Source organism: Lynx canadensis, chromosome X (genome assembly GCF_007474595.2).
Source record: "Lynx canadensis isolate LIC74 chromosome X, mLynCan4.pri.v2, whole genome shotgun sequence".
NCBI lineage: Eukaryota > Metazoa > Chordata > Mammalia > Carnivora > Felidae > Lynx > Lynx canadensis.
The window spans coordinates 19838071-19982249 of record NC_044321.2 but is presented as its reverse complement, the minus strand read 5'-3'; the positions used below and the strand labels follow the sequence as shown (position 1 = coordinate 19982249).

Sequence of the window (144179 nt, the reverse complement as noted above, 5' to 3'; positions counted from 1 at the left end):
TAATGACTCAGCCAGTGAGAGAGTCTTTTGTTATAGGATCAATCTTACCTTATTGCTCAAAAGGCAAGTCCAAATGATAATATATTTCTGCGTAAATGTTGCGTTGACGAAGCAGCCTGTGTCTCTGTCCTTATGCTCCCTTTTATGAAGCATCGTCTTTCAACACTGACACTTGAATCTATAGAAACAGACCCATCAATATATTTGAATAAAACATAAGTGGTTGACTTTGGGTGTAAGAGTTTAAGGTCTTATGGAAGAATGCCATGCAAGATAGAACAAGAGACATATTGAGGAAAAGTCTTCCTTAAAGGCCACATGGTATATTGCTCGACATTCCAGCTTTGTGGCCTAAGGATTCAAACCCTGGTTTCTGCCCATTTTCTAGTTGTGTGGTCCTCAACAAAGTATTTCATTCCTTATCGTAAAATAGGAGGAGTAACAGCACTTGCCTCTGAAGAGTTGGGTGAGGTTTACTTGTATGAATGGATCGTATCACCTAGGGATTGTACTGGACTGCAAACAATAAAAGCCCCGACTAAATAGTAGTGTCTGCAGCATTATATTGTATACCTGATTAATTATATGGGAAAATAAATAAGTAAATAGTAGCTTCAGCAGACCAGACTATTCATTTTTCCCACTCACTAGGAAGCTTAGGGATAGGGACTTGGGTAAGGGACTCACAGATTTCCAAGCTGAGGTCTTTGCGGCTCCTGTGATCTTTCTTGCATGATCCCAAGATGGCTGCCGTGGCCTCAGCAAAAGGAGGAAGCAGCAAAAAGGAGGAAGGGGTAGTGATTGAATCAAGAGAACAAAAACTTTCCCAGATGTCGAAGTCAGCACAGGCTAAGTGCTGTGACAAAAAAGGCCACTGATCAAGGGATCGACATGATAGATATTTACTTCTCACTCTTGCCAAGGTCAGTTGGTAGCAGAGGGTAGGGGCTAGGGGTGAAGGATAGGATGTAGCTTGGCTCAGTCCAGTCATGCAAGAACCCATTTAGACTACAGGGCTTCCAGGGTCATAGTAGGCATGAATGTCCCTCCAGCAGACAAAGGAAGACAGAGCGTGGGGAAGTGTGTAGAAAGGTTTATGGGTCAGGTCTAGACTGAGGTACTAGATTTTTGTTCACATTTGATTGGCCAGATTTCAGTTATGTGGGTCCACATGAATATAAAGGGAGCCAGAAAATACAGTCCCAGAATGAACACTTCTTCCCAGCAACGTCTCCGTGCCATGGACGGGGAGCACGAATCTCTGGAGGGAGGGCCGTCTCTGCCACATTGGAGATCCATAGCAACTTCTACATAGATTGTATTGCCTAAAATTATGGTACTTGATCACCACTGCCTGCAACAAAGCCTGGGAAATGTAGCTTTCAGCCAGTACGATTACAACCTCGGATAGCTTGAGTTTCTTTTGATAAGAAAATAGTGGGTAGGCAACTAGCAATGTCTGCCTCGTGTGAGGAAAGTTCTTAACACAATGCCTGGCACTTAAATGTTCAGTAAATGCTAGCTATTGTCACTGCTAGGATAGCTTTCTTGGGGACAGATGTACTATCTGGCATAGCTGTATTTCCTGCTGTAAATACTTTGCTTGACATTCTGGTTTATTGAGTGCAGAAACTAGGGTCAGAAAATCTGGATTTAAATCCTGGCTCGGTCCCTTACTATCTTCTCTGAGCCTCGGCTTTTTGATTGAAAAAATGGAAGGGTTTAGACGTGCCCCGCAAACTTGCTGTGTGGATTAGCTTAGACAATGTGCTCAAATGGGCCAAGAGCATCCTTTCGTACATATTATGTACACAATATTACAACTGAATCTCAAGTGGAAGCAACCCAAATGCCCGCTGCATTAGCTTCCTAGGGCTTCCATAACAAAGTGCCACAAACTGCGTGGCTTAAAACAAAGGGACTTATTCTCTCCTGGTTCTGGACGCTAAAAGTCTGAAATCAAGGGGTAGCAAGACCAGGCTCCCTCCCGAGGCCCTACAAGAGAATCCTTCCTTGCCTCTTCCATTTTCTGATGATGGCATGGTGATCCTTGGCTTTCCATTGCATGACTGCCCTTCTGCCTCTGTTCCCCGTGGTATTCTCCTTGGCATGCCTGTGTGTCCCTACTCTGCTTATAAGGACACTAGTCATATTGGATTAAGGGCCCACCCTACTCCAGTATGACCTCATCTTTTTTTTTTTAGTGTTTTTTCATTTTTGAGAGAGAGAGAGAGCATGAGTGGGGATGGGGCAGACAGAGTGGGAGACACAGACTCCGAAGCAGGCTCCAGGCTCCGAGCTGTCAGCACAGAACCTGACACGGAGCTCAAACCCATGAACCGTGAGATCATGACCTGAGCAGAAGTCAGACGCTCAACCGACTGAGTCACCCAGGTGCCCCCACTATGACCTCATCTTAACTAATTACATCTGCCATGACCCTGTTTCCACATAAGGCCACATTGTGAGGTACTGGGGGTTAGGATGTCAACATGTCATGGTGGGGGAAGGGGGCCACAACTCAATGCATACATAATATTCATTATATAATGAATGAATGAATGAATGAATGAAGAAAATGTGGTATATCCACATAATGGAATATTCTTCAGCCATAAAAAGGAATGAAGTACTAATCATGCTACAATGTGTGAAAACATAATGCTAAGTGAAAGTAGCCAGACATAGAAGGTCATACCTTGTATCATTCCATGTGCACGAAATGTCCACCATGGGCAAATCTATGAGACAGAGAGCAGGTTAGTGATTGCTCAGGGCTGGGGGAGGGGCACTGGAGAGTGACCGCCAAAGAGTATGGGTGGGGTTTCTTTCAGTGGGGGGACAAAAATGTCCTCAAATCGTCGGTGGTGACAGTCGTGTGATGAAAATGCACAAATGAAATGCCACCATTTTAAGTAAGTTTGGGCCTCCACCTTCAATACATTACATTTCCAGGGTCCGGAAAGAACCTATACATGTCATCCGACAAATGCTGCTGGAAAGCTGAAAGGAATCCTAGGTTAGGGAGGGAGAACATAAGACTTTGGGGGAAGGAGATTTAGCTGGCCAAGGGATTGGGGACAATGGACATCCAGTGTCCTCTAATTTCAATGCTCTTTGCTCAGCATCTGGGAGTCTCGCTAATTAGGAATGCCATGAGTTCCTTGATCCGTAGCAAGTCCACACCCTGTACCTTGGCTCAGCCTGTAGCCCTGTCATCACTGACAGAAGTAAACCCACTATTCTGTCTTCCCTAACTTTACACCTAACGTTCTCTTCACAGGTCACCTTTGGCAGGCCATCCAAGGCCCTGTTGTAAGAATGTCCATGAAATTATCCCTGCAAGGCCACAAAATGATGCTCAAATTTGAGATCTCTATCCATATTCCCCATAGCACCTAAATATTCCAACTCTATTTCATCCTCCAGACAGGAGGGGGGGCAGAAACTCCTTTTACACGCAGAGAGAAGGCAACTGAGAGCTGCTATGTTGATGTTGCATGCTGACACATTCCTGGCCCAGGGCCAGGCGCTGCTGGAGATACAAAGAGGAATAAGACCCAGAACTTCCTCTCAGGGGTCTTTGAATCTGGTTGTTGACAGCGGTGGAGGTGGGTGAGGGAGAAAGAACTGGCCGGAACCAAGGTCTGTGACTCCAACTGTGTCCCTAACTACTCCTTGAGTGTCAGCCCTAAGGCCCTCTGCGGGTCTTGAAAGACTTCCCCACTTTCTCTATGTGCATTATTCCAAAGAAGTTTCTCTGGCTCTCTCTTCTCCATCCCTCCACCTCCACCTTTCAGTAATATTTCTTTTTGAGGTGACTCTTACCTGCCTCCCTCTAGCCCCCTAATCAGCAGGCCATTTCTTCTGTTTCCAGTCACCCCAAGGTTAAATACAAATGTCTGTTGCATTAACAGGAAGAAAATGGAACTGAAAGAAAGTTTGCCTAATTTGTAAAATAAAAATGAGTTTCGATCCCGGTAGCTTATGTATTATTCTTGTAAGGACTGGGTTTACATCGATCAGCTTTTCCATGGCAGTCAAGTGTGGAATGTGGTGAAGTTAGAAATGTAATTGTGTAGACATAAAAAATTGCATCTCTATAACCATCATCGGGACACTTTTCTCAAGACGCTATCTCGGTGTCCTTCAGAGCAATAACTATATCAATTGAGAATGTAACAGAAGCAACTTAAATGTTATGCCTCGTTTACTTCTGGTAGGGCTAATGTGCTTCAGAGCAAGACTATTACTCATGACATAAGGTACTCTCAGACAGGCTGGAAACGCTTCAAGACCATTAAAATAAAATGCCAGCCATTCCTGCTGTTCAAATATTCTTCAACTTCTAATTTAAGGCACCAACACCTAAGAATGTAATTGTGTTATTCTCTCTGATAGCTGGAATCTATCTAAGCCAAATGCCGGGGAATTATGGACTATTGGGGCTACGGGAGTCCAGAAGACAAATGAGGTGGGGAAAATGTGTTATTTTGTACCGGCACGTTCAACGTTTGTGCTCCGTTATCGTTTATGTGTTAAAATGTATTCAAAGACAAAAGCGCCTGAATTGTCTTTCTTCAGCTGAATTGAAGAAGAGGTTGGGGAAATGCATAAACCACCTCGAGATCTGAACTCAGAAGTCAGAAAGAGAAAAACTCACACACCTGTACTCAGAATTACTTTTTCCACTAAATTTTCTCTAGACTTGATTGTCCATTTTTGAAGCAGGAAGTTGTCTTCTTGATAAAGCAGTCCCACGCATCACCCCCTTCCTGGCCCCAGAAGAATTCACAATTCTCTCCCTGATGAGCAAGTGGACCACAGTTTGAAAAAGGCACACCAGATCAGAAAAAGGGCAATTTTAAAAGCTGATGCCGGGAAAGGTGATGCTTCCCCATCACATGTGGAAATTACTTCTGTTTAATGCCTGCCTTGGGAGGGGCACACGTTAGGCGCAGGGACCCCATCGGCACATCAGGGCTTTGACTGGGACACGATGCCAATTCAAACTGTCACACAGTGCAGGGAGGGAAAAAGCCTAAATCAGTTTCTATTCTTTAATAGAAAGCAATACTGTAGTTTAAATTAGCAAGGCACGGCTGAACCACTATTTAAAATGCGTTTGCACTGACATCCCAAGAAAGGGTTTTTTTTTTCTTGTTTAATTGCACTGTCAGTGTGGAACGCTTTCACTTAAAACCATTCTGAGGTAGACCTTTTAATAGAAAGTGACAATTTAAATTGCCATGATAGCAGCGTAAATGGTGCTTAAAGTCATTACTAAACTCACGTCGCACTTGGCTCCACACCCGGCTTGGTAAAGCTGAAGGGAAGGTTGGGGGGGGGGGGCAGGGAGGCAAGTCACTAAGTGGTGAATCATTAATTCCTTTTATATTCTTTGTAATAACATCAGCTGTGATGAAGTCATCTGGCTCCCACTGGATGTGAGTACGTTTCTACTGAATTCCACATCGTTCCATTCTAACGTTGTCCCAAGAAGCGCCTATTACTGAAGAACTGCTGCAGTCACGGGCGCTCACTTCCCGGCTGTTACTTTGCTTTCTTGTCTTCAGGCCCACGGTCTGGAAGAGGGGCTGCGGTTTCCATTTGCTGGTTGGAATGGAGAAGTGAAAGTGTTAGATCTATTTCCTTTCTTTACTCTGCCTTGAGTCAGTCAGATTCTCCAGGTAGTCCTTGGAAACGAGAGCTTTCGAGGAGCACTGTCCCCAGAGCCGAAGGTGTCATCGCGAGTTGAGGTCAAGGCCCTCTGAGTGGTGCCATTGGTCAACTGGTGCCATTCGATTGGTTTAACCCCAACAACTGGTTGGCCAAACCCGTGAGGCCATATCTGGGACCACAGGGGTGGCAGCACCATAGAATCTACTGGAGCCATGCACCTGGAAAGGAGCTCACTAGCAGGTTAAGGTTGAGTTTAAAGGACCGGGGACAACGGAAGGGATAGCCAAGGAACAGAGAAGCCTGTGCGCAGGATCGAGAACCACTCGGTCACCTCAAGTTTCTCACTCAGTTTTCTCCAGTCTGAAAAAGAAGCCCCTAAAAGCGAATTAATCATTTGGTTGTCGGGCACAATAGTTCAACTAGTTTATCACAGAGTTACCGTGTAAAAATATAGTGTGCGTTCCTTTTTATCACGTAAACATTACCTCAAAGAGCTAACAACTGTAACTGGGCTCCCAGTAGGGAAATGTGCTTCACATTTTAAACATCCAACACTCTATCTAGGACAGGGTTTCTGAGTAGTTTCCTGAAGTCATACAGTTTAAGGGCTCTGGGAATGACTGTACACCTTTCAAATTTATCTTAAATCAGACATTTAACATTTCTGAAATTTCCATCACTCAAAATGGGAAGTGACCCTGGTGATCCTCGGGGGCATGACATTAGGGTCTTAATTTCAGGGGGCTGGGGATGGGTTATAGAGAGTCCGTGAAAACCATACACAGATTTGCGGGGGGCAGGGGGGTGCTTTACTAAGTTCATTTCTTTTATCACATTTCAAAGAACTTTATGAAGCGAAGACAAAGCAAAACAAAACACAAACCTTAAGAACCATTAATGCAATCTTACTTCACGAAAAACCAAAAAAGCAGAGAGGTGGTTGACTTCCAGGGGTCACACTGATAGCCACTGGCCAGGCTGCACGATCCCAGCCTCCGATTCCCAGCCCGACACTGCCTTTTTCGTTTTTTACAATTTCTCTTCCTTTTGCAGAAAGCTGCTTTCTTGGCAACCTCCACTCCCCAGAACACAACTGTCCCTGGCACAGGCAAGAGGGGCCTCAGAGCCCCTGAAATTACTGTCGCAATGTTCACGCCTGTCGGCCCATGAAAGGAGGACCCGAGAGATCATGGATTTATTTACACCATGTATTCATTCATTTAACAAAGATTTATCCAGCTCAATATTTCTCAGTGCTCTATTCGTACCTAATTCTGACAAATTTTGTTATCCACCTTCAGAGAAAATAGCAGGAAGTTAGCTGGAAGAGGACCGCAAAAGGCAGAGAAATTGATCTGCAATTAGGAGCTACTTGCCCACAGCCTGACCGCAAAGAGAAAGCAAACATGAACGGTCGTGCTGGGAAGGCTCTGAGCCCTGAAGTGGACGGTAAATGGCTTCTCACACAGTCTGATCGCGAATGTAGGGCTGGGCAGAGTTCGCTTTACAAAACTCTTCATGTAAAGGGTTAAAATGTATGCCGTGTGATGAAAACACACATCTACACAAAAACCCGTACACAAATGGTCACAGCAGCGCAATTCAGAATAGCCAGAGGGGAGAAAACAACGCAGATATCTGTCCGCAGATGAATGTGCTCTATCTATACAGCGAAATATTATGTGGCCATAAAAAGGAACGAACTACTGACACCCACTACGACGAGAATGAACCGTGAAAACATTACGATGAGTGAAAGACACCAGTCACAAAGGGCCACGTAGTCTATGATGGCATTTATATCAAATGTCCAGAACAGGCAAATCTATCGAGGCAGAAAGCTTAATTGTTGCTTAGGGCTGGGAAGGATGGGCGGTGGGCGATAACCAGAGGATACACGGGTCCTTGGTGAGGTGATTTACATGTTTTAAAATTGACTGGTGATGCTTGCACGCATCTGAATATGTTTTAAAACTATTGACTTGTACACTGTGAATGGGTAAATTGTATGCTGCATGAATTATATCTCAATAAAGCTGTTTTTTTTTTTCAATGCACACCATACGAAGGCTTAAAACCTAAGCTCTAGCCTTGTGGAAAATTGCTTCTCCCTTTGGAGCCAAACTTGGGAACATCACTGGTCTTAGGGAAGGGGTAACACATGAGGCTAATTCACAGCAGGTTCTTAGTGACGTCCGCTTTTGTTATAGTAACAAAGGCAGCAGAAAAACCCATAGAACACACGATGTCAGAAGTATCAAAGGAGGGAGGAAAGAGAAGAGTTAGAAGGGAAAATACACACGACACACATACAGCACAATGTTCTGCCAGAGAATAAACTTGAGTTTTGGACTCAGTCAGCTAGTCACCTTAGCCTCCTTAGGGAAGATGATACTCAGAAGAGGGAGGGGGGAATCCAGGATATAAGTAAGTTTACTATGTTTTGAAAGGCCAAGTCTTATTGGAGGAAACTAACTGCTGATATCCAGAAAATGGAGCAGTTGGTCTCTTGTGTTTAAAGGGTCAAAGGAGACAAAGTGCCTGGTGCAACAGGGGATAAGGCAGAAGACAATCTAAAAGCCTCGAGAGAAGCGATGGCCCCTCTGTTGTCTTTGGGGACATTGGAGGAGCCATTTGGCACCAGGGCCATCCCCAAGACTAGATAAAGGCCAATAGCTGTGAGTGCCACAAAGCAGGGACACCTGGGCCAGCCTCGGGTATCAGGGCACCGCAGGGGACCAACTTGTGCGGCTGAGAGGACCGGATGCTAAGAACTGTGACCTATGGAAATCTATATGGCACGAGCGGAGTACCCTGGGGTGAGCCAATCACTGAGGAAGCACGACGGCCCCAAGCCAGGCCCGGTAAACGTCACAGCAGTGAGGCCAACAGCAGCCATACAGGACTGGTGTTGCTTGTGACACCGGGAGGCAGCAAGAACCCCGGCAGCAATGCCAGCACAAGGCGACAGTCAGCTGGGATCTTCCGTGCGCAGTGAGAGGCCCGCAATGTTCTCGGACCACCTGCAGGGGCGAGGGGGAGCCAGAGAGCGTGATGGTGGACTTCTGGGCCACCTGACCCATGTGGTCCTGAATCCATCTTAAGTGAACGTGGGAAAAAAAGAGACGGGACATGCTCAAACCCTTCAGTTTACGGACAAGTTCGTGCTGGTTACGACAGAATAATATGCCCTGGAAGCAGTACGGAAGTCTGGAATTATGATGTGTTTTCCCAAGTGTTATCTCACGTGGTCCTCATGAAGTCCTGTGAGCAGGTAGGTGGCTGACATTATTCTCCCCAAGTGTCAGATGAAGAGATTGACGCTTGCCGAAGCCAAAAGAATTGCCCCACATCGCATAATGAGTAAGCACCGAAGCTCTGGCTTCCACAAGGTATTCCGACCCTTAGTCCAGTGGGCCTCCCGTTACTCCATGATGCCCTCCAAAAAGGGGGGAATACATAAGCCCCCCACAACTTCAGGATCTTCCTGGCTCCGGACTGGAAGCAATGATCATAGTCCAGGGCCGTCATTCCTAAGTGACCTCACTTTGGCCACAGCTGCTTTTCTTGCTTCAGTCCACGGCACTCGCTCTAAGAAAACCTCCCTCCATGACCGAGGCAGGCCCGGGCCTGTGCCCGGATCCACACACCCTGACCAAATCCTGCCACGTCTGCCTACCACTTCAATCGCTTGTGAACTCACCGTGTGACGGACAAGTGGCCCCTAGGCTTTGTTTGTCAGCACGTCTCCGACATCAGTGCTGCCTCGGCCTGTTAAGAATGTGGGTCTTCCTAACTCGAGTGGAAGCTCTTTGACACTGGGGCCTTGTTTCACCTGCTTGTGACTCTCAGCAGCATCTAGTGCATAGAAGGAGCCCATAAACTGCTTTGAACTGTGCCTATTCCTTTCAAACACACAGTGGGTGCTTGGCAAATCCCTGTTAATTGCCTGGTTGGCAAATTGACTATTCTCTAGTCCAGTCCTGTGCAAAACAACAACGATCCTCAGCGCCTCCGCCCACGCTGATCCTTACAGACCTGTTTCCTCAGCCAGTGACACACAGATGACACCCTCTTCCTACAGAGTCACGGTTAAGAGCAGGAGTCCTGGGACCGCCTCGGTTCAATCCCCTATCAGTAGTGGTTGTGTGCCCTCCAACAAGCTCTGGGCGTGTTGCTTCCTGCCTGTGAACTGGGGACGAGGAGGATGATAATGGTTTCTTATCACTTAGGGTTGTTATGGGAATGAAGTCGGGGAGTCTGTGCTCAGAACTGTGACGGAGCACAGATGAGCACGGATACGCGCCGGATAAACACAGCCAGTTAAGCTTACGAGTTGGAACTGCACGGGCCCTGCTCAGACGGCGTATCCAGTAACCAACACCGGGGGCTTCTCTCACCCCCCTCAGCTGAGCTGCAAGTAGGTAAAAAGCAGATTCTAAAACCGCCCCCCCAAAAAGAGGAAAGGAGGGTTTAACAACCGTTTTTCTGGGAATACCCCCCTCCCTCTTCAGATGGGGAGTACTCCCTTTCAAAAGAGAGTGCTGTGTGACTCGGTGGAGCCGTTAGAGTCACAGTGGGTCATCGCATGCTTCGTCTCGGGGCAGCAGGGCACGTGAGCCTGGCAACGGCACTGGGAATTCCGTCACGTCGCCCAGCCGCTCAAAGCGGCATAGGCTTGGGTGCGTGTCATTTCAGGGGTCCCGTCACTATCAGCCACCCACTCAATCAGTCATTCATACATTGATTCATTCACTTATTCATTTAGCAAATACTTATTTAGCACCACGTGGAAGACATATGATAAAATGTAACTGCTATGTTCATCATATACCCTGGATCCTCTGGAGTCCCCAAACGGATTGACCGACACATAGTTCACATCCTAGTCATTTACAAACAATAGATAAGATAAATGAGTAAAATGTGTGGTATTTTAAGACAGTGATATGTGCTAAGAAGAAAACATAAAACAGGGAAAGGGATACCGAAATGTCAGGGGATGAGTGCTGAAACTCTAGATAAGTTGGCCAGGAAACCAAAATCAGTATCCTTCCCGGTTCTCCAGAGAAACAGAACCAACAGGATGGAGACAGAAAGCATGGGAGATTTTAAGGAACTGGCTCACGAGAGTGTAGGGCTGGCAGGTCTGAAATCCGCAGGGCAGGCCAGCAGGCTGGAGTCCCAGGGAAGGGTCGATGTTGCAGTTTTGAGTCCAAAAGCGGTCTGGAGGCCGCGTTCCTTTTCCCGGGAGGACCTCAGGCTTTTTCACTTAAGGCCTTCAGTTGATTGCCCGAGGCCCACCCTGTTGGGGGAGGTCATCCAGAGGACATAACCGCTAGTTGACCCTTAAGCTGGACCTGGGCAGTCAGAGGCTCCCTCCCCTGTCCTTGGAATGTTTGTTCGGCTTACCGGTCCCACACTAGGAACCGGTTTCAAGGACACAGCCTTGAGAGCGTAAGGTGTTTCTGAGCCCATCTGGACTGGATACGTGGCAGAATCCTGTTAGAGCCCCTACATAAACTTTTAACATTCTGGCAGGGGGTGTGGAGATCTTGTCCCATGGTGCCCAAGACAAGCCTCACAAGTTCCCTTGCTTATTAAACCTGCCACCCAAATGTAGAGTGGCCTGCCTCTTTCCTCGGTCTCTCCTTGCCCTCCTCATCCGGGGGCCAGTTCACAAACCAACGACACCCACATTGTGGAGGGTAATCTGCTTTCCTCAAAGTCTACTGAGAAGGGGACTTTTGAGAAAAAAATAATCAGAAAATGAGAGAGTGAGCCACACAATACCCGGGAAGGAGAAAAACAGGTAGAGTGAGCGGAACAGGGCACAAAGGCCTTGAAGTGGGAAAATGCCAGGAGGCGAGTGAACAAGGGGAAGACGACTGGAGAGGAGACCAGACTTGCAGAGGGCAGACCACGCGGGGCCTTGTGGGTCTTCGGAAGCACTTCGGTGTTACTCTGAGTAAAATGGGGGGGAGGGTTTCAACGAAGGAATGATGGCTCTGACTTGGGCTCTAACAAGATTGCTGGCTGCTGTGTGGAGAACGGGCCGCAGGTGGGCAAGAACGGCGGCAGAGAGCCCAGGCGTGAGGCTGTGCTGGTAACCCAGGACGGATGACGGGGGGCTCGCGTCAGTGTGGTGGCAGTTAGGGCTCGGGAGAAAGGTCGAGGAGAAGTCCTTGAATTCTGAATGTAGTTTGAAGGTGAAGCCAGGAAGACTTGCTGGCAGACTGGATATGGCATTGGAGCTGCCATTACCTGGGGTGGTGACGTTCGCAGCAGTAGCTTGGAGTGCAGTTGTGTATAGCAAAGACTCTGGGCCACATAACTGGTTACCTAACACACAGCAAAGCGGAGGTGTCATACAGGCGGTTGGATGTGCAGGTCTGGAGTGTGGGAGTGAGGCCCGTGTTGGGGATATAAATCAGAGATTAGCAGCATGCAGATGGTGTTTACAGCTCCGGGGCATTCCATGAAATCACCCAGAAAGTGAGAGCAGATACAAAAGAGGTCCCAGGAGTGAACCACAGGCCACGTCGACACTTGGAAGTTGGGAAGCTAAGGAGAAGCTGACAAAAGGGATGAGAAAGCGTGATCAGAAAGAGAAGACCAGGGGCGCCTGCGTGGTTCAGTCGGTTGAGCCTCTGACTCTTGATTTCGACTCAAGTCTCCATCTCACGGTTCCTGGGATCCAGACCTGAGTCGGGCTCTGCGCCGACAGTGAGGAGCCTGCTTGGGATTGTCTCTCTCCCTCTCTCTGCCCCTCCCCTGCTTGTGCTCTCTCTTCTCTCTCAAAGTAAATAAATGAACATAAAAGAAGACACAAGAGGTGAGTGGGGTATTGTGGGAGCCAAGGAAGAAAGCGTTTCAAGGAGAAAGTGACCAACATGTCAAATGCTACCGCTGAGGACTGCGAAGTGACCATTGGCCTTAGCAATGTGGGGTCGTTTGTGATTGGGCAGTTTTGGTGGACAGATGGGGACAAGGCCTGATTGGGTGGGATCTTGGAAGAAGAGAAGCAGAGATCTCAGGGACTAGGGACAGATGCCACTGTAGTATTTAATATAGAAGAAATAAGGGCACATGTATATGCTGATGGGAGACGTCCAGGAAGAGGAGAAAATTGGAGATGCAGTGAGAGAGAAGACTGCCGCGGCCATGGCCTTGGGAGGGACGGAATCTGGCGCACAGGTGGAGGGTCTGTTCCCGGCCAGGAGCACAAACCAGTTATCCATGTTATTGGAGTGGAAGTAGATGCGGGGTGAGGATGGCCGTGTTGCCTGGACCGTGCACAACTTCTCTTCTAATCCTGGCCATTTTCTTAGTGGAATAGGGAGCTAGGTCAAGCTCAGGTCAAAGTGAACACGGAGGGCAGGGGGAGAAAAGAGGTCGAGAGTTTGAAGCAGAATTGGTTTTTTTGTTTGTTTGTTTTTAAACCCAATGCTGAATTTTGCTTCAATTTCTGTGAGTTGGAAGCAGGCTGTCTATCCAAGAGTCAGAGCACAGGACACATAGAGCCTGGAGCGAACCAACCCAAAGGCTTAGGTCCATAGAAGCATCAGTGTCCACAGAAGGGAGGGGGAGGAGAGCAGAAAGGACCCCAAGATGCCTGCGGCAAGACGGGAGGCACCCCGGAAAGGACAAAGGGTACATCAGGTCGGAACTGGGGATACCGGTGTTTAGCCACGTCGGCTAGTGTTAGAGCCCATTGTGAGGTCTGTCGGTGCCTCCAGAAAACAGCAGATGAAGAGCACTCCCTGCATCGTGAACATTTGCCGCCTTCAAATGGAAGATGGGACGTAGAGGGTCAAGTAGGGCCTCCCTTCCCCCACCGCTGAGTAGCAGCCCAGCTCCTCTGTTGACACTGAACGTGACAGTGGGGTGGGCCAGGGGGCTGTTAGGAGGAAGGAGAGGGGAGGGCCCCATTCCAACTCCTACACTCCAGTTCACCAGCGTGGTCCCTGGACCAGCGGCACGCATCTCACCTGGGAAACTGAGGAATGCAAAGCCTCGGGCCTCACCCGCTACGTGGGGGCCTCTGAGGGAAGGGCCCAGCAGGCTGTGTTTTACCCAGCTCCTCTGCTGTCCACCCGAGTTTGAGAAACATTGCTCCAAGGCAGCCGGGAAAAGTCTCTCTCTGCTCTTATCCAGTACTGCCACCTATTGGGCAAGCTCTCCAGGCGCTGGGAGGTTCATCTAAACTCGAGGGTTTCCTTTAACAGATTTAAACAACTTTACAAAGCAAAACCAGAGAGCCGCCTTCTCGCGGCCCCTCACATTAGGTAAACACTAAGTTCACACGGCTGCGACAAATATATTGAAACTCCTATACTTTGGGTTTTTAAAAAATAAAACATTTTGCGTTCACTTTCCACGGCCCAGTAGAACACAGTCATTCCTTTTCTTGTACCGTGCCATCATAATACAATTGCGAAGTCACGGTGACCACATTTTTCGAATGTGATAAACTAGACATATGGTGCGACTGAGCATAAATCGACAGATGGAGACAACATGACCTAATATTTGGAATTAATACCATCCTGGGAAATCTTAGAAGTTTGTTATTGTATCACAAATGAGGCCATCATTTCCATGGTTTTGAGCACTCGAGCTCTTTACGGTTTTCAGTAGTTACAAAGAATAAAGCAGTAAGCACCTTCGCATAATAAACTGGTTTTTAAAGGTGATTTCTTTAGGATTACAATAATAAAGTAAAATTTCTAGCCCAAATGGCATAACATCACAATGGTACCTAAAGAAAGTTGAAAGAAAAACTAGAAGGAACGCAAACATGTTAACAAAAGAATCAGTCAATTGTGGCGCCTTCATCACACGCTGCTCGGCAGCTGCCGTAAATCACATTTACAACAAGCTTATACCATCGTGTCAGGGAATCTGGTCCACGTTCCGGCCTCCCATTATCTTGGGAACACCCTTCCTCTGTCGGTCCTGCCTCCCTGGTAGAAGCCGGAAATCTTGCTTCCTCAGCTTCCCGTGCAGATAGGTTCACACGTGACGTAGGAGTCATCCGTCACACGGACAGAAGTGAGACTTCGATTCAGAAGTGAGCATCGTGAACAGTCAAGAAACACGTGGCATGTGGCGCCGGCAGCCGAGGGTCCAGCGCCTGCTCCCCAGCCCTGCAGGTGCAGGCCGTGGCGCCGTGGCCGTGGTACTCACGGACCCCCGGCGGGACGGTTTCACCGCCACTCCCGGCTGAGAGGCCTGGAAGCCGGACACTCTGGCCCTCTCAGAGGTTTGCAGACTCCGTGATTTTCTTTAACAAATCCCCTCTCTGCTTGTGTGCTGGCTCTAGTACTTGTGCTATAGAGCAAATCACCCCAAGGCTCAGTGGATTGTGTGGCTTAACGCAGAATTTCTCAATCTCAGCACAATCAACATTTGGGGCCAGATAATTCTTTGTTGTGAGGGGCTGTTCTGTGTGCTGTACAATGTTCAGCAGCACTCCGGGTCTCTACCCGCTGGATGCCAGGAACTGTCCCCTCCTGCCAAGTTGTGACAACCAAGCATAAGGTCTCCAGACATTGCCAAACGTCCCCTGGGGGGAAATCCCCTCCAGCTAAGATTGACTAGCTTCAAACAACAACGTATTGGAGAATGTCTTGGCTGGAAGGTTCTGGCTTGGGGTATCTAATGCGGTTGCAGTCAGCTGGTAGTTAGAGCTAGGGGCTGGCTGGTAATGTTTGTCTTCTCATGGAGTCTCAGGGACCCTCCACATGGTTTCTCTATGTAGGCTAGTTTGGGCTTTTTCACCACATGATGACCTCAAAGGAGTTGAAGTGCTTACGTGGAAACTCAGCGCTCCAAGAGGACTGGTACCCAAAAGAACTGGGTAATGCCTTTTAGAATCTAGCCTCAGAAGTCACGTGGTTCCACTTCCAACATAGTCACAAGATTCGAGGGGAGGGGACAGAGACTCTGCCTCCGGATGGGAAGAGTGTCAGAGTTACACTGTAAGATCCTGTGGGATGGGAGATGGTGTTTGAAAACGATCTGAAAACTGAAAAACTATCTGAAAATCTGTCACAGTGCTCTACAACGTTACTCATCAGAGAAGTGCAAAGCACAATGAGACCCCACTGCATACCCACCAGAATGGCTAAAAACAAAACGATCGACAGCACTAGGTTCAGACAAAGACATGGAGCAACTGGAACGATATTACTGACGGAATGTAACTCAGTATCACCAACCTTGGAAAAACTGTTATCGGCTGAAGCCAAACCTACGCCTAGTCTATGACCCAGCGATCACTTTCCTGGGCTCGGAACCCAAGGGAAATGAATGCGTATGTTCAACCAAAGGCACAAACAAGGATGTTCATAAAAGCTTTATTCGGCGTAATTAAAAACTGGGGGGGGGGAGGGGGGAACACGCGCATTGGGGCGCCTGGGTGGCTCAGACAGTTAAGCGTCCGACTTCGGCCCAGGTCATGATCTCACAGTTTGTGGGTTCAAGCCCCGCGTTGGGCTCTATGCTGACAGCTCAGAGCCTGGAGCCTGCTTCCGATTCTGTGTCTCCCTCTCTCTCTGCCCCTCCCCCACCACTGCCTCTCTCTCTCTCTCTCTCTCTCTCTCTGCCTCTCTGTCTCTCTACTTCAGAAATAAACATAAAAAAAATGTCTGTCTGTAGAAGGCATGTATAAATTGGGATCTTCTCAAGGGGCGCCTGGGTGGCTCAGTTGGTTGAGAGTCTGACTTCAGCTCAGGTATGTCACGGAGCCCACTACAAATACTCTGTCCCCCTCTCTCGCTGCCGCTCCCCCACTCACACTCTCTCTCTCGAAAAAGAAATAAAACATTTAAATAAATAAATAAATAAATAAATTGTGATTTTTCTCATCCAAGAGAATGTTACACTGCAGGGGGCACCTTGAGTGCCTCTGTCGATTAAAGGGCCGATTCTTGATTTCGGCTCAGATCATGATCTCTCGGTTCGTGAATTCGAGCTCCGCATAGGGCTCTGTGCTCACAGCATGCAGCCTGCCTCAGAACCTCTGTCTCCCTCTCTCTCGGCCCCTCCCTCACTCGCATGCATGCTCTCTCTCTCTCTCTCAAAAAAAAAAAAAAATAGATGTTTTAAAAAAGAATGTTATGCTGCAATATAAAAGGACAAACAACTTATACACTGAACAACAAGGATGAATTTCAGAGACACTGTGCTCAGCAAAGGAAGTCAGACATACACATGGTGTAATTCCATTTAGATAATGTTCAAAAAAAGGAAAAACTAATCAGTGGTGATGGAAATCAGAGGAAATGGTTACCTGTAGTGGGGGAAAGGGATGAATACCAACTGCAAAGAGACACAGAGAACTTCTGGAAGGCTGGGGATAATCTATATTTTGATCTGGGTGGTGATGACACAAGTGTATATATATGTAACAGGTAATTGGGACACTTCAATTCGTGTGTTAGTGCCCTGTAAGCACTTTATTTTATCCCTCAATAAAAAGTAGAAATAAAATTCCTTTTCTGCTTAAAGTAGCTACTGGATTCTGTCAGTTACAACCGAGACCTTCACCACCGGACGGCCGGGTCTCCCGCCAGAGCCACCAAGTTCCTGTGTGACTGGACCCTCTGCAAATTAAGCCCTCTAGAAAACTATCTCCGCTCAGGATGCACCCAGGGGAATTTTCCTACAGAAGAGAGGTCCACCACCAAGCATTGTAACCCTAAAATATTAAAAACTGATGAACAAAACCATGTAGCTGTTGACTATCAGTCAGGAACATCCTACGCACAGCTGAAAGATAAATTAGGGCACAGAGAAGTTCCATTGAGAAGCTTTCCCAGAACACAGTGCAAAGAGATAAAGGGAGGAAAGGAACAGAGGATGTAAAGACACATGGAGGAAAGATTCAGTAGTTACAATGTTCTCTTAAAGTTATTTCCAAAAGGAGATAATCGAAGCAATGTTCAAAAAATGGTAATAGTCAAGAAATTCCCAGAACCCAAACACAAGTCCTTAGATTGAGAGAGACAGAGTGCCAATCGATATTAAAAAAAGAACAACAACCACCCACATCTAGACAATGTGGCAAATTTTCAGAACAAGAAGGACAAAGCAATTGAGAGGGACAGCGAGTGCCAGTCAGCGTTTAAAAAATAACAACAACCACCCACGTCTTGACAATGTGGCAAATTCTCAGAACAACAAGGACTGAAAGATACTAGAACAAAATGACCTGAAAAAAATAAGAATGAAATTGACATAGACTTTTCCATCAGCAAAACACATGCAGAACTTTGTGATAAATTGCTGATATGAAGTGATAGATACTTGGGAGTTCATTATATTATTCCCTCTACTTTTCTGTAAGATTAGACTTTTTCGCAGTGCAAAGATTTCCTTCGTTGTTTTTCCTTTTGTTGTCTACTGGAGGGTAAATATATTTGAACTTTGAATTCTGTATCCATTCATATTGTGAAAGATGAAGACAAAATGAGAACATTTTCACATTATAAGGACTCAAAGCTATTATCACACCAGATGCTCCAAGAGAACTTCAACAAGGAAAAAAGTGCAACTAAAACAAGTAAATGGGATGAAAGTGACTAGGAAAAGGGTTAACATTGGGCAGTGAGAGATGAGGGACCTTCAGGGAGGCAGGCTGCAGCTGCAGGGGGAGGCTGAGGAAGCGGCAAGGGCAGCGGGAGTTTGGGGAAAGGAGGATGAGATCAACCTGTTCCGGACCCGCCCGGGCTGGATGCCGTGCATGGAGTCTCACGAACCCTCTGGTAAGGCCCCAGTAAAAAGTCAGAGACAGAATCCCTCAGCGGCTACCCCCTCAGGACCCCTCTCACTCTTGGGCACTTTGTATTTTCCCTCAAGAAACTCTCTCGCTTTGCTCACTCTCTGTTGTCCGCGAGATTCATTCTTCCACTCCATGAGACAAGGACCAGCGTCTCCCCCACCCTCCTGTAACAAAAGGGGCAACGGAAGGCAAAGAAGTCCATAAAATACGTGGTAAAACTAAATTATGATCGCTTATGAAAATGATGGTCTTTAACACCAAACCGTAACTAAATTCAAGATACATCAGCATGGAAGTCCTAGGAGAGTGAGGAAGGGGTGGAGTTGAGGGCAGTAAAAGCTTCTAAGGGTCTAATTGTGTCCAGCTCAGTCATACAGAAGCAAAGTGGCCTTTAGCCGAGTACGCCTCACACTTGGATATGTACATGAATCACCGGGGCCCTTTGTTAAAGAGCATTTTCTCTTTTTTCCTTATTTGTTTGTTTGTTTGTTTTAATTTAGAAAGACGGAATCCCAGGCAGGCTCCGCACTGTCAGCGCAGAACCTGATGCGGAGCTCAAACCCATGAACCCTGAGATCATGACCTGAGCTGAGGTCGGGACACTTAACTGACTGAGCCACCCGGGCGTCCCTAAATAGCGTTTTCTGATTCAGCAGGGCTCAGGTAGGCCTGGGATTCTGCATTTAAAACATACTGCACAGACCACATTTTGAGCAGCAAGTCTTTAGGCTGTATTGTGGTTAAGGATTGTGCTGACTCAGGGCGAATAAATAGCTAAACTTCCCTCATTCTGTTTCAAAAATGTAAAAATGGTAAATACAGTGTTTCAGAAAGTATTCCGGGACATGATTTGTAAAAATCACAGACCAGAAGCGAAGTGGAAACCCATGGCTGTTTAAGTGTGGGCCCTTAGAGACCAGGAAGGACCTGACCCAGGCAGTAAAGTCTGGAATTTCAACTCCAGCCAAGGAATAAGGAACCGCGGCATCCTCTCCCCCCACCCACAGTAGGGGAACAGATGCACTGAGCTCATGGTCCACCAGCCCTATCTGCAGGCTTACCAAATTCCACGTGTCTGCTTCAGAGCAGAACTCGAAACAAACTGTACATATTGTGTGAGCTCCTGGTTTGGAACTGTGATACATGCCTGCAGGGCAAAAGCCCTGAGCCCCTGGTTTCTGTCCTCAAGACACTGGGCTGAAGCAATCTTAAAACCACTTTTCAGGGACACTGAGTGGGAAAGAAAACAAAACCAAAAAAAAGCCTCCACAAAGATGAACGTTCACAAAAATTTTTACAGGGGCACCTGGGTGACTCAGTCAGTTAAGTGTCTGACTTCGGCTCAGGTCATGATCTTGTGGTTCATAGGTTCGAGCCCCATGTCGGGCTCTGTGCTGACAGCTCAGAGCCTGGAGCCTGCTTCGGACTCTGTGTCTCCCTCTCTCTCTCTGCCCCTACCCTGCTCATTCTCTCTCTCTCTCTCTCTCTCTCTCTCCCTCTCCCTCTCCCTCTCCCTCTCCCTCTCTTCTCTCTCCCCCTCAAGATAAACATTAAGTTTTTTAATTTTTTACAAAGGCCACAATGAAACCCAGCACTGCAAAAGGAGGCCACATGTAAGAAGAGTCACATAAAATAAAGTAGAAATAATAGAACAATCTGGAAAGGATTTTAAAATGTGTATTTAAAATCAACAAAAGGAGGAGGTTATGAATCAAGAACAGATGAAAATCTTGAAAATTAAAAAACAAACAAACACTGACACCATTTTTGGATGGTAGATTAGCCGAAGTCCAGTCAGGAAAAGAAAAATCTCTCTAGATACTTCCAACAGAGGGAACTTGATACAAGGAGTGTATCACACAGGTAATAGAGGAACTGAGAAGCTGAGAGGGGACAGTGAGGCATCCCAGAGATCAAAACCAGCAAGAGGCTGCTACCATGCCTGTGGCTGAAGGGACAGCAGAGAAGGCTGTGCTGTCAGAACCCAGCATTTAGAGCCACGTGACAGGAACTAGAGCCATAGCAGGAGCTGCCACAGTGGAAGGTGCAGCTTTCCGACAGAAGACGGAGGCACAGAGGAGACACAGTCCCTTCTGGAGACACTGCCCACCACCCAAACAGGAGGGAAATTCCTCTCCCCGGAGGCATCTGCCAGTACCTCCCATTGGCCAAACCTGCCCAGAAGGGATCATGGGATACATAGGTCCCTGCAATATGGAACAGGACAGAGTAGGGTGGGGAATGAATCAGAGAAAAACCGACAAATGACCAACGTAATGAGATCAACAGGAATGGGCGCAAAAAGGGGATTCGTCATTCAGAAGACAGAGCTGAGGAAATCACTCAGAGGCGGTGCAGTGATAAAAAGATTTAAAATATGAAAAAGTAATTTTCATGGAGGGGGATCGATTGAGAGGCACCAAAACCTATTTAATGGAAGTTCCAGAGAGTGAAACTAGAAAGAATCAGGAAGTAGCAATATTTAAGGAGGTAATGTCTGAGAATTTTCCAGAACTGCAGAAAGACAGCCCCTAGATTGAAAAAGCTATTTCCAGGGAAGATCAGCTGTATTAATGGTACCATGAATCCCCATGAAAATAACTAAAGCTCTGGGTAAAAATTTTTAAATCTTAACAGTGTTAAAGAAAACTAATAAAAAAGCAAGCAAATACCAGGCCAAAATTCAAGAGAAACCAGGAGCCTGTAGAAAGAAACAGAATTTCAAAGCACAGACTTACTTTTACCCCCAAGGGATTTGCTAATAAGGAACACTTGTGCTTCAATTTTAGCCGCTTAATGGGAAAATTTGGACATAAAACAACGCCAGGGCCCGCCGAAGGTAGAGAAAGTAACAGGAGGCCTTTCCCATGTTAAGCTGGGACCCCATTGGCTTGGAGATATTTAAGAGCAGAGAAAAAAAATCCTTCCCTGTGAGGTTGTGACCATGAACTTGCAGCTCAGGTTCATACTGCCTGAGTGGTTCTGGGAATTTAAAGCTATGTACCTGATTTAAAGCGGTTGCAGATTGGGGCTAAGCCAAGAAGAAAAAGCAAATGCAAAACTTTATTTTTTTAAGAAAAGCAACTTCATCCTAGGCTTCAGTGAATCTCCAACAAAATAATTTTTCAAGTACAATAAACCAGCATCAAGTAAAAAATAACCAAACATATCAGAGAACGAGTCACCATGAGTGGGAACCAGATAAAACAACAGAGTGCAGAGTCAAACTTAGCAAAACGTCAGACAGAGATTAATTGGAAAAAAGGTCCTTACTGCATTTAAAGAAATAAAATACATGATTAAAAATATCTGCAAGAAGAAAAAACTATAAAAAGTGATCCTTACTGGTTTCTAGTGCTATTCTCCAATAAAAGGCATCAGGGCTCCTTGGAGAAACGATTGTTTCCAGAACTGGAGCAGGAAAAATACACAGTGAGCCCGGAGCACCTTGAACTGCCAGAAAATAAGGAAGTGCTCAAGAAACGAAATGTTAAGAGTATCTCAAAGGAGCACAGGAGACAACCCGAAGGAGCCACTAACAGCCAGAGCTGGGACAATTGGGGCAAGAGAAACAAAATACAGAAAGTAGTATTGCATTATAAACTAAAGTTATATTTACAAAATAAATATCTATGAGTCCATAATGATACAAAGAAAAAGTAATGGGGGAGAATAGACAAATCACAGAATTCCAAACAGTTGATGTAGATACTCCCCCTCAAGGAGGTGAAGCTTAACTTTCTACCTCCTCCTTGTGGGCTCTGCTTTGAACCTTGCTTCCACAAAGGACAGCATCGAAAGGAAGGAAAGGAACTTAACAGTGGAGCGATCTGGCAGGTGCTACCTCAGCCAGGTGACCAAGGTCAACATGGCCAGAGAAATTGCGGAAACATATATTAACTACAAAGAAGAAACAGACAGTGGACTTTGCAACAAAAAGAACAGAGGCAAGGAGAAAATAAAGAGATAATTTCAGTGAGCTGAAAGAAAATAACAGCCAACCGAACAATCCATACTCAGTGAAAAAATATCCTTCAAGCATAAATGTGAAAGAAGAGAAGCAGAACCAGAGCAATCCGGACAATGAAGTTTTTAGAGAGAGACACAGACACAGAATCCGAAGCAGGCTCCAGGCTCCGAGCTGTCAGCACGGAGCCCGATGAGGGGCTTGAACCCACAAACCACGAGATCATGACCTGAGCCAAAGCCGGCTGCTCAACCGACTGAGCCACCCAGGTGCCTCAAAAGAGAAGATTTAAAACTCTGGCAACAAAATTCGAAAGTGTAAAGAGGGGTGCCTAGGTGGCTCAGTCAGTTAAGCGTCTGACTCTTGATTGCGGCCCAGGTGATGATCTCACGGTTTGTGGGATCGAGCCCCACATTGGACTTCGAACTGACAGCGCAGAGCCTGCTTGGGATTCTCTCTCTCCTTCTCTCTCTGCCTCTCTCTCTTTCTCTCTAAATAAATAAATAAACTTTTAAAAAAGTGTAAATAGAATCAATTGGGAAACCAAAACAAAAAAAACAGTAATTGAAATTAATAACTTGAGTGATGGGTTTAACAGCATTATTATACGCAGCTAAAGAGAATTGATGAACTGGAAGATAAGCCAGGAGAAAAAATATCTGTGACAAAGTAGAAGGGGAAAAAAGGAAAATATAGAAAACAGTGTAAGAGACATATAGGTTATGATGAAAAGACCTAACAAAAGGGTCGTAGAAGCCCCAGAAAGAACAAAGAGGCAAAATGGGACAGAAACAATATTTGAAAAGACAATAGCTGGCAATTTTCCAAAACTAATGAAACATACAAGCCATATATTCACGAAGCGCTGTTAATCTGAAGAGGGATAAATACAAAGAAAACCATACGTAGGCACATCATACTCAAACTGCTGAAAACAAAAGCCAAAAAAAAAAAATCTTAAAACACGCAAAAAAAGACAAATACCTTCAAAGGAGCAATTATGACACTGACAAATAATTTTTAACACAACAAGCGAGAGGAAAATGAAATGATATCTTCACAGTGTTGAGGGTCATTAGCTGCCCGTCCCGAATCATGTATTCAGTGACAATACCCTTCGAAAATGATGGTGAAAAAAAAATATTTTCAGACAAGAGACTGATGGAAATCCTCACCAGTAGAATTTCCTTAAAGGAAATAGTAAAGAGTGTCATTCAAGCTGAAGGAAAATGATGCCAGATGGAAATTCGGATTTGCAGGAAGGAATGAAGTACAAGTAAAAGTGTAAATATGTGGGCAGTTCGAATATTGACTGTTCAATACAATAACAATAATTGCGGGGAGGCTTAGCATACACAACTGCAATGGCATACGGGTCAGGGGCGGGGGTATAAATGGAATGTTCGAGGTCCTTGCATGGTCCCGGAAGTAGGCAAAAATACCGTTTAACATTAGATCTTAATCAATCAAAGACACCTGTTTAATCTCTATTACAACTACCGCCCAGCAATCGTACTCCTGGGTATAGGCCCCAAAGGGATGTGTAGACACGTGCACCACAGGAGAAGGGTAAGAATGTTCGCAGTAGCAGTATTTGAGACAGCCCCAGATGTTGATGGAGAAAGGATCAATAAATTGAAGTCTATTCATCCAGGGGAACAAAACAGAACGAGGGAGGGAGTTCCAGAGAGACTCTAACTGGAGGAGCTTGACAATCTTTCCCGGCATAGCCACCGGAATGAATGAATTGATTTGCTTCACTCCGTTTAGGATTAAAGGATTAAAAGTTCCAGGAGAATGAGTCAGCCTCACATACTTTACACAACACGCTGACACTTTGGCTCTACTGCAGTCATTAGAGGAAGAATCTGGCAGATGGAGCCTTCAGGGGCCTCTTTAGTTTCTGTAGCAGGAGTTCTGCCAGATCCTCAAGTTATCATTCCACCAAAGATGGTGCACACCTAGGGAATCGCCCAGAAGTAACCGTCCTTGCTGTTGGAGGAAGGGATGGATCGCTGCGGGCTGGTACCCCCTCCCCTCACAAAACAATCCATCCTTTCGGTCGCTCATTATTCATATAACCCATCTGCCCCTAGAGACGCTTCCCAAAATGCTGGGGTCTAAAATAATATAGAACGCGCTCACTCTTCCCAAAGAGAGGCACACCGAAGTCTCCTCGGTTTCTGTATCCAGCTGCAAGAGAAAGCTCTCTGGATCAAATCTGCTCCTCTTCTAATTCCACCACAGTTCTATGTTGAGAAAGGAGTGAGTCACAGATATGAGGAATTCTTTAAAATTCATAAATGTACATATTTGGCAAGGAAGAAACTTTGAGGATCAGAAATGGTCTTGTTTTTGCAACTAGTTCTGTGGTTTCCCTCCTCCATCATGCAACCCTAATTCTTCCTGCCTTGCTGGCGTGAGATGTCCCAAACTTGAATTTCTCAGAGTCTATGCCCCTGTCAGTCCTGCCGGGTCAGGTGTCCAGTAGTCTTCCCCAGGGGGGCCTGAGTTCCATCCGTCCCCTGCCCTACCCCCATAGCAACCTATTTTGTATGAATCAGAGGCGGTGGATTAAGCCAATATCACAAGCCCCTTGTTTTGCCTTCTCACAGCAATATCGGGAAGAGGCAAGAAGTTTCTGCACCAGATAAGCCCAGAGGCTCTCTAGATTAACATCCCAGCTGAAACCAGTCGCTCTTCCTCCCCACAAAGGGAGAGGATGCGCGTGATCTCAATTTCTCACAGGCTCTCCCAGTGCTATCAGCAACGGGCAGCTGATGCTCTCAGAACTGATATGCGACCCCCCCTGGGTAGCTGGCATCCAACTTCAAATCCACACCCTCCTCACCTCCCCCAACCTCCCTCCCACACAACTGTTCTCCTAGAAGCCCTGTAAAAAAAGGGGGGAAAACCTGCCAAGAAATATACAAAAGGATTTTCAACCTCGCCGATAACCAAGGGAATGCAAACTAAAACAACAAGAAGTCATTTTTCACCCATCAGAAGGGAAGATATGACATTTGGGCAAAGTTTAGGGCAAAGAGGCACTTTCATTACCGCAGGAAGTCTAACTTGCCACAGCCACTTTGCTGAGGAATATGGTGGTGTCACTAAGTCTAAACACGCACATATTATATGATTCACCATCTGCCCTTTTAAGTATCTGCTCTAGAAAACACACTCTGAAATAGACAGGAGATGTTCACCTTGGCATTGTGTATAAAAGTGAAAATCTGGAAACAACCTAAAGGTCATCAGTACAAGGTAAGTAAAATGTGGTCTTTTCATCACATAGCTAAGAATGAACTAGATGCCCAAGTATCAACAGGGATTTCAGAACTGGATGAGATGGTTGAGAGAAAAAAAAAAAAGCAAGGAGAAGTGAAAAGAGTGAACGACCCCGATAGGAGTGTATCATTTTTGCAAAAACAGGCACATGCGTGTTTACGCATATACTTTTTAAGTTCTGGAAAGATTTACTCCAGATTCATAATAAAGAGTGGAGAGGTGGGGAACAGAGGGACTTAGATCAGGTTATTTTCAAAGGTGACTTAATCTTTATTTATAACATACTTATTTTCATCAGGAGAATGGGTTCATGTTTTATTCTTACAAGTGAAAATTAATAATAAAAATAACGCATGTTACTCTGGAAAGTCTACTTACCTTAAAATGCTCACTCGCTTGGTGTATGATGAAGATCCGCCTTTGGTGACATCTTTTATGCAGGACCATAGACCAAGGGGCCCTAGAAGCTTCCAGGAGTACTCCCTTGGAGATACAAGGTCTAACAGGCAAACCAGGCAGGCACAGCAGAATGTCTCCATGAGTTTTAAGCCAAATTTAAACAGGAAGCTTCTAAAGCTTTTGAAAATCCACCAAAATTAGTGAGCTAACAGTGGCCCTTAAATGACTTATCGACTGCTGCATAAGAAATTATCCCAAAACATCATGGCTCAAAACGACACTTATTACTACACAGTTTTTGTGGGTCAGGAACCAGGGACTCTCACAGTGCTGCAATCAAGGTGTTGACCGGGGCTGCAGTCTCATCTGAAGGCTCCGTGGAGGGAGGCTCCACTTCCAAACTTGTTCAGGCAGTTTGTTGGCAGGACTGTGTTCTTCACAAGCTGTTGGATTGAGAATCTTGGTTTCAGTGAAGGCCTAAGTTTCTGATTGGTTGTTGGCCAGAGACTGCCCTCAGTTCCTTGACATATGGACCTCTCCGTGGTGTCGATCACAACATGGCAGCTGGCTTCATCAGAAAAAGCAAGCAAGACACATCAGACAGAGAGAGAGAGTTGTGACCAAGACAGAGGTCATAGTCTTTTGTGGCCCAATCTTAAAAGGGACAACTCATTGCTTTTGTCATATTCTATTCATGAGAAGCAAGTGACCGGAGTGGCATACTCAAGGAGAGACAAGCATCATTAGGATCCAGATCAGAAGCTGCTACCATCACCACATGGGAATTCTGTGTTGTGTTTATGCTGTGTTATAATGGGGCCAATAAGGGGGAGGGGGGTGCCCCAAGCATGGAGGAAATATTAGTATCCAAGAGTCCTGAAAGAGAATTCCCAGTGTTCGAGAGAATATTAGTAAATCCAGTAGATGGCACCCTTCACTATGAGCTGGTACATACTCCCTTGAGAACAGCATCTTCTGACACAGCCTACCCTGGAAATAAAGAGATTTAAGCATCCAACTAAATATTCTTATTAATAGGGATTATGATATATACCTATTGATGACCAATTTTCAAAGAAAAATAATACAATTCTGCTACATTTCAAATTGATTTCTATGATTACCTTTTTAAAATTCTGTTGCAGATTTTGGCATGTATGGTGACAAATTCTATCATAATGACATGTAAATTTTTTGTGTGTAAGCCAGGATCTGACTACTACTAAGTGAGCAGTCTTTTTAAACTACAAGTACCTCAATTCGGCATCACAACTGATAAATTCAAGATCATGTGTCCGTTTGTGCCTAACAAAATATTGTACTTCCAGAAAAATGGCCATACCATCAATTAACTTTTAAGCCTTTCTTCACATGGTTAAAGTCTCTGGGTAATTATAAACATTAAGGGTCATCCAGCAGTGATTTTCAATCTATAGTATGTGACTTACTAGTGCGTCAGAAGGGACATTCCCATGGGGGCTGAGCAGTCTTCTCGGTGGTTAATTTGACAACTACATGTGGAGTGCTCTCTCTCTCTCTCTCTCTCTCTCTCTCTCTCTCTCATACCATGTTCTCCAGGAGCTCGTGCTGAGCAGCGAACAGCAACAACGTGTACTCTCTGCATAAAACTCCCCCGGTAAGCCAGCGAGCCCCAGCAGAGACGCAGGCAGACAAGCTTCCCCCACTCTGCTCCAGCCCTATAATCCTTGAAACAAACTTCGTATCAGACCAAGCATCACAGCCACACGAGCAGGAATTCTCAAACACAAACACAAACATGCAAAACTCAGAGAACGTTTGAGGGGATCCATTGCCATGAAGGACAGGCACCAAGCTCACCCAACACAAGAAACACCAGAGTTGCCTCTCGTATTTATGGCGGGATGGTTATGTGTGTGTGTGTGTGTGTGTGTGTGTGTGTGTGTGTCTTCTTCCCACTCCATTTTGAGGAGTCTGAAACATCTCAAAGCTGAAATAATAGGAGGAGGCTTTTTTTAAAAAATGTAATTAAAAGCTGAGAAGGAGTCACAAGCTCTTTCAGCATATTTGGGCTCAAGATATACACCAACAAGAAGTTGTCCTCCACAGAAATGTCTGATTGGTTTGTAACTATCTCTCCCGAGGGTCACCTCACCCCCATGAACTCTTCCGCTGTCCACGTCCACCCGCAGGACCTGAAACTTTCTCCTCCTCCCTCCAGGAGGGGAACTGGGTGGGGTACAGTACAACTGGCGGCCAATAATAGACTAATAAAAAGATCAAGGCATGTGGGAAAGAAGCAAAGATGTTGAAATGGTTCAAGGAAGTCGCTCTCTACTAGCAAAGAAGTGGACGCAGGCCCACAAGATGGGTGAACGGATGAGGACAAGCCACCAAGTTCTTCTTTAGACTCCATACGGCCTGGATTGTGAGGTGAAGAGTTCATCGTGTGTGTCTGGTTGGCTGAGGTGTGGGTATGCTGCATCTCTTCTCTCTCAGTCACTTACCAAGCCTTGCTTTCTCCTAAGGAGAAGACGAAGAGAGGAAAAGGTCGTGCATGGGGTTGTTATTGACCATCCCATCCCTTTCCCAACAAAGCAAAAGTCCTTAAGCCCAGACCTCATTTTGAGGCACTCTAAGCCATCTTGGTGTTTCAAGGTGTGATATTCAGCTGGACTTCAGATTAAAACTTTTGTGTGAAACAAGAAAACATTTCCACCATAAATGTCAGACTATAGAAACAATGATGTTGAAGAACGGGAGTTGCCCGGACGCAAACTGCAATAGCTCTGACATTCACCCCAGATAGCCCAAAAAGTGGGGGGGATGGAAATTGTGAGACAAAGCGGCAAATGTGGGGGAGAACAGGCTGTTGGAACTGCGTATATTAGAGAGAAACCAAACACACGCAGCGTTTGGTAAGTCTACCAAATTGAGCAAGTCTGAAGTCGTAAATCATGTGGCGCTTCTAACATAACCTCCACAGATGAAGAAAGAGAAGTTGTTCCTGGGTGGAGACAGAGGTCTTGTGACCAACACGGGCCCCCCCTAAGCTCCACCAGTGCCACTAGCCCCCTGGGACTTGGGAGCCTCTGTGAGGCTGGTGATAAATGGACGCTTTAAAGTCACTGATGTAGAACACTTGCCACCAGGAACAGGAGCAATTGGTGAGGCGGATTTCTTAAGGTACCAGATCGGAAGACTTTGATCTGTGATTAGAGATGCCAATGAAATGGGACAAGAGCAGAAGCCACAAGAGCAGAGGGACTATGAAGTGATTCCCATGTTGGGGTCGTTCACGGCCTCTAGGTCACCAAACTGGGTTTTTGTTTGTTTTTGAGGGAACAGGAGAATGGACGACGGCTGCAATCCGTAGGCCCAATTGATTAGCACAAGTTGGTGAGAAGGGGAACAGGCACCGCCTGCTCCTCCAGACCCTCTACAGCAGGGACCTCCTGGGAGAGAAGACAGCAAGGCTGGAAGGGCCAGAAGCACCAAGAGCAGAGCTTCTCAACCTTGGCTGCACGTTGAGTCACCTAGGGAGCTTTCAGAAAATACCAGTACCTTGACTCCTCCTCAGAGATGCACATCCTACCGGCCTGGGCTGAGTCCTGTGCCGAGAAACTTTTTCAGAGGATCCCAGGGGAGTCTAATGTGCAGCTAGAGTTGAGAACTTCTGACCCAGATTAAAAGCCTGTAATCCTGACGTATAGTCGAGATTTATTCAGCCATCTTCGTCTTCAGCTTAATCTTCAGAATTCTCACCAGGGGTGAAGCTAATCTGAGGAAGGGGAAAAGGTCATCATATCTGTTCTCCAAAAGCAAGATTAAATGACCAAGCTCCCACTGATCCAAGGGACAGAAGCGATCCAAAATACAAAAGTGGACCTGAGATCAGTAAGATCCCCAGGGTTTAGACAAAGCAGGATCCGAAGTCTGAGTAGGGCCCCCTCCCAAAAGTTCAGCTGAGAGACTCCACGGACTGATTTGACTTCAGTTGAACAGGATGAATCACGAAGGGACTGGCAGTGAGTTTTTAGCCACTCATACCCCAGCGTTCGGGAAACCCAGACACACGTAGATGAAACCTGAAGTGCCACCTCCAAACATCGGGAGGATCCACATGGCCTGGGTTTGTTTCAAGTTGTTAGGGAAGACCGCCAGCAGCGAGCGGCCCGCAAACATAAAGATACCTCCTTGGAGAATGTCTTCTCGTTTTCACACAATATAGGGCAGAAACGGCGGCATGTGCTGTGTTCTGGCTCTAAAGTACGGGCGAAGAAATCACGACGAACTTGGGGTGAGGGGGTGGCTCAGTCGGTTGAGTGTCCGACTTGGGCTCATATGATTTCTCAGTCCGTGGGTTCGAGCCCCGTGTCCGGCTCTGTGCCGACAGCTCAGAGCCTGGAGCCTGCTTTGGATTCTGTGTCTCCTTCTTGCTCTCTGCCCCTCCCTAGCTTGTGCTCTCTCTCTCTCTCTCTCTCTCTCTTTCTCTCTCTCTCTCTCAGAAATAATAAATGAGGAAACTTGAAAAAAAGAAAGAAAGAAAGAAAGAAAGAAAGAAATCATGATGAACTCAGTCAAGCTCAGCATGGCCTGGCCTCCACAAGGCCAAAAAAGGAGTTAAAGTCACGTGAGCAGCAGAAGGATGGAGACTGAACTGGAGAAGTAGTCTTTGGATGCCACTCTCAAATACTGGGATTCTCTCTGCAGAAACTTGCAAATACTTCCTCGGGAAAAGCGCTAACAGGGACAACAATTGTATAGAATAAGCACACACGGTCCTCCCTCACTGTGTTCAGTTTCTAAGGAGAAAGAGTCTTTTTCACGTTGCAGCTCTTGGGTTTTCCTTTGTTGCGGAGAATCCACAGGTAATGCACATAGAGATTTTTAAAAATATAAAGAACATAGAGATTCCAAGTTGGAAGAAGAAGAGCAATGCATTGGGGGCGGGGGGCGGGATAAGAAGCTTTGTGGACTAGATATTTGAGGGGATTTGAGAGGGTTGGAAGAGATTTTCAGACATCTCTTACCAGCAGTGTAAAGTTTATTGGGGAAGCAGCAGTAGGGAGGAGGACTATTTAAGATGTTAGGTAGGCATTAAAAACGCATTTCCTCTTTGGTTTTTCTCAAGAGACCAAGTAAAGCTGTAAATTACTCATCATGAATGTTGGCTGCTGACCTAGATTTCTTTGGATAGATTCCTTGCAATAAATGGATCACATAAAGTCCTGCAAATTAAAATTATTAAGAGTAGATGTAGCACACAGAAAATGACTTAGAATTAATTAGTAATATCAGGAGAAAGATGAGAGAGGCTATCACATTCGTAAAACAAGAATTGGCTCTTCAGAAATAAACGAGTTAAAGATTGGAAAACAAAAAATTGAATATCAAAAAACACTCTAGCTGAAGAACATGTTTTTCTGAGTGACATTCTCAGAACACAGTACAAAAGGGGGAACAAAAGAGGCAAAAATGTGAAAGAAAAGTTAAGAGAACAAGGACAAATTTAGAAGAATCAGCACTGATCTAATGCAAATTCCAGAATAGCCAAAGGGAATAGAAAGGAGAATACAGTAAAAGAACTGAGATAAAAATCTCCCAGATGTGAAAAAGAGACATGAGCTTTCATATTTAAAAAGCCAATCAAATGCCAAGTAAGATAATTTTTAAAATATTTATCTGGGTCTACTATGATGAAATATCGGAACACCAAGAATGAAGAAAAAAATCCTTTAAATTCCCAAAGAGGAAAAACATATTGCCTTCAAAAGAATTGGAATAGCATTCTTGTCAGATTCTCATCACTGCTTCTAAATACTGTAAGAAAGGAAATAATATAGCTTCAACTACCAAGAGTGAGAACAGAATAGACATATTCAGACAGGCAAGGACTCAAAGTTTACTTTCCCAACCCCCTTTTTTAGGAATTTAGATGAAGTGTTCCAGCGCATGACTGTATAAGCCTAGAAAGAGAAAGACACAATGTTAAAGAAACAGTAAATACAATCAGGAAAACAAGTAGAAATAATTCAAGGATAGCAGCTGCACAAATAGACCTGGAGACAAATCAAGCCAGTTGAAACAGGGGAAGGAGGATCCCAGAGAAAAAATTTTCTGAATAAACCCAACCGTCCAAATGCTGAATTAAAATAAAAAGTTCAAAAACGGCAGGGCCATGGTAAAATGGTGGCAGAGGAACATCAACGATAAACTGAGAATTAACACTAAACTAGAAATTATGTTTATAGAATGGAATGTGAATTTCAAACACCTTGATGAAGTACAATAAAGTAACTCATAAAACATGGAATGTACATTTTCTATTTCTGGTGACTGTAGATTAATTTTGTTGCATACAAACTCTTTCACAAAGTACAAGCAGAAACACCAGGTTAGATGTTTTTCAAAATCTGTTTGAAGGTATCAGAGCCAATGCAGCGAGGACTTGAGAGCCAAGATAAAAGAGATGAGAAACATACAAAGATGAGACCAACATTCGCTGCTGACTTCTTTTCCCTTCGAGGCCTTTACTGATTCTAAAAAAGCAGCTGAAAGGCTGAGAAGCTTAGCAAAAGCAATGACTCATAGACTGAGGAACTGAGCGCTGCTTCCAATAGTCTCAAAGGGATAGGGGGGAAATTAAAGAGTTTAGGGTCCACTAAGGAAAAGGGACGCTGATAAACACTCCATGTTTTCAGCTGAAATCTCTGAAGGGCCATATATTAGGAATAAGAATGAATCAGAAATGAAAAAGCGCTCAAAAAGACTTACTCCCAGCTTCAAATCAGTTTAATCCCTGATTATATTAGGGAGAATTGCCTCTCTTTCAGCTTCCAGCCTGAAGCTAAAATAAAACTATCCTGTAAGAAAATAACTCTACAGTGAATCAAATTATCCCTCTCTTTTTTTTATATACACAATGCCAAACATTCCATCAACAATTATTAGAAGGATTCTGGCCAAGATGGAGTAAGGGGACTGAATGTGCCTTCCTATCTGAAACAACCAAAAGATGGGGAAAAAAAAAAAAAAAAAGGAAAAACTAGGTTACAAGACGCTGAACTTAAGGCAACAAATGACAGTGTTGGGGAGAACTGAGAAACAAGGTGATCGCTAGAACTGCCCCACGTTACTCCCTTGAGTTTCGAGCTCCCAGTGCAGGAAAGGAGAATTCAGGCACAGCCTGGCAACCTCCCCACGTTGAAGAGACAGAGCTGGAAATCCAGGGAGATCCACATGGCGAGAATCTGCAAGAATGAGTTTCAGAGAGGAAACAACTGAAAACACCGAGAACTCCAGCTATCTACAGAGAGAGCCCCCTTGAGTATTCAGCAGAGTGCTAATCAGCACAAGCATGTCAGCAAGCTGCCCAAAGCAGGGAAAAAGCTAAATGAAGAGGGACAGTACTCAAGCTTACACAAGGCCAACAACACTGCGTGTTCCCACCAACCAGACTGGACAACCTCAAAATTCACAGGAAATTTGGCAGAGTACTCAGAAGAATCTTAGGTCAGTTGTGGAGATAATTAACCCTAGACTAAACACTGTTCTGGTCCTGTCTAACAAATCTTAAAAGCAATACCTGAGAGGATCAAATTGTTTCCAAGTGACTTAACTGTGTCACAGAATAAAACTCAAGAATGTTTATAGGAATACAGAATTACCCGGCATTCAACAAGGTAAAAGTCACAATGGCTGGTGTCCAATTAAGAAATTACTAGGCATGCAAAGAGACAGGAAAATACAACCCAAAATGAGAGCGGGGGCAGGGGGGATAAATCAACCAAACCAACCCAAAATGACACAGATGTAAGAATTAGTAGACATTAAAAGACTTAGAACAGTATTTCATATGATCAGAAAGTTAAGACATGGAAGATATATATTTTTTAAAAGACCCAAATCAGCCTTCAAGAGATGAAAACTACGACGTCTGAGAGGAGCTTACACTGGATAAGATTAATAACAGATTAATAATAGCCAAAAATTTTCCAAATATGATGAAAACTATAAATTCACAGATCCAAGAAGCTCAATGACTCCCAGGCACGAAAAAAAACCCATGAAGAAAACCATTACAAGGCACATCATAATCATAGTGCTCAAAACCAGTGATAAAGAGAAAATCTTAAAAGCAGCCAGATAATTAAAACACATGTCACACAGCATATTTCTCTTTGGAACAATGCAAGGAAGAAGACAGTGAAGAAACATCTTTAGTGTATTAAAAGAACAAAAGTCCACCTAGAATTCTATGCCAAGTGGAAATTTTCAAAAATTAAGGGAAATAAAGACTTTTTCAAACTTACAAAAGCTGAAAGAAGTCATCACACAGTAGGGAAAGGAGAGTCTGTCCATAAATGATGTTGGGAAAACTGAATCTCAAAGAGATACCTGCACTCCCACATTCGCTGCAGCGCTATTCACAATAGTCAAGATGTGGAAACAATCTAAGTGCCTGTAATGAATTAATGGATAAAGAAATTGTGGCGCATGCACACACACACACACACACACACACACACTGGAACATTATTCAGCCTTAAAAAAAAAAAAAAAAAAAGGAAATCCTGCCATTTGCAACAACACGGATGAACCTGGAGGACATTAAGCTAAGTGAAAGAAACCAGACACAGAAAAACAAATACTGCATGATCTCACCTACATGTGCGATCTAAAAAAGTTGAACTCATAAAAGCAGATTAGAATGGCGGTTGTCAGGGCCTGAGGTTTGGTAAAGGAAATAGGAAGATTTTGGTCATAGGATACAAAGTTTCAGTTATGCAGGATGAATAAGTTCTGAAGATTTAATGTACAACATAATGACTATAATTAATAATACCGTATTGGGGTACTGAGCCTGAGTGGCTCAGTCAGTTAAGCATCCGACTGTTGACCTCAGCTCAGGTCTTGATCTCAGGGTTGTAGTTCAAGCCCCACATTGGGCTCCACACTGAACGTGGAGCCTACTTAAAAAAAAATACTGTCATCGAACACTTGAACTTTACTGAGAGTAGATCCTAAGTGTTTTCACCACACACACACACAAAAAGGTAACTGTGTGAAGTGATGGATATGTTAATTAGCTTGATTGTGGTAATCATTTCACAATGTACATGTAGATCAAAACATTACAGTTTCTTTTTTTTTTTTTTTAATTTTTTTTCAACGTTTTTATTTATTTTTGGGACAGAGAGAGACAGAGCATGAACGGGGGAGGGGCAGAGAGAGAGGGAGACACAGAATCGGAAACAGGCTCCAGGCTCTGAGCCATCAGCCCAGAGCCTGACGCGGGGCTCGAACCCACGGACCGCGAGATCGTGACCTGGCTGAAGTCGGACGCCCAACCGACTGCGCCACCCAGGCGCCCCAAAACATTACAGTTTCAACCCTAAATATGTACAATCTTTATTTGTCAGTTACACCTCAATAAAGCTGGGGGTGGGGAACAAAGGGAACAAAGAACAGATGGGACAAACAGAAAACTAGCAAAAGATACAGACTTAAACCTAAACATCTCAATATGCACATTGAATGTAAATGGTCTAAACACCCCAATGAAAAGGAAGAGATTGTCAATTGAGATTACCAACAAGACCCAACTATACGTTGCCTATAAGAAAGGAAGCTTAAGATATACCAGTCTTATAGTAATAAGAAAGCTGGAGTGGCTATATTAATTTCAAACAAAGCCTGTTTCAGAACAAAGACCATTATGAAGAACAAAGAAGAGCATTTAATAATGATAAAGGGGTGAGTTAATCAAAATGGCATGCAAGTCCTAAACATGTCTGCATCTAATAACAGAACTCCATAATAATTGAAGCAAAAACTAATAGAACTGCAAGGAGAAAAAGACACATCCACAAATGTGGTCAGAGATTTCAATACCCCTCTCAATGATTTATAGAAGTAGGAAAATCAGGAAGGATATGGAAAACTTGAACAAAACTACCAACCACCTAGACCTAATTAATTGACATTTACAGAACACTCCTCCAACAACAGCAGAACACACACTCTTTTCAAATATTTGGTAATTAAATAACACACTCCTATATGACTCATGAGTCAATAAAGAAATCACTGAGGGGGGCACCTGGGTGGCTCAGTTGGTTAATTGTCCAACTTCTGCTCAGGTCATGATCTCATGGTTTGTGGGTTCGGGCCCTGCATCGGGATCTGTGTTGACAGCTCCGAGCCTGGAGCCTGCTTTGAGTCCTGTGTCTCCCTCTCTCTCTGTCCCTCCCTGGCTCGTGCTCTGTCTCTCTCTCAAGAATAAACAAACATTTAAAATAATAACAATAATAATAATAATAATAATAATAAAATCAATGGGGTGCCTGGGGACTCGGTCAATTGAGTGTTCTACTCTTGATTTCAGCTCTGGTCATGATTCCAGTGTCATGGGATCAAGCCTTACATCGAGCTGCTGGCTGAGTGTGGAGTCTGCTTAAGATTCTCCCCCTACTCTCTTCCTCTGCCCCTCTCCCCCAAGGTCTCTTTCTAAAAAATAAATAAATAAACGAGGGAATTAGAAAGTAAACTGAGCTGTCTGAAAAAGGAAACACAGCATTTCAAAATTTGTAAGATGACACTAAAATAGTATTAAGAGAAGAAATGTTCAGGACTAAATGCCCAAATTAGAAAAGAAGTAGGACTCAAATAAATGACTTTATTTTCCACCTTCAGAAACTAGAAAAAGTGGGGCACCTGGCTGGCTCAGTCGGTAGAGCATACGACTCCTGATCTCAGGGTTGTAAGTTGGAGTCCCACTTCGGATGCAGAGATCACTTAAAAAAATTTTTTTTAATATCAAAAAAAGAAACTAAAAATAGAAGAGAAAATTAAACCCAAATTAATGAGAAGAAAGATGATACACAGATCAGAGCAGAAATTAATGAAGTAGAAAAAAACCAAGAAAATAAACGAAACCAAATGCTGGTCTTCGGAGAATTTTAATAAATCTGATAAACCACTAGCCAGACTGATCAAGGGAAAGAAAAAGAAATCATCACAAGATATGGAAACCACAAGCCAACATCTGCCATGAACATAGATATAAAAATTCTCACCATCCCTCAAACCAACTTCTCCTCCCCATGTCTCTGCCATTGTTCATGCATCACCATTCAAGTCATCCCCAAATCCCGTTTTCTACTTCTCTTTTGCTCTGTTCCCATATGCAATCAGTCAACTTGTCTTCGATTTTCCTTCCCCACTCAGTGGTTTCCAGGCTGTCCCTCTTTCCCTTCTACCGTCCCTGCTGTGGCTCAGGTCCTTCCTATCTCACAGCTGGGCTCTTGCAGTAGCCCTCCAACGGCATCCGCAGCCGAATCCAGTCCGTCCAGGACACCTGTACACTGCTACAAACCAGCTCGACCTTCCGCGAGCACCATTTTTGTCACCACCTTGAACTAAGTGCCTTATGTCAACAAGCACTAACCACAGTGTATTGTACATCATCAGCACTCAAACATTATTTACTGAATGAAACGAACGAGTTCCTCGGGGCACGGACCGTGTTGTTGTTTACCACTGGATACTCATGATCCAGCACAGCGTACGATAGCAGCACTCAATCAGTGTTTCAGTGAGTGAATAAACCAAAGGTTGCCACTGACCTACTCAAAGCTTTTCCAGGGCTCCCTCTCCCTATCGAATCACTGCTCAAACTGCTTAGTCTGGCATTCAATACACTTTATAAAATATTTCTGTGTTAGCCAAGGCTCTTTATGTTTTGAGAGATTAAAAATACAATTCTAAAGAATTTGCGCATGAGAAAGGGAACTTACTGGGGCACCCGGGTGGTTCAGCCAGTTAAGCGTCCAACTTCGGCTCAGGTCACCATCTCCCGGGTCATGAGTTCAAGCCCCGCATCGGGCTCTCTGATGTCAGCACAGAGCCCGCTCCAGATCCTCTGTCCCCCTCTCTCTTTGCCCCTTCCCTGTTCGTGCTCGTGCGCGTGCTCTCTCTCCTGCTCTCTCAAAAATAAACATATTTTTTAAAAGTTGGTTTATTGGCTTGTGTAACTAGGAAGTCTAAATATCAAGAACAGGATCAGCGGAGCCGCTGGGTTCACAGTGGGCTATGGCATCCCAAGATGTCTGAGGCAAGATCTTGGGGGAAAGTCTGCACAAAGTTAAGTGGAGGCTGAAGAGACAGAGATGATGGGGAGCAGCGGGGGAGTGACTGATAGGTGCTTGAGGCAAATCGTGGAGTCTGCAATCCTGGGTCATTTGTGTGAACAGAGCAGGTCCACCTAAAGCAGCTTCGGTGGGTAATCCGCTGGTGGGTGTGAAGGACGAAAGGCCAGGACTGCTCGACCTGGGGGTGCGGGTGGAGCGAGGTGCTCAATGATGCCACACGGGGGTACAGTTAGTCAGGAACTTCTACCCGGTAAGAAAGACATTTTCACCTGAGAATACATACCCGTCTCCCCACCCAAGTGAAAATTATTTCCTTCCTGTCAAAGAAGAATATCAGGGTTGCTGATGGCCCTGGATAACTTCCACACTCATATGCCTAAAATCAGGCACCCGCACCAGAGGATTGCTCCCTGTGCCTTTCACTGCTCCGATTTCCTAGCTGTTGGCTTTTGTCAATAACATGGGGTTTCCCCAAATCAGAGAAGAGCTGATGGAATTCAGTCATATATATACATATGTATATATATATTTGGAAATGTACGTGTCCCCAGGACCCAAAGCTAGACTCTGGGATTAGAAAACCAAGGCAATGAGGTTAACTGTAAACACTCCGGGAGTTTCTTCATAAACATGACGGGGTACTGCAGTTCAAAAGAAAATTCTTTATAAATAAACATCACACCTTGTACAAAAATTAACTCAAAACGGATCATAAATCTAAATTGAAATTGTAAAACCATAAACAAAATAGGAGAAAAATCATCTTGACCTAGGGTTAGACAGAGTTCTTAGGTATGATAGAAAAAGCATAACCTAATCCAGCACCCTTTCTTAATAAAAACCCTTGAGAAAGTCGGGATAGAAGGAACATACTTAAAGATCATAAAAGCCATTTACGAAAAGCCCACAGCTCAACGGGGAAAAATTGAGAGCTTTTTCCCTGAGATCAGGAACACGACAGGGATGCCCACTCTCACCGCTGTTGTTTAACATAGTGCTGGAAGTTCTAGCATCAGCAATCAGACAACAAAAGGAAATCAAAGGCATCAAAATTGGCAAAGATGAAGTCAAGCTTTCGCTTTTTGCAGATGACATGATATTATACATGGAAAATCCGATAGACTCCACCAAAAGTCTGCTAGAACTGATACATGAATTCAGCAAAGTTGCAGGATACAAAATCAATGTCCAGAAATCAGTTGCATTCTTATACACTAACAATGAAGCAACAGAAAGACAAATAAAGAAACTGATCCCATTCACAATTGCACCAAGAAGCATAAAATACCTAGGAATAAATCTAACCAAAGATGTAAAAGATCTGTGTGCTGAAAACTATAGAAAGCTTATGAAGGTAATTGAAGAAGATTTAAAGAAATGGAAAGACATTCCCTGCTCATGGATTGGAAGAATAAATATTGTCAAAATGTCAATACTACCCAAAGCTATCTACACATTCAATGCAATCCCAATCAAAATTGCACCAGCATTCTTCTCGAAACTAGAACAAGCAATCCTAAAATTCATATGGAACCACAAAAGGCCCCGAATAGCCAAAGTAATTTTGAAGAAGAAGACCAAAGCAGGAGGCATCACAATCCCAGACTTTAGCCTCTACTACAAAGCTGTCATCATCAAGACAGCATGGTATTGGCACAAAAACAGACACATAGACCAATGGAATAGAATAGAAACCCCAGAACTACACCCACAAATGTATGGCCTACTCATCTTTGACAAAGCAGGAAAGAACATCCAATGGAAAAAAGACAGTCTCTTTAACAAATGGTGCTGGGAGAACTGGACAGCAACATGCAGAAGGTTGAAACTAGACCACTTTCTGACACCATTCACAAAAATAAACTCAAAATGGATAAAGGACCTGAATGTGAGACAGGAAACCATCAAAACCTTAGAGGAGAAAGCAGGAAAAGACCTCTCTGACCTCAGCCGTAGCAATCTCTTACTTGACACATCCCCAAAGGCAAGGGAATTAAAAGCAAAAGTGAATTACTGGGACCTTATGAAGATAAAAAGCTTCTGCACAGCAAAGGAAACAACCAACAAAACTAAAAGGCAACCAACGGAATGGGAAAAGATATTTGTAAATGACATATCAGACAAAGGGCTAGTATCCAAAATCTATAAAGAGCTCACCAAACTCCACACCCGAAAAACAAATAACCCAGTGAAGAAATGGGCAGAAAACATGAATAGACACTTCTCTAAAGAAGACATCCGGATGGCCAACAGGTACATGAAAAGATGTTCAACGTCGCTCCTCATCAGGGAAATACAAATCAAAACCACACTCAGGTATCACCTCACGCCAGTCAGAGTGGCCAAAATGAACAAATCAGGAGACTATAGATGCTGGAGAGGATGTGGAGAAACGGGAACCCTCTTGCACTGTTGGTGGGAATGCAAATTGGTGCAGCCTCTCTGGAAAGCAGTGTGGAGGTTCCTCAGAAAATTAAAAATAGACCTACCCTATGACCCAGCAGTAGCACTGCTAGGAATTTATCCAAGGGATACAGGAGTACTGATGCATAGGGGCACTTGTACCCCAATGTTCATAGCAGCACTCTCAACAATAGCCAAATTATGGAAAGAGCCTAAATGTCCATCAACTGATGAATGGATAAAGAAATTGTGGTTTATATACACAATGGAATACTACGTGGCAATGCGAAAAAATGAAATATGGCCCTTTGTAGCAACGTGGATGGAACTGGAGAGCGTGATGCTAAGTGAAATAAGCCATACAGAGAAAGACAGATACCATATGGTTTCACTCTTATGTGGATCCTGAGAAACTTAACAGAAACCCATGGGGGAGGGGAAGGAAAAAAAAAAGAGGTTAGAGTGGGAGAGAGCCAAAGCATAAGAGACTGTTAAAAACTGAGAACAAACTGAGGGTTGATGGGGGGTGGGAGGGAGGGGAGGGTGGTTGATGGGTATTGAGGAGGGCACCTTTTGGGATGAGCACTGGGTGTTGTATGGAAACCAATTTGACAATAAATTTCATATATTAAAAAAAAAACAAAAAAACAAAAAACAAAAACCAAAAAGCATAATCTATACAAAGAAAAAACCCTGAAATGTTGGACTTTAAAAAATTTTAAACTTCTGATCTGCAAAAGATGATGTTAATACAATCAAAAGATAAGCTACAGACCAGAAGAAAATATCTGAAAGTCACATGCCCAACAAAGGCCTGATACCCAGAATACATAAAGAAAGTCCACAGTAAGAAAACAACAATTCCATTAAAAGTGGACAAAATGCATTAATTGATGCTAAAAGAAAGATACATGGAGAGTAGACATATTGTAAAATTCCATTTCTTTGAAATGACCAGAAGAGCAAATCTGTAGAGATGGAAAGTAGATTAGTGGTTGCCAGAGGCTGGGGGAGGCGGGGGGTAGAGGAAGCCATGAGGATGAGATTTCTTTTGGAGAGATAAAATACTCTAAACTTACATCATGGTGATGGTTGCACAACCCTTTGATGACACCGAAAGTATTGAATTGTATACTTTTTTGAGAGAGAGAGAGCACAAGCGAGCGAGGGGCAGAGAGAGAGGGGGAGAGAGAGAGAGAGAGAGAGAGAGAAGCGGGGCTCACCCGATGTGGGGCTCAAACTCACAATCCGTAAGATCATGACCTGAGCAGAAGTCAGAGGCTTAACCCACTGAGTCACCCAAGTGCCCTGAATTGTATACTTTAAATGGGTGGATTTTATGGTATGTGAATTATATTCCAATAAAGATGTTTTTAGAAAAATGTAGTATATTTGCAGAAAAAGACAAATGACAAGGACAGACAACAAAACAGAGAAATAGACCCGCATACGTAGGAATATCGTATTCTACATATTAGCCAGCTTTGCAAGTCAGGGAGCAGAGTATTGGTTTTTTGATGGGGTCCAACTAGTACCAGTTTGAAACAAACAAACAAACAAACAAAAAAAAAAAACCCTTAAACTGGATGCCTAATGCATACATATCCTAAAACCAACTGTGGATTAAAGGCTCGAGTAAGGAAAGTCAAACCATAGAGCTTTTAGAAGATAACATGAGAGAATATCTTCTTCATAGTAGGGAAGGGAGGTCCTTCCTAAGACATAGAAAGCACTAATCATAATGAAAATACCTGTTTTATTACTTTATTTTTTTTAAGATTTTATTTTTAAGTCATCTCTACACCTAACATTGGAGCCCTAACTCACAACCCCGAAATCAAGAGTCTCACGCCCCACCAACTGAGCCGGCCAGATGCCCCTCAATTTTACTACTTTAAAAAATTGGGGGTGCCTGGGTGACTCAGTCGGCTGAGCATCCAACTCTTGATTTCAGCTCGGATCATGGTCTCATGGTTCATTTGTTCAAGCCCCACATCAGGCTCTGTGCTGACAGTGCAGAGCCTACTTGGGATTCTCTCTCTCTCTCTCTCTCTCTCTCAAAATAAATAAATAAACCTAAAAAAGTTTTTTTTTTTTTTAAATTTTTTTTTCAACGTTTATTTATTTTTGGGGGGACAGAGAGAGACAGAGCATGAACGGGGGAGGGGCAGAGAGAGAGGGAGACACAGAAACGGAAACAGGCTCCAGGCTCTGAGCCATCAGCCCAGAGCCCGACGCGGGGCTCGAACTCACGGACCGCGAGATCGTGACCTGGCTGAAGTCGGACGCTTAACCGACTGCGCCACCCAGGCGCCCCTCTATTGTGTTTTGAAGAACAGTTCTTCATTTAAAAAACTTTTTTAGGGGCGCCTGGGTGGCCCAGGCGCCCCTCTATTGTGTTTTGAAGAACAGTTCTTCATTTAAAAAACTTTTTTAGGGGCGCCTGGGTGGCCCAGGCGCCCCTCTATTGTGTTTTGAAGAACAGTTCTTCATTTAAAAAACTTTTTTAGGGGTGCCTGGGTGGCGCAGTCGGTTAAGCGTCCGACTTCAGCCAGGTCACGATCTCGCGGTCCGTGAGTTCGAGCCCCGCGTCGGGCTCTGGGCTGATGGCTCAGAGCCTGGAGCCTGTTTCCGTTTCTGTGTCTCCCTCTCTCTCTGCCCCTCCCCCGTTCATGCTCTGTCTCTCTCTGTCCCCCCAAAAATAAATAAACGTTGAAAAAAAACATTCAAAACACAATAGAAAGAGGTGAATGGCAAGCCACAGATCAAGAGAAAATATTTGCAGGGATTGTTAAATATCAAGGACTAATACTAAGAATATATAAAGGACGTTTGTAAATCAACAAGGAAAAGGCAAACAATCGAACAGAAAATGGACAAAAAAAACCCACCCTATACAGGCACGTCACAAAAGAGGAACCACAAATAATTAATAAACATGTGAGAAGATACCCAGTATTATTCATTAGGAATACGCTAATTAAAGCCTCAATGAAATATTTTTTTTAACATGCACAAAATTGGCAAAACTAAAGTCTGAAAATATCATGCTTTGGTGAGAATGCATAGCAATGACAATTCTCATATAATGCTGCACATCTTTGCCAAAACTGTGTTTTCAGATTTTGCTGGTGGGAGTATAAATTGGTCCACTTGGAAACAAAGCTTGGCATTGCATGTTACATTTGAATAAGGTGAGATAAGATAATTGGGGACAATGGGAATGTCTGCTCTCATAATGCTCTAATTATTTTCTTTAATTATTATTATTATTTTTTTTGGAGAGAGTCTGAGTGGGTGAGAGGGGCAGAGGGAGAGAGAGAATCTTTTTTTTAAGTTTATTTATTTATTTTTTAGAGAGAGAGAGAGAGAGAGTATGCAAACAGGGGAGGGACAGAGAGAGGGAGAGTGAGAATCCCAAGCAGAACCCGACGCAGGGGTTCCAACCCACGGACCATGAGATCATGACCTGAGCCAAAATCAAGAGTCAGAGGCTTAAATGAATGAGCCACGCAGGCACGCTGAGAGAGATTTTTTTTTTTTTAATTTACATCCGAATTAGCATATAGTGCAACAATGATTTCAGGAGTAGATTCCTTAATGCCCCTTACCCATTGAGCCCATCCCCCCTCCCACACCCCCTCCAGCAACCCTCAGTTTGTTCTCCATATTTATGAGTCTCTTCTGTTGTGTCCCCCTCCCTGTTTTTATATTATTTTTGTTTCCCTTCCCTTATGTTCATCTGTTTTGTCTCCTAAAGTCCTCCTATGAGTGAAGTCATATGATTTTTGTCTGGCTCTGACTGACTCATTTCACTCAGCATAATACCCTCCAGTTCCATCCACGTAGTTGCAAATGGCAAGATTTCATTCTTTTTGATTGCCGAGTAATACTCCATCGTATATATATACCACATCTTCTTTATCCATTCATCCCTCGATGGACATTTGGGCTCTTTCCATACTTGGCTGTTGTGAATAGTGCTGCTCTAAACACGGGGGTGCATGTGTCCCTTCGAAACAGCACACCTGTATCCCGTGGATAAATGCCTAGTAGTGCCATTGCTGGGTCGTAGGGTAGTTCTATTTTTAGTTTTTGGAGGAAGCTCCATACTGTTTTCCAGAGTGGCTGCACCAGCTTGCATTCCCAGAGATTTTTTAAAAAATTTTGTTTTAAGTTTATGTCTTGAGAGAGAGAGAGCAAGCGGAGCAGAGAGAGAGGGGAGAGGGAGAATCCCACTGTCAGCTCAAAGCGTGATGCATGGCTCCAAATGACAAACCGTGAGATCATGACGTGAGCCCAAATCAAAAGCCAGACGCTTAACCGACTGAGCCCCCCAGGCGCCCCAGGAAGGACATAGAATCTTAAGCAGGCTCCGTACCCAGCTCCGAGCCCAACAAGGGGCTGGATCCCATGACCCTGGGATCATGACCTGAGCCAAAATCAAGAGTCAGAGGCTCAACTGGCTGAGCCACCCAGGCGCCCCAATAATGCTCCCCTTCTTGCTAGCTTAACAAGACTTAGAGCATTCCAGGAAGGAAAGATATGGGGAACGCTTATCCAGCACTAACTATATGCTAAGCAGTAAGTTAAGACCTTTTCACATGCTTCTTTGAAGTTGAGGCAAAAGGGGTGTCCAGAATGCTGTCATTCTATGACACGAAACTTCTGGCTGAAGTTCCTTCTACTAAAGAGAAATATCTCAGGAGCACTCTCACTCCATCAGGACAAGCTACACATTTACAAAGATTACCATTCTCTGGCTTCTTTCTTCAAGAGACATTGGTTCCAAACATTTCATTTTTTCAGTACAATCACGATCACACACTAGGGTGTGAGAATAAAGGGATTTTTCTCATCGGTGCCATTTTATGATGATGAGACAAATCCAGGAGATCTTATTTGTGAATCACAGGAATGCCCAAAGAAGCAAGATGCCAATCAGAGAAGTAATAAATACAAACATAAGAAAATTTCCTTCAGCTGAATAGGGACTTGAGTCATCCTGAAGAAAGGGCTCAACAAATAAACTCCAGACACGGTTAGGACACATGTGCGCACGCACACGCAAACGACAGATCCCGGTGAACCTTCTGAATTCCAAAGATAAAGAAAAAAAATCATATACCCTTCAGGCAACAAAGGAACAGGCAACATATAAACAACAACAGCAACAACAACAACAACAACAACAAGAACTACACTAGCATCAGACTTCTCCGAACACTGAAGGTGGAAAACAGTGAAACATCTATGAACTCTCAGAGAAAAGGGACCGTGACCCGAAGTTCTAACCTCTCAACTAAGATATCATTTGTTAAGGCAAAGGAGGTATTTGGGGGTAGTCAAGGCCTCAGAAAGAATATACACCCACACAGCAGACATGAGGGAGCAAACATGAAGTATACATCAATCCAATGACAATTTATTCAGCACAGAGATGTCACATGGGGAAAGATAAAATGACTAAGAAACAGCAGTAACAATAAATCCTGTGGTGTATTGTACATTTACATCTAAGTAGATTATGAGAACATGACTGAGATTTGTAATGTAACAGATTAAAAAAAAAGATTGTTGAAATAGAAAACACATCAGATAAAACAGAATTCAAGATCAAATATGTTAAGGAGGACACAAATGATGTTCTGTAAAAGGCACAGTCACGAAGATTACATGTATGTAACAAAAATCTGTATAGACACCAAATACATAAAGCAAAACTTGAAATACAAGGAAACTGCATAAAACACCCTTATGGGGGTTGATTTTAATATTTTTTGAAACTTAAAAAATTAAGTAGTCAAAAATTACCAAGGATATAGAGGATTTGAAAATACAATCAACAAGCCCAATTTTACTTACAGATTTATACCAGATATGGAAAAGTAAACAGTATACTAATACAAAACCTATTATACCTCACCCAAAAAGAAAACTTGAAACATTCCCCCAAAATGTAGAGGTTATACACCCCATAGTTTGAACCCAAACCAATAAGACTAGAGATCAACACTAAAGAAATTAATAAAAACTTTTGCTATTTAGAAGTTAAACACTATTGGGGCGCCTGGGTGGCTCAGTCGGTTAAGCGGCCGACTTCGGCTCAGGTCATGATCTCACGGTCCGTGAGTTCGAGCCCCGCGTCGGGCTCTGTGCTGACAGCTCAGAGCCTGGAGCCTGTTTCAGATTCTGTGTCTCCCTCTCTCTGACCCTCCCCTGTTCATGCTCTGTCTCTCCCTCTCTCAAAAATAAATAAAACGTTAAAAAAAAAAGAAAGAAAGAAGTTAAACACTATTGTAAAGAGGAAACCAAAACTGACGTGTAGAGCTGTCTTGAAAAGTATGAAAAAGAACAATTAATATGCAATGGGACACAGCTAAAGCCATATACCAAATAAAACGCACAGCTTTCAAGAAGTTCATTTAATAAGCAGTGAAAATAAGTGAAATACGAAACATGAGACATTTTAACTAGATAACAAAATAAACTAGAAGAAAACAGGAAAAGAAAACTAACAACAATGCAAGAGGAGATTAAATAGAAAACCAAAACATACAAGGAAAAAACAAAATTAAGAGCCCTTTCTTTGATAATATCTGTAAACAGCTAAAACTCTGAAAACCTGTTTAAAGAAACAGAGAGAAAGGGTGCCGGGCCGGCTGTGTCAGTGGAGCGTGTGACTCTTGGTCTCAGGGTTGTGAGTACGAGCTCCACATCGGGTATAAAGATTACTTAAAAATAAAGTCTTAAAAACAATAGAGAAAACAAAACATACAACATTCGGGGTGCAAAAGGAGATAAAACCAGAAGTGCAAGAGAATAAAATAATTATGAGAGAATATTGTGTATGTCTTTAGGATAATAAATTGAAAATCTAGAAGACTAGTTCTTAACCTTGGCTGCACACTGTAATCGCCTGACGAGCTTAGAAAATTCCTGATGCCTGAGCCTCACTCTCAGAGATTCTAATTTAGTCGGTCTGGGGTGTGGCCTGGGCCTGGGGGAGACAAAGGCTGTGCCAAGTGATTCTGATGTTCAACCAAAATCTAGAACCACTAAGTCTTTACAGGGCTTGGGCCATGCGGTCTGTGAACCAGCAGCATCAGCACCTCCAGAGACCTTGTAAGAAATGCGGAATCCCAGCCCCCACCCCCCAGACCTACAGAGTCAGGATGAGCATTTTCATGACATCTCCCAGGTAACGTATATGCACGTTAATATATGAGATGTACTGATCTAGAGAAAATGGAAAATTTCCAAGGGAAATATGGATACTAACATTTATTTAAGAAGAAAAGCTGATGGATTAATTAGTCAATTAACTAATGTAGAAGAGATCAGAAAAGTCAAGACCTACCATTTATAATAAGGCATCAGACTCAAATGCTTTCACAATTGAGTTCTATCTAATCCTTAACGATCAGATAATGCCTCCAGTTTTTAAACCATTCGTAACTATAGTGAAGTTTCCAAGTTCATCTCATGCAGCTAGTATTACATTCACATTCAAACCTGATGCCGTAGTACAAAACAAGAAAATTATGAACACAATTGTGAACACAGATACAAAAAATTCTAAATAACATATTACCCAATTTAAGCAACACTCTATTTACAGAACAATAAAAATTGCCTAAGTAGGGTACTCTTATCCTAGAAATTCGAGCATGGTTTAACTTTAAAAAATCTATCAGTGTAACCCAGTATACTTTATGACATGAACAAATACAAAATGAAAATCAAGTAACTATGTCAATAGGCGGCTAAAAGGCACGTGATAGTATTAGCAGTTCCTAATAAAATCTCTAAGTAAAAGAATAATGGAAAGAAATTATCTAGCCTTGGTAAATGCTACTTTCCAAAACCGACATTATACTAAGTGGTTCAATACTCAAGTATGGCCATCCAAAGGAGCAATAGAGAAATGACTGCTATGCTATATATTATTCAGCATTGTTTTAGAAGTTCTAGCTATGATAAGACACAAAAAGGAAATAATTGACATCTTTTTGTGGTGACTACACACACAGAAATTCAAGAGGCTACTAAAGTACAATTAGAATTGGGATGATAGTATGGTGGATTCGCTGGGTACATAAAAGTATATAGGGGCGCCCAGGTGGCTCAGTCAGTTGGGCATCCGACTTTGGCTCAGGTCATGATCTCACGGTTTGTGAGTTCGAGCCCCGCATTGTGCTCTGTGCTGACAGCTCAGAGCCTGGAGCCTGCTTCGGATTCTGTGTCTCCCTCTCTCTCTCTCTGCCCCTTCCCCACTCACACTCTGTCTCTCTCTGTCTCAAAAATAAATAAACGTTAAATTTTTTTTTTAATTTATAAAAACCAATAGTTTTTCTCTATACACTAGCAGCGTCTAGGTAGCCAAAAAATTATAATGTACTCATGACAAATATGACCTATATGAAGAAAGCAGTCGTACTTTATTAAAGAAGGCAAAACAAAACCAGAATAAATGGAGGAACATGTACGTGAAGACAGTATGATACAAATATTAGGCTCAATTTAGTATTAAAAATTCATGCAATTTGGAGCAAAAAAACCCAATTCAATGGGTCTTCTAAGGGAAGCTAGGTAAAATGATCTCAATGTTCCTTTGGAAGAATAAATGTCGACAGAACAGTGAAAAAGAAAAGGACTTGCCTTTTGATATTAGAGCTCAGCGTAGAGTGCTGTGAGTAAAACAACATGCCAATGGTACAAGAATAACAAATAGATGAATAAAACATAACACACTTCATAAATAAATCCAAGGTTATACATGAACTTGGTACATACAATGTCATTTCAGTTCATCGGGGTCAAGGATGACCTACTATAATGATTCGCTCTCTAACCAAGAGAAAAGGGAAACTAGGCCCCTTATCAAATAACATATACCAAAATAACTTTAACTGTAGAGAAGTCCAAACAAAATTAAAACATCACAAGAAAATCTAGGTGTGTCAAGAAAATCTAGGTGTGTATTTGTGGAACCTTGGGGTAGAAAAGAACTTTTTAAGTAGGACAAGAAACCCTAGGAATCATAAAAGGGGGAAAATAAATATATCTGATTACACAAATATTACAGATAGGAGGATAAGCCATAGACTGAAAAATTGTGCAGCAAGTGTATCAAAAAGCTAACAGGCCCCATGTTCAAAGGACTAAGTAGGAAATGGGGCACAGCATTTGAACAGGTGATTCATAAAACTCAAAGGGCTATTAGCCATGTGAAAGTTTTACTTAGCTCCACCAGGAAATCAGGTCAAGGCTTACTGAAACAAGGATGGCATCTAGGCAGAGAGATTATTTTTGTATCCATGATACTGGCCCAAACAGCCAGTGTTTGTGAGACTGAGGCGAGCGGCTACAGCCTGGAAAACCTGAACATCCAGCAAGGATTTCTTTAGCATTTGCTACGTGCCATGTTGTTCTAGGTGAACAACAATGAACAAAACAGACAAAAGTCCCTGCACTCCTGGAATTTACATTCTAACCAAAAATAATTTGCCGATATCTAGTAACATTTTCAGGGGTGCCTGGGTGGCTCAGTCGGTTAAGCATCCGACTCTTAATTTGGGCCCAGGTCATGATCTCACGGTTCGTGAGTTCAAGCCCCAGCGTCGGGCTCTGCGCTCACAGCGCAGAGCCTGCTTGGGATTCTCTCTCTCTCTCTCTCTCTCTCTCTCTCTCTCTCTCTGCCTCTCTCTGTGCACCTCCCCCCTCACAATAAATAAATAAACTTAAAAAAAGAGCACATACCCTCTCACTTAGTAATCACATCATGGGGGAATCCACCCTACAGATATTGAAACACAAGTATGTAAGGATTATATGTACAAGGACAATTATTCCAGCATTCTTGTAGTGGCAGAAAACTGGAAACAACCTAAATGTCCATTAAAGGGGAATGGTTGACCAAATTATGGTGGGTTCGATCTCTGGAGAGTTATTCAGCTATTAAAGAGAATGAGATAGAGTTCAGTCCAGTGTCCCAGAGAGATGGACATGATATGTTAAGTGACATGCAAAGATATGCAATCTGACTTTGGTCAAAGTGTGAAATCTCTGCTTCACCTGCTCTCCCAGATTCCTCATACTCCCTTTACGTTATCCATCTTTATACGGGTTTGTATGAGTATAGAGGGAAGACACAGTCTGTTAACTATGACTACCAAAAGGAAATGGTTTGCAGAAAGCGTGAGGGTGAGCTCTAGGTTGTCTATAAAGACACATACTCATTTTGTATTCTATAACACTTGTGACAGTAACAGGTATTTTGCAACTGGAAAACCCAATAAAATTAAAACTCAGTACAGGTATTCTTTAAAAGACAGTATGTTCATCTAGATATGTCTCTTGAGGGAAGGGAAACAAAGCAAAAATAAACTGGTGGGACTTCATCAAGACTAAAAGCTTCTGCAGAGTGAAGAAAACAATCAACAAAACTCAAAGGCAACCTACTGAGTGGAAGATATTTGCAAATGACCTATCTGATAAAGGGTTAGTATCCACAATATATAAAGAACTTGTAACACTCAACACTCAAAAAACAAAAAATCCAATTTAACAATGGGTAGAAGAGGGGAACCTGGGTGGCTCAGTTGGCTAAGCGTCCGACTTCGGCTCAGGTCATGATCTCACGGTTTACAGGTTCGAGCCCCGCATTGGGCTCTGTGCTAACAGTTCACAGCCTGGAGCCTGCTTCAGATTCTGTCTCCCTCTCTTTCTTCCCCTCCCCTACTCATGCTCTTTCTCTCTCAAAAGTAAATAAACATTAAAAAAAAAAACTTTTTACAAAATGGGTAGAAGGCATAAACACACATTTTTTCAAAGAAGACATACAGACGGCTAACAGACACATGAAAAGATGCTCAATACCAATTATCATCAGGGAAATACAAATCGAAACTACAATAAGATATCACCTCACACCTGTCAGAATGGCTAAAATTAACAACACCAGAAACAACAGGTGTTGGTGAGGATGCGGAGAAAAGGGGAACCCTCTTGCACTGTTGGTGGGAAGGCAACCTGGCGTAGCCACTCTGGAAAACAGTATCGAGGTTCCTCATAAAAGTTAAAGCTAGAACTACCCTACGATCCAGCAATTGCACTACTAAGTATTTATCCAAAGGATACAAAAAACACTAATTCAAAGGGATACATGCATCCCTATATTTATAGCAGCACTATTTTTTTTTTCAATATATGAAATTTATTGTCAAATTGGTTTCCATACAACACCCAGTGCTCATCCCAAAAGGTGCCCTCCTCAGTACCCATCACCCACCCTCCCCTCCCTCCCACCCCCCATCAACCCTCAGTTTGTTCTCAGTTTTTAACAGTCTCTTATGCTTTGGCTCTCTCCCACTCTAACCTCTTTTTTTTTTTTTTTTTTCCTTCCCCTCCTCCATGGGTTTCTGTTAAGTTTCTCAGGATCCACATAAGAGTGAAAACATATGGTATCTGTCTTTCTCTGTATGGCTTATTTCACTTAGCATCACACTCTCCAGTTCCATCCACATTGCTACAAAGGGCCATATTTCATTCTTTCTCATTGCCACGTAGTACTCCATTGTGTATATAAACCACAATTTCTTTATCCATTCATCAGTTGATGGACATTTAGGCTCTTTCCATCATTTGGTATAGCAGCACTATTTACAATGGCCAAGATGGAAGCAACCCAAGGGTCCATAAATTGATGAATGCATAAAGAAGATGTGATATGCACACACACACACCGGAATATTATGCAGCCATAAAAAAGATGAAATCTTGCCATTTGCAATGGCATGGACAGAGCTAGAGAGTATAACGCTAAGTGAAATAAGTCAAAGAAAGACAAATACCATATGATTTCACTCAGGTGGAATTTAAGAAACAAGACAAATAACGCAAAGAGAAAAAATAAGAGACAAATCAAGAAATAGACTATTATGGAGAACAAACTGATGGTTACTAGAGGGTGTGTGTGTGGGGGGGATTGGTAAAGTAGGGGATGGGGATTAAGGAGGGCACTGTCATGATGAGCATCGGGAGTTGTATGGAAGCGGTGAATCACTATATCGTACACCTGAAACTAATCTAACACTGTATGTTAACTAACTGGAATTAAAATTAAAACTTTTTAAAAAACAAAAAAGATAGTATGTTCTAGGTAATGGGATTGAAAAAGGAAGGTGTTTTACTTTCTTCTCAGTACCATACCGAATCTTCCATATTGTCTCCATAAAGAATGTGCACTAAAAATTTTTTAAAGACAACCAATAGATATGGAAATAGTTGATGTTTGAAATGAAAATTCCTGAACACAGAATTGATGCTGCGGTAACGAGACAGATAAAGGATTCCCATGTACAAAGACTGGAAGAGAACAAAGATGAACCCCTTAAACAGAGCAAGTGGCATCGTGGGTGATCGTTTTTCTAAATTTTGTGACAACATGTAATAAAAATAACTTGTGAAGTTATCATCTTTGAATAAGCAAACTTGCCCTTGAAAAGTTAGTTTTCGGAGGAAAAACTAAAGTATACTGGCCTAGAAGAAACAGGAACTAAATCTTTAAGTCTGTCACAACCACCACCTGAAGAGCGGGCAAATAAAAGTTTACTGGGGAAAAACAACAAATATTTAAGGCTAAAGGCGAGAACCTCACATTCCGCTAGTGGGCTAACACCAGAAGGCAACCCAGAGCTGGACTAACCCTTCCTATTTTACGAAGATGGCATGAGGGGACTTCTCTGCCTTCTGTGAGTCCTGGCCTAGGAGAGCTGGTGGGGGTGGGGGGGGGGTTGCTGCAGCCATTCTGTCCCACTTGCTCCATTTCTCTGGTGGGAGACCAGTCTCAAGAGCTCCGAGTGACTTCGGGTGACTGGCTGCATCATTCGAAGCCTAAACTGAGGGGAACGAGATTTGGCCTCTGCATCCCTGATTCGATTTTACCAGAAGTCACACATTGAACTGGTGTTGTACGTCACTTCCCAATGTGGTTCGAACCCAAAGAGGAGAATGGGTGTAATCAGAGCCCCCCAAACCCCAAGACACGACTGCAACAGCTCTCCTTATCTCAAAGAAGCTCGGACAAAAGGAAATGGCTTCTGAACGTAAAGCCAAACACAACCATAAAGGAGAAGCAGAAACTCGCCTCTCTTGAGAAGCATAACAGGGGTGCAGTTAGCTATTCTGTTTTCATCAATGAGTTTAGGTACTTCTGCGGTCATTCACATGACGGGAACAATAAAGGCCACCGAAAACCCCTAAGCTGGTTTTCTGCAGCCAAGTATCACAGCGGCTTTACGGTATCAGCAGATCACAATGCCATCCTTCGTGTCCACCAGTATCAGCAATACAAGTAACACGAGAGACCGTGGGAATAGGAAAAAAAATAATAAACGAAAATAATTCTTGAGGTTGACCTCAAACTTGGTAAACTAAGAATTCATGAAAGTCAAGAAAATGATTTTAAAGTCAGGGTAGGTGCAGATGCGATAGTGGTATCTCATCGATGCTAGAAATGCTGAATGGAAGGGGTCACATCACTTGCAGTTTGAAGTGTTGGGGACTTATTAACTTTGTGATTTAAGCCTCCCCATTTGTGTGTGTGTGCGCGTGTGTGCCTTGTCTACAGCCAACACTCCACTAGGGTAACTTAAAACAAAATAGGAATTTATTTACAACAGCAAAGATGTCAAAAATAACAGAAACGATATATAACAAATCCAAGAATTATTTTATGAAAAAGGCAAACAATATATACACAAGAGATAAAATAAAATTCAAAAGGGCAAACTTAATTTTGACCTCATCAAAACAGCTGCAGAATGTGGCAAAGCGGTTTTTCAGGTATGAATTGCTTAAGTAATGTTGGGCCAATTAAACACACGCACTTTTCAGCTTTTCTCTCTTACTTGCTGAGTCTTCTTCCTCTGAATCCTATGGACCTTTGAGGACTGTAACGTAGGGGAGGCCATACAAGATTTACAAGTATAGGCTGTTTACATGGGTACTGAAAAAGGTATGCTGTCTGGCGGGCTCACACTTTTTAAAAAAAGGTAAACCAAAGGTACAAGCGAAGTCCCATTTCACCCTCCCTGCTTATTTCTGGGGTTGTGTGTGTGTGAGAGAGATCGTCTTGCCTACCACACAAAATGTTGCACCAGTAATCCTTCCAGCTCCTCAAGTGCTCTAAAATGTTTTCCCCAACTTGAACATGCATCAGAATCACTCAGAGGGCACAGTAAGACACAGATCACTGGGTCTCGAGCTCCGTTTCCAGATTCAGTGGGTGTGGTGCGTGGCTGAGAATTTTTATCCTTAACCAAGTCCCAAGTGATTATGATGCTGTCAGTGCTGCCAGACCACACTTCAAAAACCACTGCTCTAAAATATCACACCCCTTTAGGATTTTGACCAGTCACGCTTTTCCCAGAGAACAGAGCAGTACATTATGCGACCGCTTGGGATCAGACTGGTAAGATGCTGTCTACCAGGCATTCTATTACAACTAAGTTTTTCACACGCCACGGTTTTGTGTGACTTACGGATCGGGACAGTGACACCATGTTCTCTTGACCATTTATCTCAAGTTCTAATTAGTTACTATTTCAACTATTAGGCAAACACTTGTACCTACAATAGTTGAAGATCTGAAGGATCTCGTCTCTAAAAAGAAAGATGGCTTGCGACGCCTGGGTGGCTGTCGGTCGGTTAAGCGTCCGACTACAGGTCAGGTCACGATCTCACGGCCCACGGGCTCTGTGCTGACAACTCGGAGCCTGCAGCCCGCTTCGGATTCTGTGTCTCCTCTCTCTGCTCCTCCCCTGCTCGTGCTCTCTCTCTCAAAAATAAACATTAAAAAAATTAAATAAAAGAAAAAATAAAAATCAAAGACGGCTCAAATCCATCTGTTACTCTTTGAACTCCTGGTAGCTCTTACCTAACATCTGATTTTCACATGACAGTGGCCGTTCTCTAGTACCTTAGCGTCTACTAACTAAAGCACTCCAAACTTGGCACAAAGGTGTCACTGGAGAGCAGGGCTTCTCTGCTGTGGAGGTGAGGACAACACCCAGGGATTAAATGTGCTGTGGGTTGATGCTGCAATGAACTTTAAGTGCGCTCAAAAACAACTTTATGCAGGGCAAATTCACGTCAGGGGAAAAGGAGAATGCTAATAAAACAAATCCCTTATGAAGATAAAAGAAAAAAAAAAAAAAGAACTTCAAGGACATGCTCATCAAAGGACTCACCAATCACCTCTTAAGTTCTCTGCTATATGACTTGCAAATTCGCAGGGCTCAACTAGTATGAGTATTTGCACTGAGTCACAAAATTCAAAGCAATCAAGCATTTTGCATTCCACTGTTACGTAAAAGGAATTAAGAAATGGGGAAATGAAAATAATCCACTGCTTTTGATGTTTATTAGGTTTACAAAAACTGTACATTTTTTTCCTTAAGAAAAAGCATTAACTTAGTACTGGTATCAAATAGACTAAACATCCATTAACAGGAAAATATTCTGATTTTTATTTTTGCACGTTATTCTCAAGTACACAATTACAATAATGTCACACATCCCTATATGATTTTCTTTTTATGTATTTTACTTTTTTTACAAAGTGTACAGAGGGAGGGACATACAATATTTAATAGGATATTTCTACAGAACAATAACTTATATTATGTCCTTGTAAAAATCTGTACCTCTTTAAAACATTTAACTGAAACATCCATTTTTTTTAGCTTTGCTAATCAAAATTGTTTTAAGAATTAAAACTAGGTTGTAACTAATGTCAGTACATAACAGTGACTACAAGTTCATTTTCTCTTTATACAGACAAATACATCTTATCATATTCACTTGACCAAACCCTTAAATACCTTTTAAAGGTTTCAATATTGTGCTTTAAAAAGAAAATAGCTGTGTATGATTCCAGACTATGTAAGAGAAATATAAAGTGTGTACAGTGTTGTGTTCTTTATCTTTCAGTTTATTTAAAAAAATATAGTTAAATGACCAATTCTTTATATTTTCTGTACTAATTTTACAGCATGTTTTAAAGTTAATAACTTTCCACTTTCACTTAAGTGTTTTCTTTTACATGACTTCTGGGAAAAAGAAATTAAGGGAGATTTTAAAGGTTCTCACAAAAAAACAGACAGAGCTTTCAAGAATAGTACTGCAGGGCAATGAATCACACAATTGTAAGTTACGCTTAAAAAAAAAAAAAAAAAAGAATGTTTATGGGGCCAAGAGAGCACAGGAGCTCCCGCTGGGATAGGCCCATGCCTTGGCTTTAACTGGCATTCAGGCTGGAGTTCATACACCAGCCTAAAGCACTTGATTTCCAAGTGGATGAAATCAATCTAGCACTTCAGAGGCTTGCCAAACACCAAATATTTAGATTTCTAACCCTATAAATAGAATTCTTGAATACAAGTATCAATGGCAAAGAGAAAGATGAAAGGTTAAACCCGAACAGCACAAAGGGGAAGGAGCACCATCATGAAGTGGCAAGGCAGCTATCAGGTGGGAAGAAAAGTCCTTACTAAATCTCCTACAACGTGCCGGATACTCACATGCTGACATCCCATCTAAAGGACCCCAAAAACTGTTCTCCATTTTCCAAGATCCATCTTCGCAAGATCCAATTCTAAGTAACTGGCTTCAGTGTATGCGTTTCTGAACTGATTCAGAACTGTTTAAAAAATACCAACTCTCAAAGAAAAACAAAACCGTGAAAGACTTGGGGATGTTCCAAATAAGGCCTCAGATTTTCCTCATGCACTTAAACACACCTTTATCTTCTAACCAAAGCCAATTTGAGTGTTCAGGTTTTTAAAGTTTGCTAACTGTAACTAAGACATAACAGAGCAGGCTGGACCTGCCAAGCGGAAGTCAACGGTAGCACCCAATCTCTGGGACACGGAGCTGTGGCTTCCTTAATCCCCCTTCACTGGGTGACAGACACAGAGTTCCCTCAAGAGTTTCTCTGAGAGAACGGAGGGAGTTCTGCCTGGATGCTCATTAGCTTTTCAGAAAAATATAAAGGCATGGAGCTGAAGTTGTATGAAAACATTCTATCTAGAAACATCGTAACGTCTATTTTTCAATTACCAAAGATATTTAAAAGAAAATACCTTTAACTCTTTAAAAATACTAGTGTCCTTATTTTCCTTCTAATTCTTCACCTGAGTAGTCTCTCTGAAGAGCATGATTTACAAAATGCTCTCTCATGCATCCCTGCATCTTTCGTGTTATTGTAAATTTAATACTTTTCATTATAGATCTTAAACAACTACTACTGGGGTTGTGTGTATAAATATGTAAAATAAGCAATACACACAGATACATGTTCTCTATATATGTGCATATATATAATTCAGGGTACATTTACATATATAAAGTCGCAAAAGATCCTACGAGCCACGAATTACCTCAAGGAGATTCCGAAATGCAGTCCTCGATAATCTCATTTGTAACACACAACCATTCCGAGACAAAGCAGCACAGACGGAATAATCAAAATACAACATGACCAAGCAAAATTTGTCAAGGAAGTTTTCTAGAAGTCTGCTATGCTGACAAAAGATGTAAATACACCAAAGAAAGCCCCCCCCACCCCCCCTCCCTGCAAAAAGTACAGCTTGTCTGCTCAACGAAATGAAAAGTAAAGACGAACCCAGCCACTGTTCTCTCCTCAGCGATGCCCGGGTGGCAAAAGCTCAAATGGAAACTTTCACTGTCATGTGGTCTGAGAAGAGCAAGCAAGACAAGTCAAGGACTTCCATGTTAGGATAATTAGACCTGACTGTAAAATCTCCCGTTTATGTTAGTAGATGTCTCTGACAATTTTATTGTGAGAAATTCATGGGGAAAAAAAAAAATGAGTCAACACGAATACTTTCAGAGTTACCAATCTAAAGTTACCTTAACTTTAAGTTAAATGGTCTTAGAAGAGTACCATCAAGGTAAGCAAGGTAAATATTTAAATAAATATAAAACTTGTAAGATAGAAAAATCCAGTATAGCATCAAGGATTACTTTATTAAAAGCAACTTATTTGTTGCTGCTTTCCCCCATTTATTAAACAAACTGAATAGAATTCAGAACACACTATTAAACAAAATGTAAAAAAAAAAACAAAAACAAAACAAAAACAACAAAACTCAACTAGAAGCAATAATTCTATTTGTACACAGCATAAATCAATATACAGTATTGTATGTGAACGAGACTGACTGGCTTTAAAATGAGATTTCTGCTTCAAGGCCAACATCTCCATAAATGTCTGTAGAAGGACTATCAGGGCAGGCCAACCTCCTTATGATGTCGCATTATGTGCTGGTTCTTTTCTGAAGGTCGTCGGAACCCCTTCTTGCAGTACTCACAACGGTGAGGATAGTCTTTCGTATGAATGGAGATAACGTGCCGTTTAAAGCCCGAGGCGTCTGTAGTGCTATACTCACAGTACTCACACTGGTACACTTTCCTGCCACTGTGTGTCTTCATATGCTTTTTAAGCTCGTTCTGTTGCCTAAATCCCTTTCTACATCTCTTACACCGAAACGGAAGATCTTTTGTGTGAACTGAGAGAATATGGCGACTTAGAACAAACGGATCTGCAATCTTAAAGTCACAATGTCTACACTGGTGCATTTTTTTACCCTTGTGGGCAGCCACGTGTTTCTTGAGTTCAGAAGGCCTGTGAAAGCCTTTATCACACATGTCACACTTGTGGGGGTAGTCCTTCGTATGGACTGAAATTATGTGTCGTTTCAAGTCGCTCGAGTTCGAACTCTTGTGGTCACAGTGCAAACACTGGTGTGTTTTGCTTTCTTGGTGGATAAGAGCATGTTGCTGCACCTCTTTGGTATCTGAGAAAGTCAGAAGACAGATGTCACACTTGAATGGCATCTCTTTACTATGCTTAGTTTTTACATGCGTTTTCAAGTTAGAAGAGTCTGCAGACCTATATTCGCAGTACTGGCACTGGTACGGCTTCTCCCCAGTATGGATTCGCATGTGCTTCTTGAGCTCTGACGGGTGACGAAAACCTTTACCGCACTCCACACAAATATGAGGAAAGTTCTTGCTGTGGACCGCCAAAAGGTGGCGATTCAATAAGCCTTGTTCAGCTGTCTCGTATTCACAGAATTTACACTTGTGCATTTTGTTGGCTCCTTTCTCCTTATGCACCATTTTGTGAGTAAACAAAGCCCCAGCGTGAGAGAAATGCTTCCCACACTCATCGCATTCGATGGCCTTTTCGGCCTTGCTGGTCAGCTTGTGGCTCTCCAGGTGGTTGTGTAAACTTATCTTCTTGTTGGTAGTGTAATCACAGTCAGTACAGCGGTACTTCTTCTTGGTAAGGTGTTCGGGATGGTTTTTCATGTGCCTTTTCAAAAAACCTCTGGACTTAAATTTTTTCCCACAAATCATGCAGGGATAGACAGTCAAGGGATGTCCATCAGGGCCAATAATTATTGCTAAGAAAGGAAAAGAAAGGAACATGAGTGATCAAACCAAGTTCTGTTTTGGTTTCTTCAAGCATTCAAAGTGTGCGTTCTGAACATCATTAAGCAAGTGTTCCTACGTTAAGCTATTTGCTACTTAACATTCCTTCTGCCAGTTTTCAATGTAAGAGAGACAGCAACCTGGTCATAAAGAGAACCCTGGTCTGAAAACTTCATTCAGGCTGACTGTACCAACCTCAGTCCCTCCAGTTTGAAAAAATCAATCAATAAATATGTGACTCCTACCAACTAACGATTGAAGCTATATCACTCGGTAGAAAATTATTTTGAAAAATAAAGTGTCGTAATCACAATTCCTGCTTTGCCGATTCCAAAAAACGTAATTTTGTGTCAACTTACAGTAGAGCTTAAACCCACCTATGAGAAATTTCATATGCAAATTGCCATACACAAATAGACAGGAATAGGTCACATGAACTCGAGTACCCGTCCTCCTGCTCTATAAAGTATGCCTACTTTATGCTACCAGAATCAGATTCTTTGTAGTCATTGAGTTTTTAAAAGAGTTAATGCCTGCGACATATTTGAGGGATTTCTTCTCATTTCCACATAAAAATCACCCACGTTTTGAATTTTTTTCCCATCCGTGTTCGATCCATTCCTTGTGTCTTTTTATCCCAGGAAATCATTCATGAATATCACTGAATTCTTAAAATTATATTTTCAAATTCAGTACACAGAAGCTACAATGTGGTCTAGCAGCTAGAATGCCATCACAACACCTCCGTGGACACACGCTAGGGTTTCATCTGAGAGCTCGCAAAGCACGCTGCGCTGTGGAACTCATGTGCCCTCACCTGTTTGGTACTGCCTGGAATCAGGTCTTCTCCTTTTCTTTGGTTTTTGTTTAGCCAGTCTGCCGAGCCCAGCAGACTCATCTATGTGCAAGAGGGCACTTGCAGTGCCATTCCGGGTTTCAATTCCATCAGAATTATTACCTAACAATGCGCATTAAAAAACAAAATTATACAGTATTATAAATTATAAAAAATTAGGGATTCTTTATTAACTATAACAATGAAAAGTAAGCCATGATACTCATGAATGACAGAGAGTCCCCATTCTAGGTAATGGGTTGTATGACCACGTTCATTATAGTGAGACGGTAGGAAATGCCTAGCTTCCAGATCTAAAAAACACAGGTCAGCATTGTGCCCCATGGACTCCCCTGTCGTCTCCCCAAATTGCAAAGTCATGGGCCAGATACAATCAAGAGGAAAAGTTTCGGCTGGAAAGCCTGTGCACTTCTTGCAGTACTCCCTTCTACGTGATAAACACATGAAGGAAATTCCTGTTAGAAATAAAGACAAAAAGTAGACTTTATAATCTTCCTCTACTTGTGTTCAAATCAAATAACCCTTACAGGGCACTGGTATTTCGTATTTCGGAACCCTAGGACAACAGGCACCGTTTCCAGGCATGGAGTCATGTTCACGAGCCAACGGCGTCCAAGGAGCTGCTGAGCGACTTACCGTAAGCTGCCGCCCACGCTATTGGCATGAAGGTCTTGATTTCGTTGTCGTCCATCTGCTGCTCGTGCACGGCGGCGGCCGCCGCGGCAGCAGCGTCCTCCTCTCCCACGATCACCTCCATATAAACTTCATCAGCGATTTCAGCAACATCTGAATAGGAAGTGATATAAACCTTTGTGACCGTGTTTACAGAGATGGCAGGGGAGACGTCTGTACTCAGATTCGGTGAAGAGGCAGGTAGAAAGGCCCAAACGTTACACACCTAGAACACAGCTTCCACACAGTCGTGAGCAGTCAACAGATACTTGCTGAATGAACCCTCCTCCATTCCTTGGCTTTCACCCTAACCCGTTTTTAAAGCAACATTCGAAGCGTACGTAGAGTCGCGGATACTGCCCCTGGGATACGGCAGCATAATAATCTGTACAGTAACGCTACTCGTTTCCTTCAAATTCTGACCAGATTTAAAGAGGGCGCTACAGAAACATAAAATTTTTCTCCCACAAAAAGGGCACCTACTTACTTAAATCTTCGTCTTCTTGCTGAGAGTCGTTGACAGTCATATAAACCATCTTTTCCCTTGGCACACGAATACTGCTATTCTGATCAAGTAATTCAACTCCGTGGTCATTCTCAGGTTCACTCTCCACAATGTCTACAGTGCCACCTATCAGGGAAGACGACAGCTCCAAGAATTTATCTGAAAACTTCATTTCCATCCGGGTGACTTACTACATTTTACAGACTTTTCTCCCCCTACATGAAAATCCTTGCTTAAAAGTTATCTTCCGGATACGTTTCAAAGGTTCTCAATCCAGACCACCCAAAAGTCATCAGGTTGAAGTGGCTGATCAGGATGCAGGTTATGCTGAAACTTTCCTCTTACCTAAGTCATCCTCTCCAGGGTCGGCTTTAAAAATGTACACCTTGATGACTTCAGGGCAAGTGCCATCCACTTTACAAGGATCAATTTCCGACTCTGCATCCATGGTCATTCCAGAGGAACCATCGTGTTCTATTTTGCCAGCATCATCCACTGAAAACGCAGGGAATGCATTACAAATAACAATAGCAGATACTTAAATAAAACGTTACCGTTTTTAAAAGTCTTTTTTACGAATACAATCTCTAACATGAGTCATATGAAACTGGATAATTTTCCCTAGACAAGTAGACACGCAGGCACGGTGGGAAATGTGGCTGTCTGCTAAGCCAAAGCTGGGGTCACGGAGGGCCTTGTGCAACCAGGCAGAGGAGCTCAGAGACTTGACAGTGGTAGGCCAGAGGTTTCTCAATCGGGTCAGATGTCAGTATCTCTTAGGGAACTTAAAAACACAGGCCCCAGCCCAGCGGCACTACAGAATCAGAATCTAGGGGTGAAGCCAGGTATGTGGGCAGATTTAGAGATTCTGATCAGAGACTTTTAAGCCGAGCAGCGACAAGGGCACAGCACCATTTTTGCTACACCGCGCTGGCCTTTAGAAAAGTGGATGCAAAGGGATCAAGACAAAGCAAGGATACCACTTGTGAGTCTATAGCAATAAGGCAGGCAAAGGATGACGAGGCCTCGAATCAGGACAGAAGCAGATGGGGAAGAGGGCTGGACATGAGCCCCGTCTCAGGACTGAAACGGCAGGACTTAAGACCCAAAACTGAACATGACAGAGGAGCCAAGGGTAACTATGGGGTTTCTGATTTAGGTGACTGAGTGACTGGAAGAGGAAACATCAAGAAGGACCTCTCTTCCTGCATGATTAATTAATTTAAGGTCCGAGAGGTAACATTCCTAAAAGCTCTCAGAGCTGGTGCCTGCCCCTATCCTTTTACATTCCCAGCACCCTTTGCTTGTTTCTCGCAGAGTATGCAGTTCACTGTATTCACTATCAGGGATCTTCCCCCATCCCTCCGACTGACAGAGCAGAACCTGCCATTTCATTATTCAGTCTTTCAGGACCGAGTCTGGTGATGGTGGATGCTCAGAATACTGATGAACCAATGATTCAGTCGACGAGATGTGTGAGGTCAGTTGCTGAATACTGGGAGTCTGAAAGGCTGAAGGCAGACACAGATTTGGAGCCACCAAGTCCGTGTCAACTAGCCCTGAGATCACACGGTGAGGACCTGCAGCGTGAGCGGAGAGGGCCAAGGATATCCTGAGGAACATCACGGTTTAAGGGAGGGACCAGATGAGTTCACAAAGGAATCCGAGAAGGGAAAGCCGGAGAGGTTGGTGGAAGATCACAAAGGAAGCTAGGGAGTTATAAATTCCAAGAAGCCTAGTGAGGCCCATGGCAATAACGCAGCGTGCGCACGACTGAAGGAGGAAGGTCTGTAGTGACCACAGCAACCTGGAAGTCACTCCTGCTCCTGGTGAAAAACGGTGTAGTGAAGGCTAGATGGGGTCAGATTAAAGTGGAAGGTGTGCATTTCTTCAAGAAGTCTCATTCTAAAATGGAGAACAAAGGGGCACTAACTAGAATGGGTTGCAGGGTCAAGGACTTTTCTGTTTAATTAATAAAAATACCCAAGCATATTCAGTCTGTGGGAGCAAGTACAACAAGGAGCTGAAGCCAGAGGACATGGTAAAACTTCTGGATCAAGATCTTACAGGAAAAAGGGAAGATGAAACTGGAGGCAAAGATGAAGAAATTTCCCTTAGACCGGGGGAGCAATATGTTATCCTCTTGAAACTCGAGGTGGTAAACATGGATGCAAACGGTACGTTTGGGGGAAGGTACGTTAAGAGGGAAGGTTGTAGTGTCGGAAGCTGGAGGAGTTCAAAGCTGATGGCTCCAACTGTGGATATGAAACTGCAGGCAAGGGCTGCAGTTATCAGTGAGAAGATGGCAGACTGGGTGAAGAGCTTAATAAGTTTGAGAAAATGAGCTGATCCGGGACAAGCTTCACGATATGAAGGTTCAAAGAGATCAGCTGGTTAAGCTCTTTGTGGTTTAAAAAAATAAAGAGGGGCACCTGGGTGCCTCAGTCGGTTAAACATCTGACTCTTGATTTTGGCTCAGGTCATGATCTCACCGTCCTGAGATGGAACCCTGAGCAGGGCTCTGCACTGGGCATGGGGCCTGCTTAGGATCCTCTCTCTCTCTGCCCACCACTCTCTAAAAACAAAAACAAAAACAAAAACAAAAAACAGCAACAAAAAAAACCCCAAAACCAAAACCACAAAAACAAAGAAAGGTTCCCTGAACTCTGCACATAACTACCTAAATTCCAGTATCTTGACTATGCTTTATAAAAATGGTTTGTAGGGAGAAAGATTTGGGATTAAGTCCTTATTTCTGGCCTGATATGTATTTACCCTTTTTCAAAGCTAAATATTTTTATGACATACCCAGCTGACTGAGCCAAGGCTATTTTCTTAAAGGGAGCTTTGGAATTTCAAACTGAGGTAGCATTAGAAGGATGAAGATCTCCCCAAACTCATAGGAGAGTCCTGAATAAATCTGTTACATCTTCAGAGAAATCATCTCTGAACCCTTTGATGCTGTTAACGAAGCTTGCCCTTCGTCTGTCAAAACTGATTTTAACAGGTACTGGAAAATCAAATGTCCTTGTGTTTACAAAAAACAAGGTCAGGCTAGCTGTTTTGTACAGGTTAGTTTGTTGCTATTCACAAGATAAGATGTTTGATGACTGAGAAATCTAATCATTTTGGAACTTGCAAAATGTCATGTATTTAATTTACCTATAATCCGGAGTAAAAGACCTTTCTGTTTGCTTTCATAAATGTGTGGGAAAACACATTTGAAATATACAGGCTCACCTGAGCCAAGCAAAGCTGTTCTATTATCAAACAAAAGCAGAATTCACCTTCAGATTTTCACCTTGAGAATCTATCCCACTAACTGAACTTAGGAAATTATTCTCAATATGAAATATTACAGAAGTAATTTGCTAAAAAAAAAAAAAAAAAAAGGCCCACGTCGATGGTTCTGTTAACTACTCAAACTTTCCCTGTGATTTTAGAGCTACCATTAAAAATGCATTTCTAAAACCAGACAAAGGTGCCTTTGATAAAACTGAGTCATCATACGTATGATTTCTGCCTAAGTGCCTTCTTCTAATGTGGTAATGAAGGACTAGAGCTTTGGTACTAGGCCAAAAGAGAAGAGCATAATTTCTGGAAATTAAGACTACTTCTAATAATAACTACCATTGGCATGACATTTTGCTATTTCCTCATCATTTGTATGTACTGTTATTTTGATTCTTACCTTTTCCAGATAGAGAGAAAAAGACTCGGAGATGGCATGTGACTTGCCCAAAGTCAGTGAACTAATGAGTGAGGGATGAGAGAAGAGGCACCTATCTTTAGAACCCAGACCTTCATTTTCATCTTCTGATTCTTTTAAGACATGTATGTTTACTGTATAAAATTTAGATTTACAACAAAACAAAACGCCAATAGTCCCACCAACCAGTTCCCATCACTATGTTAGTAAATTTTCTTGGCAGTTTTTCTAGTTTTGTTAAAGCAAAATTGGCATCACAGTTTCCTCAAGCCTCACATAAGAATAATCTTTACATCTCATCCGACATTTTAAACTTCAAAACTGAGAAACATGTGACTTATCGACAATCTCATTAGTAACAACAAAACTATAGCAAAATGTAGGCAGTATTTTATACTGCCTCAAAGGAGCGTCAGTAAAATCTCTCAGAGACCGAAAATCGAGGATGTTTATGTGCAATGTTAATAAATAGTATGGTGTCTAAAAACACAGTTCGTTAAGATTTCAGAAACCCAGTACTTTCTGGAAAAGAAAAATTACTGGGGTGGGCGGGGGAGTACACTACTTCAAGTCAACTGTTAAACGAATGTTGATCTAATTAAAAAAATCCCCCAAACTAAACTGATAAACAATCTACATAGCAAGGAAGGATGGTGATTGTGACGGAGAACGGGAACATTTATGGACCCTGGACCTCATGGCGAGCATGATGATAAGCCCTTAAAATGTCCCATTTACTCCTCACAAAAACCTTACGAAATAGGTAATATTGCTTTGTCATTCTCACCTAAGTTTCTAGACAAATTTCATTACAATATTTGCCAAAATAGAAAAACTTGTGATACTGGATTGCAGCGGAATTGCATTTTGTACAAATGAACATAAGAAAAAAGATCTCTTCACCATTTGATCTCTCTCTTCCTACGTTTCCTACCAAAACCCCCTAGACACAGCCCTTAGTCAGCTTCCCTAAAATGAAGATCCAGTCCCCTTACTCTCTAGCCTACAATGGTACCCCATTTCCTACCAAATAAATTACAACCTGCACAGTCTAGCCACTGACCTCTGAGCAAAGCAGAGTGCCTTCTGCCTTCAGTCTCATCTCCCCCAGGAGCCCCGAGACAACCTCAAGTGCCCTGAACTTAGACAATACGTTATTTTTCTATTTCCATTCCTTTATGCTTCTTGTTCTTTGCTATATATACAATTTCTTGTAGAAATTATACAGCTTACTATTTAAGAAAAGTATTTTTAAAATACAAAAGGAAATAGGGGCATCTAGCTGACTCAGTTGGAAGAGCATGTGACTCTTGATCTTGGGGTTCTGAGTTCAAGCCCCACGCTGGGTGTAGAGATTACTTAAAAATACAACCTTAAAAGGAAATAAAAACGTGACCAAATCCCACCACCTAGTGGGGCACCTGGGTGGATCACGTCAGTTAAGTGCCCTACTCTTGATCTCAGCTTAGGTCTTCATCTCAGGGTAGTAAGGTTGGGCTCTGCGCTGGGTGTGGAGCCTACTTAAAAAAAAAAAAAAAAATCCTACCACCTAGAATTATCAATTTACAGATCATTCTTTAGACATTTCCCTATGCATATTTATAAATAAAAGGAAAAGCGAACGGATATTTTAATGAAAATTGGATACTGTAATATGCCCTTTTTTATTAAATTTTGGAGACAGCGCGCACACGACCAAGTGGAGGAGAGGGGCAGAGGGGGGTGGGGGGGAGGGAGGGAGGAAGGGAGAGAGGGGGGGGAGAGAGAGAGAGAGGGGGAGAGAGAGAGAGAGAGAGAGAGAGAGAGAGAGAGAGAGAAAATCCCAAGCAGGCTCCATGCTCAGAGCAGACCCCCACATGGGGCTCAATCTCACGACCCTGGGATCATGACCCTAGTCGAAATCAAGAGTCGGAGGTTCAAGGGACTGAGCCACCCAGGCGCCCTTTTAACATGGCATTTTTAAATAAAAATTATTACAATTTACTTGAAATCAACACCAAGACAAATCTAATTCCACGGTCTATCCATTCCCTTGCTCTCCCATCCCTTGCCCTACACCTTCCTTTCATTTCATCATAGTGGCTTGGCAGAACCACAATCTAGCCTAATTGCAATTTTCCTCTACGCCTCTCCACCAGCACCTATGCAGCTAAATCTGACCAGAAACACACATGCACTCTCCCATGCATGCACGCACGCTGGTTTCACTTTAAATTCATGACCCTGAACCTGAAGCGAACCTCTCCTGCTACCTTCCCTCCTGTTTTCTAAGTCTGTCTCCTCAAATCTCTAATTTCACCTCCCCATTCTTGCTCTCAGTTGATCTTCTTACTTCACTGAGAACTGAAACAACTGGAAGATCCACTAACAGATCTACCCACCTACCCGGAACTAAACCCGGCATGTTCCCATAGACAACTCACCTGTATTCCTAGCTAAAGCCTGCCCCCCTCTCCCCCACACCTTCTGCTGGATCACTTTCATCAGCATATAAACAAACTATTCTTTGTCCCCCTTTAAAGCAAAAACTCTGGGTCCCATTTCTCCAATTCTTGTTATTCCATATCCTCTAAACTCACTTCAGTCGGGACCATGACTTGACCAGAAGTGTTCATCAAGGTCACCCGTTCTCTGCATTCATTTGACTCTACTTCACTTTCCTCACTTGGCTTCTAGGACACAAGCTCTCTGGTTTCCTCCTCCTTCACTGGCCATACCTCCTCAATCCTTTTCAGGGGCTTCCTCTTGGCCTCTTAATGTCGTAAACCTCAGGACTCAGTCTTGGGTCTTGGTTTATTTACAATCACTCCTTTGGCAATGTCACTGTTTTATAGCTTAAGTTTCACCTATATGCCAATAACTCCCAATTCTGCATCTCCACTCTAGTCCTATCTCCCAAACTCAGATTTGTACGTGTCAAGTCTCTGCTCAAATGTCACCTTCTTAGCAAACCCTGGCCACATTTGCAACCCCAAATCCTTATACTCTTTTCTTCTCCCAACAAGGTATCACTTATACCATATCACTTATTTATGTCAGTGTACCTCTGCTAGAATATAATCTCCAGGAGGGGAAGGCACGGACATCTGTTTCGTTCACTGATGTATCCCAAGTGCCTACAATACAGTCTGACATACAGTACAGATACAACATTCATTTCTTAAATATATGAATGCTGATCTTCGAGTAAATGTTTCGTCATTATACGAGTTCTTAACCTTCTAAAGATAATATACTACAAAAACATTTACAGTCATATTTTGCTTATAATACATGAATCAATTTTAAAGCCAGTATCTGCTGTCATCCTACTATGAAAGATGTGGAAATTAACACACTGACATACCTCCACTTCCCAAATATTTTATAGTTTGGTACTAAGTGAATGCCAGTACTCACTACCAATCCTTTTATCAGTTTCTCCATTCTACGGTTCTAGTGACTGACCCTTCAGTTTGCTAGATTCATTACCAAATAGGGTGGGCTGTCAAGAAGGGCTAATGGATACTACAGTTCCTGAGTTCTTGAATACATGAAAATGTCAGTCCGTGGCCTTCACTTGAAGAACAAATTGGCTGGCTATAAAATTCTTAAGTTACATTTTCTCAGAACTTTGTAGAGTTGTTCCACTGTCGTCACACACTCAGTACTTCTGTGTGGATGTCATTATACTCTTTATCCTTAAAGTTCACTAAACGTCACTACTGATTATGACTTGCTAGTTTTATCATTCTGTTAATTTCTTGAAACAAGAAAGATCTGATCTTTATTTTAGGAAAATTCGCTAAAAGATTCTAATCTTTATGCTAGGAAAATTTCTTCCATTGTAAATATTTTTGTATTTCACTGGTTGTTCCCTTCTTTCAGAATTTCACTTGTGTTTGGCTCCTTTACCTGTCTCCCGTATCTAGCCATCTTCTCCACATTTTTGTATCCTTTTTTTCCTTAACCATTTCATTATTGTGATTTCCTAAAGCTGGGTCCTCTGCCCATGCTTATTTACTGAGATATATTTATTCTTATAGTTGCTTCTATGGTGGCTTTTATCTTTTTTTTTTTTAATTTTTTTTCAACGTTTATTTATTTTTGGGACAGAGAGAGACAGAGCATGAACGGGGGAGGGGCAGAGAGAGAGGGAGACACAGAATCGGAAACAGGCTCCAGGCTCCGAGCCATCAGCCCAGAGCCTGACGCGGGGCTTGAACTCCGGGACCGCGAGATCGTGACCTGGCTGAAGTCGGACGCTTAACCGACTGCGCCACCCAGGCGCCCCATATGGTGGCTTTTATCTTGATCATATTTTTATTTTTCTCTTTAACTTCTTTCTGATTAGTTTACTTTCTATCTGCCTCATACTGTCTTGTAATATATTCTTTGAACTTCTGCATCACTTCTTTGACTTTTAAAAAAGAGAACATGTTTTTTGCAATTTCGTTGAGCCTATACAGACCAGTGCTAACCAATAAAACGTTCTGCGATGATGGAAATGTTCTACATCTATATGTGCACTAGCCACATGTGATTATTGAGCACTTGAAATGTGGTTGGTGCAACTTAGGAACTATATACTTAATTTTATTTAATTTTCACTTAATTAAACTTAATGAGCCACATGTGGCTAATGACTACCATATTGGAACACACAGGTTCAGACAGATGTTGGGATATATACTTTCTGTGTTTGAAATTTCAGAGATTCTTCTTGCAATATATTAAATAGAAGTATTTCAGAGAGCTGAAGAACATGAATCTTTAGATTCAAAGGGCTCACCGTGCATGAAAACATAATGCATGAAAAAGACCTACACCAAACTAAGCACAACTGTATGGTATTTCATACCAGTAGGGATAAAGAGAAGGTCTTTAAAGCTTTCAGAAGAAAAAGAAACACCTACAAAAGAATGAGAGTCAAAATGGCATCAGGCTCCTCAACTGTAACACTGGATGCTAGGTGACAGTGAAACATGGCATCACACGTTCTCGGGGAAAATTCTTTTTAACCTAGAAGTCTGTACCTAACCAAATGATCAATCAAGTATAAGGTAGAATAAAACTTTTTTTTGTATACAATCTATACTCCTTAAGAAGTTATTTCAAGGGGCGCCTGGGTGGCGCAGTCGGTTAAGCGTCCGACTTCAGCCAGGTCACGATCTCGCGGTCCGTGAGTTCGAGCCCCGCGTCAGGCTCTGGGCTGATGGCTCGGAGCCTGGAGCCTGTTTCCGATTCTGTGTCTCCCTCTCTCTCTGCCCCTCCCCCGTTCATGCTCTGTCTCTCTCTGTCCCAAAAATAAATTAAAAAAAAAAAAAAAAAAAAAAAGAAGTTATTTCAATATGTGGTCTATTACAATAAGGGAGTAAGTCAAGAACAAAGGTGGCATGGGGATCCAGAAAACAGTGGATTAATCTCAGGAAATGAGAAGGACATTTTCAGAAAAATGTCTGCATGACATTAAGCCTAGAAAGCAACTACTTCAGAATGGAGCTGAACAAGAAAAAACTTTGAAAGGAAAATCACTGGGAGAAGGAAGACTCAAAGGAAAAAAAACCTAAGAGGATGGAGAAGTAGGTCAAACTTAAGGATATATTTCTTGGAAGGCACAAACAATTCAGAAGGAAATCCCATGCTAGAGGACAGAATCAGTCTCTAAGACAGTCTAAGTTTGAAACCTATAAACCTATGGACCAGTACCCACAGGGAAGACAAGGATTCAGTCACAAAATCCCAGCCTTCCAGAACTAGAAGCTACCTGTAAATCTTGGAACAGGTTAATGTGAAAGAAAAATAAAGACAATTTCACTTCCTAAATAATTTACTTCAAGGGACAGACAGTCTGAATACACAAATCTTTTCCCAAGTTTTAACAGGATCCCCAGGCGTGAATGTTAGGATTAACATCAAGGAGGGAGATCGGGCCTTTTAAGAAGAGCTGCAGTCAGTATTGCTGTGGAAGAAAGAAGGAATTTGGTTCTCTGAATCAAAAGCCTGTTCTAACTTACTCTGACAAGTCCAACAGTCTTACTACTTAATCACTTCAATTGTTAAACCTCTAAACCCAAAATCCAATCAAAAGAAAAAATTACAGGGGCGCCTGGGTGGCGCAGTCGGTTAAGCGTCCGACTTCAGCCAGGTCACGATCTCGCGCTCAGCGAGTTCGAGCCCCGCGTCGGGCTCTGGGCTGATGGCTCAGAGCCTGGAGCCTGTTTCCGATTCTGTGTCTCCCTCTCTCTCTGCCCCTCCCCCGTTCATGCTCTGTCTCTCTCTGTCCCAAAAATAAATAAACGTTGAAAAAAAAAAAAAAATTACAGAATAAAAGCTTGATACTATTCAAGGAGTCCTAAGACTGCCTGTGTGGGCGGGTAGCTACTTAACTGGTAAAGATATCACAGATGGGCAGTTCCTCTTAAAAGGATACTTGAGCTCATAAGCAACTGTTAGGTCCCAGACACTGTGGTGAGTGGTGTCCCTCTCTTTTATCATGAGATCAATCACAACAGCCTGATGACAGGTGTTTTGTCCACCTTACGGACGGGAAACCAGAGCCCCTAAAAAACTAAGTAACTTGCAGGAAGCATTCTGCTGAGTAAGCAAATGTTCTTGTAGGTAAATACACTTAGAAGTTCACTTTTGGACCTCCCTTTCTTAGCTTCCTCCTCAGGAACCCTTTCTGGGGTTAAAATCCCATCTTATTTTTGTTACATAGCCTATAAAAGATTTCAGAGAATTACTTATAATCTGATCTCCTTTTTAATTCTTGAAACTTCCCTGGACAGGTTCAAAGGTTTAATGAAATTAGCCTTAATCTGTAGAAAGGAATTAAAGGATCAGAGCCATTCAAGCACCCGTCTTAAGTCACAGTGATCTCTAGCATGGTGTTGGAGATAGAACTAATGGAAAATATTCGCGCCAAAGTGCACTACTAAAATGGCACTAACTAAACCTAGTTAACCAAGAACTGGCTTCTTAATTCCATAAATTCAGGGGGAAAAGAAAGGAATGACTATTACAATCCCACCCTGTGCCTGCCTTTGCCCAGGAATTCCCTGATGAGACAACAGGAAGGTCTTAAGTAAAGCCAGTCCTGAGTGAGTCCTGCCAGCCTGGTTGATGCCACCAACGGGAGAGACTCTGTGGACGACAATGACCAGAGTTACTGACAGGCAGGCTCCATGCTGGGTGCCTGGTACATGGGATCTCTGATCAGCCCACAGGTCAGGTAGTAGGACTGCCATCTTACAAATAAAAAAAACCAAGGCCAAAGAGAAGTCCGTAATTTGCTCAAATTCCTACAGCTAGCGAGCAGCAGGGCTGGCGTCCGTATGGACGGATGGCTGGCTCTAAGCTGCAGGCACTGATTCCACTGCTTCTGAAGCACTGAAGAGCTTCTCGAAGAGCCTCAAACGAAAGGCACGTTCTCTCTCTCCCTCTCTCCGCCTCTCTCTCTTCCCTCCCCAACCCCCATCATCCCACAAAGTAACCACAGATCTGTTCAAAGGGCAAGCTATTGGACAATTTTGTCTAGGCTGCAAGCAGATAAACAATAAATAGGAGTCAGGAGGCCAATCTGAAGCTCCAATTGCTTCTAAGGCTTTCAAGATACAGACTTTTCACCCAATGTGATTTTTGGTGGGGAGAGGGGAAGACAATATATTTGCCTTACTTGAGGGCTTTACAACTGATACAAATCTAACTGACATCCAGACTGAACAATGAACTGAAAACTCTTTAATTCCTTAATTTTGGTGATTTCTAAGTAAGTTTCAGAGTACCCACAGTAAAGACTATAGTTTTAGATGGATTAATAGCAATCTTTTTTTAATTTTATCAAAACAAGCTTAAAGCTTATTCAGTATGTCTTTACTTTTTTTTAAGAAACATTTCCTTTTTAATTTTTTTTTTTAATGTTTATTTATTTTTGAGACAGAGAGAGACAGAGCATGAACGGGGGACGGTCAGAGAGAGGGAGACACAGAATCTGAAACAGGCTCCAGGCTCTGAGCTGTCAGCACAGAGCCCGACGTGGGGCTCGAACTCACAGACCGTGAGATCACGAACTGAGCCGAAGTCGGCCGCTTAACCGACTGAGCCACCCAGGCGCCCCTCAATATGTCTTCTTTAAATAAAACTTTTCTCACATTTCAGAAACATTCCCAGGAAGGTATGTATTTTTAAAATTCTAAAATTTTATTCTGTGGCTTACCAAATGGTTTGAGAAACAAAAAAATGACAGAGTGCATATATAAAAATAATGGTAAGATACATAAACACCCAACCATCAGCCCACAGAACAAAGGAATAAACGACTATTTTACCGTCTCCTATGCTAACAGCCCTGAGAATCAGTAAATAAACCATCAGATTGCACTAATTCTCAGAGTTTGTGCCTTAAACATGGAAGTTTGGATTTATTTCTTCATTCATTCCCGGAATCACTTTTTTTTTTTTTTTTTTTTTTTTTAAATTTTTTTTTTTTTTTCAACGTTTTTATTTATTTTTGAGACAGAGAGAGACAGAGCATGAACGGGGGAGGGGCAGAGAGAGAGGGAGACACAGAATCGGAAACAGGCTCCAGGCTCCGAGCCATCAGCCCAGAGCCTGATGCGGGGCTCGAACTCACGGACCGCGAGATCGTGACCTGGCTGAAGTCGGACGCTTAACCGACTGCGCCACCCAGGCGCCCCGCCGGAATCACTTTTTACTGGAAGTCTACCACGACCAAAAGTTGTACTTAAGTAGGAGCTAACATCAGACCAACTGGTCAAAACACCTAAACTAGGAGGCCAGGGGCACCAAGGGGACATCGATATGTAGCAGCCGGACAGATCTCCGACATGTCCACACATGCTCCTCCTCTGGTAATTGTTTTGCCATCTGCCTAGCTGCACAAGCCAGAAACCAGAGAGGGAGCTTCGAACACTCCCTCTTCCTCAAGCCTAAATTTAACCCAAATTCTGCTCCCTAAATATGTCATGAACCAGTTTCTGCCAAAATCTGAGAGAACCTTATTTCAAAGTATTGTCACTGGTTTCTTATCTGAACTACTATCATCTCCCGTGGTGCAGTTTTTGTTTCTGATTTTACTCCTGTCTGCTTGCTCTCAACAATGCCAAGAAGATGATCTTTCTAAACAATCCACCTAACCACGTTGTTATTAATCTGCTTACAACCTTTTAACAGCTCCCCACATCAAAAAGGTAAAGTATGCTTCTTAGTGCATTCAAAGGCCTTTATTTTGGGCCCTGCCTATTTTGTCAATCTTATTTCTCACCATTTCCTACATTCTCTTTGCCAAAGTTGTCATTTGCACTCCAAAGAGTCTCTGAACACTCCAAGATCTTTCACATCTCCTTGCCTTTAAATATGTCCTCCCTCCTCTGTGACATCCCTCCCTCCTTAGTCACCCGTTCATCCTTCAAACTGAGTTCACCTCAAATTATTTTTTAAAGATGTGATCATGACATTGTTTCATTTGCTTAAAAAACCCTTGTCTTTCAAATACATATACTGAAATATCTATGAATGGAATGGCGTGTGGAATTTGCTTCAGAACAAGATGGGAGGGAAGGAAATGCATAGGATTGGAAATGAAATATGTTGACTTATGTCCTCAACCAAGCTTTCACAGAACTTTGGTTATACACCATTATTATGGTTTATTATTATAAATAATGCTTTCATAGGGATGCCTGGGTGGCTCAGTCGGTTGAGCGGCTGACATCAGCTCAGGTCATGATCTCGTGGTTCATGGGTTCGAGCCCCACGTCAGGCTCTGTGCTGACAGCTCAGGGCCTGGAGCCTGCTTCGAATTCTGTGTCTTCCTCTCTCTCTGCCACCACCACCCCCCCGCCCCCGCCCCTAGCACTCTAACATGAATAAACGTTTAAAAAAATAAACAATGCTTTCATAGCATGTAGCTCACTCATCTACCAAAAATTCCCCCACTATCTTCTTCCCTTAGTGCTTCCAAAATATTTTGTACATTCAGTTGTGCATCTTTTCACAATCAACAGTAATGATCTGTTTCTGTTTGTCTTCCCTCCAGGACTGGACTCTAAATAGCCAGAGGCTTTCACTGCTTATCTCTAACAGCTACCAAGGTTCCTAGCTTATCGTGGCTGGTCAATAAATGTTTTTGCATGAATGAAGGCACAAGGAAAGTAAACATGGACAAGAGTAAAAATAATAGCTTATGTATGATTCCTTTTCCTCATTTAAACAAAGTTGAAAGAAAAGTAACATTTAGGTAGAAAACCGATGGAAGAGGGTTTGGAGGCTGTCTGCATGGTTTCTGCCATGAGTTAACTAAGAAACTGAGCCCCCTTGGGGCTCCTGGGTGGCTCAGTTGGTTGAGCGTCCAACTTCGGCTCAGGTCATGATCTCGCGGTTTGTGGGTTCGAGCCCCACGTTGGGCTCTGTGCTGACGGCTCAGAGCCTGGAGCTTGCTTCAGATTCTGTGTCTCCCTCTCTCCCTGCCCCTGCCCCCCACTCACACTCTGTCTCTCTCTCCTTCAAAAATAAATAAACATTTAAAAACAATTTTTAATATAAAAAAAAGAAACTGAGCCTCCTAAATTATTGCTGAAATTGGGTATTCAATAATAAATTTTAACAATCACTGAATTCTGTTTGCCTCTTCCATCCACCAGTAAGCACTATTTAAGCCAAACGCTACTGCTCTGTAGTAATAGCTTTATATATAGACATATATAAATACACACACATACAAACATGAAGGAAGGCAATATGAGAGTGAAGGGCAGATAGACACTTTGAATAAAACACACTTGATTTCAAATCCTCCACCTAATGCCAGCTGGATGTGTAACTTTGGTCAAGTTACTGGAACTGTTCCTATTACCCAATCTGTAAAAAACAGTGATAACGCCAACATTATAAGGCTGTGTAAAGAAAATAATATATACTAAGTACTGACACACAGATACTATCTATTGAAGGTTTACTATCACCTATTTTTATTGTTACCAACTTGTTAACAAATCTCCAACTAAATAATCTCTCTTGAACTAAAAAAGCTTAAATTAAAAAATATTTTTTTAAGTTGTCCAAATTGGCTTCATAACAATCAAACCACAAATACAGTCATAAATATTTTCCCCCTGAAAAGTGAGCTTTATTAACAACAAACCTCACCAAACGAACTTAATTCCATCTTGTGACAGAAATGCAAATTGACTCCGGGGTCATTAGAAAATAGGTCTGATGGGCTTGAAAGCATTTTGCACATATTAGCACCTGAGCTCTTTCCTTGCAATACTAATCCAAATGCACATCATTACACATATGCCACCAGACCAAAAGAGTTTAATAAGCATTAGTTAAGAACTAACCAATCTAATGACGTATTAACATTCAGCGTTTATACAAGCAGTTGCATATTGTAGAAAATAGTATTCTGAATACAACTTTATCTTAGTGAAAACATCTTTGGCCTTGAGAACATAAAAACAACTAAACTGGAGAGAACACAGCTATATATATTACTACTCCACACTCATTGTCATAAAATACTTTTATTAAAGTCATGGTCTGCACAAAGTAAAATTTCCAATTTTATAATCAACATGTTAAAAACGACGACATACTTTCATGTAACCAAACTAGTTTAAAGGGTTCTAGGCTTAAATTATTTGCTCGAGTTTTCTTAGTTTAGCTACTTTTAAACTGCTTAGAATAACTGAAAGCATGCATTTTATTAAAATGTATACGAGAAAAGAAGCATCATATAGGTTTATGTTAGAAAATAAACTCTCCGGCCAACCGTCCAGTTTTTGGCAGGAAGGATCCCATGCTCCAGAGGCGTATTAGTTGTTTCCTTTGAAGTTACTATAAAAGACAGACAGACCCAAGTATGCTTGTTTTCCAAAGGAACACATAATGTTGCCATCACTTATTAATTTTGTTACACCTTTTATGACCGAATTAAGCATTTTTGCCTGAGCTTTAAAATTTAGACTTTAATATTTAGGGTAGTAAATTGTGCAAATTCACTACCCACTCTGACAACATGGAACTAACATAAGGGTAAACATACAGATCAAGGAAACAGAGTTAAGAGTCCAAAAATTAATCCCTCACATTTACAATTATTTTTCAATAAGAGGGCCGGAAACATTCCATGGGGAAAGGAGAGTCTTTTCAGCAAATGGTGCTGGGACAACTGAATATCCATATGCCAAAGAATGAAGTTAGCTTCTTATCTACCTCACACCATCAACCAAAATAAACTCAAAATGGACCTAAGGCCTAAAGATAAGAACCAAAGCTATAAAACTTTCTTAAAAGGAGACACAGGTGTAAATCTTCATAACCTTGGATTAGGCAACAGTTTCTTAAATATGACACCAAAAGCTTAAGCAACAAATAATATATATAATCGGACTTCATCAAAATTTAAGACTTTTGTTCATCCAAGGACACTATCGAGAAAGTGGAGGCTATTGGCAGAATGGGAGAAAACATTTGTAAATGATAGATCTTATAAGAGATTTGTATCTAGAATATATAAAGAATTCTTTCAACTCAATAGTAAAAAGGCAACTCAATTTAAAAATGGGCAAGGCATCAGGGCACCTGGGTGGGTCCGTTAAGTGTCTGACTTCGGCTCAGGTCATGATCTCACGGTTCCTGAGTTCGGGCTCCGCGTCAGGCTCTGTGCTGACAGCTCGGGGCCTGGAGCCTGCTTCAGATTCTGTGTCTCCATCTCTCCGCCCCTCCCTGGCTCATGCTCTCTCTCTCTCAAAAATAAATAAACATTAAAAAACATTTTTTTTTTCAATGGGCAAGGTAGACATCTCTCCAAAGAACACGTACAAATAGCTAATAAGACCATGAAAAACCGTTCGACATCATTAGCCATCAGGGAAATGTAAATCAAAACTACAACAGGATATTGCTTCACATCCACAATGATGGCTATGATTTAAAAAAAAAAAAAAAAAGACACTATTAACAAGTGCTACAAAGGGTATGGAGACACTGGAACCCTCATACACTGCTGGTGGAAAAAAAAAGTGCAGCCACTTTGGAAAACAGTCTGGCAGTTCCCTAAAAGGTTAAACATAAGAGTTACCATATGACCCAGGAATTCCACTCATATATATACACACACACACACACACACACACACACACACACACACACACACCCAAGAGAAATGAAAACATATGTCCACAAAAGTTTGCATGCAAATGTTAATATTACAGATAAAACAGCCGAAAAAGTAGAAACTTACAAATGGACTAAAACTTACACCCAGACAATGGAGTATTCTTCAGTTATAAGAAGGAATGAAGCACTGACACGTGCCACAACATGAACGTTGGAAACATTATGCTAAGTGAAAGAAACCAGTCTCAAAGACGATGCATTATAGGATTCCATTTACATGAAATATCCATAATATGCAAAGCTATCCAGGCAGAAAGGAGATGAGGGGTTGCATAGATTTGGGAGAGACAGGGAGAAAGGGTTGATGGGAATGATAGCTAAAGGGTATGGAGTTTCTCCTTGGGTAACAAAAATTTTTTTAAATTAGATGATGGCTGCACAAGTTAGCGAATACACTAAAAACCAGTGGGGCGCCTGGGTGGCGCAGTCGGTTGAGCGTCCGACTTCAGCCAGGTCACGATCTCGCGGTCCGGGAGTTCGAGCCCCGCGTCGGGCTCTGGGCTGATGGCTCGGAGCCTGGAGCCTGTTTCCGATTCTGTGTCTCCCTCTCTCTCTGCCCCTCCCCCGTTCATGCTCTGTCTCTCTCTGTCCCAAAAATAAATAAACGTTGAAAAAAAAAAAAAAATTTTAAAAACCAGTGAAGTGCACTTTAAATGGGTGAAACTGTATGACATGTGTTACGTGATGTTATATGTGTTAAAGCTGTTACCAAACAAAGTTTATTTTAACACATATGTTGAATCTAGGATTAGAAAGGAATACCTAGCTCCTGGTCATCTTCTACCTAACTGTTCTAATTAAAAGACATGGGATATGTCAACAAGACCTAAAGAATGACTTCTTGTTGATCACGTTAATGTAAGAGGCACCCAGAGAATATTTTGCTTCCTGCAGCTGTTGTAAGGCAGTGCCTGACTCATGATCACCAGATCTTCTCCAACTTTCCCTATTGTACGAACTGATGTTTAACAAAATAGCATCTTGACTATGCAGCTGCAAAGTGAAACTCTGGGAGGCTGAAGACCACTGCAAAGAAATAAGGGATGTCTGGCAGCTGTCTTGGATTAAAGGAGAACTGAAAACCAATTTGGTTAACAAGTCGATGACTCAACATTCCATCTCTCAGAGACCCAGAAAACTCAGTACCACCATATCTAACCTAACCAGAACCAAGTAAGAACCACTAGCTTTCGGGAGGGAAGAAATATTATTAACACCTTAGATATGGCATGGTACCCACAGACTTTCAGCTATAGTCTTTATATATTCAACAAGTATTTATTTCATACCTATCTGCGTTGGGCTTAATGGAGAAGATACATAAATGGCCAAGATGCAGTGGATAGTTATTGTACTCAGGAAACAGATCATCAAATTTAAAAGCCATCTTAACATCTAGACTGCAAAGACGAGATAAAGAGGTCATCCTGGCCTCAAAGGCAGCTCTACTGTGACAAAGGACATTTATGTCTATATACGCTATTATGACGATGTAAATAATGAGAATTGCTACTTCATCATCATTTTATTTTTTATTTATTTGTTTTATTTATTTTGAGACAGAGAACGAGCACACAAGCAGGGGAGGGGCAGAGAGACAGAGAGAGAGGGAGAGTGAGAATCCCAAGCAGGCCCCACACTGTCATTGCAGAGCCTGACGCGAGGCTCAATTCCACGAACAATGAGATCATGACTTTAGCCGAAATCAACAGACGCTTAACCGACTGAGCCACCCAGGTGTCCCCATCATCATTTTAAATGAGACCTTCAGAGCCAAGAAATCTGCCAAGATGGAAACTAAAGACTTTATAAAGCTGTTTATTAAGCTCTTAGATCCAATGACTTACTGGAATTTTTGAAGAGTATTTAGTTTCTGGTCATGTTCTTTGACCCATAAAGTGATGAACAAATATCACAGCGATTCATAGATACTACCATCTCTCACCATGTTATGAAAAGCATTAAAGTGGACTGCTAAAAATGGCATCTGTGCATTCTCTATCGTGGAGAAAATCAGGCCATAGTTTCTCTATACGCTTACCACAAAGCTCTTGTCAATCGTAAACTTCTGAAATCAATTTAGGTTTTAAGAGAAAATGCAGCACTGGGAGGCAGAAACAAGAGAAATGCTAATTAATTCTAAAGCATCCAATTGGTTTGATTCTGAAGCCAATAGTAAATTACATTTTTAACATGACCACACTTTGAAGGGAAAAGAGACGATGGTGTGGAAGGGAGGAAAAATGAGTCAAGAAGTGCCTGCGTAATAGAGAAGACAAAAGACACAAGCAAAAACAAAAACAAAGACGTCACCATCTCTAAATCCAATTTAAAAGCAATCAAACCATTTCATTATAGTAAAATAAGGAGATTAGGTAACGTGTGTGTGTTCTTTGTATTCTTTGAGCTTGGATGTGACATTCTATTTTAAAAGGAAAACAATAAATTATCACTATGTTCTTAAAATACATATTTATATACATATATAAAATACACAAAAATACACAACAATAGCAGTTTGTGTCCATCCTTAAGAAACCCAGGGCCTAAAAGAAAGAGAACTGTAAGGTTTTTAATGAAAATTTTACAAGTCTGGACTCCGTAATACAATGTAAGAATCTAGTATACTATGTCAATCATTACTAAAGCAACTCCTGTTTTTTTGTTTGGTTTGGTGTTATGACATCCTCGGAGGGATGAACTTCCTAGAAGAGCAATAAAGGCAAGAGACAGTGATAGAATGCAGCTAAAGGTCATACCAACGCTATGCATTTCACTCCTGAGAAAACGAGTTTAAGTGCAAAGAGAAGTCAAGGAGAAAACCAAGAGGGCTTTTCTCCTGAATCTTTCATCTGGTCCTCTTCCCCTCGTCAAGCACGATGAACCCAACTCCTTACTTTCTCCAGCCTTGCCTCCGGGTTGCCTGGTCTTGCAGAAGAAAATCTGGCAGTGATATTTAAAAATGGCATTTTCATCCTAAATGCTGCATCTTACATACAAACTTCAGACTCCCAACCTCAGCGGGCCCCTCAAGGCAGCGAGGCAATCTATCCTTTGAGTTCTTAAGCTTCCCGCCCTGGTCCCTCCCTGTAAGACTAAGGTTTTTCAACCCTTCGTCTCTCTTCTTCAGCTTTCCACCCAACCTCTGCAGGTCCTTCCGTATCAGCAGGTAAATTTGCTACACAAAGAAAATAGCTCCCAACATTCGTTTTTTTTAAACATGCTATTTATTTAAAGGTTTTATTTTTAAGTAATCTCTACACCCAACGTGGGGCTTGAACTCACAACCCGAAGATCAAGAGTAGCAAGCTCCACCAACTGAGCCAGTCAGGTGCTCTGCTCCCAACATTCTAAAGCTTTTTTTACTGCCTCTGCCTCAGAGAAGGGGCCTCACCGAACAGCCCTCCACTGCTGCCCTGGACCTCATTCCCGTCCCCTTCTCTGGAACTGCTCCATCTGGTAGCCCTTCCCTTATCTTGAGTCTCTCTGTCCAACGGTTTGTGTCCTGCACCTGTAAGCCTATAAATATATGCTCAACACACTTTCACCATCCAGCCAAACATCAAAAGCTGTACTCCTGCCTCTTTTGTCCATTCACCGACCAAAATGGCCATTTATAGGAACTGCTTCACCTACTTCACTTCCACCAACTTCTCAATCCATTACAGCTCATCTCTTCCATCTCCACACCACTGGCCCATGCTTTACTGAAACTACTGTAATTAAGATACCAATGAATCTCCTAACTTCTCAATGAAACAGCTCCTCTCCCTCTTCTAAGCGACTGACACTTCCAGGAATTCTTTTCATCTTTAACAGTGTTAAAAACACTCTCTAAAGATTTTCCTCCTCCTTCTCTTCCCAAAACCTCCGGATTTTCATGGCCTCTTCTCTATCTACTTCTTATAAGAATACCCAAAGGATCCATATTCGACACTCTTATTCTACAAGCACTCTCTGAGGAGGGCGCCTGGGTGGCTGAGTCAGTTGGATGTCTGACTCTTGATTTTGGTTCTGGTCATGATCTCGCAGTTTGTGGGATCGAGCCCCACATCGGGCTGTGCACTGACAGCGCAGGGCCTGCTTGGAATTCTCTCTCTCCTCTATCTCTGCCCCTCCCCTGCACACGTGCACACGCACTCTCTCTCAAAATAAACGTTAAAAAAAAAAAAAAAAAAGTACTCTGTGAGGGACCACCACCCATTTCCATGTGTATCTATATGCCGTTGTCCCAAATATCTTCCTGTAGCCACAAACTCTCTCAAAAGCACCAAGTTCGTATCATCAACTGCCTAGGAGAAACATCCACCAGATTGTCCCCAGCAAGCAACTCAAACTTCTAACAGGTCCTAAATCATGATCTTCCCACCAAATCTCCTCCTGCTTTCAGGTAATAGTATGACCAGGCACCCAATTCCCCAAGGTAGAAACCTTAGGGTCGTCCATGAATTCTCTTCCTCCCTCAGATCCCCACCCCTATTCCGTCACCAAACTTCTCTCGTTTCATTTACTTCCTAAACTCTCTTGAATCCAGTTCCCTCTTTCTGTCCCCATTCCTACGAAGGTACTTAGGATCTTCTTATCTCATAAACGAACCATTTCAACTACTCTCTACCGCTAGTCTCTCCCTCACCATATTCTTATTCTGTATAACTACCAAAATTATCTTGCTGAAATAAATTCAAACTTCAAACAGGCCACCATATTTTTCCCTGTCAGACTGGCAAAAACTAAAACAGAAAATAATACCCTGTGCTGGTCATTTGTTTAGGGAAATGGACATTCTCATAAACTTGGTGGGGGAGTTATTATTAGGCAAAATATTGAGATACTATCACCAGACTTATAAATGTGTATACCCTTTGATCTCGCAATTCTATTTCTAGAAATTTGTTCTATCAAATTAACCAGAAAGTATACAAAGATATGTCTCCCTCCCACTCATGCCCTTCTTCACCTGGTAAAACTAGAGCTCATCCACGAGTTCAAAGGTCAGCAATTCCCTCTTGTGTCCACAGCAACTTAGTCACACCTCTGCATCACAGTGCAACCTATCTTTCTCTCCTGTAGTAAACTGTAAGCTAAGAACAATGGTTTTCGGTGTTTCTTTATCACCTATCCATATCTGCACTACTTACAGCCACGTCTAACACACGGTAAGGGGCCCCAATGCACGTGTTGAATGAAGGCATTTTCTTCCTCTTCACACAAAGAAGTAGGATTTCTAAAATCTGGAACTTTTAAAAGGTATGTCCTAAAATGCTGGTGGACTCCAATATATGCTTACATTAAATTCCTGTATTATAACAGGTATTCAAGCAAAGCAAATAGTCTTGTGAATTTATATAAGCAAATAGTCTGTGAGTCTTTTTTTGTTTGAAGTTTAGTTCCTAAAGGCATGAGTATCCCCATACTGGGTCAGAACTGTGGTCTGTCCAGCTGAGGATTTTCTCTCTGAAAATGGTACCAAGAAATATGTTGTAAGACATAGCTATCCTTCCCGACGTTAGGTTAAAAATGTACAACTGTGTTCTAAAATACCTGACTTTTCTTCAATAACCTACCATGAGTCCATCATACTTGAAATCATGTTTTGGAATCATTTAATGTTTCGATACTACACCAGAGCTCTCTTCCATGCTATCTGTTATATAAATAGCATTTTACATGTAAGTAGAGTAAGTACATAAGTAGCACTCTACATCCATATACAAGAATGTAAGGAGTTTGGTTACGCATGTTTTTCCAAGTTGAACTCCTTTTAAAAAGTTTCAAGAGGATTCCTAACCCTAATAAAGGCTTCTAACAGCCTAATCCCATCCTTCATGATTTCAGAAAGTTCAGTTCTACTCCTTTCCGTCCTTGTCTTTCTAGACTGAAGAAATCTCATCTTTCTATTGTGTCCTTACAGAGAAACGACTCTTTACTCTGCACTATTTCACTTCTCTTCATTTTGAGTTATGTTACAGGATCTAAACTGAAACAACAATGTAGTTAGGTCTATGAGATTTACTTTAATTTTATAGAAGTCAAGAGAATTTCACCCCTGATGTAAATTAGGAAAGACAGCCTTCAAAATACCTTTGACAATCACTGTACCCCAAGACTTACAGGAAATCATAAGGTAGTCCTCACAGTTGCTTTTGTCATCATCTTGCTGGTCCACAGGGATCCCATTGGCATCTATGACTGCTTCAGAGCCACAATCTGCTACCAGTACTTCTTCTGAAACGACATCCGTTGTCAGAGGATCGGTGACAATTTCTGCTTCTACTACATTGTCATGAACGACATGTTCAACATGTCCAACATCAGACACATGTATGGATTCACTCGTCAAGACATGTTCTGGCATAGACATTGAGGCTGAAGTAATGTCGGAAGCCAAAACATCATCTGGGACCGTGCAATGTGCTAAAGAAACTTCTTCGGTTACATCTGAGTCCAGCACTTGCTCTGGAATGATGACCGTTTCAGATACATCTGCTTCTTCCATGATATCGGGGCAGTGAACATCTTCTATAACAACATCCTCAATAACATCTTGGATAACAACAGAGTCTGGGTCATCAGGAACAAAGTTATGCACAGTTATGTCTGAATCCACAACATCTGAAACAAAAACAGTCTCTTGTACTTCCACAACAATTTGATCACCATCCATGTGTGTAGCATCAGCTCCTTAAAAAAAAAAAAAAAATTAAAACCACAAATTTCAGGTAGGTGTGCAAGTCTACCTCAAATAATGTAAATGTTATTCGATTTCTAGCAGTAAAACAGACTAGTTCCACAGTTTTCTCAAACATTAATGTAGATTAAAGAAGAGGGAATCTATTTTTGAATCATATCAGAACAGAAATTTTTAATACATGAACTTTTATTCTCACCCCAAATCAAGTTAAGATAAGGAAATACAGAAAAACTAAGCAACCGAGCCAGTCACACACAAAAAAATTCATGAAAGTCAAATTCTAGGCTCACTAAAGTTAAGCTCATATACACAGGTACTTAAGGGAAGATTATAAAACCAAGTGATGGAACTTCTGGTGGCAAATACACCATTTTCCTTGATTATATGAGTTTTTCATTTCTTTTTCCTTCTTGCTCTCTTTCTCCTCAATATTTTTTCTTCTTTCCATCTCTCACAAGTATTTTTTAATCCACTTTTTCCCCTTTCTCCCCCTCTGTTCTGGAATAATATCTCACCAATAACCTCTATTTATGACTATGGAAATTTAGAAATTATCCTCTGAATCTAGGATATAAAAGGATTGGGGCATAAATGAAAAAGACGGCTAAAAGGCCACAGTTAAGAAGAAAAGACAACTGGTTAAGGAATCTCTGTGGACAGATGAAATGCACACAAGCGCAGGTGCTCTGGAGTGATGGAGGCCAAGGTCGACTGGAGTGGTGCCTGCCCCCACTTCACCAGGGTATTCCAGCTCTATCCAGCCTCCTCCTGTCCCCCCCCGCCCCATACCCTAACTCCCCAGGCAGCTCCTCAGAATATAAGAAACCTTACTCTGCAGTTAAGGAATGAAGGTAGAAGGTTGAATCAATTGAAGCCCAGTGAGGTTAAATGACTTCACCAAGATCACACCGTTTGCACAGATTATGGTGCTCAATAAATATTACTCTGAATGAATGCCACAAATGGGAATCGAAAACAGATATCCTTGCCAGAAACTAACATAAGATAAAAGAAAACAAATCCAGTATCTTGGATCCTAGTGTAGGGAAAAGCAAAGTTTTATCAAAGTCTTACCTAAAACACCATTCTGTCGACTAGTGCTTCTGGATGGGACTCAGACCAGGCTGAGTCCAAGCAGCTGTCTAACTCAATGACTGTGTGTCACTGGCCAGGCCCTCAAAGACACATGGCTTTGTTCAACCAACACAAATGACCGGCCAGGGCCAAAAATACCATTAAAAATGTAAGAAATCTTAAAGCCAGTTAATATCCATTTTAATCACATCTAAAAATAATAAAACAAATATGTCTGCTTTAATTTCTATAGCACTTCTACAAAATGTTCCATACTCATTTGTTTCCCATATTTTCAATATTAGCACCAGCAACAGATCACTGTAACCTCCATTTTGCAGACATGAGGATGAAAGCATTTAGTGGCAAGAAGACTGGTTACAAAATCTAAATCAGAGAACAGAGTTTGGACACTGATTTGTTTTGTGACCTTGGGCAAGTCATTTAACCTCTGACTTTTGGTTTCCTCATCAATAAAATGAGGACAGTAGTATCTGGCATGCATACCTCACAGGACTGTTGTGATGATCAAATGGGAATGTATGGGAAGTGTTCTGAAAAACTGTAATGAGAGGTTTCATTATTATTAGGACATGAAAACGGAGGCCCTGACTGATTAAGTGACTTGCTCAAAGGTAAACAAACACCCTAAGTGTTACCAACCAGGGCTAAAATGGAACAGCCCTTCAATCCACCACTTAGCCCATGACCCAGGCTTGTCTGTGGCAAGATTAAGCCAGTAGAGAGTGTACATTTTTCTCCAAAGAGCCTAGTCTCTCTTTAAAGCACATTAATTATACTTCATGTTCTAATGAAGAATTATACCTCTGCATTGATCATTATCAAAGTGAAGTTACCAAATGTGAACTCAAAGACTATCCCAGGTTGTTAAGAGAAATACATATACCCCTGCTGGATTTAGAGACTTAAGAAAAGTTAAAGATTTAAAATCATTAATATTTAATTTCCTGATAAAGTTAATCACTATTTCTTTAACATACTGCAATACGATCAAGTCCAACGGAAAACCGGTCAACGTTTTATTTATAAGGGTAGCTAGCTAGTGTGATATAAAACCATTTTACATTGTAAAACCTAGCAAAATCACTTTACAATGTTATATAGTTGGAATCATGGGTAATCTGAAACTGTGAATACATTTTTTTATAGTATTAGAACTTCATGAATTTATTATTCCTTACAGTTTGGAGCGTGAGGTAAGACTGTCTTCCTGAAGCAAAGGGCTCCTTTTGTCCCCTTTTGAGAGACAGGGTTGTAAAAGTAGGAAAGGGTCACAATGCGCAGGGCCTAAGGTTTATACGTTACCTGCTGGGTCATGAACGGAAAATGGAGAAATGACACAATCCACATGTTATCTTATGATGAGTGTTTTAACTGGTGGGCTAGACAAAAGAGACTAAGGGTAAGGAAAACAAAAGTTACCGCAAACTAAGAATGAGATGACGGAGCCTGTCCATGTGGCAGAAAGTAGAAGGAAGAGATGTAAGCAAGGGAGAAATAATAGGACTCAGTGCTGGAAATAGGCAAGAGATTAACTGAAGAGGACACTGACGTTTTGAGACCGCTGCTGTCAAAGACAAGAATAGGAGTGTTGGTTATGAGGGAACCAGGTTTTTAACGAGGGACATAAGAATGTGCTCCCCTTAACCAACGGAGGCCAAAAAGATACAGGACAAAAAGATACGTAAGTGTGAATATCAACTTAAGAGTCTAGCAATCCGTCCACTTGATAGCCAACTCTGAATGTGGTAGTTGGAAGCGGAACAACCCGAGTTATACCTGTTGCATCAAAAAACGAGTTTGGCTCTTGTGGTTGTAATTCAAGTCCATCTTCATCCATGGCCTTTGATTCTCATCAGTCACAGCTCCTAAAGCAGAAAAAAAGGAAACCAAGCATGACTTTTTTTGTATCATGTATTAAAAATTTCACTGTGATTTATTTCTGAAGCACTCGAAATTATGTGAGAGATGAACATCTATCAAAAATGTCTCTCTCTAGGGGGGCCTGGGTGGCGCAGTCGGTTAAGCGTCCGACTTCAGCCAGGTCACGATCTCGCGGTCCGGGAGTTCGAGCCCCGCGTCAGGCTCTGGGCTGATGGCTCAGAGCCTGGAGCCTGTTTCCGATTCTGTGTCTCCCTCTCTCTCTGCCCCTCCCCCGTTCATGCTCTGTCTCTCTCTGTCCCAAAAATAAATAAACGTTGAAAAAAAAAAAATGTCTGTCTCTAAAACAAAAGGGAACTAACTTAACTGCTGTCCAGTGACATATGGGCATCTGTAGGACAAGGCAAGGCAGATGAACAAGTCGGCCGCGCCTAGTTTTTTTAACTGAGATACTCCTTACATACATCAAGTATGTAAATCCTGATGAATTCTTACACATGCATAAACCTGTATAATCACTACACAACCCAGACCAAGATCTGGAACATTTCCAGTACCCCAACACTCTCGTCTCCTCTCAGTCCATATATACACCCCATATTCCCACAAGGGTAAAGAGGTTTATTAAAGTTCAACCAAAACACACTCTACAGCTTACTGAGGGGAAATTTCTGCACGATTTTCATACTGCTTCTCTATATTTAATGTAGTCTATCTTTCAACCAGTACATTAAACCACCGTAAATATCCAAAACGCGTAACTGTAGTAATAAACAGCCTTTGGGAATTCTGCCTAACTTACATTGACCTCTCTCTTTTTTTTAAGTTTATTTATTGACTTTGCGAGACACAGAGAGAGAGACAGCATGAGTGGAGGGAGGGAAAGAGAAAGAGGGAGAGAAAGAATCCCAACCAGCTCCACACTATTAGCGCAGAGCCCCACTCGGGGCTTGATCTCACGAACCTCGAGATCATGACCTAAGCAGAAATCAGGACTCGGTGGCTTAACCAACTGAGCCACCCAGGCGCCCCCTACATTGACCTCCCTTAACTGACCGTCCAATCTAGGTAAGTAAATTTCCACAGTGTATTTATACTCTCCTGGCCAGAGTTGACTGGCACTAGCTACAAAATGGTAAAAATAAGTTCATCTTTGAGCACCATAAAATCAAAGTCCTATCCCTGAGAATCTGAAACCATGAGCAAGGGTCAATCAGTCTTCTCCCCACTGCCATCACCCACCCTTGCTGTAACACAGGAGCTTGAGAAAGGCCATTTCCAACTACTGCTTAGACTAGTGAGATCACATTTACAAATAAAAAATAAATAGAATCCAGTGAATGCCCTGAGAAACAAAGTAGAAGGACCAGGGAGGGGAAGTTTACCAAAAGCTTTTTAGCTCCTGGTTCTAGACTTTTCTGAAGTACAGCTACAGGACCTTGTCTGCCTGGGGTTTTTGCAAGACATCCCAGTAATCTTAATGTTCCCTTTTCTACTTAAGCCCAAACCTACAACAATAAAAAACTTAACCAATTAAAGAATACGCTCTCTAGCACTAATCGCTAATCAGGGATTGTGGTTTACTCATGTTCTAAGTATTACAGAAACCTCCTCCCCCACTGATTTCCTTATCTCTCTACTTTCTCTTTCTAATCTGCCTAAATGGTACTATTAGCCATCTTTCTTTTACCTTTATCATTTTTCACTGATGATGTAAGTGGTGAAAACTTCTTACTAAAATTTCAAATAACAGAAACAAGAGCCCTTTTTCTTTATTTTATTTAAGTGTATTTATTTTAGTAATCTCTACACCCAACGTGGGGCTCAAACTCATGACCCCAAGATCAAGAGTCGCATGCTCTTCCAACGGAGCCAGCCAGATGCTCCAAGAGTCATTTTTCTAAAGCATCAGCTAGATGACGTCATTCCTTGGTTCAAAAATGTTTAATGGCTCCCTGCTGCTTCCAAATAAAGTTCACACTCTTGCCATCTTCTAAATTCCATACCTAAACAATCTTTCCCTCATTCTGTCCCCTACCTTCCCTTCAAGTACCTCGCATGCGCGCACACACACACGCACACACACACACACACACACACTTCAGCCAAACAAAAATGTCCAGTGTCCTCATAAGACCCCAACTCTACACTGAGCTCAGGGTTTCTTCTACCTAGAACACCTTTCCCCCAAATCCTTTCCCCCACAAAAAAAGAAAAAGCTGAGGGGCACCTGGATGGGTTAAGCGTCCAGCTTCAGCTCAGGTCATGATCACATGGGTGGTGGGTTTGAGCCCCGCATCTGGCTCCACACTGACAGCTCAGAGCCTGGAGCCTGCCATAGATTCTGGGTCTCCCCCTCTCTCTGCCCCTCCCTCACTCGCACTCAGTCTTTCTCTGCCTCTTGAAAATAAACATTAAAAAAAGGTTTTTTTTTTTTTAAAAGAAAAAGCTGAAAATAATCTTTCCCTCCTCTGAATTTCTCCGGCACTTTTACCATTTTTCTCTGATTTTACCTGTTTGCCATAACTATTTACTTATATAGATCTTATTTTCAGACGCTAAACTTACATATAAATATTTCTTATTTATATACCCATTAGAAACTCAAATAACATTAATGTAATAAATTAATTTTCAACATATCAACTCTGAGAACCTTTCTATTCATTTTCAAGGAAGGACATGTTTCATGTTATTTATTCAAAATGCTTCAAATTAAAAAGAACAACAGGGGCGCCTAGGTGGCTCAGTTGGTCAAGCATCCGACTTCGGCTCAGGTCACGATCTCACAGTTCGTGGGTTCGGGCCCTGTGTCCGGCTCTGTGCTGATAGCTCAGAGCCCGGAGCCTGCTTCAGATTCTGTGTCCCCCTCTCTCTCTACTCCTCCCCTGCCCAGTCTCTCTCTCAAAAATAAGCAAACATTAAAAACAAATTTCTTGAAAACAACAAAACAATTTTCAACTCTGAAAAATGGAAACTTGTACATGCTTTGAAAAAGTTGTCAACTGCTCTCTCCCCATTAAAATCACCCCGGCCATAATGCTTTCTCTTCTTCCCAATTTAATAATGTAATTACAAAATGATAAACTGTAAATTAATCTTCTAAACATAACGCTATACTACTACTCGAAATTAATCCAATTAAGAGGGCAATAAACAGCATTTGTTAAGGTATTAAGGGCCCTCCTACCAATTTCCCTACATAAACCCAACCCCATCAGCTCTAAGGATTCTCAAGCTGCACACGAACTCCTGTGCTGGGTATTCATCCTCCTGGGCTTTTCTCTCAGAGTCTGACAGATAATCAGTCCCCCAGGTTCTGAAGTTCTCTCCTTCCTCAGTGTTCTTTCCACCTTCCCGGCCACCGGCTACTCTGCCTGCTGGCTCCTCACCGCAGCCTGGCCCAGCCCTCTGCCTTCCACTTTTATGCCACCGTCTCAACTACCATTTACACAGAGGTGAGTCCTCAAGTCCACATACTAAGGGCAGCACCTAACACTCCCACCAGACCCTCTGCGGACTATTTTCACCAGGATAGGACCCTGCTTTCTCCTGACATGACCGCTATGGCCTTTTCCTTCCTCCCTGCTTAAATTCAGTCAGGTTGTCAGACCTTCATTTCTTCTCCACAACCTCTCAGGAATCTGTGCCTTTTTATTCCCACTGTCACCACTCACTCTCAGCTTCCTATTTCCCGATCCCACCCCCCCCAGGGGATGAAAGCCCTGCTTTGTATCAGGGCACTCCCTTACTCAGAAAGCTTCGCACTTCCCCCATATGAAAGGTGCTCTAAAATACTAACCCTAGCTACCACAACAGACTTATGCGCTATTTATTCCCATCATTTTATATTATATCCGTTTCTCTTTAAGTTTACTTATGTTGAGAGAGAGAGAGAGAGAGAGAGAGAGAGAGAGAGAGAGAGAGCGCCCGCACCCTCCCCCCACCAAAAGAGCTGTGGAGGGGCAGAAGGAGGAAGAGAGAATCTCAAGCAAGCTCCACACGCTGTCAGAAGGGAGCCTGATGTGGTTCTCGAACCCACAAACCCGAGCTGAAGTCAAGAGCCGGACGATCAACCGACTGAACCACCCAGGCGCCCCTCCATTTATTTTCTAACAGATACTCTGGCCCAAATGGAGGGTAATCCACTCACCTTATTTTGACTTAGGTGAGCAGTAATTGTTAAAACAGTTTTGACTGCTTCATTTTCCTTCTATTTTGTCATTACAAAAACTCCAATGAGGAAAAAACGTGTTTTTACTTCTAAGCAGAGATGACTGTCCTTCAACTGTGTAACCCCTATGTGGTTAGAAGTAATTCTCTCTGACAACCAGAATGAAACCAATGTTCTTAGAACAGAACCTACTCACAAGAGTTCTCAGGACTGTGATAAAGTCTGAGAGTAGGGAACAGGCACAAATAATGTAACTGAAATTGTTCCTACCTTTGCTGCAAGAACCAAGCCCAGAGATCACTTGAATTTGGAGAATTCAAACCAGAATAGTTCACAGAACCAAGACTAACAATTTGGAGACATACTAACATTTTGTCTGATTATCAAATGTCCTCAAAATACTTCTGGGACCCCACTTTACCTCAAGCTCAGTAAAATATTCCCTTCCCAGTTGCAGAAGTCATGATCCTAAACGTGGTGTGGAAGAATTCACAATAGAAAAACATACAGTTTTAAGGGAAATCATGGGTTGAGAGAAACTCAGGAAATTCACAAAAACTTTCTTTCATTCCTTAAAATAAAACAATAAAAATACCATACCAAGTTAATAGGTATAGCAAGGGTATTTATCGATCTTAAGTTAGCGATAATGAATATAGGACATTTCCCTTGTGGATCTCTTGATGCCTAGACACTTTGATGATCTCCCTCGTGGGCAAGTTAAAAGGGTGCTTACATATAACTTCGCTTTTTGCAGCTAATACGCATACAGTAATTACTTTTCTGCTTTCGGCCTCCCAGAAACTCACTGCCTTTTAATTTTATGACTCAACTCTAGTCCCTCTCCCTAAGTCAAACTCAGAGAACCAGCTGTACTTACATATTGTAGATGAAATTACTCAAGCTGCAGGAAAGGCAAAAACCTGATCTGTCTCTAAAAGAATTATTATTATTATTATTATTATATTATTATTATTATTTAAGTAAACTCTACCCACAACGTGGGGCTCGAACTCCTGACCCTGAGTTCAAAAGTCACATGCTCTATCAACTGAACCAGCCAGGTACCCCTAACAGAATTTTTCTTAGAGTGGAAGTGGAACTGGTGAAAATTTACATTTAAATCTTCTCTCTTAAGTTACAGTTCTTTCCAATTTTTCCCCCATGTTGTTTGATGTTGGCCATTTCTTCAGATACCTAATTTTCTTCTCTCTTTTTTTTTTTTTAATATTTATTGATTTTGACAGAGTTCGTTCATGTGAGTGGGGGAAGGGCAGAGGGACAAAGAATCCCAAGCCGGCTCCTGTCAGTTCAGAGCCCGACACAGGGCTCGATCTTTCGAACTAAACTCTAAGATCATGACCTGAGCTAAAATCAAGAGATGGACACTTAACCAACTGAGCCACCCACGTGTCCCCGGATACCTAATTTTCACGTGTGGAATTCTATTTCACTTCTCTTACCAACTCAACCTTTAAATTTGTCTCTACACTAGCCACTCGTAAATTCATCAAGTCCTCTATTTTCACTGCTACCTCTCTAACAAGCTCTGGTGTCTTATATCCAGAACCCAACAGGCCCTTCCAATCAAAAGACTTGAACCCTTCTAAGGTGCGTCTGGCTGGCTCAGTCATAAGAGCATGCAAGTCTTGATCTCAGGGTTGTGAAGTCAAGCCCCATGTCGGGCATAAAGATTACTTGGGGGGGGGGGGGGGGAAGGCTTGAGTTTTTCTTGAACTCAAGGAATTTTCTTCTGTTGTTTCTATACTTTCTTCCATTTTCTCTGTTCATTCATATTAGAATTTCTACTGTAGGATGCAAGGACTCCTAAAACTAGCCTCCATGTTACCTTAATTTTCCTCTCATATATTCTTTGTACTACATTCTCAGAACCCCTCAACTCTTTCTTCTAAGCTAACTACCTTGATTTTCACTCTATCTACTGAATTTTATCTAAAAGGTCATATTTTAATATCAAAATAAACTTTTTCACAGCAATCTTTTCTCTTTTAGTGGATACAGTATCTTACCAAATGTCTCTGAAGATTTAAAGTTAATTCTGTATTCTATATTAAACTGTCTCCTCTGCTGTCTCATTATTCAGTCAGCTGGATTTGGTGCCTCTCTTTCAGGCTGCTGATTTTCCTCAAAAGCATGATTCTTCTAGGTTGTCCATTCATATCTGTAGATGAAGATCTAAATCAGAGTTACATTCTGATAGCTAGGTTATATTTACCCAGCTCAAGTGAGAATCTTCGCTTGCAATGAACCTAAATTATGACCACATTTAGAGGTCTAGAGTCTAGAAGAATGAGTCCAAGGAAGACAAAGGAGTCATGCAACCAGCCAGGCTTTTTTTTAACGGTGGGCAAGTATCCCATCTTCCTGGTACTGGAGGTCCGCCATCCCTCAGGATAGCCACAAGCTACCTAAAGCACTGTTCCTTTTTCCCCACAGGACCTACTTTGGAATTTCCTATGGACGAATTTGCAAATCAGAAAGTTGAATTTCTGGCATTCTCTCAGGAGGAAACCCACACTAGAAGACACCTATACTAATAGGTAAATGACTTAGCTTTTCATACCTTTAATTATCTGGCTGTGCCCAAGGCTTGCTCCTCCTAGGACATGCCTGCTTTTGACACTGGGGGTAATGCAGAATATAATTTTTGGATGGTCCTTCCAGCCTTCTGAACAAGGCCACTAAGCTCTCTAGGGTTTTGCCATGAATTGATTCCCAAGTGCTTTATTCAACCAGAAATTTATCATATTTTGGTTTGCAAGTAACATACCTATCAGGTTCTTTTGTTTCCCTGAATTTATTTTTCTATTTCTTCCTCAATGTGATTTTGAAAGGGCAAAAAAAGTAAATTGTATGTTCTCTACTCTATCTTGAATTTAAAGTCATTATGATTTGTATCAAATAAAACAGCATGCAAATACATAAAAACAAAAAACTATGAGACAGAAAACAAAAATCAATAGTAGGGACAAATTACAACTCTTATCGACCCCTGACAGATCAAATACTCAAAAACTAAGGAAAGAGATGTATATAATTAACAATATTAATGTAATAGCTTCATTTCACATTCCATTCCTGAAGAGGAGAATACTTTGTTTTCAAACAACCTTGCCCACCCTCTATGACAAGAAGAGGAGAAAATGCATGCTGTTGTAAATTGCAGAGCCCAGGCCTTCCGTGTCCTGTCCTACTTGGAACTTTTGTACACTTGCTCAAAATTTCAATGCCAAGGTTTTGTTTCAGATTAGTTGTTTCCATAGAATCATTTTGAGCCAATAAATTTCACAGTTTTGTTTAAAGTCTAAGAGTTTGAACTTTCAACATCTATTAAAATTTGATCCTAAAATGACAAGCCTTCTTACCGCCTTATTTTTTCAAAGCCCTTATTCGTGCTCAGACTAAGAGTTGCCAAAGTACTTTCTGAACCTAGTTGCATTGATGTGCTGTCCACACTAAGCACTAGTTTTTAAATGCCTTTGCCTGTAAGACTGTAGCTTGACGTGAGGAAATGCATATACCTTCTAACTAGTTTTCCGTATGTAAAGCGGTACAGTCTCCTTAAATAAACACTGCCATTTAACACATTCAATAATTCATCAACCCATGCTCATTACACAACAATCTACTGTATGGGGTGGAAGGGGATGGGCAAAATAGGGGAAGGGAAGTAAAAGGTACAAGCTTTCAGTTATAAAATAAGACATGAGGGGTACAATGTCCAGCATAGGGAATTCAGTCAAAAATATTAAATAACTTTGTATAGTGACAGATGGTAGGTAGATTTATCTTGGTGATTACTTCAGAAGGTATATACAAGTCGAGTCACTGTATTTTAATACACTGAATATATACCACGTATACTGAATACACTGCAATATACGTAACATAGTAAAACTAATATAACACTGTCAATTATACTTCAATTTAAAAATAACATATAAAAACCCTTTTCTTTGGATCACTCTTCTTGATTTTGTCATGAAAAGCATTTTTAAAAGAGTTTATTAACCTTTGCTGAGATTTTGAACAGGAATTCAATTCACATATTTCCTCGAATGAAGTATTCTGCCTTCAGGTGCAAGTGTACTGGAGTCGAATGTGTCAAACACTTGATGTGATCAAAGGATAAGACAGTTTTCTGACATGATATGAAGTGGAAATTAATTTAAACTATACTGTACATGGAATAGTTAAACTAAATAAAATGGTGGGGGGGACTTTTTTTAAAGGTTAATTTCTACCAAATGCAGTACATGAAGAAAGGCTTGTATTATCAGAAACTGTTTCCTCCACTTTTCCTTTTTCTTGCACCTGACATTTCCCCCCAAACTGGGCATTTAATACCCCTTTGAACTAACTGATCATTCCCAAAGTTGTTAACTGAGTAAGTGCTTTTCTTACCAAACTCCTTCTTAATAAGTAATGTCTCCTTATATTAGAAAATCTTTCTGATAATGCATTAGAATTTGGGTTTTTTTGGATTAAAGCAGTCTTACTTTCATTTTACTTCATTCAAGCTAACAAGGGCTTTTCTTAGTTTTCTATTAACTAGTTGTATAAATCATGTATCACCACTTCATAGTTTTATTATTTTTTGAGAGAGGGCGAGCACGCACGTGCGCAAGCCAGGGACAGGCAGAGAGAGAGAGAAAGAAAGAAAAGAAAAAAAAAGAAAGGAAAAGAAAGAGAGAAGGGGGGCGAGGGAGGATCCCAAGCAGGTTCTGCACTGTCAGCACACAGCCCGATGTGGGGCTCAAATTCAAACTCACCAACTGTGAGATCAAGACCTAGGCCGAAACCAAGAGTCAGAAGTTTAACCAGCTAAGCCACCCAGGTGCCCCTACAGCTTCATAGTTTTTAAGCTATTTTTAATAAACTATGAAACTCTTTAAAATTACAGCAACTTGACTAATATGGACTCTACTCTTTCCCTCACCTGAATGATCACATGCTTGTTAATTGCTTTTCCTAAATACATTACCTTGGGTCTGTGAGGTTCTGTAAACTCAGCAATGATACTAACAAATGTTCACAGTACATGTTAAACACTGGCAAGAATATAACACCAAGCTTTTCAACAACTATAACAAAAAAAATTTTTTAATTGACAGTCGCAGAATCAGGGAATACTGATCTTTTGTCAATGCAATCAATAGTATGTTTTGCACCCATAACATACTAAATCCTTTAATAATTAAAAAAAGAGAGAGGGAGAGAGACCAGGCTAGACAACACAGGCACTGGTTTGCAATACACCTACTTTTTTCTCATTTATTTTTTTTTTTTACAAACCCCTGTGTTGCAGGAACACCCACTTCTTATATGACTAAGAATGACACGCTCCACTGAGTATCAGCTCCAGGTTAAGTATCGGCAACATTAATTCCATGATCATTCTCTGGAACAAAGTTAAGGAGCCAGCTAATTTATACTCCCCACCCAAAGGAACCCAAACCTGGCTCTTTCCAGGAGTATAGGGAGATAGTAAAATACTACTAAATAATTATCTAAAGCAGGGAGTGGGGACTGAAAGCACAAACATATATCATTTGAAATGATCAAGAAAAAAAAAACACAAAGAAAATGAAAATTTTCTAAGAAAATCTTCTATAATTCCATGCTACCATATTGAGGGGAAATATGTTATCGTTAATAAAGGAAAACCCAATCGCCATGAAATTAAGGAGAAAAAAACTTTAATTTTTTTTTAACATTTATTTTTGAGAGACAGAGAGAGACAGAGAACGAGCAGGGAAGGGGCAGAGAGAGGGAGACACAGAAGATGAAGCAGGCTCCAGCCTCCGAGCTGTCAACACAGAGGCAATGTGGGGCTTGAACCCACGAACCGTGAGATCGTGACCTGAGCTGAAGTCAGACGTTTAACTGACTGAGCCACCCAAGTGCCCCTAGGAAAAAAAAAATTTTTAATTTTTTTTTTTAAGTTTATTTATTTATTTTGACACAGAAAGAGCACAAGCAGGGGAGGGGCAGAGAGAAGGAGAGATAGGATCCCAAGCAGGCTCTGCACCATCAGCGCAGACCCCAACGTGGGGCTCAAACCCACGAACTGTGAAATCATGACCTGGGCCGAGATCAAAAGTCGGACGCTTAACCGACTGAGCCACCCAGGCACCATCTCCCCCAAAGAATTTTTTAATAAAGGAGAGTTGTCTCTTACCCTTTCAAAAAGCTCTAGGTTTTCTCCAAAGCTATCTGAGCTATGCCAGGACAGAGGAGAAAAGCTTTCTTGATTCCTTTTACAAAATTTTACCATTTTTAAAACCCCTAACAAAAATAATGTAATCAAACTACAAATTTGATTATGAATCCCAAGTGAAGTGTTTGTAAATGTGATCCATCTTGTAAAAAATATGTATGCGCACACTCATGCACATGCACCTTGACAAAGCATGGTTAGTCTAGAATTCAAAGAGCCAAATAATGGCCTGAATTAACAAGTTAAAAAAGGAAAAACCTAATTTTCTCAACAGATGCCAAAAAGTTGAAATTCAACCTCCATTTCTGTTGTTGTTATTTTGTTTTTGGTAGTATTCTCTCCAGGTTTCGACAGGGTAGAAATAATTTTAAACAATGAGTTAGGATGCCTCCTTTTTTTTGTCCCTTTTTTCATTTCCCATACTCTGAGAACATCTATTTTTTTTATTTAAGGCTATTCAAATTGGAATAGAAAAACATTTTAACAGTTAAAAAATACAATAGGAATGAAATACAAATACATGCTACAACATGGATGATCCCTGGAAAGAATATGCTAAGTCAAAGAGGCCAAACACAAAAAAACCACATAATAAATGTCAAGAATAGGCAAATAAATAAAAATGGAAAGTAGATTAGTGGTTGTCAGGGGTGGGGGGTGGGGGTAGTGATTGCTAATGGACACAAGGTTTCTTTTGGGGGTGATAAAACGTCCTAAAATTAGTGGTGATGATTTCACACCTTTGAATTTAATAAAAACCACCCAACTGTACATTTTTAAAGGGTGAATCTTATAACAATTTTATAAATTATAAACAACAAAGGAGTATATGCAAATCTTAAACTAGTTCATGTTACAACATGTGTTTTTGGATAAGAGAATGATGTATCAATTTATACAAAAAGGCATGGATTAAAACTAAGGTAAAACACTAAAAGTATTTCTTCTAAAGTCAATTAAGACAAGGATACCCATTATCACTCTTATTAAGATTATATGGCAACGGGGCGCCTGGGTGGCGCAGTCGGTTAAGCGTCCGACTTCGGCCGGGTCACGATCTCGCGGTCCGTGAGTTCGAGCCCCGCGTCAGGCTCTGGGCTGATGGCTCAGAGCCTGGAGCCTGTTTCCGATTCTGTGTCTCCCTCTCTCTCTGCCCCTCCCCCGTTCATGCTCTGTCTCTCTCTGTCCCAAAAATAAATAAACGTTGAAAAAAAAATTAAAAAATAAAAAAAAAAAAAAAATAAAGATTATATGGCAACTTATAACCAATATGATTAGGTAAGATAATAAAATGCAAAATATAATTATTATTTGAAAGAATTAGACTTCTTTATACATGATCTATCTAGGAAATCCAAAAGAATCAACTGAAAAATTACTATCAGTATGATTTCATAAACTGTGCTGGTACAAAATTAATATACTTGAAGACAAAAGCTTTCCTACGTAACACATTTAAATCCCATTGATAAAAATAGTTGAAAACTCTAAGTGGGGTTAAAAAACACAAATAGGGGCGCCTGGGTGGCTCAGTCTGTTAAGCGTCTGACTCTTGGTTTCCTCTCAGGTCATGATCTTGTGGTTCATGGCTTCAAGCCCGACAGCAGGCTCTGCACTGACAGTGCGAAGCCTGCTTAGGATTCTCTCCCTCTCTCTCTCTGCCCCTCCCCCACTCACACGCACTCTCTCAAAAAAAATAAAGAAGATATTTCCATTTAAAAAAACACAGATAGGGGTGCCTGGGTGGCTCAGTCGGTTAAGTGTCCGACTTCGGCTCAGGTCATGATCTCACAGTTTGTGAGTTCGAGCCCCGCGTCGGGCTCTGTGCTGACAGCTCAGAGCCTGGAGCCTGCTTCAGATTCTGTGTCTCCCTCTCTCTCCTTTCCTCCCCCACTCACACTCTGTCTCTCTCTCTCAAAAATAAACATCAAAAAATTTAAAAAAATAAAATAAAATAAAAAATAAATTAAAAAACACAGATATATAAAGAAACCAATCTTGCTCTTCAAATCCACAACTACATTGTCAGCTAATCTTTGACAAAACAGGAAAGGATATCCAATGGGAAAAAGATAGTCTTTTCAACAAATGGTGTTGAGAAAACTGGACAGCAACATGCAGAAGAATGAAACAGGACCACTTTCTTACGCCAAACCCAAAAAGAAATGCAAAATAGATACAAGACCTAAATGTGAGACCTGAAATCACAAAAATCCTAAAGGACAACACAGGCAGTAGTACCTCTTTGACATGGGCCACAGCAACTTCTTTCTAGATATGTCTTCTGAGGCAAGAGAAACAAAAGCAAAATTAAACTGTAGAGACTTCATCAAAATAAAAAGTTCTACATGGCAAAGGAAACAACCAGCAAAGCTAAAAGGCAACCCATGGAATGGGAGAAGGTATCTGCAAGTGACATACCTAATAAAGGATTAGTATCCATAATATATAAAAAACTTATACAACTCAACACCCAAAGAACAAATAACCCAATTTAAAAATGACTAGAAGACATGAAGACACTTTTCCAAAGATGACCCACGGATAGCCAACAGACCCATGAAAAGATGCTCAACATCATTCATCACCAGGAAAATGCAAATCAACACCACAATGAGACAGCACCTCACACCTGTCAGAATGGCTAAAATCAATAACACAAGAAACAACAGGTACTGGTGACGACGTGGAGAAAGGGGAACACTCTTGCACTGTTGGTGGGAATGCAAACTGGTATAGCCACTCTGGAAAACAGTATGGAGGTTCCTCAAAAAGTTAAAAACAGAACTACCCTATGATCCAGCAATCACATTCGTGAGTACTTACCCGAATATGAAAATACTAATTCAAAGGGATACATGTATTCCCATGTTTACAGCAGCATTATCTATAATAACCAAATTATGCAAACAGCTCAAGTGTCCACTGACTGATGAATAAAGAAGATGTGGTGAATATATATACAAGGGAATATTACTAAGTCATAAAAAAGAATGAAATCTTGACATTCGCAATGACATGAACAGAGCTAGAGAGTATATGCTGAGCAAAATAAGTCAGAGAAAGACAAATACCATATGATTTCATTCATATTTAAGAATTTAAGAAATGAAACAAATGGGGGGGTGGTGAGGCAAACAAGAAACAGACTCTTAACTATTCGACCAAACTAATGATTACCAAAGGGAAGGTGGGTGCAGGGGTGGGTTACATAGGTGATGGGGATTAAGGAGCACACTTGTTGTGATAAGCACTAGGTGTTGTATGGATTTGTATGGGAAATTACTGTATTATACACCTGAAATACTATATTCTATTACTTAACCAACTGGAATTTAAATAAAAACTTTTAAAAAATCTTGCTTTTCAGTATGATGAGTCAATAGTATCAATTTTCCCTTAATTAACCTCTACATTCAATCCAAATCCCAATACACTGTTGTTGTAAATCAGGTGACCTTATATATGTAGGTCTACTTTCAGACTATTCTATTCCACTGATCAATCTAGCTTTGTGCCCACTGTTTTAATCACTATAATTTTATAATAAACTTCGATACATAGTAGGGTATGTCTTCCAACTTTTTATTCAAGATTGTCTTTGCTATCCCTGGCCCTTAACATTTCCATATAAATTTGAGAACTGGTATATCCAAAAAAAAAAAAAAAAAGTCCTGGTATTTTGATTGGAATTCCATCAAATCTCTATATATCATAACTGATGTCTTTATATAATATTGACACTTCTCATCCATAAACTCTGTTATTTCCCATTATTTTAATTCTTCATTAAGTTCTTAGTAAGGCATTTTACTAAAGATCTTAGTAAAATTTTTATTTATTTATTTTTTATAGTATTATTTATTTACTTTTGAGACAAAGAGAGAACACAAACAGGGGAGAGGCAGAGAGATACAGCAAGACAGAGAATCCCAACCAGGAGATTGACAGCACAGAGCCCAACGTGGGGCTCAAACTCACAAACCGTGAGATCACAACCTGAGCCGAAACCAAGAGTCAGACGCTTAACAGACTGAGCCACCCAGGTAGCCCAGTATGTTTTTATTTAAATTCCAGTTAACATACAGTGCAGTGTTAGTTTCAGGTGCACGATACAGTGATTCAACACTTCCATACAACACATGCTACTTCACCACAAGTGCACTCCTTAATCCTGATCATCTATTTAACCCATCCCCTCAGGTAACTATCAGTTTGTTCTCTACAGTTTAGAGTCTGTTTCTCGGTTTGCCTCTCTTTCTCTCTTTCCCCTTTGCTTATTTGTTTTGTTTCTTAAATTCCACTTATGAGTTAGATCATATGGTATCTGTCTTTGACGGACTTATTTCACTTAGCATAACACTCTCTAGCTCCATCCATGTCATTGCAAATGGCAAGATTTCGTTCTCTTTTTTTACAGCTGAGTGATAGGTACTGGCTTTTAAATTCGATTTTCAAATTGTTTATTGTTAGTATAGACAAATACAATTAATTTTTGCATATCAATCAATGCTCCCCAATTATAATGCAGTAAAATCAAAAATGTCCCGCGATAAAACAGGGGAAAAAAGAATCCCATAAATTTGAAAACAAAGTTCTAAAAAATTCAGTGGGCAATAAGAAAATTATGAAAATCACAATATATTTAGAACTAAATAATAAAAATTAATTCACGTCAAAATCACAGCATCTGGTTATAGTTCAGAGGGAAATTTATAGTCTTAAAGGCATATAAGAGCACAGATTAAATATTAATGAGCTAAATCTTCAACTTAAAAATTTAAAATATCAGAATAAATGCAAATAAAATAGAGTGAAAGAAATATTAATCATATTGGCAGGAAGAGCAAGGATCAATAAAAGAACTATTTGGAAAGCCTTAATAATACAATCAAGTTACTGGTAGTACTGATCAGAAAGAAAAGAAATAAATGAAATTAATATTTTAAAGTCATTAGAGAAGCCTATATTTTATACCAATATATTGGAAAATGTGTATTTTTCTGGAATATTGTTCATTTTGTATAAATAAACAAAAAAAAGCCAAAATGACTTATCACCATGAAAGTATTACTATATTAAAAACCAAATCAGAAAAGACATGAATTAGACATGAGTTAGACATGAATTCTAACTTTCAAGAAAGATAGTATCTCTATTAAATACAAGTTGTTTCAAAAAAATAATTCATCTTATCAAGTTAGCATAACCTTGTTATCAAAACAAAACAAAGACTACATCAAAATAGACAGGTACATGGCAATGACAAAGGGATGCCAATATCCAGGGAATCCAAAGACAGGTTAAAATAGGAAATCTATTAATGCAATTTATCACACCGATAGATGCGGCAAAAGCACTAAAAAAATCAACTCCTGTTCGTGAGGAAAACTCTGAAATGATAAGAAGATAAACTAATAAATAATAACTAGCCCGTCCAAAAACAAATCAATACAGTATGGTATTTGATGATAAAATATTAGAAGCACGCCATTAAAGTACCTAGACAAGGATGCCTGCTACCAATGCTTCCATTCAACACTGTGCTAAAGGCATCGGTCAATGCAGTTCCAAGAAAAATAAAAAAAGAGACACGAGGTAAAAGTCATGGAAAAGAAGAAACAAAACCTTCATTATTCACATACAACTACTTAGAAAATATAAAAGAATTAGAAACTATTATTACTCACACATTTCAGTGAATCTAAAGATACTACCAACAAGAAGTTGCATCCTTGCTTTACATACAAAAAAAAAAAAAAAAAACCCTGACAAACTGATGCCGTACTTTGTTATTTAGAATGTTCAATTTAGATTGAGGCCATTCTTTTAGACTTAGACGTATTTTATCAGATCCTGCACATACACAGACAAGTAGAAGCAAAAAGAAATTGGTAGGGTATTCCTAAAACTTCACATTCAGGGTCCTACCACGGATTGCTCTTCTACTCAAAGCCAGTCTTTCTCAACAATATTGCCCTCTGTCAAAAAAGCGTTGGTGATACAGCACTTCTTAAAATGCTCCATTATTATCTATAGGATATTCCTTCCAGTCAGACATCCACTTCGCAATTTATTCTGCCTTCAGTTGTACTGTCTGGCATGAAATAACACCACAGGGTACACGCTCATTTAAGTGGGGACAAAATGAAGAGTCCTGACCAAGTATGTGCACGTGTAGGCAATAATAACTGCATCGGACGACTGCTTGAACAACAGTGTTTATATGGTGATCTACGTCTACTAAAAACCTATTTTGATTTCAGAAATGCTAAAATGTAGAGGGGAAAAGGGCATCTCATAATCTATAAAACATAGTAAGAGAGAAGATCAGCAAGGTTACATGATCAATACATTTAAGTCTGCAGTGTTCGCTATGCATTAGCAGTAACTAAATAAAAATATTAATTAGTAACAAAATCCTATTCACAATAAGAACTGTGTAGTATCTAGCAAAAAAAAAAAAAAATCAAAAGTTGTGCAAGAGTTTTATGAAAATCACCAGACCATGCTCAGATTCAAATCATCCCATTTCCACTACTTAGCATATATGTATCTATGTATTTACTCTACAAATTTGATGGAACTACAAAAATCCAATAGTTTTTCACAGACATGGACAAACGGACCCAAAAATAAACAAAGGAAAGAGCTTTAAAATTTCTGAAGAAAAAGAACCTATTATAAAGAAAAAAAAAAGATTTAGTTATAAAGCTATCATTATTAAATCAGAGTGGTAGAGTCAAACAGACCAATGAAATCAGAAGAGACCAACGAAAAACGGATGTGTCTACATGAGACTACAATAAATCTCAGGAGTTTCATTAGGAATCAGGGGGCAGAAAGGCTCAACGAATCCATATTAAAAAGATAAAATTAGATTCCTACATCACACAATAGAGAAAAAAAATTCCAGAAGAATTAAAGACCTAAATCTGAAAAGCACAGCATGGGTATGACTTTAGGGTAAGGGAACAATTTCTTACAGATACAAAAAACATAAGCCATAAACGAAAAAAAACCTGAGAAGACTACCTTCACCTTAGGAAGTCCTACACAAACAAGCTAAAAAAAAAAAGCCACAGACTAGGAAATGGTATTTTCAGGATGTATAATTACAAATCATTAGTATTCAAAGTATAAAAAGACTATCCATCAACCAATGAGAAAAAGGAAACAATCCAATAGAAAAATGGACCAAAGATACGCACAAGCAAGTCACAGAATATTCAAATGCCCAATAAATATGGGGGGCAAAAAGCTCAGCTTCAATAGTAATCTAAGAAATGCAAAATGAAAACAGCAACGAGACACAATTTATACTCAACAGATTGGAAAAACTTGCAAAGGCTAATCTTTTGGCAGGAGTCTGGAGAAATACAGGCTCACACGCAGCTGGTGGGAGTGTCAGATGGAACACAATTTGATGATTAGGCAATTCCCAGTAAAGTTGACAAACGCACACTTTTGAATGTAGCAATTCTACATCTATAATCTCCAGAGAGAAGAACCCTGTATAAGGATGTTCACAGCAGCAATGTTTGAAACTGTACAAAACTACAAACATAAAGGCCCCTCCGTAAGAATAGATAAATAAAGCACAGTGTATTTATACATTGAAATATATGAACCAGACTGGTAGCTTTCAAACTTCTTGGTCTCAGGACCCTTTTTACACTCTTAAAAAATGAGGACCCCAAAGAGGTTTTCTCTATGTGGGTTCTATCTATAGATATTTACATTAGAGATTAAATCTTAAACATTTAAAAAATATTTATGAATTCATAAAAACTAACAAGCCAACGGTATATAAACATAGCATTTAAAAATAGCTGTTTTTCAAAACAAAAAAATTAGTGAAGAGTAGCATTATTTTACATTTCTGCAAACCTCTTTAAAATAGGCTTAATAGAGAACAGCTGGATTCCCATAACTGCTTCTGTGTTCAACCTATTATGACATCATGTGTCGTGCAGCCTCTGTACAGCATTGTGCAGTGCACACAAGAACGCAGCCAGAACAATCTCAAGGATCCCTGGGAATTCCTACAGCACACTTTGAGAACTGCTGAACTAGATCCACGTACAAAATGGATGAACCTCAAAAACGGTGTTAAGTGAAAAAAAATCCATGAAATGACACACACAGTATGATGCCATTTATGTACAGTTAAAACACAAAAAGCTATACCTGATACTGGGTTTGGTACATATATATCGGGACAATCGTTACTTCAGGCAAAGAAAAGACAGGAATGGGATGGACACTCTTTAAATGGATCTGTGAGATTTTCTTTCTTCAAACAAACAAAAAAGTTATGAAGCAAATATGTAATAAAATATTTAAGATCTGTTAAATCTGAGTGGCACTTGCTTTTCAGTAGTTCTGAAATTTTTCACAATTTAAAAATTTTTAATATATTTTTTAAAATCCTAATGGCTGTATATCCACTCCCCAGCTAGTTTTCCTTAAAGTGTTTACACTTTAATAAATGTTACAAGATACCTGGATTTTTATAAAAAATTGTTTGGAAAAATAATCTGACAGGAATAAGAATAGACTGGCCATATTAACCGAACAGTTAAGGAGCCAGGGTTACCCAGCTCATGTGGCGTGCCTTAATATGTATACTCCTTGTGGTCAAGGGACACATAGACTAGATGCTTTAATACTTGAAAACTAATCAACTACAAAGTTTTCTGCACCCAATAACCGAGATAATTGTTTTTAGAGGCAATGACCATGTGCCAGGTACTGCTGGAGGAGAAGAATAAAAGAGAACCTATCTCTACATTCAGAGTTTAGGGAAAAAAATGACAAAAATATAAACACACAGTTAAAATATAATAGCATTAAGTAAATTTAATGCTAAATTAAAGATGTCCACACTGCTATATGAGCTAGAGAAGAATGAGCCGGGAGAAACGACAGTGCAATTAACAAAAAGCAAGCTAGACAGCAAGACTTGTTTGAAGGACTCTGGGCTAAGAAAAAGAAAGAAACAGAAGATTTTCTATAAACAGTCTAGACATCTACAATATACCAGATAAATCTGGTTTCGGCCACGTTGAGACAATAACATACCTGGGTAGGAGATGGTCAGTAGGCAACTGGAAACGCTAGATGAGAAACACGGTAAAGAACACTGAAAACAGGGGTGAAGATTCAAGAAAAAGGACAGAGGATCGACCTTGAGGGAAATCCCAAAACAGAACACAGAGAGAGCACAGACAGAGAATTTCTGAAACAAAGAACACTTTTATTTGATACACCCGATGACATGCTGTGTAAGTTTCTCAATTTCGGAAATAGTGGATTTAGGAATAAGTGCGATGAATAGAAATAAAAGCAATGGCGAAAGGAACAAGAAGACAAGCGAGGTTTTTTAACATGAGCAAACCTAGGAATGTTTCTAAGGAGAGGGAAAGGCACCAGCAGAGTTAGAGCGCAATGATGCAAGCGAGCAGCAGAATCACGGACAGAGCCCCGAGGACAGGCCTGAAGGAGGCCAATTCTTCCTGCAGCGAAAGAACGCGAGGAAAGCCTAGGTAGAGACAAGAGGAAGAGCATGCAGTGGAAAGGAAGGAAACTCAGATGCTTAGATCAGATTGTTGTCTATCTTTCTGGTTTAAGTCAGAGATTAGATAATCTCTGCAGAGGCTGAGGGGTTTCAGGACGTGTTGAAGAGTTTTAAGAATAAAAAAGAAAGTCTTGAATCGCCAGTGTGCACAAACACAAATAACACAAGTCGTCAGTGACAATTACGATCCCAGATGGGGTTAAAGAGGAAGCATTTACAAAGAGCAATGTTGACAAAATTTTTTTTGTAATGCTCTGCGGGCACGTTTTTAAAAAAGGAACCTTGCACCTATCTGAAATATACACATAAATTAAAGACTAACACCTCATTTACCCAAAATGGTTGGGTAATAAGGTATTACACCAGTTTTCCAGATCATCAAGGTCTACCCTTTTAGGCAAAAACATTTAACAGTTTCCAATAGAAATCCTTCTGAACTACGTTATTATCTGTCTTCTTAACCATGCAACTTGAATCTCCTTAATCTTAACCATCCACTCATGCTGTCCTGGAACACCTACTGCTGCTGTACTGTGTGCGCAGCTACACAATTTTCTCTTTTTTAGAGCTCTTCCACGTCTTTCCCAGCTGTCCAGACATAAAGTAACTGATTCTTCTTCTAAGTTTATGTTTATCCTTACCACCTCAACAACCGCAGCCCACTTGCTTAGCAACTTGCTTCTTGTCGGCCTCCTACAACACACTGTTTCTCCAACTTTTCTAAACCATGGCCCCTTATGATAAACACGAGAATCTTCAGTTCCCTCCCGTCCTCTCACAGAGCATCACTGGTATGACCTCTTGCAGTCCAGGAAAAACGAAAAACTGAAATAACTTTCTAGTGAATACTTATGCTACCTACAGATTTATATCATAAAATTCTAGGAAACACATTCCGCACGTGTGCATCTAGGACAGTCAGATATTAATCAAAACATGAGAAGGCTTGGCTTAGCAAACAGTCCAAGTCCCATATCCAACAAAAGGGTAGTTACTCTCACCAAGGGGAAGAACAGGGGTTGCAAAGGCCATCTGAAGGCTGCTGCCTTTTTAGTAATCTTTCCTCTAACCTAACTTTTCAAACCGACTTCTTAAAAAAAATTACCATGAGAATACTTACAGGTTCATTGCTTACCTTCGTCAAGAAACCCAGAGCACTAGTGCTGCAATTCTCAACCCCGGAGAATGTGAAAAGTTAGAAACCTCTCACTCTTGTTTACTACAGAAATTGTAACTCAGAGCAAGAAGTTATTTGGAGCGAGAAGTGAGGACAGAAAAGAGGAGCAGCTGTTTAGTACAAACGGATCAGTTAAAAAGTAGCAAAACTGGCTGGCTTAACTTCTGAAGTCCTGATAATCATTCAGGCAGTGAGAACAATGATCCACTTGCTACTCTCATTATTTCCCAACCTGGAAAACTTTTCCTAGTCCAGTGGAGCCGCTAAGTGAACACAAAGCCCAGCTCAGGTGTGTCACCACCCTACCTGAGGGCTTTCCTGCCTCCCCTGTCATATAAGCCCCTCCACCTGGCAAGCAAGTCCTTCCACCTTTTCTAGCCGGGATTCCCACCCCCCCCCCCACTTCACCATCTACTCCTGCCAAAACATCCCCCTCCCCAAATTCTTGCTCTTTTGCGAAGAAACTTCACCCTTGAAATGCCCTTTCCCCACCCCCACCTGTGCCTAACAAAGTCCTACCCAACCTTAAGTAACCTCAAAACGTCACCTACTTGAGGAACCCTTTCCTCATGCTCCAAACGGAAACCCTGCCTTCCTCTGGAACCCCAGTAATCGGTTCTACCTTTTACGCCAGCACTTCAGCGCATTTCACCTCGTCCCATCCGCCTCTGAACAACCACCGTCTGCATTACAAGAACCTTTCTAATCTTTCTTATCACTCAGCAGCACAGCGCATCACTAACACTGGGTTCTGAGTTTACGGGGGAGTCGTGCAGTATGCAATCAAACGCCCTTTAACGGACGAGATGCCACTTAAAATTTTTCAAATTAAATAAACTAACACACAGGACAAGCACATGAACGATACTGCATCAAGAAAATTTTAAAAACCTGTGTCCTTCTCGCTCCTCAAAAAAAGTTCACACCAACAGATCACTAATTGCTTAGACGCCCCCTGTGAAGAAAGTTGTTTTCAAATAAGCAAGTTGCAAAGACTCCTTAAGAAACTTATTCCTCCGTTTTCGTGCTGTGCAATTTACACTTTTCCCCCTCCTGGATAGAACAGTTGTGAGAACTCATTTCCTATCAAATTTTATCTTTATTTCTTTATTCAGATACTCGAGAAAACATTTGAGCGTTGGAAAACAACCGCATCGAGGGCACCATGATAGCCACGTATGACATGGAGTGAAAATAAAATGTGGAGTTCCATTTGCCGTAGTGAGCCCAGATGCCTGGGCTGCCACCCGTCCCGACGGCCCCCCGGGTGGCTACAGGAGGAGAAAGGCGCGGGGCCAGGAACGCTGAGGGACGAGATGGCCGCCTGCGGCAGCTCAGTTAAAATGCAGCGGAAGCAGCAACCAGTCACGGGGCTGCGGCAGGCAGGGCAGCAAGGTGGCGCTGCCGCCGAGCGCCTAGAGCCTGAGCGCCCATCATGGCGGCAAGGGCAATGGCCGCTGTGGGGAGCGAGCACGCCCCCTCCGCGCGCACACGCTGCCGTGCCGGGCCTCGGGGGCCCGTCACCGGAGCCGCCGCCGCCGCCGCCGCCGCCGCCGCCGCCGCCGCCCGCTCTCCGACCCCCCCTCACGGGCTGTAGCGGAATTTTCTCTTCAGACGCCGCCTTCAAGATGGCGGCTCCCCCTCCCGACAACCCCCTCAATCGTCCCCTGCAGCAGGCGCCGAGCCGCCGCCATCTTGTCCCCCGTCCCTCCCCCCCTCGCCGATATTTACATAGCGAAAATCGGCCCGGCCGGCCTGCGGCCTTCACCTCACGCCTGCAGCCTTCGCCTCCTTGCCAGGCCTCGCCCCCGCGCGGTGCCCCCGGCAGGCCGCGGCGCCGACCCGACGCCCCTCCGCCGCCTCCCGGGCCACCGGGCGACCCTCCCCCAACCTCCACCCGTTCACGGAGCGCGCCTCCGCCGCCGCTCGGGGCAGCCGGGCTCCTCCCCGGGCCTAACTGCGGCCTCCTCGGGGCCTGCTCGGCGCCACGCGCCGCACCGCCCGGCCTAGCGCGGAAGGGCGCCTCGCGGGCCGCCGACCAGGCCGGGACCAGGCCGCTGCGCGCGCGCTAGGCCCCACGGCCGCGGCGGCGCCCGGAACTCACCGGACGGGCGTGCGGGCGGTCGGCGACGGTGGCGGGTGCTGCAGGCCGGCCTTTCTCTGGAGCACTGGGCCGGGCTCCGGCTGGTGGGGCGGGCGGAGGGAGGGAGGAGGGGCCGAGCTCGGAGCTGACAAAAAGCGGCCCAGCTCCCCGGCACGGGCCCGCCGTCAGCACGTCACGTCACCGCCCGGGAGAGAGACCCAGGAAAATGCGGAAGGGTAGATAGGCCCCCTCCTCCGCCCGGTGTGTCCCCCTGGCGCCCCGGGTCGGCGCCGCTCACGTTCCGCGACCGGGGAGCCCAGTGGCCTCGCTGCGGCGGGGTCTCCGGCGGCCGGAGTCTCCGTGACAGCGCCCCCCTTCTTTCCACCTCCTCCGCGCTCCCGCCCGCCGCCGCTACACACGCGCCGCTGCCGCCGCCTCGGCCGTAAAGCCTGCGCGGGGCCGCGGTCCGCCGACCCCGCCGAGAGGCGGGCGGCCCGCACCCGACCCGGCCTGGCCGCCCCCCACCATATCCCGCGGGCCTCGGCCGCCCCCCGGGCCCTCCCCGGGGACCTACCGCCTCTCCGCGCCCGTCTTGGCCGAGGCGCCTGCTCGAGTTGTTTGCAGGCCCTCAGACCCCCGCCCGCAGTAAATGTGTTTTCTTCATCCCTGTGGCTGGAGAAGATAAATTTAGCAACCCCCGCCGTCCCCTGCCTTCGCTTAAAAAAAAAAAAAAAAAAAAAGAACTCTTTGAAATAAAATGAAAATAGGCTTGCCAGTCTAAATGGGTGTGTGGGCACGAGGAGGGGGAGAAGGGTTATCTCCAGCTACTACCAAGCCGTCTATTTTTTTTTTTTTAAACAAGCATTCAGTCAAAGGACCTAGCTGGTTTTATTAGTTTGCGGAAAAAAGGATGAGGAAAAGGGTTACCTTTTGAAACTGGTTCCGCACATTGCAATGAACAGGGATTTTTAATGTATATTTTCTATATATCTGTATTTCAGAGTTTGGGAGCCTATGAAATATAAGTCTTGTGTAATTGTTTCATAAATAATGAGTTTTCCACAGCCTTAATATAGAGAGGTAGTAGAATTGGGTATGGATATTTTTTACAAACTACTTAAACAAGCGCTTAAAGTTTAAAAAGATTTAGGAGAAAAAGAAAACTGTATATTTGATTAAACAAGGGTTTATCAACTCCAAGAATGTCTATTTTGTGTTTTCATTAGTTTAAATTTTTATGCTCTTTCCATTCTGAACTTGGGACCCAAACTATGTTTACAAGTTACTAGTTAAACGTTAAACTGTAATCCTTACGTTAATCCAGAATGTGACATGTTTTCTTCAGTTCACTAAATGTTTGACAAAGAGATTTTTAAACAGTAAAGAACACAAAAGTTATCAAACAAATAGCATATTGGTGTGAAGTCTCTTTAAATACAGAGGCCATGTATTTTAGGTTCCTGTCATAACTTTCTAAAACTCCCACAATGCAAGTTGTCCATTCCCTCAGACATTTTACCATTATAAAACCCTTTCAAGAAGAAAAAACAAAGGTATAATAACAATAAATCTCTTGAGAACGTACTGGGAGGCAATTTTCCTCTCCAGGCTTTACCTTTGGTTTTTCTGAAGAGATAAAATATCCTTTCAAAAATGGTGAATGACAGCGTGTCTTCACCATTTATAGAAAATTGCATTAGGTTGTGATACAGACTGTATTCACAGAAAGGTAAATAAAACTAATATTTTTTCAAGTAAAAAATGAGAAATATCTGTACACACTAATACGATTTCAAAAAAGGGTTGATAACCAGTGTTTAAGTACTTTCCAAGGGAGTCCATTAAATGCTATGGTATGTCAAGAATGGGGTCTCATCATCGTGAGAACAGCAGCATGAACACAAAAATCTAATGTCAGCATTCTTGTTAGTTCTTCCATAATCACCATCAAATACTTCTAAGAACACCAGTATAAAGCACTTCAGAAAAGAGTATCAAGGAGGGTAAATAAAAAAGAGGTTTCCTCCATTTAAAAGTCCAGAAGTAGTTTAGGTCTTCAGACTTTTCAAGAGCCCTTTCAAATGTAAGACACTGTTAACTTTGATGGGAAACAAGGAAAGACTGCCCTAGTTCTATTAATTATAGTAGATAAAACTTTACTGCAGTACAACAAATATTCTGTAGATGATTGTACAGATGAGCTCAACTCTTTTTGAGTTGTCAAAAAAGGGAAAGTAATTTGTGCTTCAAATCCATTTATGGAAGGCCATAAAGATGTGTATGATAAAAATCATTTTCCTAGAAATACACTCAATATAAAACACTCATGATAAAGTGAAGGAGCAAAGAAGGTGTAAGCAGCAGAGATCAGAAATTGTTCAATGTTACTATAACATATAAAATATAGTTTGTGGAAATGTTCACAAAAAGACCTGCAGGACACCTAAGATCACTGAAAGCATTTGGTAATCAAGCAGTGAGTGGTGAAGGACTTGACACCTTGCACTTGAATGACAGCCTATCTTGCACTGATACTTTTGTTCAATGTTTTGGTATTTGGGACCTATAGAATTCTGGACACAGGGAGTAAAAATACGTGGTGCTTGCCCTGGGGGAACTGCAAACAAGGAAGCTGTGTGTGGCAGAATAAAAACATTCTTAAGTGCTTTCATTTTCTCACTTAAATAAACACACAATAGAGGGAAATTTTATTTAGGTAGATGGAGAGCAGAATATTTCAAAGGCATATGCTGTGAATACAGAATAGATGGTTTCAATGCAGTCACATGGATTTTGGTTATGTGCTACAATTTATTTGTTCCTTCAGAGCTGTTAATGTATATCAGATAGTTAAAAGCATCTACTCAAGGTTTTGACAGTGTTTTAATAACTTAACTAAAATCCCTGACATGTTTATAGGTCCTGGAGCCAAAAATAATACAAGGCCTTTCAATCACTTTTCCCAAGAAAGATTAGTCGAAAAGAAGCCATTAAAAAAAGAAGAACAAAAAGAAGAAAAGCTGTTGATTTTCACTCCACATCACTGACTGATAGAAATCCAAATGGGAAACAATAAATTACTGGCTTAGAAAATAGAGACCTTCTTGAATAAAGTTGTAGTAACTCGTTATTTTATATCCCAAAGGTTGAAAAATATTTACTTTCCCCTAGAGAGGCCCTGGTTTTATTGAACCAAGCATGCCCTATAAAAATGAACCATTTATCTGATACTTGATACTTAAGTCATACTTATCTTAACATGAGCAAGTTGCATCATGTTGGAATTCAGCTGGCTATAATTAATGTCAAGTAAGAATTTTTAATCTGAGCCTTTAAGCCACACACCCTCTCCAAGGGAAATAATTTTAAAATAAACAGTGACTGACAATTAGGTGATTTTCAAACAGTATTTTTTTCACACAAGTCATTAGTTGAATAAGACATTGTTTAATTACTGAAAGTCACCAATAGCCAAATTCTCATGGATTATAAATCACAGAACACTGCAAACAAATTAGCTCCACTACAAAGGTGAAAATCAATATGTGAGGCCCAGAAACAATGACCCGTCTGGTGCCCAGACTGGAGCCTCGATATACAATTTTCCACTAAAGGAACCAAGGTTTCTGGGAGAAATGACTGATTCCTGGTCTGAATCAGAAAAGTACAAAGTGAACCAGGAATATCTCCTCATAACAGAAAGCAAGGAAAGAAAATGTCAGAGCTTACTAGGGGTGTGTCAAAAGGTCTCGGGAGGCCAATTTAAAGAGGCTCTAGTTGGCTAAAGATGAAAATATTTGAATGTCAAAATAATAACTGCTATAGGGGCACCTGGGTGGCTCAGTTGGTTAAGCATCCAAATCTTGGTTTCGGCTCAGGCCATGATCTCACAGTTTGTGAGTTCCAGCCCCATGTCGGGCGTTGTGCTGACAGTGCAGAGCCTGCTTAGGATTCTCTTTCTCTCTCTCTCTCTCTCTCTCTCTCTCTCTCTCTCTCTCTGCCTTTCTCTCTCTCTCTCTCTCTCTCAAAGTAAATAAACTTTAAAAATAAAAAAAAAAAAGAATAACTGCTATGGAATGAAACACATCGAGTATGTTTGTGAGTTTATAATCAGACTTGAAAAATGATCAATTGCACAGCTTTGTGAATGTACTAGAAACTAGTGAACTATACAATTTAAAAGACTGAATTATATACCATGTGTATTATATTTTGAATTTTTAAAAATGATCACCTTTGGAGAGTGGTAGAGAACCAACTCATTGTTTTGCAAAAGTAAAGGGAAAGATGAAGCACTTATCCTAGATGAACTTTTCTCAGGCTAAACAAATAGCTGATAAAGGGAATTTTCTTTTAATAATTCTGCTAATATATGAAAAAGACTTGATGGAATTAGAATGTCACCATTTTGCAACCCCTAATGAATTAATGGATCTAGGCAATGACCATCAATGGCTGCTAACCAGAGTGACAACTAGACATATGCCTCATGACGAAAGTACACAAAGCCAGCACCTAAAAAAATCATACCTGAACCTGATAAACTCTTCAGTTCCAGTTGCCAATTTATAGGTAATACAGGGAACAGAGAAACATATCGATGAAACCTCAGGGATGCAATCAACAAAATTCAGATGGTGAGAAACACTAGAGGACCCGCTTTCTTCAACAAATAAATTATAGCAAAAAATTTAAGAGGAAACCAGTAATAGATAATAAAAGACTTAAAAGAAATTATTAATGGGGGCATCTGGGTGGCTCACTCGGTAAAGCGTCCGACTTCCGCTCGGGTCATGATCCGGTTTGTGAGTTCGAGTCTCGCGGCAGGCTCTGTGCTGACAGCTCAGAGCCTGGAGCCTACTTCAGATTCTGTGTCTCCCCTCTCTCTGCCCCTCCCATGCTCACGCTGTGTCCGTCTCTGTCTCGCAATAATAAATAAATGTTAAAAAAAATTTTTTAATAAAAAAATTATTAATGAAATGTACTGTATGAACTTTATTTCAATCTTGATTCAAACAAACGAGTGTAAAAAAATGATGAGACAATTAGAGAAATGTGAACACTGGATTATTGTCAATGTGAACTGGATATATACTGATATAAACAAATTACATTAGGTGTAATGATGATGTGATTATATCTTCAAAAGGGTCCTTACCTTTTAGAGATAAATTATCAAAATATTTACAGATAATATGATATGCTACTGAGGAAAGACCTATACTCTGAAAACTATAAAACACTGATAATAGAAACTGAAGATGTCACAAACAAATGGAAAGATATATTGTCCTTATGGACTGGCAGAATTTTTTTTTTTTAATTTTTTTTTCAACGTTTATTTATTTTTGGGTCAGAGAGAGACAGAGCATGAACGGGGGAGGGGCAGAGAGAGAGGGAGACACAGAATCGGAAACGGGCTCCAGGCTCTGAGCCATCAGCCCAGAGCCCGACGCGGGGCTCGAACTCCCGGACCGCGAGATCGTGACCTGGCTGAAGTCGGATGCTTAACCGACTGCGCCACCCAGGCGCTCCATAAACCCATTCTTATAAGGTCAATTAACCTAAGACAAACGAGGCAAGCATATAAAATGAGGAAAAGAAAATCTCTTCAATAAACGGTGCTGGGGAAAATGAATAGCTACATGTAAAAGAATGAACTGGACCATATTTTTATGCCATACACAAAAATAAACTCAAAATAGACCAAAGACTGGGGCGCCTGGGTAGCTCAGTTGGTTGAGCATCTGACTTTGGCTCAGGTCACGAACTCGTGGTTCATGAGTTCAAGCCCCACGTCAGGCTCTGTGCTGACAGCTCAGAGGCCTGGAGCCTGCTTCGGATTCTGTGTCTCCCTCTCTCTCTCTCCCTTCCGCTGCTCATGCTCTCTCTCTCCCTCCCTCAAAAAATAAACATTAAAAAAAATTTTTTTTTAATGGACCAAAGACCTAAACATGAGACCTAAAATGATAAAACTCCTAAAAGAAAATATAGGCAAAAATCTCTTTCACATCAGCCTTCTCAAAATATTTCTAGATATGTCTCCTGAGGCAAGGGAAGCAAAAGCAAAAATAAACTATTGGGACTACAACAAAATAAGATTTTGCACAGCAAAGAAACCTTCAACAAAATAAAAAGGCAACAGAATGAACGGGAGAAAATATTTGATATATCTGATAAAGAGTTAATATCAAAATATATAAAGAACTTATACAACTTAACACCAAAAAACAAACAAACAAAAAGCAACCAAACAATGTGATTTAAAAAGGGGCAGAGAAACTGAGCACACATTTTTTTTTTAATTTTTTTTTTTCAACGTTTATTTATTTTTGGGACAGAGAGAGACAGAGCATGAACGGGGGAGGGGCAGAGAGAGAGGGAGACACAGAATCGGAAACAGGCTCCAGGCTCCGAGCCATCAGCCCAGAGCCTGACGCGGGGCTCGAACTCACGGACCGCGAGATCGTGACCTGGTTGAAGTCGGACGCTTAACCGACTGCGCCACCCAGGCGCCCCTGAGCACACATTTTTCCAAAGAAGACATACAGATGGCCAGCAGCCGCATGAAAAGATGCTTCACATCACTAATCATCAGAGAAATGCAAATTAAAACACAATGAGATACCTTATATCTGTCAGAATGGCTAGTATCAAAAAGACAAGAAACGACAAATATTGGTGAGGATGTGGAGAGAAGGGAACCCTTTTGTGCCCTGTTGGTGGGAATGTGAATTAGTGCAACCACTGTGGCAAACAGGATGGAGGTTTCCCCAAAAATTAAAAATAGAAATACCATATGATCCAGTAATTCTACTTCTGGGTATTTACCAAAAGCAAACAAAGACACTAATTTGCAAAGATATATGCACCTCTATATTTACTGCAGCATTATCTTCTTTAATTTTTAAAAAACATTTCCTTTATTAAAAAAAATTTTTTTAATGTTTATTTTTGAGAGAGAGAGAGAGAGAGAGACCACAAGCATGCATGAGCAGGGGAGGGGAGGGGCAGAGAGAGAGGGAGACAGAGGATCAGAAGTGAGCTCTGCTCTGATAGCACAGAGCCCAACACAGGGCTCAAATCCACGAACCCTGAGATCATGACCTGAGCCACAGTCAGACACTTAACTGACTGAGCCAACAGGCGCCCCTATTTATTTTTTTAAGTAAGTTCTGTGCTCAACATGGGACTTGAACTCACGACCCCAAGATCAAGAGTCGCATGTTCCACCGACTGAGTCAGCCAGGCGTCCCTGCAACATTATTTATAATAGTCAAGAGATGGACTCAACCTAAGTGTCAATTGATAGATGAAAGGATGAAGATGTGGGAATGAAATGGAATATTACGCAGCCATAAAAAAGAATGAGAGCTTACCACTGCAGCAACAAGGATGGACCTAGAGGCTATTGTGTTAAGTGAAATAAGTCAGACAGAGAAAAATAAATACTGTATGATTTCATTTATATGTGGAATCTAAAAAACAAAACAAATGAATAAATAAGCAATCAGAAAACAGAAAGAGACTCATAAATAACAGAGAACAAACTAGTAGTTGCCAGAGAGGAGGTGGGTGGGGGCATGGGTGTGATAGGTGAAGGAGATTAAGAGGTAAAACTTCCAGTTATAAAATAAGTCACAAAAATGAAAAGTACAGCATAGGGAATATAGTCAATAATCCTGTAATAACATGGAAAGGTGACAGATGGTGATTACACTTATTGTGGTGAGCATTTGATAATGTACAAACTTGTTGAATCACTATGTTGTACACCTAAAACTAATGTAATATTGTGTGCCAATTGTACTTCGATAAAATGATATGCATTATTCTCTTTGTGTATATACTTGAAATTTTCTGTAGCGAGTCAAAAAAAAAAAATATGGGGCGCCTGGGTGCCTCGGTTGGATAAGCATCCGACTTCGGCTCAGGTCATGATCTCACGGTTCGTGAGTTCGAGCCCCGCCTCGGGCTCTGTGCTGACAGCTCAGACCCTGGAGCCTGCTTCAGATTCTGTGTCTCCCTCTCTCTCTGCCCCTCCCCTGCTCGATCTCTGCCTCTATCTCAAAAATAAAATAAAGATTTAAAATTAATCGATTAATTAAAAAAAAATAAACATACAAAGAAAAAATTACCTTCACATTTCAAAGAATCTTTGGAGCGGGGCAAGTATTACAGATATTTGTTGCTTCCCTTGGTGCTTTTCTGTGGACCTTATAACAGCACTTATTTTTAAAAACCATCAGCATAATTAAACAATGAAATCAACTAAACCACATATGATTAAGAAAACAGCCCTGGTTTTCAAACTTGCAAGCAGTATCTTGCTAAAGATGTGGGCTGCTGGCTCTCAATTCCTAGAAATTCTAATTTTTAGTAGGTACGGTATAGGGCTGAGGAATCTGCAGTTTAACCAGGAGCCTGGGTGATACATAGACAATTGGGCCACACACCAATATACTTTAAGAAACATTAGTACCTCTGGTAAATGCCTCTTTGCCCACATTTATAAGAGTTTTTCTTGGATTATAAAGAAGTAAAATTGCTGGATATGGCACCTTTTCAATAATACTATCCAAAATGAATGTACTAATACATATTGCTTCCAGTAGAAGGAGAGAATTCCCAATTCCCCGTTTCGTAGCCAACTCTTGATGTGCTCATACTTTCTAGTTTTTGCCAAGAACATAACTACCTTACAGAATGATCTTTCAGTTAGCAACATTTGCTAAAGCAGCTCTTGAAAAATCTGCCACATTTTGAACAAAGACTCCTTTTCAATGACATAATGACTTTTCACCCCAAAATTCGTTAACTAAATATGCTAAAAGAAGTGATAATTCAACATTACAGTTTAAGGCAAAAATATTCTCACCAATTACAAGACATAAGAATTCCTCAGCAGAGAATCTCATATGGAACAAATTTGAATTGTGCTCTATGTTTACATGAACCACAAATGTTTTTTGCTTGTTTTTGAACACAGACATCAAGCAAATAGAAACAAACATCCCAAATTGAGAACAAAACAGGAAGAAGCAGCTGGCAGAAATGTGGAAAGTTTCATAACTCTTGAAAAGGTGAGGGGAGCCGAGGACACGGCAGGAATGTGACGGAGTAAAATTAAGGTTCCAATGAAGTGTGAATTGTGCACGTAAGACTCAGGCGATGGGCAACGGAGTCCCCAGTTTATGGTCATGAAACTTCACATGAAAATGCAGTAAGAAGTAGTCAGAGCCTGACATGATCTGGTCCGGTGAGGAGTTGGGAAGGTTTTCCCCGTACAGAAAGACCCCGTGAGTAGCCAGAAAACAAACGGATTATGAATAAAAGGGTTACCGAGTCCCGTGCTCTGGAGCACAGCCTCTGCAACTTTAAGGCGCACACAACCCCCACCCCGCACCCCCCCCCCAGCCCCCACCACCGGGGGCGTCGTGAACGTGCTGTTCCGCCGCAGCGGGGCCAGGACCTCCCGGAGGCTCTGCATTTCCAGCAAGCCCCTAGGCCGGGCCTCTGGGCTGAGCAGCGGGGGTTCCTGGGATCGCCCGCGCGGTCGGTGGCTCCTCGCGCTGACCGCTCAAGTGTGTCGCTGAGAAGTCGTGTGCCGCTGCCAGAAGGACAGTGGGCCGGGCGAGGGACAGAAACTCATTCCCTAAGCGGCCGGGCCGGGGGCGGCCGGTCCCTTGTAGGCCCTTCCAGGGCCTCAGGGCCCAGGAGGCTGGGAGGAAGCCCTCCGGAGATCAATACCGGCACCCACGTCCCCGCCCCCGGGAACTCAACGTTCGGAGGTGGGGAGAGATGGTAGAGACGGGGAACACAGACCATCGCCCACAGACAGGTGCTCACCGCTCCTAGCCAAGAGACGCAGTAACGAAAGCTCGTCGGGGAACCAAGGTTTTCCTAAGCTTGGGGAAGATCTCTCTCTCTCTCTCTCTGTGCAGACTGAAAGAGCTCCCCGCACTTCGGGGAAAATCACCTACCCACGCACAGACACAGTTGGCAACAATCTGTAACCACAACTTGGAACTACAAAAAGCCCCACAACCACTGAGGCGGGAGGAAACCGTCGTTCGCTGAGGGCTCAGCCCGTGTTCTGCACGCTACTCGCGGCTCTACTGAATTCTCTCCCCTAAACCTCACGGCTTCCAACCAAGCCGCGCGCGGTGCCCGCCTTGACGTCGACTGGCCTCGGGAACCCTGAGCGAGTCTGGCGGGAGCCCTGTGCGCTCCAGCCGCCTCCGCTGGCCTCCAGCCCTTGCCGGAGCAGACGGGCGCCTCTGGGCTCCCCGCGGCCCAGTCACCCTGGACGAAAGAGAGTGTCTTCCGGTCTCGCCGCGGAACCGCTCGGTCGGTTGTCTCTCTCTGCCGCGTGCGTGCCCTCGGGTCGGTGGCGGAGGCCGAGAGGCCGGAGTGAGATGACTGGCCAGAGGCTGAGGCCCCTACGGTAGAAGCCCTGGCAGAACGAAAAGGTCGGAGTGAGGGAAGACGAGCCGATGGATGGAAGGGAGGAAGGATGGCTTGGCCAGCAAGTGCAAAGGGCCCAAGGCGGGGAGGCCTAGCTGGGACTTGCCCCGCTTTACACACGATGGGGGCAAGGACTGCAGAGGTCAAGTAACTTGCCCAGAGTCACACATCCAGAGCTCTCCACCGCTAGGCTAGAAGGCAACAAAGTCAGTTTGATGTCAGGCTTCTCTGCAACATCAGTCTTCGGAAGAAAATGGACCAACAGCTAGGGTTTTTAGAGAACAGGGTTATAGCGGAGGATTCCTACGCGCGGCCAAATGGTCTTTCGCAGTAATGGCTGGCAAATACTAAGCACACGCTGGCAGGCGCTCTTCTAAGTTTTAAGAGGGCCTCTGCACTACTACACCTGACCTACCAGAGGGTATGATGACACATGTTGCAAGAGGGTAACTGGGTAGGGATAGTGGCCCGTACCCTTCTTACCGTTCTTCTCTGGATATGGAACCTCTGCCCTGTGAGCAAGCTGGAGCAGGAGTGATCAGGTCCCAGGACTACGGCCAGCGGCGCATGCAGTAGAACTTCTGTCCCACAGTGGAGGCTGGACAGGGGATGGAATCTCTCTAATTCTCCTTAAACCTACCTGGATATATAGGTTCTGCAACACCGTTGGAGGTGATGAGAGATGCTGATGGCCCTCCTTTCCTGGAGGGAAACCGTAGTCCTAGATTGGGAGCTGGGAGGAAATGGAGCCCCATCTTTTTGGCTGCATCTTACAAAAGTAGACATTCCATCACATTGATCTGGGAAGTAGGAAACAGTTTGTGGCACAAATGTCACAGACTCCCAATTAAGTAACAAGTTCATTGCTGAAGTTTTACTAGTAGTAGATTTTCTTGGATAAATGTTTCTCTATTTGCCATATGTGCTTAGGACAATTCCAGAGACTTTAAATGGTTGAGTTTTTTAAACAATTTTCACCAGTTAAATGGTTGTTTCACTGGGGAAAGTGTCCATCAACCTCACCTCCCCGTTGTGGAAGTCTGGACCTCAATCAGGTTTTTTTTAAGGTGCAAAATAAGTTTATTTGATAGTATTATATAAACTCATGAGTCAAACACATTCCATGTGTGTCAATCCACTGCCGTTTTTAAATTTTATTTAAATTTTATTTTTTTTAATTTTTTAATGTTTATTTTTGAGAGAGAGAGAGAGAGAGAGAGAGAGAGAGGGGAGAGATGGAGTGTGATCAGGGGAGAAGGAGACAGAGAGGGAGACACAGAATCTGAAGCAGGCTCTAAGCTCTGAGCTGTCAGCACAGAGCCTGACACAGGGCTCAAACTCATGAACTGCAAGGTCATGACTTGAGCTGAAGTGAGATGCTTAACCAACTGAGCCACCCAGGTGCCCTTGTTTTTATTAGAGAGAGAGAGAGAGAGAGAGAGAGAGCAAGCAGGGGAGAGGAGCAGAGGGAAAGAGAGAGAGAGAGAGATACAGAGAATTTTAAGCAGCTCTAAGCTCAGCGCAGAGCCTGACATGAGGCTCAATCCCACGACCCTGGGATCATGACCTGAGCTAAAATCAAAAGTTGGATGCTTGGGGCACCTAGGTGGCTCAGTTGGTTGAAAGTCCGACTTCAGCTCAGTTCATGATCTCGCAGTTTGTGAGTTTGAGCCCCACATCGGGCTCACTGCTGTCAGCCTGTCGGCGCTGAGCCTGCTTCAGATCTTCTGTCCCGCTCTCTCTGCCCCTCCCCTGCTTGTGCTCTCCCCCTAAATAAATGAATATTTAAAAAAAAGAGTTGGATGCTCAACCAACTGAGCCACCCAGACGCCGCCCCCCACACTGCGATTACTTTTATTGATGCTCAAATTATCCTATGACTAGGGGGAACTTCTTTATTTTTTTTTTAATTTTTTTTCTATTTTTTTCAATATATGAAGTTTATTGTCAAATTGGTTTCCATACAACACCCAGTGCTCATCCCAAAAGGTGCCCTCCTCAATACCCATCACCCACCCTCCCCTCCCTCCCACCCCCCATCAACCCTCAGTTTGTTCTCAGTTTTTAAGAGTCTCTTATGCTTTGGCTGTCTTCCACTCTAACCTCTTTTTTTTTTTTCTTCCCCTCCCCCATGGGTTTCTGTTAAGTTTCTCAGGATCCACATAAGAGTGAAACCATATGGTATCTGTCTTTCTCTGTATGGCTTATTTCACTTAGCATCACACTCTCCAGTTCCATCCATGTTGCTACAAAGGGCCATATTTCATTCCTTCTCATTGCCACGTAGTACTCCATTATGTGTATAAACCACAATTTCTTTATCCATTCATCAGTTGATGGACATTTAGGCTCTTTCCATCATTTGGCTATTGTTGAGAGTGCTGCTAGAAACATTGGGGTACAAGTGCCCCTATGCATCAGCACTCCTGTATCCCTCGGGTAAATTCCTAGCAGTGCTATTGCTGGGTCATAGGGTAGATCTATTTTTAATTTTTTGAGGAACCTCCACACTGTTTTCCAGAGTGGCTGCACCAATTTGCATTCCCACCAACAGTGCAAGAGGGTTCAGGGGGAACTTCTTTAAGTTGGCTCCTGAGTCCTTTTGATATGACCCTAACAGTTGTTGACAGCTTTCTTACTGTCAAAATACTGTGTACTTTCTGTTCACTTTGGCAGTACAAATACTAAAATTGGAATGATACAGAGATAAACATGGCCCCTGTGCAATGATGACACACAAATTCATGAAGCATTCCATATTTTTTTTTAACGTTTATTTATTTTTGAGACAGAGGGACAGAGCATGAACAGGGGAGGGGCAGAGAGAGAGAGACACACAGAATCTGAAACAGGCTCCAGGCTCTGAGCTGTCAGCACAGAGCCTGACGCGGGACTCGAACCCACAGACCGTGAGATCATAACCTGAGCCGCAGTCGGACGCCCAACCAACCAAGCCACCCAGGCGCCCCAAGCATTCCATATTTTTACACACCATGATTTCAGTCTTAAGTCGAACTTAAAAAACAAAACAAATGAACAAAGAAAAAAAGAGACAAGCCAAAACATGGACTTTTAACTATAGAGAACAAATTGATGGTTACTAGAGGGGAGGTGGCTGAGGGGATGGGTTAAATAGGTGAAGGGGATTAAGAATACACTTATTTTGAGAGCGCCTGGGTGCCCCAGTCACTTAAGCATCCAGCTCTGGATTTCGGCTGAGATCATGATCTCACTGAGCATCAGGCTCCGTGCTGGGTGTGGAGCCTGCTTGGGACTCTCCCTCTCTCCCCTTCTCCCTCTCTCTCTCTCTCTCTCTCTCCCTCCCTCCCTCTGCTGCTCCCCAGCTCATGCAGATGCTCACTCATGAACACACTCTTTCTCTCTCACGCACAAAAAAAGAGTACACTTATTTTGGTGAGCACTGAGTAATGTACAGAATTGTTGCATCACTATATTGTACACTTGAAACTAATATAACTGTATGTTAACTATACTGGAATTAAAATACAGTTCATACATACAGTTCAAAATACATACATACATACATACTGTGTACATTACCCACAGAATGCTTTTGAAAAACTGAAAAGTCACACTTACCAGTATCAAAAGGAGTATATATGGCTTCCAAAGAAATGAAGACGATAAAAGCAAACACTCAAAAGGGAAAAAGAAATTTAAAATTCATAAAAAAATTTTTTTAAATAAGGAAACATTAAAAATAGCATAAATATATGACATTTATAATAAAAAATGTATTAGTGATCATGATAAATATAATAGAATCTACTCCCCTATTAAAAATTAAAATTCAGGGGCGCCTGGGTTGGCTCAGTCAGTTAAGCATCCGACTTTGGGTCAGGTCATGATCTGACAGTTCATGAGTTCAAGCTTCACATCAGGCTCTGTGCTGACAGCTCGGAGCCTGGAGCCTGCTTCGGATTCTGTGTCTCCCTCTCTCTCTGCCCCTCCCCCACTTGCACTGTGTCTCTCTCTGAGTCTCAAAAGTAAATAAAATGTTTAAAAAATATTTTTTAATTAAGATTCATAGGGGTGGTTGGCAACTCAGTCAGTAGAGCATGTGACTGTTGATCTTGGGGTTGTAAGTTTGAGTCTCATGTTGGGTGTAGAGATTATTTAAAAGTAAAATCTTGGGGCACCTGGGTGGCTCAGTCGGTTAGGCATACAACTTCAGCTCAGGTCATGATCTCGCGGTACATGGGTTGGAGCCCCATGTCAGACTTTATGCTGACAGCTCAGAGCCTGGGGGCTGCTTCAGATTCTGTGTCTCCCTCTCTCTCTGCCCCTCCCCTGCTCTCATTCTGTCTTTCTCTCAAAAAATAAATAATAAACATTAAAAACAATTTTAAGTAAAATCTTAAAAAATAAAAAGATAAAAATAAATAAAAATTAGGATTCACAAATTGGATTAAGAATTCTATTTTATGTTATTTAAATGAAACACAAAATGAAACAAAAATAGTAATGTAAAGGAAGGGGAAATATATAAAAGAAATGCAAATTTAGAGGAATCAAAATGTACTTACAAAACAAATGTACTTACATTAGTACAATTTGACATTAAAAAAATGACCTTGAGGAGCGCATTGGTGGCTCAGCTGGTTAAGTGTCCAACTCTTGATTTAGGCTCAGGTCATGATCTCGCAGTTCATGAGTCTGAGCCCCACACCGAGCTCTGCGCTGCCAGTGTGGAGCCTGCTTGGGATTCTGTCTCCTCTCTCTCTGCCCCTCTCCTGCTCATGCTCTCCTTCTCTCTCTAAAATAAATAAACTTAAAAGAAAAATAAAATAAAATGACACTGAAATTTATAAAGCCAAAATATGAAGAAGGATAGAGACTCACTTAACAATATGATTAATAAGTCTCATTTTAATAGATTCCTGGAGAGAAACATGTATTGAATAGTAGATGATATACCGTTTTTGTTTCCTAGTGCCCATGCAGCATTCGTAAAACCTTGAATATATAGCTGTACTAACAGTGGCATGTAAGCAGAGTTCAATTGCTAAAGAAGATTCACAGGACCCAAAGTGACAAGGCTTACAAATGTAAAAAGTTTATTACAGGGGAAGGACATGTTACAGCAAGAGCACAGAACTCAGACTATACATCCCAGCATATGGCTCACAGCAGGGCCTGGTGAGGCCAGGTGCAGTCTCCTATGGTCTTCTTGTGGTCCTACCAAACTGCATTCATCTCATATCTTCCCTGCCCCAACCCTAGAATCAGCCATTTCTTTAAGGAGCCCTGAATTCTTTTATTGGAGAATGGTATTTAGAAACAAAGATCTGGGAGCTAGGTGTGCTCATTGCTGCTGGCGTGTCACTGATTCCAGACCACTGCAGAAGCCAGAGCCAGAGCCAGAAAATGTATCTAAATATACTACCTTATGTATACATACATATCTATATTTCTGTATATTATCTACCAACTATAGTACATTTATGTACAGTTCTTTTTATTGTTGGTCTTCCATTCCCTGGTCAAAACACCATTTTTTCTTTTTTTTTTTGTAATTGAAGTATAATTGACATACAACATTATATCAGTTACAGGTGTACAACATAATGACTTGATATTTGTATATACTGCAAAATGATCACCACAATAAATCCAGTTAACATCTGCCACACTACACACATTTCTTGTGATGAGAACTTTAAAGACTTCCTCTCAGTTATGTTCAAATATGCAATATGGTATTACTAACTCTAGTCACCATGCTGTACATTACATCCCCATGATTTCTGTATTTCATAACTGGAAAAGTTTGCACATTTTGACTCCTTTCACCCATTTTGCCCACACCTCACCCCTCTCCTCTGGTGGCCACCAATCTATTCTCTGTGTCCATAAACTTAAAAACAATTTTTCCAAGTTATTTAACTTTCCCACCTGCCTTCTTCAGTGAAGTTATGCCATCCATTTTTTTGTTTTGTTTTTTAATTTATTTATTTTTTAATTTACATTCAAGTTAGCTAGCATATAGTGCAACAATGTTTTCAGGAGTAGATTCCTTAATGCCCCTGACCCATTTAGCCCAGCCCCCCTCCCACAACCCCTCCAGTAACCCTCAGTTTGTTCTCCATATTTAAGAGTCTCTTCTGTTTTGTCCCCCTCCCTGTTTTTATATTTTTGCTTCCCTTCCCTTATGTTCATCTGTTTTGTCTCTTAAAGTCCTCATATGAGTGAAGCCATATGATTTTTGTCTTTCTCTGACTAATTTCGCTTAGCATAATACCTTCCAGTTTCATCCACGTAGTCGCGAATGGTAAGATTGCATTCTTTTTGATTGCCGAGTAATATTCCATCGTTTATATATACCACATCTTCTTTATCCATGCATCCATCGATAGACACTTGGGCTCTTGCCATACTTTGGCTATTGTTGATAGTGCTGCTCTAAACATGGGTGTGCATGTGCCCCTTCAAAACAGCACACCTGTATCCCTCGGATAAATACCTAGTAGTGCCATTGCTGGGTGGTAGGGTAGTTCTATTTTTAGTTTTTTAAGGAACCTCCACACTGTTTTCCAGAGTGGCTGCACCAGTTTGCATTCCCACCAGCAAAAGAGATCCTCTTTATCTGCATCCTCGCCAACATCTGTTGTTGCCTGAGTTGTTAATTTAGCCAGTTGTATCTCACTGTGGTTATGATTTGTATTTCCCTGATGTTGAGTGATGTTGAGCATTTTTTCATGTGTCGGTTAGCCATCTGGATGTCTTCTTTGGAAAAGTGTCTATTCATGTCTTTTGCCCATTTCTTCACTGGATTATTTGTTTTTTGGATGTGGAGTTTGATAAGTTCTTTATAGATTTTGGATACGAACCCTTTATCTGATATGTCATTTGCAAATATCTTCTCCCATTCCATCAGTTGCCTTTTAGTTTTGCTGATTGTTTCCTTCACCGTGCAGAAGCTTTTTATTTTGGTGAGGTCCCAATAGTTCATTTTTGCTTTTGTTTCCCTTGCCTCTGGAGTTGTGTTGAGTGAGAAGTTGCTGTGGCCGAGGTCAAAGAGGTTTTTGCCGGCTTTCTCCCCGAGGATTTCGATGGCTTCCTGTCTTACTTTTAGGTCTTTCATCCATTTTGAGTTTATTTTTGTGTATGGTGTAAGACAGTGGTCCAGGTTTATTTTTCTGCATGTTGCTGTCCAGTTTTCCGAGCACCACTTGCTGAAAATACTGTCTTTATTCCATTGGATACTCTTTCCTGCTTTGTCGAAGATTAGTTGGCCGTACATTTGTGGGTCCATTTCTGGGTTCTCTATTCTGGTCCATTGATCTGAGTGTCTGTTTTTGTGCCAGTACCATATTGTCTTGATGATTACGGCTTTGTAATACAGCTTGAAGTCTGGTATGCCATCCACTTTTAATACAATCAGATTATTTTGTCAGACTCTGCATTTCATCCTAGGATCACTGACAGAATGGTTTTTAAAAATTTGCAAACAGTAAAGTTCATTCTTGGTGATGTAACATTCTATGTGTTTTTTTTTTTTAGTTTTCATTTATTCATTATTTTTTTATTTATTTATTTTGAGAGAGAGAGAGAGGAGGAGGAAGGGTCAGTGAAAGAGGGAGGGAGAGAGAGAGAGAGAGAGAGAAAGGGAGAGAGAGAGAATCCCAAGCAGGCTCCGTGCTATCAGAGCAGAGCCCAGTGTGGGGCTTGACCTCATGAACTGTGAGATCATGACCTGAGTGGAAATCAAGAGTCAGACACTTAACCCACTGAGTCAGCCAGGCGCCCCCATTCTATGGGTTTGTGACAACTGTAGAGTCATAGATCCTCCACCATGCTTGTACCACCCATTACATACTCAATCCTTCCCTCTTCCACAAGCCCTGGCAATGACTGCTCTGCTTTCCATACTGTGGTAGACTGAATGATGACCTGAAAAAATACCCAAGCCCTAATCTCTGCAACCCACGAATGTTACGCCACATGGCAAAAGGGCCTTTACAGATGTGATTAAGTTAAGAATTCCGTGAGGGGGATATTATCCAGGTGAGTCCTAAATGGAATCACAAAGGTCCTTAAAAGAGAGCAGCAAGACTGACAAAGGAGTTAGGAGGAGACGTGAGAAAGGAGGCAAGGCGGCGGCGTGATGTGAGGAAGGAGTCGCAAGCTAAGTTATACAGGCAGCCGCCAGAAGCCAGAAAAGTCATGGAAGCGAACCCTCTCTTAGATCCTCCAGAAGGAGCCAGTCCTACAACACCTTGACCTTAGCCTAGTGAAACTGATTTTTGAGTTCTGGCCTCGAGAACTGTAAGCGAATAAATTTGTGTTGTTGTAAGCCACCAAGTCTGTGGTAATTTTTACAGCGGCAATAGGAAACTAATACATCTCCCTCTAGTTCTGCCTTTTCCACAATGTCTTATGAATGGCATTATACAATACTTGTGGATCTTAGAATCTGGCTTCCTACCCTTGGCAAGATGCATTTACAATTCATCCGTGTTTATGTTACATATATTTTACCACTAGGAAAAAAGATTCACTCCTGTTGTTGAGTGAATCAATAGATCTTTCCTTCTTATCACAGCCTAGCATCCCATTGTATGCATGGACCAGTTTATCCATTCACTTGTTAAAGGACATCTGGTAGTTTCTGATGAATAAAGCTGCTACAAGCATTTGCATACAAGTTTTTGTGTGCACATAAATTTTCCATTAACTTGGCTATTAAAGAAAACTCATAGGTATGCATAGCTTTCAGGACGTGGGGTTGCAATATAAATATCATTACCAGGGAAACACATTATTAAGTAATACAAACAGAAAGAATTACAGGCTTTTTAAGGCCAAAGTTTCGTTCACAGAACAAGCCGTAAGTTCTGAGTTCCAGATGTGTTACAAGACTCCTTCATTAGTAATAACATTTTCAAGGACATATCAAGAAACCAGAAAATCTTATCCTGTTGCTGGGATTTCTTACACCAGCAGCTAGGACAGCCTGTGGTTTTCGAGACCAAATGCTGAAATTCCATTATTTCCAACTGAAAGAAATACAGACAGACCTAGGAAGTTTAAAACTCACTACGGAAAGGAAAAGGGCAAAATAGAATTATAAACAATTGGAATATTAGCATGGAATGTTATCCATCCTACAGTGTGAATAGCAAAAACCGACAATATCTGAATTTCTGGTTGATTATATTGGCAATCCATTCACCCCTAGTCCTTAGCACTGTCGCCACGAAACTTTTTCAATTAATTTTATGAAGTCATTAAAACTTACTTGTTTTTTCCAACAGATGTGCAGTGACACCTCTGTCAGTGGACTTCTGCCAAACATAAAAGTAGCAAAATTTTTCCCTAAGGCACCAAAGCTACAGAAGAATAATTGCAAGTCGTAGCCCTCAATGCAAAATCAGGTACAAGTCACATACTAGCCAAAAGGCTTATAAAACTAACTGCAAAGTGCATAATAAGTATTAGTTGGGGGTTGAGATTTTTCTCCTATTTACAAGCGAACAAATTAGCCTGTTACCATTTCCTGGATGCTAGCAGCATGGTAAGCAGTATGAGCCTCATTAGCTTATTTGTGTGGGTTCCCCACTCCCCAGATCCCACAGGGGCCAGGCAGAGGAACCCAGATAGACCCACTGTGTACATACTGTTAGTACTTTGGCATTGCAGCTGAGGAAAACTGGCCTTGGGGAGCTCACATCTTTTACAGCAAGCCCATTATTTGTTCAGAAGGAGATATCACCTCATCCCTCAAGGCAGTTCCCTACAAAGGAAGCCCTGAGAAGCGGCTCCTGCAAGAGGGTCTGAGTCTCGCATTCCAGGCATGTAAAACGAGCACAAGCAGTGACGCTCTGGGCTGTGACAGATAGTACGTCGCAAAAATAGTGTGCCCAGAGAGAAAGGGCTGTGTATCCTTCCACTGGAAGTGGACAATAGGAGGTACGAGCAAAGTTTTGCTCCTAGGAAGAGTTTCCTTCACCCCTGTCTTTCAGGGGCTAGAATGCACCCACTTTTCAGCTGGTGCCAGCAAATGTGTGTAAACCGGGCCTGTGCTTTACCTGATAACCAGTCATAGAGAACTCTCTGGAAAGTCCTAAATGTGGGTTAAGGGAGAAGTAAATCAGGAGCAAGCGCCATGAGAGTTTAAAACACTTCTTCATGCAGTTTGCTTGTGCCTCCTGACCAGCTTGGACTCAATTGTGTTTATATAGCGCTACCATTTTCTTTATTTTTATTTTTTTTAATGTTTATTTTTGAGAAAGAGACAGAGTGCAAGTGGGAGAGGGGCAGAGAGAGAGAGGGAGACAGAATCCAAAGCAGGCTCCGGGCTCTGAGCTCTCAGCACAGAGCCTGATGTGGGGCTCGAACTCACAAACCGCGCGATCATGACCTGAGCCCAAGTCGGACACGTAACTGACTGAGCCACCCAGGCGCCCCTAGCGCTACCATTTTCTAATGGAATACTGTTGTCACATCCAATTTCATGTTTCCATGGATCAGATGACACTCACTTTCTGATGGTCATTACAAGAGGCACACCTCACTCTCCTTTCACCTTCCAGATTTCCTGCCTGTGCTTTCCATTGAGTGAACCTACCCAGAAGCTGGAGGACAAGGAAACCTATTGACACGGTCCCTTCCTACGGCACAGAGCAGGTAGAGAGGGTGGAGTGAATCTGGAAGGGAAAATGTAAGGTACCTAGCACAGCCCGTAAATGGCATTGATGTCACTGGCGTGATTTTCTAAAACATTAAGCCATTCTTGGTAAAGCTCCAAACAAAACAACAGACACTCCTTTCAATTTACACAGTAGTTCCATTCCTGGAAAATTCCAGGGTATAAAACCATGCAAAAAATACTTCGAGTTATGCTCACTTCAGCAGCAATATACTAAACTTCAGAAGACAGGCATGGCCCCTGCACTAGAATGACATGCAGGTTTGTAAAAGCCTTCTATAGTTTTAAAAACACATTTCAGAAAGAGAAAAAAGTATGTTGAGTTTACATGTAAAATGAGATCAGGTTTAGGTTCAGATAATGACAAATAAGTTTTTCATATACACGAATGTCTAGGGGGACATTTGAAAATTATGTAAGATGTAGGAAAATTCATCCTTGCAAGAAAGTCACATGCACTGAAATGACATATGACATTCTTGGCTTCTGTCCAACTAACCAACAGAAGATCCCAGCCAGGGGATTCGTGTGAGTCACTGCAACAACCAAAGGAGCCCCACGTGTTTTCAAAGTAGACCCTTGTGTGGTACTGCCCCTAGTGAGACCCACTCTCCTAAGGTGAAACATTCATCCTGGCAGAATTTGAGTTTGATTCTTCATCCACTTAGCATCTGGAGGCAACACTCAATGGAAGAAATTACTTCTCAAATTATGGATTCTTGCTCAATCCAACATACACAAGTCTCTGATCCAAACTTGTGGGTCAGTTACCAAACACTTACTGCCATTTCTGGTGATGTATAATTGTGAATTTGAATTTTCTGATTTAGTATAAATCCAAAGTAAGAAGATAACGGAATGTGAAGCTCAAACTTCACATGGAGCCAGATAAAAGTTTATAAATAACCACGTTTTGTGTCATTTGATATCAAACTATAACATTTTTCTACTTTTTTTTTAGTTTATTTTGAGAGAGAGAGACAGACAGACAGACAGAGACAGAGAGAACACAAGCGGGGGCGGGGGGGGGGCAGAGAGAGAGAGAATCCCAAGCAGGCTCTGTGCCATCAGCACAGAGCCATTTGCGTGACTTGATCTCGTGAATTGTGAGATCATGACCTGAGCTGAAACCAAGGGTCAGACTGACTGAGCCACCCAGGCGCCCCACATTTTTCTACTTTTAACTAATATATTTTAAGTAATACATCCACATTATATAAAAATACAAAAATATATAGGGGCACCTGATCTCATGGTTCATGACACGAGCCCAGTGTTGGGTTCTTTGCTGATGGTATGGAGCCTGCTTGGGATTTTCTCTCTCTCTCTTTCTCTCTCTGTGCCCCCCCCACAGGAATTCATGTGAATACTCTCTTTCTCTCTCTCTCTCTCAGAATAAATAAACTTAAAAAAATACAAAATATATAAACAAAAATTAAAAATAAAAACATCACATTCTGTGGTAGACAGAATAATTGCCCCCCTCAAAGATGTCCATGACCTAATCCCCGGAAACTGTGAATGTTATGGTAAAGGAGACTTTGCAGCTGTGACTAAATTAAGGATCTTGAGATGGGCAGACTGTCCTGGATTATCCAAGTGGGCCCAATGTAACCACGAGTGTCCTTATAAAAGGGAAGCAGGAGGGTCAGAGGACAGAGAAGGTGACGTGATAATAAGAGCATATATTGGAGTGATGCAACCAGAACCAAGGAATGCAAGCAGCCTCAAGAAACAGAAAGATGTAAGCAATGGATTCATTCCTAGAGCTTCCAAAAGGAACCAGCCCTGCAGACACCTTGGTTTTAGTCTCATAAGCCTCTTTATACTTCTGACCTCCAAAACTGTAAAAGAAGAAATTTGTGTTCGTTTAGGCACTAGCTTTGTGGTAATTTGTTACAACAATGGGAAACTCATAAACGTTCACCACCCCCACCCCCCACCTTGTTAGCACCTTGGTACCTGGACTACTTCCAGATCTTTTCCTGTACCATTATATGTGTGTGTGTATGTGTGTGTGTGTACTTCTCACAAAATCGGATCACAGTCGGTTCACATGCTATTTTATAACTCACTTTGTAAGTTTTTTAAAATGTTTTACTTATTTTTGAGAGAGAGAGAGAGAGAGACAGAGCACAAGTGGGGAAGGGGTAGAGAGACAGGGAGACACAAAATCTGAAAAGGCTGCAGGCTCTGAGCTGTCAGCACAGAGCCCAACGCGGGGCTTAAACCCACAAAACGTGAGATCATGACCTGAGTGGAAGTCGGACGCTTAACCCACTGAGTCACCCAGGCGCCCCATAGTACTTCATGGTTTAAAACTAATTTTTTTGTGTCAAAGTTTCTCTAATAAATTTTGGAATGGCGGTCAATTAACAGAAGTTTAGGCAAAATTACCATACGAATTATTTGTTTCTTACTAACAATGTTTATTTACCCAAACAAGGCACATCTATGCTTTTAGAATGTTTTTTGAAAACAATGCAGTTTGATTCTTCATATTTTTTAAATGTTTATTTATTTATGAGAAAGAGAAGGCGGTGAGCCTGTGCGTGCACGTATGAGCAGTGGAGGGACAGAGAGAGAGAGACACAGAGAATTCGAAGCAGTTCTGAGCTGTCAGCACAGAGCCCAAGGTGGGGCTCAAACTCACAAACCGCGAGATCATGACCTGAGCCAAAGTCGGATGCTTAACCGACTGAGCCACCCAGGTGCCCCTGATTATTCATATTTTCAAGAAACGTGTGAAATAGAATTCAAAGTCCAAGCTCTGGACAACCACTTATGATGAACAAATATGTCCCTAATCTAAGCCAATCACTCTTGTCTTTAATATCTAGTAACATATATTTAATTTTTAAAATTATACAAGTAAATCTGTATTTCTTTTATTTCTGGTAAAAAGTTAAATGCTGTTAAATGTCCACTGGAAGTAATGTTATGAATATTGATAAAAGAAAAAGTACTCAAGTTCATTTTGGTTTTGGGGGATTTTTTTTTTTGGATTTGTTTTGTTGTTTGTTTTTGAGAGCGAGAGAGTGCAAGTGGGGGAGAGGGGCAAAGAGAGGGAGAATTCCAAGCAGGCTCCACGCTGAGTGTGGCTCGATCCCACAAACCTGGTGGGATCACGACCTGAGCCAAAATCAAGATTCAGATGCTCAACCAACTGAGCCATCCAGGCACCCCACTCAGATTTATTTTGAATACTTGTCTATTACTTTCAGGTTTAGCATAAGATGTTGTAGAACAAATAATTCAGCCTGACAAAAGCCATTTCCCAAAAATACTACTTCCAGTCATAATTTCTCTATTGAATGAGACTTGACAGTAAATATTGTGAACTTTCTCACAACCACTCTGCACATGAATCAGTAAGTATAACTATAATGTATCTTCTAGAAGGTAGCAGGGCTGGCCTTACAGAAGCTTGAGGAATAATGGGTAGGTTCTTTGACCAAAAATATCATACCCACTAAAAAAGAAATTAAGTTATTTAAGTCAAAGACTTTTCTGGTACAGCTTCACATGTTCTTTAAAACTCTGTTCTGGGGTGCCTGGGTGGCTCAGTCGGTTAAGCGTCCGACTTCAGCTCAGGTCGCGATCTCGCGGTCCGTGAGTTCGAGCCCCGCGTCGGGCTCTGGGCTGATGGCTCAGAGCCTGGAGCCTGCTTCCCATTCTGTGTCTCCCTCTCTCTCTGCCGCTCCCCCATTCATGCTCTGTCTCCCTCTCTCTCAAAAATAAATAAACGTTAAAAAAAATTAAAAAAAAAATAAATCTGTTCTATGTCATGAAACTTTTTTCTGTATTAGTAATGCACTGAAGAGGCTGAAGGAATCTTGAAAAATGGGACTGGGTTTTATTTATTTTTCTGTCCTTGGGTCTAGTACAAAACCTGGCGCATTTTTTTTAACTTTTTTCTTTTTTTTTTAAGTTTATTCATTTTTGAGAGAGAGAGAAAGAGTGCACACGTGAGCAGGGGAGGGACAGAGAGAGGGAGAGAGAGAATCCCAAGCAGGCTCTGGGCCACTAGCACAGAGCCTGATGTGGAGCTCAAACCCACAAACCGTGAGATCATGATCTGAGCTGAGATTAACAGTCAGACACTTAAGTGACTGAGCCACACAGGCACACTATAACACTTGGTCGAGACCCAACACAGAGGCAGCAGTTTGAAAAGCACGTGGGTTACACGTGAAGGTGATTTGTTGACTAACTTAAGGGCATGTGCTGGAGGGGCAAAGATCTTTAGGAGCTTTCTCTGGAAACAGAAGTTTTGGCAGGCACCATTTATCTTATCCTCCTTCAGCCTAGCTAGCCAGATGCTTGTGGGGGTCAGTTCTGACAGTCTCTACCTACCTTGCTAGCACCTATTACCCCACTCTGGCATTCACCTATAGACCTGCCATGGCAGGTGCCTCTCCAAAGCAACTCCTACCCCACCACACCTGGTGGGCAGCTTCAGTTGGGACTGGCTTCCCCCCAAAGCAACTACCTCCCCACTACACCTGGCAGGCAGCCCCAGTGGTATTGCATCCCTCCAAAGTGACTCCTGCCCCAGGAAGTGAGAGGGGGGGAGCCAGCCCTGTCTGCCAGTGCAGCCATAGCAGGTGTGGCCTGGTTCTGGAAACCAGGGGAGGCTGCACTACTCGGCACCACAGGATACCTTCTAAATAAGGCCACTACTTTCAAGAATAGGAGATGTAGCTGATCTACTTAATACATAGAAATAAGCACAGAGAGTCAGACAAAATGAGGAGACAGAGAATATGTTCCAAACAAAAGAACAAGACAAAATCTCAGAAAAAGAACAAAACAAAATGGAGATAAGCAATCTACCTGATAAAGAGTTCCAAGTAAGGGTCATAAAGATACTCGCTGGACTTGACAGAAGACTGACAACTTCAACAAAGAGACAGAAAATATAAAACAGAACCAACCAAAGCTGAAGGATACAATAACTGAAATGAAAAATACACTATGAGGAATCAACAGCTTATTAGAGTATGCAGAGGAACAAATCAGTGATCTGGAAGACAAGGTAATGGAGAGCATCCAAGCTGAATAGCAAAAAGAAAAAGTAATTTCTAAACATCATGAGAAATGAAGGGATCTCTACAACACCATCAGTTGTACTAACATTCACATTATACAGGCCCCAGAAGAAGAAGACAGAGAAAGGGGCATAAAACTTATATGAAGAAACAATAGCTGAAAACTTCCCTAACCTGGGAAACAAATCAGACATCCAGGTCCACAAAGCACAGAAAACCCCAAACAAGATGAACCCAAGGAGGTCCACACCAAGACACATAATAATTAAAATATCAAAAATTAAAGATAAAGAATTTCAAAAGCAGCAAGGGAAAAGCAAATAGTTATGTATAAGAAAAACCCTATAGAGTTATCAGCTTATTTTTCAGCAAAAAATTTTCAGGCTAAGAGGGAGGGGCATGATATATTCAAAGTCCTAAAAGGAAAAAAACATACAACCAGCATGGTTGTCATTCAGAATTGAAGGAAAGATAGAGTTTCCTAGATAAACAAAAGTTAAAGGAGTTTATCACCACTAAACCGGCCTTATAAAAAATGTTAGGAAAACAGTATGGAGGTTCCTCAAAAAACTAAAAATAGAACTATCCTACCACCCAGCAATGGCACTACTAGGCATTTATCCACGGGATACAGGTGTGCTGATTCGAAGGGACACATGCACCCCCATGTTTTAGCAGCACTATCCACAATAGCCAAAGTATGGAAAGAGCCCAAGGGTCCATCCATGGATGAATGGATAAAGAAGACGTGGTATATATGTATACAATGGAGTATTACTCGGCAATCAAAAAGAATGAAATCTTGCCATTTGCAACTACGTGGATGGAACTGGAGGGTATTATGCTAAGTGAAATTAGTCAGAGCAAGACAAAAATCATATGACTTCACTCATGGGAGGACTTTAAGAGACAAAACAGATGAACATAAGGGAAGGGAAACAAAAATAATATAAAAACAGAGAGGGGGACAAAACAGAAGAGACTCATAAATATGGAGAACAAACTGAGGGTTACTGGAGGGGTTATGGGAGGGGAGATGGGCTAAATGGTTAAGGGCATTAAGGAATCTACTCCTGAAATCATTGTTTCACTATATGCTAACTAATTTGGATGTAAATTTTAAAAAATTCAAAAGAAAATTAAAAAAAAAAAAAGAAACGTTAAAGCAGAAGAGTCCATAACTAGAAGTGACAGATTGATAAAAGAACAAATTTAGGGGCGCCTGGGTGGCGCAGTCAGTTAAGCGTCCGACTTCAGCCAGGTCACGATCTTGCGGGCTGTGAGTTCGAGCCCCGCGTCGGGCTCTGGGCTGATGGCTCAGAGCCTGGAGCCTGTTTCCGATTCTGTGTCTCCCTCTCTCTCTGCCCCTCCCCCGTTCATGCTCTGTCTCTCTCTGTCCCAAAAATAAATAAACGTTGAAAAAAAAATTAAAAAAAAAAAAAGAACAAATTTAACTGGTAAAAGCAAATATATAGTAAAGGTAGTAGATCAACCAGTTATAAAGCTAATATAAAGGTTAAAATACAAAAGAACTACGATCAATTCTATCTACAAAAATTAGTTAAGAGATACACAAAATATAAAGATATAAAATATGACATCATATACTTAAAGCATGGAGGGGAGAGTAAAAGTGTAGTGCTTTTAGAATGTGTTCAAACTTAAACAGTCATTCACTGAATAAAGACTACTATATACGTAGGATGTTATATATGAGCCTCATAGTAACCACAAATCAAAAACCTGTAATAGGTACACAAAACATAAAGAGAAAGGAATCCAAGTATAACACTAAAGAAAGTCACATAATCATAAGGGAAGTGAACAAGAGAAGAAGAAAAAAAATAGAGAAGAACTACAAAACAACCAGAAACAATTAACAAAGGGCAGTAAGTATAAACCTACCAATAATGACTTTTAAATGTCAATGGACTAAATGCTGCAATCAAAAGACAGAGGATGATTGAATGGACAAAAACAACAGCAACAACAACAAACCAGACCCATCTATATACTGACTAAAAGAACCTCACTTCAGACCTAAAGAGACACACAGACTGAAAATGAAGGGATGGAAAAAAATATTCCAAGCAAGTTGAAGCAAAAAAAAAAAAAAAAAAGGCTGGGGTAGTGATACTTAAATCAGGCAAGACAGACATTAAAACAGACTGTAACAAGAGACACAGAAGAGCATTACATAATGATAAAGGGATCAATCCAACAAGAGGATATAACAATTATAAATATCTATGTACCAACATAGGACCACCTATATACATAAAGCAAATATCAACAGACACAAAGGGAGAAACTGAGAGTAATATAATAATAGTGGGGACTTTAACACCCCACTTACACCAATGGATACATCATCAGGGAGAAAATCAATAATGAAACTGTGGCTTTGCATGACACATTAGACCAGATGGACTTAACAGATATATACAGAATATTCCATCCAAAAACAACAGAATCCATGTTCTTTTCAAGTGCACATGGAACATTTTCCAGGATAGATCACATGTTAGGCCATAAAACAAGTTTAAATAAATTTAAGAAAATTGAAATCATATCAAGCATCTTTTTCAACTACAACGCTATGAAACTAGAAATCAATTACAAGAAGAAAACTGGAAAAAAACACAAACACATGGAGGCTAAACAACATGGTGTTAAACAACCAATGGGTCAATGAAGAAATAAAAAAATATCTGGAGACAAGTGAAAATAAAAACACAATGGTTCAAAATCTTTGGGACATAGCAAAAGCCATTCTAAGAGAGAAGTTTATAGCCATAAAGGCCTATCTCAAGAAATAAGAAAAATCTCAAATAAACAATCTAACTTTACACTTAAGGGATCTAGAAAAAGAACAAACAAAACCCAAAGTTAGTAGAAGGAAGAAAATAATAAAGATCAGAGTGAAAATAAATGAAATAGGGGCACTGGGTGGCTCAGTTGGTTAGGCGTCTGACTTTGGCTCAGGTCATGATTTCATGGTTCATGGGTTCGAGCCCCATGACAGGCTCTGTGCTGACAGCTCAGAACGTGGTGCCTGCTTCAGATGCTTTGTCTCCCTTTCTCTCTGCCCCTCCCCTGCTCACACCCTCTCAAAAATAAATAAAAGTTAAAAAAAAGAAATAAAATGAAATAGAAAACAATTGTTTAAAAAACAATAGAAAAGATCCATGAAATTAACACCTGGTTCTTTGAAAAGATAAACAAAATAGATAAACCATCAGCCAAACTCCTCAAGAAAAAAGATATAGGGCTAAATAAATAAAATCAGAAAAGAAAGAGAAGTTACAACTGATTCCATAGAAATACAAAGGATTATAGCAGACTACTATGAAAAAGTATATGCTGGGGCGCCTGGGTGGCGCAGTCGGTTAAGCGTCCGACTTCAGCCAGGTCACGATCTCGCGGTCCGTGAGTTCGAGCCCCGCGTCGGGCTCTGGGCTGATGGCTCGGAGCCTGGAGCCTGTTTCCGATTCTGTGTCTCCCTCTCTCTCTGCCCCTCCCCCGTTCATGCTCTGTCTCTCTCTGTCCCAAAAATAAATAAACGTTGAAAAAAAAATTAAAAAAAAAAAGTATATGCTAACAAATTGAACAGCCTAGAAGAAAGGAATGAATCTGTACAAACATACAATCTTCCAAGACTGAATTAGGAAGACATAGAAAATCTGAACAGACTGATTACTAGTAACAAAATTGAACCAATAATCAGAAAACTCCCAACAAATAAAAGTTCAGGACCAGATGGATTCACAGGTTAATTCTACCAAATATTTAAAGAAGAGTTAATACCTATCCTTCTCAAAATTTCTAAAAACAGAAGGAGGAGGAATGCTTCCAAATTCATTCTATGAGGCCACCATTACCCTGATAGCCAAACCAGACAAAGACAATACAAAAAAAGAAAAAGAAAAAGAAAAATATAGATGAATACGTCTAATAAACATAGATGCAAATATCCTCAACAAATTATTAGCAAACCAAATTCAATAATACATTAAAGGAATCATTCACTATGATCAAGTGGAGTTTATTCCAGGATGCAAGGATGGCTCAATATCCACAAATCAATCAACCTGATACACCACATTAACAAAACGAAGTATAAAAATCATATTATCATCACGATAGATGAAGAAAAAGCATTTGACAAAATGGAACATCCATTCATGATAAAAACTCTCAACAAAGTAGGTTTAGAAGGAACATGCCTAAACAAAATAAAGGCCATATATGACAAACTCACAGCTAACATCATACTCAGTGATGAAAAGCAAAAAGCTTTACTTCTAAAATCAGGAAGAAGACAAGGCTGCCCACTGTCCTCACTTTGATTTAACAGAGTACTAGAAATCCTAGCCACAGAAATCAGACAAGAAAAAGAAAAGAAAGGCATCCAAAATGGTAAAGTAAAACTATCACTATTTGAAAATGACACGATACTATCTATAGAAAACCCTAAAGACTCCACTAAAAAAAAAATACAAGAACTAATTAAATGAATTCAGAGAAGGTGCAGGATACAAAATTAACATACAGAAATCTGTTGCAGGGGTGCCTGGGTGGTTCAGTTGATTGAGCATCTGACTCTTAATTTTGGCTCAAGTCATGATCCCAGGGTTGTGGGATCGAGCCGTCTGCTGGGCTCCATGCTGAGTGTGGAGCCTGCTTAAGATTCTCTGTCTCTCCCTCTACCCCCCTCCCCCACTCTCTATCTCAAAAAAAAGAAAGAAAGAAACTTGTTGCATTTCTATACACTGATAACAAACTAGAAGAAGAGAAATTAAGAAAACAATTCCATTTACAATTGCATCAAAAAGAATAAAATACCTAGGAATGAAGTTAACCAAAGAGGTGAAAGATTTGTACAGTGAAAGCTGTAAGGTACTAATGAAAGAAATTGAAGATGACAAAAATGGAAAGATAAACCATGCTGATGGATTAGAAGAATTAATATTGTTAAAATGTCCATATTACCCAAAGCAATCTACAAACTGAAGGCAATCCCTACCAAAATACCATAGTATTTTTCATAGAACTAGAACAAATAATCCTAAAATTTGTATGAAACCACAAAAGACTGTGGATAGCCAAAGAAATCTTGGGAAAGAAGAACAAAGCTGGAAGTATCACAATCTCAGGATCAAACTATACTACAAAGCTATAGTAATCAAAATGGTATGGGTACTGGCACAAAAACAGACACATAGATCAATAGAACAGGAGAGCCCAGAAATAAACCCATACTTACAAGGTTAATTAATTTGCGACAAAGGAGGCAAACATAAAATGGGGAAAAGACAATCTTTAATAAATGATGTAGAAAACTGTACAGCTATGTGCAAAAGAATACAACTGGGCCACTCTTTTACACCATACACAAAAATAAACTCAAAACGGATTAAAGACCTAAATGTGAGCTCTGAAACCACAAAAACTCTTAAAAGGCAGTAAACTCTTGTGTATCAGCCTTAGCAATACTTTTCTGAATCTGTCTCTGCAAGCAAGGGGAATAAAAACAAAAATAAGGAGTGTCTGGGTGGCTCGGTCAGTTTAGTGTTCGACTTCAGCTCAGTTCATGATCTCACAGTTTGGGGGTTCAAGCCCCACATTGGGCCTCTGTGCTGTCAGCCCAGAGCCTGGAGCCTGCTCTTAATTCTGTGTCTTCCCTCTCTTTCTGCCCCTTCCCCTCTCGCACTCTCTCTTTCAAAAATAAACATTAAAAAAAAAAAAAAAAAAGGAAAAATAAACCACTGTGACTACATCAAAGCAAAAAACTTTTTTTTAATGTTTATTTATTTTTGAGACAATGCGAGAGATAGAGTGCAAACGGCAGAGGAGCAGGCAGAGGGAGACACAGAATCCGAAGCAGGCTCCAGGCTCCTAGCCGTCAGCACAGAGCCTGACACAAGGCTCGAACTCACGAACCGCGAGATCA

At 41.7% G+C, this 144179-nt stretch overlaps 1 protein-coding gene and 1 non-coding gene across 4 annotated transcripts; one reads left to right on the top strand and one right to left on the bottom strand.

Moving 5' to 3' along the window:
- Positions 1–56172: 56172 nt before the first annotated feature.
- On the bottom strand, positions 56173–112455 carry ZFX (zinc finger protein X-linked). 3 transcript variants are annotated; one of them, XM_030304902.1, is made up of 8 exons: positions 112058–112455; positions 88680–88768; positions 85226–85795; positions 62566–62715; positions 62203–62346; positions 61680–61829; positions 61005–61145; positions 56173–60159 (listed from the first exon to the last, which is right to left on the bottom strand). In XM_030304902.1, exons 2-8 carry the CDS (start codon positions 88738–88740, stop codon positions 58976–58978), a joined length of 2400 nt encoding a protein of 799 aa, XP_030160762.1. In that variant the 5' UTR covers positions 88741–88768; positions 112058–112455; the 3' UTR covers positions 56173–58975. The 3 variants fall into 3 exon arrangements, with proteins under 3 accessions (XP_030160762.1, XP_030160763.1, XP_030160765.1); XM_030304903.1 differs by lacking the exon at positions 112058–112455 and adding an exon at positions 94986–95884; XM_030304905.1 differs by lacking the exon at positions 61005–61145.
- A 12710-nt stretch (positions 112456–125165) lies between these two features.
- LOC115507927 lies at positions 125166–125267 on the top strand. The gene has a single exon (XR_003966848.1). It is a non-coding gene; the product is annotated as a U6 spliceosomal RNA (small nuclear RNA).
- Positions 125268–144179: the final 18912 nt, after the last annotated feature.

Excerpts from the sequence above, each read along its gene's own strand:
- ZFX (XM_030304902.1), bottom strand. The coding sequence starts at position 88,740 with ATGGATGAAGATGGACTTGAATTACAACCACAAGAGCCAAACTCGTTT. Across the intron at positions 61,830-62,202 it reads GCAAGAAGACGAAGATTTAA|ATGTTGCTGAAATCGCTGAT; the intron begins GTAAGTAGGTGC and ends CTTCCTATTCAG. Across the intron at positions 60,160-61,004 it reads TTCCAGGCAGTACCAAACAG|CAATAATTATTGGCCCTGAT; the intron begins GTGAGGGCACAT and ends TTCCTTTCTTAG.